Raw genomic sequence first — 144,179 nt, forward strand, 5'->3', positions numbered from 1 at the left:
GTATGAGGCTTTCCCAGAATCCTGAATAGTAACATTTACTAGATATGTTTCAAAACAAGGGAGGTATCAGTTGCATTTTCAGTGTCTCAGAGATGGACATTTAAAAAAAAAAAGATGATAACTAAAGTTTTGTAGTGGCAATTGAAAAATATCTTAGCTTTTTATAATATAACTAGCTCAAGAGCCCGGCTTTGCCGGGCACAGCAACTAGCCGTGGTTAGTTATAACAAATTATAATGATTTTATTGCACATAAAAACATTTCACATCATATATTCATCACTACAGATTTGCAACACAAATTACCTAAATGATTACCCAAGTATTGATAGTATTTTATTTTCACCTCATTCAAGAGCCTTTAGATAAACATTTTTGGTTTTTCCTTCCGATGCAAAGATGAACAGATTTTTGGCAGTTCCAACTCTTGAACAGGCCACGTAAAGTTGACCATGAGAAAAGCATGGAGATTGCAAATCGATCCCTACTACTTTCAAGGACTGTCCCTGAGCCTTGTTAATGGACATTGCAAATGCCAGTTGAAGTGGAAACTGGAGGCATTTAAAAACAAAAGGCAAATCAGATGGAATGAGTGGAATTCATGGAAAGAAAATGTCCTCTCCATTGGCACATTTTGTCAAAATGGTTGCTCTTGTCAAAATGGTTGCTTCAATTACATGTGTAAACAGGTTTTTAATCAAGAGTCTTGTTCCATCACACAGCTTTGGTGGATCTAAATTTCTCAACAGCTGAATAGGTGCTCCAGGTTTTAGAAATTGTTTATGCGGAGGAAGTGCCTCACTCTTCTTTATACACAGCCTCATACTGCAGCAGCACCTCACGTCTCTCATTTTCCCATCACGCCTCTCATTTCCCCCTCACATCTGTCATGTTCTCTCTCATTTTACCCCCTCACACCTGTCATTTTGACCTCACACCTGTCATTTTCTGACTCCACTATTTTCCCCTCACTTCTCTCATTTTCCACTTACACCTCTTCATTTTCACCTCACACTCTCATTTTCCCCTCACTCCACTATTTTCCCCCTCATTTTTCCCTCACACCTCTCATTTTCCCCTCACTCCTCTCTTCCCCTCACACGTGCACAGCAACTTCCTGTTATGAGCACAGCAGTGTAATCCATGAGGCTCCTCCGTTTCCCTTGACGTCATGCCTCACAGGAGCAACCTCATTCTAGATACAATGGAGCTAGATGTGGCCTGTGCCTGCGCGTACTGATACTCTGAAGGTGGCGGCCCTAATTGTAGCTCGCAGTGGCTGAGACGTCGCAGCCGGTGAGTTTTGCAGGGTGTCTTTCGAGGTGAATGTGTCTCCGCCCGTGTGCGCTAACCACGTGGGTCGTGTGGATGGGCTTTGCATGTGGAGTGAGTGTGGCTATGTGGAGTGGGCATGACTTGATACATACACACACATACACTACGCTCAGTTTTATATACAGTACATAGATGTATGTACACTCTGACTCCACCTGCAGAACAGTGAGTGCAGCTCTGGAGTATAATACAGGATGTAACTCAGGATCAGTAATGTAACATTTGTACACAGTGACTGCACTAGCAGAATAGTGAGTGCAGCTCTGACTGATAATACCGAATCTAACTAAGGATCAGTAATGTAATGTATGGCGCAGCTCTGGAGTATAATACAGGATGTAACTCAGGATCAGTACAGGATGAGTAATGTAATGTATGTACACAGTGACTGCACCAGCCAAATAGTGAGCGCAGCTCTGGGATATAATAAAGGATGTAACTCAGGATCAGTAATGTAATGTATGTACACAGTGACTGCACCAGCAGAATAGTGAGTGCAGCTCTCTCTGGAGTATAATACAGGATATAACTCAGGATCAGTACAGAATCAGTGATGTAATGTATGTACACAGTGACTCCAGGAGAAGAATAGTGAATGCAGCTCTGGAGTATAATACAGGATGTAACTCAGGATCAGTGCAGGATCAGTAATGTAATGTATGTACACAGTGACTGTGTAATGAGCTGGCCGGCTCTGACTGTTCTGTTATCATTGACATAGAAGAATCTGTGACAGACACTGCCCCCGTGTGGCCAGAAGTTATACCTATGTCGAATGTGATTACAGGGAAACAAACTGTATTGGCTAGACTCCCCCCTGTTATGTCATGTGACCAGGAAGGAGGGAGAGAAGAAGGAGAGCCCGGGAAACTTCTGTGTGCAGAGAGAAGTCTGTGTATGCTGGTGCCCTCCTGTAGATGCGACATAGGAGATTGCCTGGATGATTCCCCTCTCTTGAAAGCTGGCATCCAGATTGTTCCCAGCTCCCACACTGCAGAGCACTCAGCGTTGACATCTCCACAGATCCTGAACCCACGAACTGTAAGCGGGTCCTCTGTTGAGAGGCCGAATATTCCACCCCTACCTGCCGTACCCCACGGACTACAGTCTGGACCTGAGAGACGGAGCTTTGTTTAATCCCTGCAGAGACAGACAGGCCTGCGACGTGGGAAGATAATCTTCTGGAGCAAAGAGACTGGTAACGTGTGGATAGGGAAAGTGAGGGACAGCTTGTATTACACGTTTATTTCTGTGGATAGGTATATTTTGTGTTGTTTATTATTGTGTTTCACTGTGTTAAGGAAAAATGTACAACAGTAAAGATATGTTTGTTAAAATGGAATCTGGGTGTGGAAGTTTTGCTGAGCCAGATCATGGATATACATGGGCGACCTTGCCCTCGGACACTTCATCTGGCGTAGTCGGCAGGATCTGTGCCCAGCAGGATTCCCACCCAGGCCCAGTATACAGTCAGAAACCGCCACCGGTGTCCATTGTAAATCAGGTCAGGAAATTTGGCGGGCGAAACTACCCCGTACCAGAGTGGGCGGAACAAGTGCGGATACTGGGAGAAATGTATAACATTGACCCTAAGACCTTGGCAGAAATGGCGGTACTGACGCTAGAGGGGGAGGCATGGACGACAGTCAGACTGGAGACGGTCAGGGGGCAGCGTGTGTTGGAGGATTTGGTGCGGGTGCTGGAAAAGACCTATGGACCTACTACGTACCAGGGAACACTGCGATACCTGTTCTTCAGACGGACACAGCTTGAATGTGAAGACATTCCTCAATATGCAAATGCCCTTCAGGTACTCCTTGAACAAGTCTGTGCAAAAGGGGAACAACTGGCTACTATAGCTCCTCGTGACCTGGTACTGAGAGACCAATTCGTTATAGGGCTGAGAGACCAGTATCTTAACCGTACGCTACAGGACTTGATTCGGATGACGCCGACTCTCACCTTCGCTGAAGTTAAGCAGGAAGCCATGGAACGTTCTAGGGGACCCGTCATGGATGTGGGGACTCAAAGCGCTGCGTGCAGATCCATATTAAACAGTAAACAGCCCAACAGTGACACCGAGGAGCTGAAACAGATGGTAGCAGATTTACAACAACAAGTGTCACAGTTAACACTAGAACGACAGAGAGACCAGCGGATATGACCTAGCCGTCCCGCGGGACCGTGTTGGTCATGTGGTGACCCTCGTCATAGGACGAATCGTTGTCCTCAACGAACAAACCATCAGTTACCACGACGAACAGAATATCAGCTACATCCACGAGCAGAGCCGCCACGCCAGGTCTCACCACAATGGCCGCCGTTAAACTAGACACCCCTGCAGCTGAGGCTCGAGCAGCGGGGGGGACAGAGAATGGGGTGTAGAAAAACAGAGCCAGCAACGGAGTACTCTTGCCTCGAGTAGTCCTACACTTGAAGTTATTCTGGAGGGAGTTGCAGTACAAGGATTGATGGACACTGGGTCGCAAGTGACCACGATCTCTGAACAGTTTTATGAAAAGTACCTCAAACCAAGAACTGCTTGTGATCCAGATACCACCATTAAGATAATTGCGGCTAATAACCTACCCATTCCAGTAACCGGAGTCGCCTGGATGGATACGAAGGCCTGCGGACAAGACCTAGGGAAACGAGGAATCGTCATTGTCAAGGAAGGCTTCGGCTCCGAGACTCCAGTAATAATCGGAATGAATATCTTGAAAGACCTGGATCTTATGCTGTTGAAAAGAAAAGGGCCCAAGTACTGGCAGAAAGTTACCAAACATAAACCGACTCGTCTGGCGTTCCAGCGCGTAATCCGGACCGTTGGGCTTCAACAGATGGCAAAGGAACAACTACCCCTAGCAGCCATTAAAGTGCCCCGCTGTACCCGGATTACTTTGCCCGCTGAAAAAGAGACAGTCATTTCACTGCCTCTTAACACCAACCGACAACTTGAAGGAGTTGAAGTGTTAATCGAACCGAGGGCTCCAAGTGGGGGTAAGTTAAACCCACTAGTCGCCCGCACCCTAGCAGTTGTGAGGAATGGAAGAGTCCCTGTCAGGCTAAACAACACCGCAGACGTAGGTGTAGCTCTAGAGGCTGGCACGCAACTTGCCAGAGTATATGCTCTACCTACAGAAGTGAACCCCATGGGACCCTTACAATTCACCCCGTCTACAGAAGATGGCCGGACGGTAACTGTCTCAGCCATAAATGCTCAAGCAGATGATGAAGACATTGGGCGAAAGCTACTGGAAAAAGTGCAACTGGACCCGTCCCAGTACACCAAACAGGAAGTGTCTCAAATAGAGAAACTACTGCGAGAACACCAAGACTCCTTTGCAAAGCATGACACTGACTTCGGGTACACCACCAGTATCCAACACGAGATTCCCACGGGTGATGCTGCCCCTATTCGCGAGAGGTACCGACAAATACCACCTCAACAATACCAGGAGGTGAAAAGCCTCTTAGAATCTATGCTACATGCCGGAGTGGTGCGGGAAAGCCAGAGCCCATGGGCTGCACCCGTGGTGATAGTCAAAAAGAAAGATGGATCCCTGAGATTTTGCGTAGACTACCGTCGGCTGAACGCTTGCACGATCCGGGACTCCTATCCACTCCCCCGGATCGAAGAGTCACTGACCGCCCTGAAAAAGGCCAAATATTTTTCGTCTCTAGACTTGGCCAGTGGATATTGGCAGGTCCCCATGAGTGAGAAGGACAGAGAAAAGACCGCCTTCATCCTTCCCATGGGCCTGTACGAGTTTGACCGGATGCCATTCGGCTTGAGTAACGCACCAGGGACCTTTCAGAGACTGATGGAACGCTGTCTGGGAGATTTCAACTTCGAATTCACGCTGATATACCTTGATGACATCGTGGTATACTCCGCCACCTTTGAGGATCACCTTCACAAGCTTGGCAAAGTGTTCCAGCGCTTGAAGAAACACGGCTTGAAGTTAAAGCCCAGCAAGTGCCGTCTATTCCAGCAGGAGATCGATTACCTGGGACACCGGATCTCAGCCGAAGGTGTCCAACCCTCTCCAGAGAAGATAGCAGCTGTCCGAGAGTGGCCACAACCAACTACCATCAAAGAAGTCCAGGCTTTCCTGGGGCTAGCGGGCTATTACCGCCGATTTGTCAAGGACTTTGCCCGGCTTGCGGAACCACTGCATGAGACCCTCCGAGGGACCGCGAACAGTCCCAGAGGACGACGCATCAGCTGGGGGCCCGACCAAGAAAAATCTTTCCGGGCGCTTCAAGCTGCTCTGACATCACCCCCTATTCTGGCATTTGCAGACTACACCTTGCCGTTCCAGTTATACACCGACGCCAGCCTTCAAGGTCTTGGGGCGGTCCTCTCCCAAGTCCAAGATAACAAGGAACGCGTAATAGCCTATGCCAGTAGATCCCTCCGTGACACCGAAAAGAACCCCGTCAACTACAGCTCTTTCCGCCTGGAACTCCTGGCCCTGACCTGGGCTATGACAGAGAAGTTTGCTGGCTACCTGACAGGAGCGGAGGTGCTGGTCGTGACAGACAACAATCCTCTTGCCCACCTAGAAAATGCCAAACTAGGGGCAATGGAACAGCGCTGGATGGCAAGGCTCTCTAGATTCCAATACAAAATTAAATACAGAGCGGGGAAGGAGAATCAGAATGCTGACAGCCTTTCCAGAGTGACATTATCCCCACCAGTGGGGAACCGGGATGAAGAGTTGGAGGAAGATGAACTGCCCGACTTTGCCCGGCTAGCTAAACAAATAGAAGATAGCCGCCAGTATGCTGTAGGCGGGATCGAAGCCGTAGTGGGGTCCCCCCTGTCCCAACAAGAATGGGCCAAGCTTCAAGATCGAGACCCTGAACATGTCTTACTGAAACAGTACGTGAAGACACAAGAGAAACCACCCTCCGAAGTAAGAGCCCGACTATCAACCAGGGCCTCTGCCCTACTTGCCCAATGGGATCGGCTGATCGTGAAGGATGGAGTCTTGTATCGCAGGGCCCTTTTATCCCATATGCTGGAAGAGTGTTTGCAGATTGTCGTCCCGGTGCAGCTAGCCCATGAGATGGTGGCTGAAGCCCACAGAAGGAACGGCCACTTCGGCATAGACAAGACCCTCCGGTGGACCCAGCAATTCATTTTTTGCCCAGGACTCCGTAAGCTGGTTGAAAACGTCTGCCTGAGCTGTCGTACATGTGAACTCCACAAGTCTACTGAGCAGCGTGCACCTGTCCAGACCATTAGCACATCCAGGCCCCTCGAGTTGTTGATGGTGGACTATCTGTTGATCGGAACGGCGAATAGTGGCTACCAGTACTGTCTGGTGATGGTGGACCACTTCACGAAATTCGCCGTCGCTGTTGCTACCAAAGACCAGACTGCCGAATCAGCTGCACAAGCCATCTGTCAGCACTTCGTTCGGGTCTACGGGTGTCCGGAACGGCTACACTCTGATCAGGGGGCGTGTTTCGAAGGGCGAGTCATTGAAGAACTTCAGCAGATGTATGGAATCAAGAAGTCCAGGACCACCCCGTATCATCCACAAGGGAATGGCGCGTGTGAACGTTTCAACCGGACTCTCTTACAACTGATCCGAACCTTAGCAGAAGACAAAAAGCCCGACTGGCCTCGATTCCTCCCAGAACTGCTGTGGGCCTATAACAATCAAGTCCATTCTGTCACCGGATACACGCCTTACACCCTCCTTTTTGGCCGCCCAGGCAAAGGCATCCATGAGCTACACCTGTCTAACTCTGATGAAGACACCTGTGGTACCTATCCTTCCTGGCTACAAGCACACCGTCAAAGGATGGAAACTGTCTACCGGCTGGTGGAACAGCAGATCCAGGACCAGGTCCACGCTGATCCACTTCCAGTACAAGAAGACCTACTGAGTGTGGGTCAACTAGTCCTAGTTCGTATAAAGAAACCACAAGGAAAACTCCGGCCCAAGTGGGAGACCGAAGTCTATCGAATAGTTGGACACCCATACCCTGATGGCCCCGTCTATCAAGTACAAGGCGAAGACAGCGGCAGCCTCCGCACCCTGCACCGTAACATGTTGCGCCCCTGCCGTTCTCAGCCTGACTCCCCTCCTGTGATACCTAGAGAGACAGATATCACTAATACTGTGGGAGACACCGACACCGGGGATGTAGAGGTAGAAGACATACCTACCCCGGCTCGCCTGACTGACGCGTCTGAACCCCTTACCTCCTCGACTGACTTACCGACTGGGGCAGAGAGTGGAGTGACTGATCGGGGAGAGAGATTAGCACCCGTTAGGCGGACAGCTAGGACCAACGCAGGAGTGCCCCCGGGACAGTCCTACAGAGACCAATATGTGTGGCCCTCTTCACAGCCGGGTCCTACAACCTCCACAGCCATCGCCGCCCTGGAGTCAGTCGTTGACAGGGACTGCCAACCTTCAAGTGGGGGGGTGTGTAATGAGCTGGCCGGCTCTGACTGTTCTGTTATCATTGACATAGAAGAATCTGTGACAGACACTGCCCCCGTGTGGCCAGAAGTTATACCTATGTCGAATGTGATTACAGGGAAACAAACTGTATTGGCTAGACTCCCCCCTGTTATGTCATGTGACCAGGAAGGAGGGAGAGAAGAAGGAGAGCCCGGGAAACTTCTGTGTGCAGAGAGAAGTCTGTGTATGCTGGTGCCCTCCTGTAGATGCGACATAGGAGATTGCCTGGACGATTCCCCTCTCTTGAAAGCTGGCATCCAGATTGTTCCCAGCTCCCACACTGCAGAGCACTCAGCGTTGACATCTCCACAGATCCTGAACCCACGAACTGTAAGCGGGTCCTCTGTTGAGAGGCCGAATATTCCACCCCTACCTGCCGTACCCCACGGACTACAGTCTGGACCTGAGAGACGGAGCTTTGTTTAATCCCTGCAGAGACAGACAGGCCTGCGACGTGGGAAGATAATCTTCTGGAGCAAAGAGACTGGTAACGTGTGGATAGGGAAAGTGAGGGACAGCTTGTATTACACGTTTATTTCTGTGGATAGGTATATTTTGTGTTGTTTATTATTGTGTTTCACTGTGTTAAGGAAAAATGTACAACAGTAAAGATATGTTTGTTAAAATGGAATCTGGGTGTGGAAGTTTTGCTGAGCCAGATCATGGATATACATGGGCGACCTTGCCCTCGGACACTTCATCTGCATCAGCAGTATAGTGAGTTTAGCTCTGGAGTATAATACAGGATGTAACTCAGGATTAGTAATGTAATGTATGTACACAGTGACTGCACCAGTAGAATAGTGAGTGCAGCTCTGGAGTATAATACAGGATGTAACTCAGGAACAGTACAGGATCAGTTATGTAATGTACGTACATAGTGACTCCACGAGAAAAATAGTGAGTGCTGCTCTGGAGTATAATACAGGATGTAACTCACGAACAGTACAGGATCAGTTATGTAATGTACTGTATGTACACAGTGACTGCACCAGTAGAATAGTGAGTGCAGCTCTGGAGTATAACACAGGATGTAACTCAGGAACAGTACAGGATCAGTTATGTAATGTACTGTATGAACACAGTGACGGCACCAGCGGAATAGTGAGTGCAGCTCTGGGGTATGATAAAGGAAGTAACTCAGGATCAGTAATGTAATGAATGTATACAGTAACTACACCAGCAGAATAGTGAGAGCAGCTCTGGAGCATAATACTCGATGTAACTCAGGATCAGTAATGTAATGTATGTACACAGTGACTGCACCAGCAGAATAGTGAGTGCAGCTCTGTAGTATAATACAGGGTGTAACTCAGGATCAGTAATATAATGTACGTAATGTGGTGATACGCTACCTGAGTGTGTTGGGGGACACTCACTTGGCATGGGATTTAAGCATGAAAAACACCAAAAAAGGAAAAATTCAAGAAAACACACCAAAAACAGGCAGAGATGCTTACCTGTCTAAATGGGCCTCAATACAAATGCACAAGCAGGGTGCAGCGGACCCAAATAAAATAGCAAATGCACAGGTGCAATACCTAATGAAACAGCCAGCCTTCAATCAGGGATTGGCTGTGTGGTACACCAATGCACTAAGATACATAATCTGTATGTGGTGTGTTCACACAGGGAATGCAGAGCATCTGGTTCTCAGCCTATTAATGACGCCCTATGGGGGGTGCCCAGTGCTAACTATAATGCATCCTGTGTGAACAGAGGCCACAGTGTACAGAACTAGGGTTGAGCGACTTTTATTTTTATAGGATCGGGTCGGGTTTCACGAAACCCGACTTTCTCAAAAGTCGGGTCGAGTGAAATCGGCCGATCCTATAAAAAAGTCGGGGTCGGCCGAAACACGAAACCCAATGCAGTGCAATGAGATACTATGGTTCCCAGGGTCTGAAGGAGAGGAAACTCTCCCTCAGGCCCTGGGATCCATATAAATGTGTAAAATAAAGAATCAAAATAAAAAAGATTGATATACTCACCCTCGGACGCGCCCTGGTACTAACCGGCAGCCTTCCTTCCTAAGAATGAGCGCGTGAATGACCTGCGGTGATGTCGTGGCTTGTGATTGGTCGCGAGCGGTCACATGGGTGGTCACACGACCAATCACAAGCCGCGACGTCACCGCAGGTCATTCACGCGCTCATTCTTAGGAAGGAAGGCTGCCGTTTAGTACCAGGGCGCGTCCGAGGGTGAGTATATCAATATTTTTTATTTTGATTCTTTATTTAACACTTAAATATGGATTCCGATACCGATTCCCGATATCGCAAACATATCGGAACTCGGTATCGGAATTCCGATACCAGATTCAGGAGATCGCCGACCTCATGGCCGACCCCACACAGGGGTCGGGTCGGGTTTCATGAAACCCGACTTTGCCAAAAGTCGGCGACTTCTGAAAATGGCCGACCCGTTTCGCTCAACCCTATACAGAACCATTTTGGGCCCAACTGCACCCTGCAAAAAATATACGTGCAAAACAAAACATATAAATATATGTAAGGTATTGGTTGATATTCTGGCCATAATATGTAAGCTGGCAACCCACGTCAAGGGTCCTTACTTTTACATGGGATTTAAGCACTCAGGCACGATTTCTCCACTTAAACAGTCTATTCTGGTTTATTAAACGTCATAAACCATAACACAAACAGTTTATTATTTACATCTATGGAACACATTAACCATCGATAGTCTGTTCCAATGGCAGATCCGTGTCTGACCGTAACCCCTTGTTACCTGGAGTTACCTTATAGGATCTCCGGCTCCAAATACTGACTCCTGCCAGTACTGGTTCACAGGGGAAAGCTGCCTCACTGGGATCACCGTCCTTGTGACCATGGCACCTCGGATAGTCCAGACCCACAGTAGGAACTGTAGCCTCCCCAATACAGAAGCCGGCACAGGCCCTGTAGTTGCAGCCTCTCCATGTGCTTTCAGGAAGTCCAGTCACAGGCACTTTCAACAAACAGGCCATCAGTCCATGATCTTACCAGGTGCTTGCAGGACTCCAGTCCAACCCACGACAATCCAACACCCTGACCATTCCAGGACTCACACTCTTATCAGGTGCTTGCAGGACTCCAGTCCATACCAGGACAATCCAACACCTCGTCCACTAAGTCCACGGTCTCAGGTGCTTCCAGGAAGACTCCACTCACAGGAGCTTCCAACACCGACCGTCCAGGACCTTGCACAGGAACCAAACGGATACATACACAGGAACCTCCCAGGGACATGTGACCCACACCCTGGTCACATTACATACCTGTAACCACTCCCCTGGGTGGGAGTGTGGGTGTGTGTGGCTAGTCTGACCCTCCCATCTCATAACTAGCCCTGCCAATCTCCCATTAGAACTACACGTGGGACTACAGGTCCCAGCACACCAACTTAACTTCAGACTGACAGCGCAGAGTGACCTCCTCTGCGACACACATACTGGCCATTTATAATCCTGCCGGACTTTCTCTCATCACCATTATGCCTCCAAGCGCATCTTGAAGTGCACACACAGCGCCCCCTGGCTGTAACATTGGTCACTGCACCACAGTACACAGAGACTGCACCAGCAGAATAGTGAGTGCAGCTCTGGAGTATAATACAGTATGCAACTCAGGATCAGTACAGGATCTGTAATGTAATGTTTGTACACAGTGACTGCACCAGCAGAATAGTGAGTGCAGCTCTGGGGTATAATACAGGATGTAACTCAGGATCGGTACAGGATCAGTAATGTAATGTAGTTACACAGTGACTGCACTAGCAGAATAGTGAGTGCAGCTCGGGGGTATAATACAGGATGTAACTCAAGATCAGTACAGGATCAGTAATGTAATGTAGTTACACAGTTACTGCACCAGCAGAATAGTGAGCGCAGCTCTGGAGTATAATACAGGATGTAACTCAGGATCAGTACAGGATGAGTAATGTAATGTATGAACACAGTGACTGCACCAGCTGAATAGTGAGCGCAGCTCTGGGATATAATAAAGGATGTAACTCAGGATCAGTACAGGATCAGTAATGTAATGTGTGTACACAGTAACTGCATCTGCAGAATGGTGAGTGCAGCTGAGAATATCAGGACCCATACATGCAAAAAACATCTAAATTGTCCTATAATGGTGAAAACTGATAAAATACAATTTCGGAAAGAGAATCTAATAGGAAGCCGGAGCTTCTAATCACGTTATAAAGATTATTGCGCGCGCTAACATTCACTATATGTGCTGGAATTATGTAAGAATAAAATTAGCCTCTTTCAATGGCTTATTTGAATTAAGATCACAGGAAGCGCTCATCTGCTTGTCATGCTTTGCATTAGAGTCAAATCGTTCTGCAGTGAAGTGCCATGTCTGGGGTGACAATGACAAATTGTCACTAAATTACAAAGACTTCTGGCAAAAAGACAAGCTATTGGGGCTACAAGAACAATGATCAGCGTAGAAAATTGAAGTGTCTGTAGACTTCTGTTGCCACCAGTCACACACTGGTAGCTTTCTTGTGGCCCAATAACCCTTTCCTGTAGACATTTTTGCAGAAAACTTACTTTAAGATGAGAATATCTGAGCTTTGCTGACGAAAAATCAATTCTGTAATGGTCATCTGTACATAAAGGAAGGCTGACTACCATTTTACCAATCTTTAAACTCCATATTAAAGTAAACTTTTTTCCAACGTGAAGCAAAGCCTAAGTACAGCTCTGATGACGTATAATTTTCATAACTTTTCATTTAGATATATATATTTAGATCAACAAGTCTAACATAGAAGGGGCACTGCTTATAGAATGAAATAAGAGGATTCCCATAAGGCCGGTTTCACACGTCAGTGTTTCCGGTACGTCAGGTGTCAGTTTTCTCACGTACCGGAGACACTGACTCACGTAGACACATTAAAATCAATGTGTCTCTGCACATGTCAGCGTGTTTTCGCGGACCGTGTGTCCGCATGCAAAACACGGAGACATGTCAGTGTTCGGGGGAGCGCACGGATCACACGGACCCATTAAAGTCAATGGGTCCGTGTAAAACACATACCGCACACGGATGCTGTCCGTGTGCAGTCCGTGTGCCATGCAGGAGACAGCGCTACAGTAAGCACTGTCCCCCCAGCGTGGCGCTGAAGCCCCCATTCACTTCTTCTCTCCAGCAGCGTTCGCTGGAGAGAAGAAATGAAAAATCATTGTATTTTGGTTTTTTTTGCGGTAGAAATAAAGATCCCTATGGGAGACAATTCAGAAAAGGGAGGAGGGGGGAGGGGGAAGGGGTGAAGCTTGACACGCCGAGACATACATCTGAGAGCCGTTGCAAATGAATGTAACTGGTGGGTGCCGTACCTTGCTGGTGATTTTCAGCTGAAGTAGAAGAAAGGAGAAATGGGAATTTCCAGCACGTCCTTCCAGTGTAAGTAAAATAACCAAAATTTATTAGAACATTTTAAAAAACAATTTTAAAAAAAGAGAGAGGAACCCTCTTTGCCTGACGCGTTTCTGGCACACCACAGCGCCCTTAGTCATAGGAAGGTCCTATGACTAAGGGCGCTGTGGTGTGCCAGAAACGCGTCAGGCAAAGAGGGTTCCTCTCTCTTTTTTTAAAATTGTTTTTTAAAATGTTCTAATAAATTTTGGTTATTTTACTTACACTGGATGGACGTGCTGGAAATTCCCATTTATCCCTATGGGAGGTGGAGCCACATATTCATGACTGTAATGGGCGGCACCACGTGACCGCTCATACAGGAGAAGCTGTAGCGCGGAGAGGACGCTTCGAGGGAGCCGGGTGAGTATTTTCTTTCCAGCGGTCGCACAGGGGGTGGGAGGGGGGGGAAACAAAGATCTTTATTTCTACCGCCAAAAAAAAAAATACAATGATTTTTCATTTCTTCTCTCCAGCGAACGCTGCTGGAGAGAAGAAATGAATGGCGGCTTCAGCACCCAAAGCAGGGGACAGCGCTTACTGTAGCGCTGTCTCCTGCACGGTCCGTGTGGTACCCAGTCGGCACACGGGTGGCACACAGCTGCCGCACGTGTGCCACGTGAGCTCACGGACACACGGACACGGATAACTCTGGTACTGATTTTTCCGGTACCGGAATTATCTGGACGTGTGGGACAGGCCTAAAGGAGGAATACAGGAATAAGAAGAGATCCCAAAATATTGAGAGATAAAACCATCAATTTTATTAAACAATAATAAAAAAACATCTCACGTGATAACAATTCAGAAATGCCGTTTAGGGTATGCGTAGCATAGATCTTCAGGGGGAAGCAGAAGAGTATTTCAAAAGGTATATAGTAAAAAACTGGACAGGGTGAATATAGGTACAGTGACTCCCTATAGCAGAAGATCATCCACAATGTAAACATCAATATGTGCAATAAGACTACATAAAAACAAGCCCTTTACTGGATGGCAAACCTACAGGATAACCGGAAATGTCACTGTGCAATATACAGAGGGTACGGAAAGTATTCAGACCCCTTTACATTTTTCACTCTGTTTCATTGCAGCCATTTGGTAAATTCAAAAAAGTTCATTTTTTCTCATTAATGTACACTCTGCACCCCATCTTGACTAAAAAAAAAAACAGAAATGTAGACATTTTTGCAAATTTAATAAAATAGAAACCTGAAATATCGCATGGTCATAAGTATTCAGACTCTTCGCTCAGTATTGAGTAGAAGCACCCTTTTGAGCTAGTACAGCCATGAGTCTTCTTGGGAATGAGGCAACAAGTTTTACACACCTGAATTTGGGGTCCTCTGCCATTCTTCCTTGCAGATCCTCTCCAGTTCCATCAGGTTTGATTGTGAACAGATGAACTCTTGAGCGTGGTAAAATGCCAGCTGATTTTCCCACGCTCAAGAATGCCTGGTCAGGCCTGTGAGCCAGCGCAGCATCAGTGACATTCACTGAAGGTGTTCTCGCAGCCGGCATGCTGTGACCTCATCCCTGGCATTTTCCCACATTCCTGAAGTCACAGCAGTTCATGCCGCTGCCTCACAGCCTGACCCGCATTGAACTCTTAAGCGTGGGAAAATCAGCTGGCCTTTTCCCACGCTCGAATTCATCTGAGTTGAGGCTGTGAGGCAGCGCAGCTTCAGTGACTACACCGCTAGTCACTGAGTCTGTGCCGGCAGCATTTCATTCATTCCCCAGTACTTTACAGCTGGGACGGTCACATTAGCACCACTCCCGGTTGTAAACTGTATATCCCCTAGATATGGATTACGGCGTGGGACTGAATGCCGGACAGGTATGGTATATGGTTGGTTTGTTATTTTTTCTTTATTACAGGAGATCGAGGGCGTCGCATGGATTAGCAGTATAATAAAGATGGCAAAACTGTGTGGTGTATGATGTCATTAAAATACTTTATTCTTACTGGGTGGTGATTATTTACCCCTTTACCAACTATAGGATTAGTACAGGATAGGTGTCTTATTGACACCTCTCCATTACTAAGCCAGCTTGATGTCACCTTATAATACAAAGGTGGCATCAACCCCCAACTATTATCCCATATGCTACCTCTACAGGGCAGTGGGAAGAGAGAGGATAAGTGCTAGAATTGGCGCATCTTAGAGATGCGCCATTTCTGGAGCGGCTGTGAGCTGGTGTTCGTAGCCGGAGGGGGCCAATAACCATGGTCCCTTCCTAGGCTATGAATATCAGCCCACAGCTGTCTCCATAGCTGTTGTGAACTATACTTCTTGGCTCCCTCTTGTGGTCACTAGTGGTTGGTACTTGGATTGTCTTTCCCCAGGTTGGTACTCACCTGGTTCGTTAGGCCTGGGGTGTTGCTATTTAAACTTCCTGGATTCTCAGTCCAGTGCCTGGCATCGTTGTAATCAGTTCATTTCTGTTTGCTCCTGTCTTCAGGTCCTGGTTCCTTGCAAGATAAGCTAAGTCCTGCTTTCTTATTTTTGTTTATTTGCATTGTTCTTATTTTTGTCCAGCTTGTACAATATGTGATTCCTGATTTCGCTGGAAGCTCTAGGGGGCTGATATTCTCCCCCCTCACCGTTAGTCGGTTCGGGGGTTCTTGGATATTCAGCGTGGATATTTTGCAGGGTTTTTTGCTGACCGTATAAGTCATCTTACTATCTTCTGCTATTAGTCAGTGGGCCTCTCTTTGCTAAAATCTAGTTCATTCTTACGTTTGTCTTTTCTTCTTACCTCACCGTTATTATTTGTTGGGGGCTTGTACTATAACTTTGGGGTCTTTCTTCTTGAGGCAAGAGAGGTCTTATTTTCCCTGACAGGGTTAGTTAGTTCTCCGGCTGGTGCGAGACGTCTAGGATCAACGTAGGTACGTTCCCCGGCTACTGTTAGTTGGTTGTGCTAGGATCAGATATACGGTCAGCCTAGTTACCACTTCCCTATGAGCTGGTATTTATGTTTGCAGACTTTGCTGAAATCTCTGAGATCCTCTGCCATTGGGATCATAACAGTATGCCAGGCCAAGTGAATAGTTAATGCATTGCAGAAGCGGGATTAAAAGAAAAGAAGTTCTGAGTTTTTTTTTTTTTTTCTTTCTTCCTTCCCCTTTTTCTCTGAGTGGCTTGAAGCTTTGCTGCAGACATGAATGTTCAGACCTTGATTACTAGTGTGGATCAGCTTGCTGCACGAGTGCAGGGCATTCAGGATTTTGTTGTTAGCAGTCCTATGTCAGAGCCTAAGATACCTATTCCTGAGCTGTTCTCTGGAGATCGATTTAAATTCAGGAATTTTAGGAATAATTGTAAATTGTTTCTATCTTTGAAACCTCGTTCGTCTGGAGATTCAGCTCAGCAAGTTAAAATTGTTATCTCCTTCTTGCGTGGCGACCCTCAGGATTGGGATTTCTCGTTGGCGCCAGGAGATCCGGCATTGGCAAATATTGATGCGTTTTTTCTGGTGCTCGGATTGCTTTATGAGGAGCCTAATCTTGAAATTCAGGCAGAAAAAGCTTTACTGGCTATCTCTCAGGGCCAAGATGAAGCTGAAGTGTATTGCCAAACATTTCGGAAATGGTCCGTGCTTACTCAATGGAATGAGTGTGCTCTGGCCGCAAATTTCAGAAATGGCCTTTCTGAAGCTATTAAGAATGTGATGGTGGGTTTCTCCATTCCTACAAGTCTGAATGATTCTATGGCGCTGGCTATTCAGATTGATCGGCGTTTGCGGGAGCGCAAATCCGCTAATCCTCTGGCGGTGTTGTCTGAACAGACACCTGTCTCAATGCAATGTGATAGAATCCTGACTAGAACTGAATGACCAAATCATAGACGTCAGAATGGGCTGTGTTTTTACTGTGGTGATTCTACACATGTTATATCAGCATGCTCTAAACGCCTAACGAAGGTTGTCAGTCCTGTCACCATTGGTAATTTGCAGCCTAAATTTATTTTGTCTGTGACCTTAATTTGCTCATTGTCTTCCTACCCTGTTATGGCGTTTGTGGATTCAGGTGCTGCCCTGAGTCTTATGGACTTGTCGTTTGCGAAGCGCTGTGGTTTTGTCCTGGAGCCTTTAAAAATTCCTATTCCTCTTAGAGGAATTGATGCTACGCCACTGGCGGAAAATAAACCGCAGTATTGGACACAAGTGACCATGTGCATGACTCCTGAACATCGGGAGGTGATTCGTTTTCTTGTTCTGCATAAAATGAATGATTTGGTCGTTTTAGGTCTGCCATGGTTACAGACCCATAATCCAGTTTTGGATTGGAAGGCTGTTGTGAATTTGGATTCTGGGCTCCCCCGGTGGCCGCTTGTGGAATTGGACTTGTCATCCTCTTTCCTGTTTCACCTGATTCCATCAGTAGTGGGTGTCGCTATTTAAGCTCATTTCTCTGGTGGTTTCTTGCCGGTCAACAATGTTATCTGATGCCTCTCAGTGCTTGTTCCTGCTTCTAGACAACTACTGATAAGTTGGACTTTTGTCCATGTTTTGTTTTGCCTATTTGTTCCAGTTCACAGCTGAAGTTTTGTTACTGTGTCTGGAAAGCTCTCGTTGATCAGGGATTGCAACTCTGGCGTTATGAGTTAATGCCAGAGTTTAAGGTAATCTCTGGATGGTGTTTTGTTAGTGTTTTTCTGCTGACCATGAAAGTATACTATCTGTCTTCTGCTATCTAGTAAGCGGACCTCAAATTTGCTAAGACTATTTTCCTGCTGCGTTTGTTGTTTCATCTGAACTCACCGTCATTATATGTGGGGGGCTACTGTCTTCTTTGGAATATTTCTCTAGAGGTGAGCCAGGTCTTATATTTCCCTCTGCTAGCTATTTAGGTCTTAGGCCAGAGCTGGGCATCTAGCGATAAATAGGAAATGCTACCTGGCTATTTCTAGTTGCGCGGCAGGCTTAGTTCATGGTCAGTATAGTTCCATCTTCCGAGAGCTTGTCCCTCTATAGGCTTGCTATGATCTCTGCCTGCAGAGATCATGACAGTTTGACCGGCCCATAAAGTGTTAAAGACCCAGGTTGAGAAAGGAGAGTTATAAGAAGTCTGCTGGAATTTTTTTTTTTTTTTTTTTTTCCTCCAGTCTGCCTTGCTGCAGTCTTTTTTCTCTCTCTCCTCCTAATCTCTGTATGCTCTGTGTGCACCTGACAATAATGGATCTCCAGAGTGTAACTGCGGGTTTGAATAATCTCATCACGAAAGTACAAAATTTACAAGATTTTGTGGTACATGCTCCGGTATCTGAGCCGAGAATTCCTTTGCCGGAGTTCTTCACAGGGAATAGAGCTAGCTTCCAGAATTTCCGAAATAATTGTAAGCTTTATTTGTCCCTGAAGTCTCGTTCAGCTGGAGACCCTGCTCTGCAGGTTAGGATTGTGATTTCCTTGCTCAGGGGTGACCCTCAAGATTGGGCCTTCTCATTGCCAGCAGGGGATCCTGCGTTACGCGATGTGGATGCGTTTTTTCTGGCCTTGGGCTTGCTTTATGAGGAACCTCATTTGGAACTTCAGGCAGAAAAAACTTTGATGGCACTATCTCAGGGGCAAGACGAAGCTGAAGTTTTCTGCCAAAAATTCCGTAAATGGTCTGTGCTTACTCAGTGGAATGAGTGCGCCTTGGCGGCAACTTTCAGAGAAGGTCTCTCTGATGCCGTTAAGGATGTTATGGTGGGGTTCCCTTTGCCTGCAGGTCTGAATGAGTCCATGACAATGGCTATTCAGATTGATAGGCGTCTGCGGGAGCGCAAACCGGTGCACCATCTGGCGGTGTCTATGGAAAAGACGCCAGAGAGTATGCAGTGTGATAGAATTCTGTCCAGGAGCGAGCGACAGAATTTTAGACGGAAGAATGGATTGTGTTTCTATTGTGGGGATTCTACTCATGTTATATCGGCATGCTCTAGGCGTACAAAGAAGCTTGATAAGTCTGTTTCCATTGGCACCATTCAGTCTAAGTTTATTTTGTCTGTAACCCTGATTTGCTCTTTGTCATCCATTGCCACGGACGCCTATGTTGACTCTGGCGCCGCTCTGAGTCTTATGGATTGGTCCTTTGCCAATCGTTGTGGTTTTGATTTAGAGCCTTTGGAGACTCTTATTCCTCTGAAAGGGATTGACTCCACCCCATTGGCCAATAATAAACCACAATACTGGACACAAGTAACCATGCGTATCAATCCGGATCACCAGGAGATTATTCGTTTCCTGGTGCTGTATAATTTACATGACGATTTGGTACTGGGATTGCCATGGTTGCAGTCTCACAACCCAGTCTTGGACTGGAGAGCAATGTCTGTGTTGAGCTGGGGATGTAAGGGTATTCATGGGGACGTACCTTTGGTTTCTATTTCGTCGTCCATTCCCTCTGAAGTCCCTGAGTTCCTCTCTGATTATCAAGACGTCTTTGACGAACCCAAGCTTGGGTCGTTACCTCCGCACCGTGAGTGCGATTGTGCCATAGATTTGATACCGGGTTGTAAATATCCAAAGGGTCGTTTGTTTAATTTGTCTGTGCCGGAACATGCTGCTATGCGGTTATGGACAATTTGAAGTTGTCCCAGGAGAAGACTCAGCGTTTTGCCAACCGTCATCGTCGTGTTGGTTCTCGGCTTTGTGTTGGAGATTTAGTGTGGTTGTCTTCTCGTTTTGTCCCTATGAGGGTCTCTTCTCCTAAGTTTAAACCTCGGTTCATCGGCCCTTATAGAATATTGGAGATTCTTAATCCTGTTTCTTTCCGTTTGGACCTCCCTGCGTCCTTTTCCATTCATAACGTTTTTCATCGGTCGTTATTGCGCAGGTATGAGGTACCTGTTGTACCTTCAGTTGAGCCTCCTGCTCCGGTGTTGGTTGAGGGTGAGTTGGAGTACGTTGTGGAGAAAATTTTGGACTCTCGTGTTTCCAGACGGAAACTCCAGTATCTGGTCAACTGGAAGGGTTACGGCCAGGAGGATAATTCTTGGGTCAATGCATCTGATGTTCATGCTTCTGATCTTGTTCGTGCCTTCCATAGGGCTCATCCTGGTCGCCCTGGTGGATCTGGTGAGGGTTCGGTGCCCCCTCCTTGAGGGGGGGGTACTGTTGTGAATTTGGATTCTGGGCTCCCCCGGTGGCCGCTTGTGGAATTGGACTTGTCATCCTCTTTCCTGTTTCACCTGATTCCATCAGTAGTGGGTGTCGCTATTTAAGCTCATTTCTCTGGTGGTTTCTTGCCGGTCAACAATGTTATCTGATGCCTCTCAGTGCTTGTTCCTGCTTCTAGACAACTACTGATAAGTTGGACTTTTGTCCATGTTTTGTTTTGCCTATTTGTTCCAGTTCACAGCTGAAGTTTTGTTACTGTGTCTGGAAAGCTCTCGTTGATCAGGGATTGCAACTCTGGCGTTATGAGTTAATGCCAGAGTTTAAGGTAATCTCTGGATGGTGTTTTGTTAGTGTTTTTCTGCTGACCATGAAAGTATACTATCTGTCTTCTGCTATCTAGTAAGCGGACCTCAAATTTGCTAAGACTATTTTCCTGCTGCGTTTGTTGTTTCATCTGAACTCACCGTCATTATATGTGGGGGGCTACTGTCTTCTTTGGAATATTTCTCTAGAGGTGAGCCAGGTCTTATATTTCCCTCTGCTAGCTATTTAGGTCTTAGGCCAGAGCTGGGCATCTAGCGATAAATAGGAAATGCTACCTGGCTATTTCTAGTTGCGCGGCAGGCTTAGTTCATGGTCAGTATAGTTCCATCTTCCGAGAGCTTGTCCCTCTATAGGCTTGCTATGATCTCTGCCTGCAGAGATCATGACAGAAGGCTATGTCTGTGTCGAGTTGGGGTTGTCAGGGAATTCATTGCGATTCTCCACCGGTGTTTATAGCTTCCTCTACTCCTTCAGAAGTTCCTGAGTATTTGTGTGACTATCAGGATGTATTCAGTGAGTCCAGGTCCAGTGCTCTTCCTCCTCATAGGGACTGTGACTGCGCTATAGATTTGATTCCTGGTAGTAAATTTCCTAAGGGACGATTATTTAATTTGTCTGTACCCGAGCATGCCGCAATGCGTTCTTATGTCAAGGAGTCTTTGGAGAAGGGGCATATTCGTCCATCCTCTTCCCCTCTTGGTGCGGGATTCTTTTTTGTGGCCAAGAAAGACGGGTCTTTGAGACCTTGTATAGACTATCGGCTTCTGAATAAAATCACTGTTAAATTTCAGTATCCTTTGCCACTATTGTCGGACTTGTTTGCTTGGATTAAGGGTGCCAAGTGGTTCACCAAGATAGATCTTTGTGGTGCGTACAACCTTGTGCGCATTAGGCAGGGAGATGAATGGAAAACTGCATTTAATACGCCCGAAGGTCATTTCGAGTACTTGGTGATGCCCTTTGGGCTCTCTAATGCTCCTTCAGTGTTTCAGTCCTTTATGCATGATATCTTCCGGAAGTATCTAGATAAATTTATGATTGTTTATCTGGATGATATTCTGGTTTTTTCTGATGATTGGGATTCTCATGTAAAGCAGGTCAGGATGGTGTTTCAGGTTTTGCGTGATAATGCTTTGATGGTGAAGGGCTCAAAGTGTCTCTTTGGAGTGCAGAAGGTTTCCTTTTTGGGTTTTATTTTCTCCCCTTCTGCTGTGGAGATGGATCCCGTCAAGGTTCAGGCGATTTGTGACTGGACTCAACCCACGTCTGTTAAGAGTCTTCAGAAGTTCTTGGGGTTTGCTAATTTCTACCGTCGTTTTATCGCTAACTTTTCTAGCGTTGTTAAACCTTTGACGGATATGACCAAGAAAGGTTCTGATGTGGCTAATTGGGCTCCTGCAGCCGTGGAGGCCTTCCAGGAGCTGAATCGCCGGTTTACTTCGGCGCCTGTTTTGTGCCAGCCTGATGTCTCACTTCCCTTTCAGGTTGAAGTGGATGCTTCTGAGATCGGTGCTGGGGCTGTTTTGTCACAGAGAGGCTCTGCTTGCTCTGTGATGAGACCATGTGCTTTTTTCTCTAGGAAGTTTTCGCCTGCTGAGCGGAACTATGATGTTGGTAATCGGGAGTTGTTGGCCATGAAGTGGGCATTTGAGGAGTGGCGTCATTGGCTTGAGGGTGCTAAGCATCGTGTGGTGGTCTTGACTGATCACAAAAATCTGATGTATCTCGAGTCTGCTAAGCGCCTGAATCCTAGACAGGCTCGTTGGTCATTGTTTTTCTCTCGTTTTGACTTTGTGGTCTCGTACCTGCCTGGGTCGAAGAATGTGAAGGCTGATGCTCTTTCTAGGAGCTTTGTGCCTGACTCTCCTGGAGTCTCGGAGCCAGCTGGTATTCTTAAAGAGGGAGTAATCGTGTCGGCCATATCTCCTGATTTGCGACGTGTGTTGCAGAGATTTCAGGCTGGTAGACCTGACTCTTGTCCACCCGACAGACTGTTTGTTCCTGATAGATGGACCAGCAGAGTTGTTTCCGAGGTTCATTCCTCGGTGTTGGCAGGGCATCCGGGGATTTTTGGTACCCGAGATTTGGTGGCCAGGTCCTTTTGGTGGCCTTCCTTGTCACGGGATGTGCGGTCATTTGTGCAGTCCTGTGGGACTTGTGCTCGGGCTAAGCCTTGTTGTTCTCGTGCTAGCGGGTTGCTTTTGCCCTTGCCCGTCCCGAAGAGGCCTTGGACACACATTTCCATGGATTTCATTTCTGATCTTCCGGTGTCTCAAGGAATGTCTGTCATCTGGGTGGTGTGTGATCGTTTTTCCAAGATGGTCCATTTGGTGCCCTTGCCTAAGTTGCCTTCCTCTTCCGATCTGGTTCCTTTGTTTTTTCAGAATGTGGTTCGTTTACACGGCATTCCTGAGAATATCGTGTCCGACAGAGGATCCCAGTTTGTGTCCAGATTCTGGCGATCTTTTTGTGCTAAAATAGGCATTGATTTGTCGTTTTCGTCTGCCTTTCATCCTCAGACTAATGGCCAAACGGAGCGAACTAATCAGACACTGGAGGCTTATTTGAGATGTTTTGTTTCTGCGGACCAGGATGATTGGGTGACCTTCTTGCCATTGGCTGAGTTTGCCCTTAATAATCGGGCTAGTTCCGCTACTTTGGTTTCGCCATTTTTCTGCAACTCTGGTTTTCATCCTCGTTTTTCCTCGGGTCATGTTGAGCCTTCTGACTGTCCTGGGGTGGATTCCGTGGTGGATAGGTTGCAGCGGATTTGGAATCATGTGGTGGACAACTTGAAGTTGTCACAGGAGAAGGCTCAGTGTTTTGCCAACCGCCGCCGCAGTGTGGGTCCCCGACTTCATGTGGGGGAGTTGGTTTGGTTGTCTTCTCGGTATGTCCCTCTGAAGGTTTCCTCTCCTAAGTTTAAGCCTCGCTTTATTGGTCCTTATAAAATTTTGGAAGTTCTTAATCCAGTATCATTTCGTTTGGATCTTCCGGTGTCGTTTGCCATTCACAACGTGTTCCATAGGTCTTTGTTGCGGCTGTACGTTGTGCCTGTGGTTCCTGCTGTTGAGCCTCCTGCTCCGGTGTTGGTTGAGGGCGAGTTGGAGTACGTGGTGGAGAAGATCTTGGATTCTCGTCTCTCTAGACGGAGGCTTCAGTATCTGGTCAAATGGAAGGGCTATGGTCAGGAGGATAATTCCTGGGTGGTCGCTTCTGATGTTCATGCGGCCGATTTGGTTCGTGCCTTCCACGCTGCTCATCCTGATCGCCCTGGTGGTCTTGGTGAGGGTTCGGTGACCCCTCCTTAAAGGGGGGGTACTGTTGTGAACTATACTTCTTGGCTCCCTCTTGTGGTCACTAGTGGTTGGTACTTGGATTGTCTTTCCCCAGGTTGGTACTCACCTGGTTCGTTAGGCCTGGGGTGTTGCTATTTAAACTTCCTGGATTCTCAGTCCAGTGCCTGGCATCGTTGTAATCAGTTCATTTCTGTTTGCTCCTGTCTTCAGGTCCTGGTTCCTTGCAAGATAAGCTAAGTCCTGCTTTCTTATTTTTGTTTATTTGCATTGTTCTTATTTTTGTCCAGCTTGTACAATATGTGATTCCTGATTTCGCTGGAAGCTCTAGGGGGCTGATATTCTCCCCCCTCACCGTTAGTCGGTTCGGGGGTTCTTGGATATTCAGCGTGGATATTTTGCAGGGTTTTTTGCTGACCGTACAAGTCATCTTTGTTGTGAATTTGGTTTCTGGGCTCCCCCGGTGGTTACTGGTGGTACTGAACTTGTGTGCTTCATCTCCTCTGTTCACCTGTTTCCATCAGGATGTGGGAGTTTCTATTTAGCCTTGCTCCTCAGTCATTTCTATGCCGGCCAACAATGTTACCAGAAGCCTTTCTGTTGCATGTTCCTGCTCCTAGACTACTATCAGCTAAGTTGGACTTGTAGTCCTAAGATTGTTTTGCATTTTTGTTCCAGTTCTCTGTTTTTGAATATTTCTGAGGCTGGAAGCTCTTGTGAGCTGAAATTGCCACTCTGGTGTCATGAGTTGATATTAGAGTTTTAAAGTAATTTCGGGATGGTGTTTTGAAAGGGTTTTCAGCTGACTGTGAAGTTCCCTTTTCTGTCTTCCTACTATCTAGTAAGCGGACCTCAATTTGCTAAACCTATCTTCATACTTCGTGTGTCATTTTCCTCTAAAATCACCGACAATATATGTGGGGGCTACTGTCTGCCTTTTGGGGAAAATTTCTCTAGAGGTAAGCCAGGTCTGTATTTTCCTCTGCTAGAGTCAGTCAGTCCTCCGGCTGGCGCTGGGCGTCTAGAGATAAAACGTAGGCACGCTACCCGGCCACTGTTAGTTGTGCGGTAGGTTTAGCTCACAGTCAGCTCGAGTTCCCATCTTCCAAGAGCTAGTCCTTTTGTATGCTTTACTACGGTCTCTTGCCATTGAGAACCATGACACATCTTACTATCTTCTGCTATTAGTCAGTGGGCCTCTCTTTGCTAAAATCTAGTTCATTCTTACGTTTGTCTTTTCTTCTTACCTCACCGTTATTATTTGTTGGGGGCTTGTACTATAACTTTGGGGTCTTTCTTCTTGAGGCAAGAGAGGTCTTATTTTCCCTGACAGGGTTAGTTAGTTCTCCGGCTGGTGCGAGACGTCTAGGATCAACGTAGGTACGTTCCCCGGCTACTGTTAGTTGGTTGTGCTAGGATCAGATATACGGTCAGCCTAGTTACCACTTCCCTATGAGCTGGTATTTATGTTTGCAGACTTTGCTGAAATCTCTGAGATCCTCTGCCATTGGGATCATAACACATAGCGCTTTCTGGCTATTAATTATACGGGGAATCCACAGAAATTTTTTCTGGGCCCCTCTATTTTAATAGTCAGTAAAGGCTAAATATACAGCTGCGGGCTGATATTCATAGCCTGGGAACATCCATGGTTATTAACCCTTTCCTAAGCAATAAACATCGGCCCCCAGTCCATGGCTTTCCCTTTCTGGCGCAGAAAATTGCACGGGAACCCATGCCATTTTTTCCCCGAAAAGAATCTTTTATTAAATACATACTTGTCCCCTAATTTGCAGACACACTATAACAATTGTATTGATGACACACATCTATATATCAAACTATTCTGCATGGATTTACTGTTTGTAAACCATGCCTCCTATCCTGTCGGCTCCTGCAGTGATTTTACAGAAGCCGACAAATAAATTAACGGCTATTCTTCTATGTATCTCTCTATACAATATAAAGATATATATATGTGTGTCACGGACATATATATACACACACACACACACCTATTCTATGTGTATAAATCTATTCTATACTGTACGCGGCAGATCAGTTGCCGGCTTTTTATATATATATATATTTTTTTTTTTTTAAAACGATGTGTACAGTTGTGTATTACAATGCGATTTCAGCATGAGCTTTTACATACAGAGAACTGCTGTATGTAAAAGCTCATGTTAAAATCGCATTGCATACGGATGTCATACGGATACTAGATGTGAGGAAATTGCATCCTCGCATTGCAAACGGATGACACACAAATCACCATACTGAGAACATTTGTATGATTCTCGGCCGTCAAAATCGGACCGATTTTTTATACGTTAAGTGTGACTCCAGCCTTACCGTCACATGCTGACGAGCTGCTCTTAGTAATTCTCTCAATGTTCAGTTAAACACTACAGTCTCTCACTCTTCAGAATGACTAAGATGCCATACAGTGGATGCAGAATTTATACATATGGTATGGGGATGTCCAGTTATCTTATCTTTTTGGAACGAGATAACTTCGTTAGTGACCTCTCTTGTACATATTCCCGTCCCTTTGAATCCATTAGTGTGCTTATTTGGGGTACTGGAGGAAGAAATGTGGGGACACCATGTTCAAATCTTTTTGAGAGAGACACTTTTCTTAGGCTTCTTTCACACTTCAGTTGTTTGGCGTCAGTCACTTCCGACATAGTGACGGATCGACGGATCCATCACAATTGTTGAGAAAACTGTTCCAACGGATCCGTTTTTTTGACGGATCCGTTACTTGGGGGTTGTCTGGGAAAAGTATCTACTTTTTGGAGCATGCGCAATTGAAAAAGTGGATTGGGGCGACGGATCCGCCGAAATGACGGTCGCGACGGATCCGTCGCCCATAGGCGGCCATTCTATGGAATGACGGACGCGACGGATCCGCCGCGAACCGTCATTTCGGCGTTGACAAAAAACGTTTCAATGTCCGTCTATGTCTAGACAACGTCCGCCAAATCTCGACGGATCCGTCGCATGACGGATGGAACGGACGACCATCCGTCACAATCCGTCGCCAATGCAAGTCTATGGGAAAATAACGGATCCGCCAAAAAAAAATGACGGATCCGTTATTTGAGGAAACTGGCGGTTGTAGACTGACGCCAAACAACTGAAGTGTGAAAGAGGCCTTAGCAAGGAAAATAATAGCTTTATGTTAGATGGGCAATATACATCCATCTCTCAGGGCCTGGATTGAACTGGTAAACTCAATTATACCTTATGAAGGAACATTATACCAGAAAAGGGGTAGCTTAGGGAAATTTAATAAAATTTGGGATGTATGGAACTCGTCGTACCTCACTATGTCATCACGTGGTTAATGGCCTAGGTCCAATATGATAGAGCTGGAGGTAAAATATGCATTGGTTCACACTACGCTTCAGCATTAAATTATTAACGAGATGGGGATTGTTATGGCAGTAAGATAGTTTTAGGGTTCTAATGTAGGTACTTTAGACGTACTGTAATATTTCAAGTTTTATATGACCAAGTCTATGTATTGAGATTTGCTTTAATGAAAACTCATTGTATACATTTACTAGTTTTCATAGCTATTATGATGAGTGCATATATGCTGAGCTGGTTATATGCAAAATATGTACAGTTAGGTCCATATATATTTGGACAGAGATAACATTTTTCTAATTTTGATTATAGATTTTACCACAATGAATTTTAGACAAAACAATTCAGATGCAGTTGAAGTTCAGACTTTCAGCTTTCATTTGAGGGTATCCACATTAAAATTGGATGAAGGGTTTAGGAGTTTCAGCTCCTTAACATGTGCCACCCTGTTTTTAAAGGGACCAAAAGTAATTGGACAGATTAAATAATTTTAAATAAAATGCTCATTTTTAGTACTTGGTTGAAAACCCTTTGTTGGCAATGACTGCCTGAAGTCTTGAACCCATGGACATCACCAGACGCTGTGTTTCCTCCTTTTTGATGCTCTGCCAGGCCTTCACTGCGGTGGTTTTCAGTTGCTGTTTGTTTGTGGGCCTTTCTGTCTGAAGTTTAGTCTTTAACAAGTGAAATACATGCTCAATTGGGTTGAGATCAGGTGACTGACTTGGCTATTCAATAATATTCCACTTCTTTGCTTTAATAAACTCCTGGGTTGCTTTGGCTTTATGTTTTGGGTCATTGTCCATCTGTACTATGAAATGACGACCAATCAGTTTGGCTGCATTTGGCTGGATCTGAGCACACAGTATGGCTCTGAATACCTCAGAATTCATTCGGCTGCTTCTGTCCTGTGTCACATCATCAATAAACACTAGTGACCCAGTGCCACTGGCAGCCATGCATGCCCAAGCCATCACACCGCCTCCGCCGTGTTTTACAGATGATGTGGTATGCTTTGGATCATGAGCTGTACCACGCCTTCGCCATACTTTTCTCTTTCCATCATTCTGGTAGAGTTTGATCTTGGTTTCATCTGTCCAAAGAATGTTCTTCCAGAACTGTGCTGGCTTTTTTAGATGTTTTTTAGCAAAGTCCAGTCTAGCCTTTTTCTTCTTGATGCTTATGAGTGGCTTGCACCGTGCAGTGAACCCTCTGTATTTACTTTCATGCAGTCTTCTCTTTATGGTAGATTTGGATATTGATACGCCGACCTCCTGGAGAGTGTTGGTCACTTGGTTGGCTGTTGTAAAGGGGTTTCTCTTCACCATGGAGATTATTCTGCGATCATCCACCATGGTTGTCTTCTGTGGGCGCCCAGGTCTTTTTGCATTAATGAGTTCACCAGTGCTTTTTTTCTTTCTCAGGATGTTCCAAACTGTAGATTTTGCCACTCCTAATATTGTAGCAATTTCTCGGATGTTTTTTTTATGTTTTCGCAGCTTAAGGATGGCTTGTTTCACCTGCATGGAGAGCTCCTTTGACCTCATGTTTACTTCACAGCAAAACCTTCCAAATGCAAGCACCACACCTCAAATCAACTCCAGACCTTTTATCTACTTAATTGAGAATGACATAACAAAGGGATTGCCCACACCAGTCCATGAAATAGCCTTGGAGTCAATTGTCCAATTACTTTTGGTCCCTTTAAAAACAGGGTGGCACATGTTAAGGAGCTGAAACTCCTAAACCCTTCATCCAATTTTAATGTGGATAACCTCAAATGGAAGCTGAAAGTCTGAACTTAAACTGCATCTGAATTGTTTTGTTTAAAATTCATTGTGGTAATGTCTGTAACCAAAATTAGAAAAATGTTGTCTCTGTCCAAATATATATGGACCTAACTGTATGTCTTACTATTTTGTTGTTTAATAAACAAATTTAAAAAAAAAAACTACAGTCTCTGCTACATTGAGAAAAGCAGAAAGAGAAGTTAACTGGCATGTGACGTACAAGTAAATATGAAAATCAGGTTTGAGTGGTCATGTGATGACCCCTGGAACCAGAATGCAGAGCTGAATCCTGACAGTATTGCACGCTGTTGCAATTTTGCATTCTACAGTGCTTAAATTTATCATTAAATCTCCTAGAAAACAAGTATAGTTATCCTCAATTTATTAGATAGCACAATACTTACATTAACATAGCTCTGTATCATGTTACCTCACAAGTTATGCATTGCTACATGTGTACAGGATCAGAACCAATAACTGTACATAAATATATCACCAAAACCATCTATAGTATAGAAATACATCACCAGAACTATCATCACTACAGAAATACCTTACCTGAACCATCATCAGTACACAAATACAACAGCAGATCCTCCAACAGTATAGTAATAGATCTCCAGAACCATATATCAGCACAGGAATACATTGCTACTCTTCATCAGTATAGGATTACAGCACCAGAACCAAAATCAGTACATGAACACAGAACCATCATTAGTACATGAATACAGCACTAGAACCACCATCAGTATATGAATACAGCACCAAACTTAGTACAGTAATCAATTGCAGTGTCAGGTCAGCCTCATATAAAATGCTATCGTATGAACCTGCAACTCCCTGTATTTTCTTAACAATGGTAAGGAGATACTGGGAGTTGTTGTCATCTATAATAAGCTATAGTGTGAAGTAATCACCACCATTAATATATCCTCAGGATCAGAATATAAACTAGCTAGGAGAATAGCCCTATATATAAAACTTAACTTTTAATAAATAACACATAAAATAGACAACTCAGCCGACGCAAACCAAGAAATTGCTCATGTGAAACAGTGCTCAAACAATAAAAATTGGTTAGCTCTCACCAATAGTAGTAGAGCGGAATGCCTCTCCAAAATTGGTAGACGTATGGTCACCATCAAAGACCTCCCAGTGTCCTTAACCGGAGGTCCATTGTCCATATGTAGGGAAAGGGGCTGGGTGTGGGGTATTTGCTGCCTTCCCTGTTAAACCCGTTCAAGCTCCTGCCTTCACAAGGACAGGCCCCAAGTGATCCCTAACTATGGACTCCACCAGATCATGGACCATAACCGATTCTCCCAACGCGTTTCATATCCAATAGCGGACACTCATCAGGGGAGCAGAGATGCCAGTGAAACCTGGCCAGTAGTCCAATCGAGATAAGATCCTATGATTGGATTGCCACCATTAACACAAACAGTAGTATGGGTACCTAGCCACTGCGGGTTTCCCGTTTTCTAAAAGGATTTCTTAAAAAGGACTGTTTATCTTAATAGGAGACTGACCGCCCGGACGTTTAAAGTCTATGGGTGGTTGGAAGCAGTTAATAAATAAAACTAGTAATCTTTCAATTTTCACTGTGGCCACTGAGGATATTTAGATTTATACTTCCTTTGCATTCAGGAAGAGTTTTCAGCAGTTTCCTTATCTACAGAGGCAGGATTACAATGCCAGGTAAACACCTCTATAAATAGTTAACACAGGATCCACAATTCACAATAAGTGATGTCACAGCTCACCTCATCCTCCTCCAGTAGAACGATTGCAAACAGCTCTGTATACAGTAGATAACACAGGATCCACCATTCACTATAGGTGATATCACAGCTCACCTCCTCCTCCTGTACAATGACTGATAAAACCTCTATATACAGTAGATAACACAGGATCCACCATTCAGAATAGGTGATGTCACAGCTCACCTCCTCCTCCTTCAGTACAATGACTGATAACACCTCTATATACAGTAGATAACACAGGATCCACCATTCACAATAGGTGATGTCACAGCTCACCTCCTCCTCCTGTACAATGAATGATAACACCTCTATATACAGTAGATAACACAGGATCCACCGTTCACTATAGGTGATATCACAGCTCACCTCCTCCTCCTGTACAATGACTGATAAAACCTCTATATACAGTAGATAACACAGGATCCACCATTCAGAATAGGTGATGTCACAGCTCACCTCCTCCTCCTTCAGTACAATGACTGATAACACCTCTATATACAGTAGATAACACAGGATCCACCATTATATATGATGCCACAGCTCTCCTCCTCCTCCTCTTGTAGAGTGACTGATAACACCTCTATATACACTATATAACACATGATCCACCATTCATAATAGGTGATGCCACAGCTCACCTCCTCCGTCTGGACAATGACTGATAACATCTCTATATACAGTAGATAACACAGGATCCACCATTCACAATAGGTGATGTCACAGCTCACCTCCTCCTCCTGTACAATGAATGATAACACCTCTATATACAGTAGATAACACAGGATCCACCATTCACAATAGGTGATGGCACAGCTCACCTCCTCCTCCTGTACAATGACTGATAACACCTCTATATACAGCAGATAACAGGATCCACCATTCACAATAGGTGATATCACAGCTCACCTCCTCCTCCTGTACAATGCCTGATAACACCTCTATATACAGTAGATAACACAGGATCCATCATTCACAATAGGTGATGTAATAGCTCGCCTCCTCCCCCTCCTGTACAATAACTGACAAAACCTCTATATACAGTAGATAACACGTTCACCATGACCTTTGCACACGCTGATTAGTTGCTTCATTACAACAGATATGGTCAGATCTGTTTATTGCTGCTAATGTACATGTGAAATTTCAGAAACATATAGTAAGAGTCTTAAAAGCACAATGGGTCAGTATGAAAATTGCAACATTTACAAATTTTAATTTTTAATGCAAATCGGATTTAAAAAATTGCCAAAAATTATAAGAAAACAAAACCTGATTGAAACAACAGGTCGTTTCCTGATGACACATTCCCTCTAAGTTATTCTGTAAATGTAAGGGGTCCAGCCTTGCTGACAGATGTCCTTTTAATTATTCCATCTCCTTTCAATGTTTCTGATGGTAAAACGGGAAAAAAATAAATTCCAGATCTGGTTGCCTCCACTCTCTGATGTTGCCGGCTGTCTAGCACAAATATTTTCTCTACCAATTTACATTTTGAGAAAGACATGAAATAAAGATGATTTTCCGCACTGGGCGACTGCGCGAAGTGTCGCTGCCCATGTGCTGAGCCATTTGTTAAAGCCTCATAAACGGCATGTTGTTTTTTTTAAAATTAAACACATGGTAAGGGAAGGGCGCGATCAATGTACTGTCGGATTTCAGTTGTTTTTTTTTACATGGTGCACAGTCAGGCAGTTGCTGTAAGGAACGGGGGGGAAGTGGGGTAATTTTATTTTAAAGAGAAAATGCTTCATTATTCATATTTTGCTTTGACAATATGGACATGCATGTTACTTATAAAAGGGGAAGGCAAAAAGAAAAGATAAAGGGGTATGCCCACCATTTGAAGTGACGACATAGCCTTTCGAAATAGCATCAATTATTGTGGCAGAGCAATGCAAGTCCTGCCTGAACACTGAGCATTTAAGGGACCTGATTTTGGAGAGGGGCTCCTCGAGGCCACCCTTTATGTATACACAGGACATATCAACAAGGTCCACCAAGTTATTGTTAATTATCCCATAAGAAATTGACTAGTGGCAAGTGATAAGCTCCAAATGGAGTCACCTTCTTCTGGACCTTTGGAATCCATTATTGTGACCCACTTGTGTGGCCTTACGACTCTGAATTGGGTGGTGTTTTAGTCACTTAAACAGCAGGAAGGTGGGAGCAGAAATATTCTGAGGATCAATTGGATCCCTTACAACCAGACACATATTACAGCTGGAAAGTTATCTTTGCATCGTGAAGAGGGAGCCATCACAAATATTCCCACATAGCCATGCCCCATTTCAAGTCACGTCTTCTCCCAGCCTCTTCCATGTCTCTTCTGTGCCACATCTTCAAAGAAATTTTCCAAATGGCTATTTTTAATAAGGTTTCAAGAAAAAGTTTTTCAGATTTTCTAACACTTCACACTTCTCAACGTCCATGAGGTCTTCACTATTTCCAGTAGTCTCCAAAAGGTTTTGGGAAGGTTTGCAAGTTGGATCCCACCTACTAGTGGCATCTAATAGTGACTTTCCGTCAAAACTAATGGTGGGGGAGGGAGAATTTGCTAAAAAACAAAAATGTCATGGGAATCTAAGTTCTTTAGGATCTAAGAGCAGCTTCTTGAGTCCTCCAGAACTGTTCTTCCTCCTATAATTGGGGACTGGAAGCCAACACCTAACTCAGATCCCTCAGTCACCTAGAAAGTACACAGTGAAGCTTTTTTTGTCAACAGCAAAGTTGGCAATTGAGGCTGAAGACTATGAGAGTTTTGGACAAGTCAACACCATGCACTCTCACACCTTTAATAGCCAGAGCCCCGCGTATAGTCGCTAGTCCATCTCTTCTTGGCTGGACACAATCACCAAAAAGCCAAAAGTAAGCAGCATAAACATTACCATGTAATAAACAGGTGGGGAACCTCAGGCCTGCAGACCATTAATAGCCCTCGATGACCTTTAATCCAGCACCTGGGCAAATATCCTAATGGCCCTTCGCAGGAAAAAGATTCCCCACCCCTGATGTGACTGTAGCCAGGAAGTTCTATGCCCAAAAGGCGTATACTTTTTGAAGGTATCAATAGCCACTTGGCTAGTGGATGTCCTGCGGCATGTGCCATGATGCTGCTCTAGCCATGATCCTGTGCTTACATGGGTTTGGCTTCTCTTCAAATACACAATGGATGCTTCCTTAGTTTCTATTAATTTCATAATTTCACAGCATAAGATGAAATGGACGAAAGAGTATAACTCTACAAGAACTTTGGTCCAGGGTGCCCTTCATTAATGAACCACATGTCACACATTGACTAGGGTCAATACTTTTGTGATTAAAGCCCTAACTAGCTCAAGAAAATCCCATTTTAGGTAACGTCTTCTAAAGTTGCGTCCTTCATTAATGATGTTTTTGTCGTCTTGTTATTACCCCATTCTATTTCCACTTAACCTAAGAAGTACCAAAGAACAGGAGGACAGGATACACAGAATTGTTGTAGGCGTTTACGTAGGTCGAATGGGTCTCTTTGGCTGACAGAAGCTATTCTTAAGGACACGTGCTGGATGCATCTTGGCAGGAGCTTCACGGAGCCTTTCTGCTAGCTGTTAACTCCTTGCAGAATAGAAGGCATCCAACTTTTATTTCACAGGGCTCAGAAACAAAAGGAAGAAGGTCCTGTACATGGAAGGAGTTGTGTTCCACAAATCAGCCCTTGTTAATGCAAATGTTCAAAACAATGGCCGTCCATTGACCTTCTGAGATCCAATAGTCCTTCACTGGACTGATCACGAAACAGTAGACTGTTGTCACAACTCTGGTCCTTCGACACAAAAGGGAATCTTCTCTATATAGATATTTAAGTTTGTTTTTTTCATCTATGACTTTCTGAAAGGAACTCATTCATATTACTTTAGATGAGACCAAAATATTAGTTTCTAAATCTTGTTGTTTTTTTTTTAAAATTAGCAAAACGTTCGTCTAGACCTTGTACAGAAAATTGTTTCAGGATTAGAAAAAGTGCCACGCCTGTGAACAGGTTGTGTCTGGTAGACAGATGAGATAGACAGATATGAGATAGTAGATGGATAGATATCGGAGACAGATGGAGAGATCTTTCTAGTCCTTCCACATCCTCTAAGTGACCTTCCCGATACAGTCAATAATTGATAGGAGCGCCGGTGACATGGCACATGGTGTGAGCGCACAAGCGATTGTACATGGGAATCAGTTGTAACGCGGATCCTGTCGGCACAGATACGGGGTAAGGCCGGAATGATTCTGTGCCGTCGCTCTCCGTGCCAGTTTGTGTACTTCTACACAGAAACATTGAGAATTTATAAGACAGCTGACATGGGCTGGCACAAAAGCCTCTTCTCAATGTGTTAAAAGGAAAATTCAATTAAAGATATGTTCAACTGCTGCGTGTCCAATGTCGGCGGGGAGCCGCGAAACACACGCTTTGCGCATTACTTCTCCCGTATGGAGCCCAGTCTCTTGTGTTCACTTTTATGGACCTCATATTCTTTCTAACACAAAGCAGCAACTTGGCTTTAAGACTGAACAGAATTATTTCTACACGACTGAACGGGGGGGGGGGGGATAATCAAGAGGGATAAGAATAAAGCACTAACTTATTGTCCCCTACAGACTGCGCCCCCTCATCATCCAAGGACTGGATCTGGTAATGGAGCTTAATTCGTTTTTCCTTTGGATGGGACTGAGCTGCAATACCGTTGGACAGCTTATAAGACAAGGGTGGCACTGTTTTGGGGAAAGAAATATAAAAGAAAATGTTTTAATCTAATAAATCCATTCAATAAGGAGGCATGCCCTATTACAGATTGGAAATCCTCTTATCGGCACTAAATAAATTACTTCTGCACATAGGGGCAGAGGATTGTCCAGAAGATGGAAAAAAAAAAAAAAGTTTTCAAAGGGCTCAGATGGGTTAAAAAAAAAGAGCTCCCGTTTTGACTTCTAAACTAAATCTGAGCTTGCACCCTTGAATGGGTGTTAACAAGTTTGAAAGTTATCTCCTATCGGAAGGATAAGGGATAGCTTTCCCATCGCCGTGGCCCCCATGGATCGTGAGAATGGAGGTCGATCATGCACTCTGCCTCCCCATTCATTCTAATAACAGCATTGTGCACCGCAATCTCTGATGCTCCCATTAAGAATAAATGGAGAGGCCATACACGTGATCGACCTGCACTCCATTCTCGAGATCAGTGGGGACCATGACGGTCAGACTCCCAACAATGGGAGAATTTTCCCCTGGACCATGGATAGTGGATAACCTTTAAACACCCCTTTAAGGTCTTTATTCACATTAGACTGAAGACAGTAAAGGTTGTCGATATCGGCCTACAGGCTAATGAGTATGGGGGACTCTAAACTCTCCCCCCAAAAGCGGACGTCAGAAAAGCATCCAATCTGTAGGCATTCTAGCGGACAATCATTTTGTTCTGCACGAGACAGGTCACTGCCAGCGGTTTGGTCATAGAGAAGGCAGGAATGATTTGCTTGACCCTCAAACAAAGTTATGGATGACCAGTAGTGATGACGAGTGAACGTGCTCAGATAAGGTGTTCATGCTCGGGTGCTAACCGAGTGTCTTCGGAGTCCTCGAAGAATATGTTCAAGTCCCTGTGGCTGCATGTGCCACGGCTGTTCATCAGCCTCAACACATGCAGGGGTTACCAGTTTGTCAGCCGCAAGACATGCAGCCGCAGGGACTTTCACAAATTTTTCGAGCACGCCGAAGTCACTCCGTTAGCACCCGAGCATGCTCGCTCATCACTAGCGACCAGGTGACAAGCGAAAGAATGGATGACCGTGGTAGAGGCTAGCTACTTTCTGTCCCAGAAACTGAAAAGCAGGAGAAACGTGAAAAACGTGTGTGTGATTGTAAGGAATGAAGGATACTTTGTGTGTGGGTCAAGACTTGCTGGCTAAGATTCTGCTCTACAGCAGCAATCAGCTATATTTCCACATATGGACGATATCGTCATCATCTCGGATCTTCCCAGGCTGCCTCATTCCTCTCAATGCTCCATTGTGTGCACGTCCATCAGGACGGACGAAATGGTGAGACTACATTGCAACCAGAAGGTGCCTCAGATGGAGGCGGTGATAAAAAAAAAAATCATCTAAAAGAGGGAAGGTTGTCAATAAAACCTAACTTCATTAAGATGCGTGAAAACTCTGCCAGACACAAAAGGACATAATATAAGGCTCATCTGTAGAATCTACTGTTCTTTGTATGAGCATTGCTGGGTTTATGGCCAAAATCTTACACCCACGAGGCTGGTTAATCATGACAACCCAAACAAGACTCATGGAAAAATAAAATCATTTTGGGCATAGGTTTCTGAACACGAGAGAGATCAGCTGAACAACCATGAACAACCACAATTGGATCCTCAGAAAATTATAATTTTTTTTTTTTTAATTAAAAACCTAAACTAAGAAAACATGAATACAAACAAAACAAAACTGAATCTAAAGCTTTGCTGTGTAGACTGAGACATGTCTGCAAAGTCATGTCCGGTACTAGAGGAAAAAGGGGCCATACGTACAAACACAAATCACAATTTTATTGCACTAACTCATGAAACAGACCCCCATAATAAAGGCGGAGGCAGCACAAGTACAAATACTGATGAAACAACCATTCACACAGTTACCAATCATGGAGGGGACGGTTGGTTAGTATCATACATGCACACAGATAAGTCTTGTATAGGGCACCGGTCACACAGATACATGCAGTGCACAGTATGTGGCTTACAGCCTATTAGTTCTGCACTATATAAGTGCACCCCAACAGGACATATACCCCAATTCTCCCCACCAATACTACATGGCCTGGCCTCATCCTGCAAAAGCTGAAAAAACATGAGGCAATAGCTATTTTTGCCAATACACTCATGCTCACAACCAGGGCCGGTTTTAGGCAAAGTGGGGTCCTAGGCAACAGTTTAAAATGGGGCCCCAAATCTATATATATAAGAGGCATCGTGATTACTTGCTAATCCCGCCCCCTGCACAGTAGCTCCGCCCCACCACATCACCACACACAATCCGCACCATATAACCACACACAATCCCGCCCCCACCACATAACCACACACAATCCCGCCCCCCACCCCATTACCACACATAATCCCGCCCCCCACATCACCACATAATCCCACCCCACCACTACATCACTACACATAATCCCGCCCCCCCACTACATCACTACACATAATCCCGCCCCCCCACCACATTACCAGATAATCCCGCCCCCACCATGTTACCACACAATCCCACCCCCCCACCCCATTACCACAGATAATCCCGCCCCCCACCACATCACCACACATAATCTCGCCCCCCACCACATCACCACACATAATCCCGCCCCCCCACATCACCACACATAATCCCGCCCCTCCACATCACCACACATAATCCCGCCCCTCCACCGCATTACCACACATAATCCCGCCCCCCAACGCATCACCACACAATCCCGCCCCCCACCCCATTACCACACATAATCCCGACCCCCCACATTACCACACATAATCCCGCCCCCCACCACATCACCACACATAATCTGGCCCCACCCCATTACCACACATAATCCCGACCCCCCACATTACCACACATAATGCCCACACCACATTACCACACATAATCCCGCCCCCCCCACATTACCACACATTACCCAGCAGCGTTAACTAGATAGCAATGAGCGTGCCGAGCGTTAGCTGGCTGGAAACAACTAGTGCTAACATATTGCACTTCACACAGAAGCATTTCTGTTGTATTTACATGCGCTGATCTCAGGCCACTAAACGAGTGTGATCGACAATATTGAAGTCGCTCGTTTCCTGGCCTCTTTACATCAACTGAGAAAGAATGATGGGAACAGAACGATCACTATTAGACATACAGTATCATGTTATCAGCAGCACATTTACAGTTTACACCGGCAATGTGCTGCTGAGAACAAGGATTTTTCTTCCCACGTAAACAATCCAATCACTCGATGAATATGCAGCATTTTGCTTTTTTTTAGTAAAATACACCCCATAGTCCTCCACATAGTATAATGTGCACCACAGTCTTCCATATTGTAAAATGCACACCCATAGTCCTCCATATAGTATAATACACTCCCCATAGTCCTAAATATAGTATAATACACTCCCTATAGTCCTCCATATATTAAAATACACTTCTCAGTCCTCCATACAGTATAATGCACTTCTTATAGTGCTCCATATAGTATAATGCACTGCCATAGTCATCCATGTAGTACAATTCACTTCCCTTAGTATAATGCACCCCATAGTTCTTCATATAGTATAATGTATTCCCCATAGTCATCGATACAGTATAATTCAGCCCACATATAGCATAATGCTGCCACCCCAGAGTATAATGCAGCCACCCCACAGAATATAATGTAGCGCCCTGAGTATACTGCAGCCCTGCCATACAATATAATGTAACCCCTCATAGAACATAATGCAGCCCCCTCATATACACTGCTCAAAAAATTAAGGGAACACTTAAACAGAATATAACTGCAAGTTAATCAAACTTCTGTGAAATCAAACTGTCCACTTAGGAAGCAACAGTTTGACAATCAATTTCAGATGCTGTTGTGCAAATGGAATAGACAACAGATGGAAATAAATAAAGGAGTGGTTCTGCAGGTGGGGACCACAGACCACATTCTCAGTACCAATGCTTTCTGGATGATGTTTTGGTCACTTGAATGTTGGTTGTGCTTTCACACTCATGGTAGCATGAAACGGACTCTATAACCCACAAAAGTGGCTCAGATAGTGCAGCTCATCCAGGATGGCACATCAATGCGAGCTGTGGCCAGGTTTGCTGTGTCTGTCAGCGTAGTGTCCAGAGGCTGGAGGCGCTACCAGGAGACAGGCCAGTACACCAGGAGACGTGGAGGGGGCCGTAGGACGGCAACAACCCAGCAGCAGGACCTCTACCTCAGCCTTTGTGCAAGGAGGAACAGGAGGAGCATTGCCAGAGCCTTGCAAAATGACCTCCAGTAGGCCACAAATGTGCATGAGTCTGCACAGACGGTTAGAAACCGACTCCATGAGGATGGTCTGAGTGCCCGAAGTCCACAGATGGGGGATGTGCTCACAGCCCAACACCATGCAGGACGCTTGGCATTTGCCACAGAACACCAGGATTGGCAAATTCGCCACTGGCGCCCTGTGCTCTTCACAGATGAAAACAGGTTCACACTGAGCACATGTGACAGACGTTAAAGAGTCTGGAGACACCGTGGGGAGCGATCTGCTGTCTGCAACATCCTTCAAAATGACCGGTTTGGCAGTGGGTCAGTAATGGTGTGGGGTGGCATTTCTTTGGAGGGCCGCACAGCCCCCCTCCATGTGCTCGCCAGAGGTAGCCTGACTGCCATTAAGTACCGAGATCCTCAGACCCCTTGTGAGACCATATGCTGGTGCGGTTGTCCCTGGGTTCTTCCTAACGCAGGACAATGCCAGACCTCATGTGGCTGGAGTGTGTCAACAGTTCCTGCAAGATGAAGGCATTGAAGCTATGGACTGTTCCCCAGACCTGAATCCGATTGAACACATCTGGGACATCATGTCTCGTACCATCCACCAATGTCATGTTGCACCACAGACTGTCCAGGATACCTTAGTCCAGGTCTGGGAGATCCCTCAGGAGACCATCTGCCGCCTCATCAGGAGAATGCCCAGGCGTTGTATGGAGGTCAGACAGGCATGTGGAGGCCACACATACTACTCAGCATCATTTCCTTTTCTTGAAGCATTTCCACTGAAGTTGGATCAGTCTGTAACTTAATTTTCCACTTTGATTTTGAGCGTCATTCCAACTCCAGACCTCCATGGGATATTAGTTGTGATTTACGAAGATCACTTTTAGGTTTTATGGTTCTCAACACATTCCACTATGTAATGAATAAAGATTTACAACTGGAATATTTCATTCATTGATATCTAGGATGTGGGATTTTAGTGTTCCCTTTATTTTTTTGAGCAGTGTAGTATAATGTAGCCCCTCCATAGAATACAATGTAGCCCTCCTCATATAGCATAATGCAGACCCCCTTAGAATGTAATATATCCCCCCCATAAAATATAATGTAGCTGACCCCCCCTCCCTTGAGAATGGCCCCAGCCCAGTACTCACTCATTGATAGATTAAAAAAACAAAAAAAACGCAATCCTCACCTCTCCTTGTGCCTCGCGCTGGCGGGGGGCAGTCGGCGCTGGTGGCAGGCGACTAGCTGGGGGCCCCTGAGGGAGCGGGGGCCCTAGGCAGCTGCCTAGTCTGCCTGCCACTAATGCCAGCCCTGCTCACAACCTACGTCAAGGGTCCTATTGTCTTGCAAGTTCAGACCTTTCATGTGGGTTGTGAGCATTTCAGTTTTGGCCAAAATATCAGCTACTGCCTCATGTATTGTTTCATCTTCTGCAGATGTGGCCAGACATTGTAGTGTTGGTGGAAAAAAATTGTGGGTGTCTGTCCCTGTGGGGTGCACTTAAATAGTGCTTGGGAGCCCACCTGATCGAGTAGCATGGGCCTGACCAATAGGATGTCAGTTAGACACTGCACTACACCTGTGTGATACAAGACTTATCCGTGCACATTTTTTTTTAATACTAGGCAATCACCCTTCTCCATTAATGGTCAGTTTGTGAGGGGTTGTTCATCAGTATTTTGCCCCTGTGCTGCCTCCTTCGTTTATCAATTGAGCTGCTGAACCCTGCCATGCATGGATAGTGGCCAGGGTTTGACAAGGATGCTTTTTTTTCTGTCACTAGTTTTTAGATTTAAAGGGGTTCTCCAAGTAATAAAACAGCCGAATCCTAATTACAAAAATGTTCAGTCTAAAAACACCGCTCCCCGAAACCTGCGTCTCAACTGACAGAGGAGATGTATCATAAGCACATAAACCTGTGAGCTGCCAGAGAACGGCTGGGACATAAAAATAAATGTTATCCTCACTCGGGAGAGTTGCCAAGTGACAATTCAGAATAGGCTGTTATTGACAGTACATAAAGAATAACACCATTTCAGGACATTATAATTTGTATTCTGCATTTTTACTAATTTTTCCTCGGTAGGCGCTGTCTGATTCTCAGTTGTCTCTGAATGAGTGGGTGGAAACTAGCTGCTGTCTCTTTGTAGCACTTGTTTAGAAGCAATGGCATGGAGGATATTATACTACAGAACCAAGCTGTGAATCCATCACGGAGGTGAGAAACACTTACTAGAAAGCAAGAGTACAATCTGTGCTCCTCCCTCCCCCATTGACTTAAATAGGCAGCTGTAATCTAATCGCTCAGTGAGCTGGCAGTTAGTAATGGGCGATTGTGCTCGGTCCTGCTTGATTGAGTAGTGCTAAGTATCGAATGGTGCACAAGTCCCCATAAGAAGCTCATCTGAGACGGGCTCTCTGTGTGCGGTTGAATGACACGGACAAAGACACAGCTGAAGGCCTCAGGCAAAAGATGGAGCAGCAAAGGTCTAAATCATGCCCCAATATAAATAAGAAGAACAAAAAAAAAAAAAATCAGATCAGGCTCTGTATACAGATAACAAGACTTCAGGAGTGAGACATGGGTCAACATTTTCAATGAGACTACCTGTCCATGGACTCTTCTGTCCATTAAATCTGTCTCATCAAAAAAATCTGCTTCTTTCTTCTCCTGGACTGATCCTTCACTCTCAGTTCATGGGTAAGACCTATATTCAGTGAAGAGTCCCCATTATTAAAGGGAACCTATCACCCCGTTTTTTAAAGATTAGATAAAAATAGTGTGAAATAGGGGCAGAGCTGGGCTTTACATTAGTGCCTTTTTGGTGCCTTTACACCCCCGTTAGGCTGCCCAAATACCTTTGTGAAGTGGCCGTTTTCTGCTGTCACTCAAGTTGGTCAGGTCGGATGGGCGTGGTCACAGCGCTGTTTCTCCCCCAGAATCCTCATCATTACGTTGGTGGCGTAGTGGTGTGCGCATGTCCAAAGAGAAGATCCACTGCCCAGGAGATTCAAAACAGCGCGGTCTTCGCTATTCGCCGTTTACCGGTGGGCGCGGCCATCTTTCCTGTGGCCGCGCGTGCGCAGATGGAGCGCTCTGCTGCCCGGGGCTTCAGGAAAATGGCCGCCGCGATCTCCATCTGCGCACGCGCGGAATCCCGCGGCCATTTTCCTGAAGCCCCGGGCAGCAGAGCGCTCCATCTGCGCACGCGCAGCCACAGGAAAGATGGCCGCACCCACCGGTAAACGGCGAATAGCGTAGACCGCGCTGTTTTGAATCTCCTGGGCAGTGGATCTTCTCTTTGGACATGCGCACACCACTACGCCACCAACGTAATGATGAGCCTGATCTGGGGGAGAAACAGCGCTGTGACCACGCCCATCCGACCTGACCAACTTGAGTGACAGCAGAAAACGGCCACTTCACAAAGGTATTTGGGCAGCCTAACGGGGGTGTAAAGGCACCAAAAAGGCACTAATGTAAAGCCCAGCTCTGCCCCTATTTCACACTATTTTTATCTAATTTTTAAAAAACGGGGTGATAGGTTCCCTTTAAAATAGATGACAGTTGGTGCTTTTAAAATTCTATGGAGATAGGTGGAACTAGAGACAGACACATTTTGCTGCAAGTTCTGCTTCTCTCTCCACCAGGATTAATCATTCTCAACTTGAAGGTAAAAATCTGTATTCAGGGAAGACAGATTTTTGTCATTACTGCGATAGATGACAATTGGTGCTTATAAAGTTCTATGAAGGGGAGGAGATCTAGTCCTCTATAAAGTATCCTATCAGCAGCAACTGTCATCACCTCCCTCAGTAATGTAACAATCAATCAGTCTTGGCTGGAAACAGATTTAACCCAAGAACTGAGACTTGAGAATAAATGATCAATCATGGTGGAGAAAGGAGAACATTTGCTCCTCACTAAAGCAGATGTATCAGCAAAATATCTGTGCCCACCTCTAGCTATTTCCATCTCCATAGAAGTTTACAAGCACCAACTGTCATCACTCTCGAAAATGGGAAAATCTTCAGTGAATATAGGTTTTACCCATGAGTTAAGAGTCATTGATCGTTCTAGGAAGAGAAAGAAGATACCTGATACTACAATTTCCATGTGCACTATTAAATTAAAAATTGAAGTGACTGACACTTTAGCTCCCATTTATTGCCTCCAACATCGCAGGAATAATTTAAAAAAAAATATAGAAAAATAATCCACAAACGTAGCAAAAAAGGAAATACACAAGCTTTATAATAACAGTCATGAAAGTTTCAGCACCGACTTCCTTCTCTGTAAGCGTACAAACATCGTTAATGGAGGGAGCACAAATTAGAGCTAGGACTTGGCTAAAGCATTGTTTCATTCAGCTATTACAATTTAAGAGTCGCGTTAGATAGCTAATTACAAGACATCACCACCAGCGATGGAGCTCGGCAGAACGGAATGGCAGCCTGTCTGGTCGTTCTCCCCCAGGGATCGGGAGAGGAGTCATCCAGATAGGGTTTCTCCATACTATCGGTATTTATCACCTCCCAAATCTGGTGGAGATGGAAAAATTCACAATTTATGGCAGATTATTCTTCATCTCCACGACCAACTGAGGACATGTCAAAGATTAGTGGTAGGAAGGCTATACACAGGAGAGGCTACACTCTACCGATACGTGGCTGCGCGAGGGGATCCGCTTCATTATCGATATCCTCATTAAGCCATCAGATGAAGCAACGAGCGGTTCCCCGGTGAAAACTTATCATATACAGTGGCCACTTTGAAACACAGGTAGTGGAATCTTTAACATTCAGTAGTCAAGTATCTCCCCGCTGCGCCTGTAAATGTCAGTCCAGTTTTTTCACGGCTGTGCGCACTGATTAGAAACAGCGGGGGATCTCGGGAGTACGACTACAATACCGGTAAGGACACTCGTCTTTGCGGCACTACTCAAGTGATTCTTGGAATGTATTACCCTGCTGTTTTCTAATATTTACACACAACTGGAGTCATCAAGAGCTGTAAATGCAGTCGAAAAGGCAGTTCTCCAATGCGGTGAGAAAACGCACGCATGTAGAAACGCAGAAGAAAAAAAGATAAAGAAAAAAATGTAAACTGTCAATTTCCATATTTTATGAATTGTATTCACCAAAGATGGGAAATCTACGGTCAACCCCACATCGGGACGCCGAGCATTGGACACTGCAGGAAATCAACCACTGTCCCATCATATGATTGATGTCGGGTGTGGGGCGGGGGCAAGGTCAATTTCTATAGTGCACTGGCTTTTTTCAGGTCTCCAATAAAGCTGTAAGCATGACCACCGATGTATAGAACTCCTAAACCGCCACTGATCTGTAAAGCTAAGTTCACATACATCCGACTTTTCTGCAGCCAATCCAAACCAAACTCTGGATTTTGGAGCGGATTTGTCTGCAGAAGTTGTTGGTAAAAATCTGCAAAAGTAATGACATGATGTGGAGGAGAAACAAAAAAAAAAAAAAAAAAAAAAGGTCCCCGCGACTGCATGTCTTGCGGCTGTTCGACAGTCGCAACACATGCAGGGATTGCCCAACAAACAAGAAATCAATCCCTGCATGTGTTGCGATTATGTGACACATGCAGCCGCAGGGACTCGAACGTATTCGAGTACGCAGAAGTCACTTGGTTAGCACCAGAGCATGCAGACTCCTTATCTGAACACAGCCACTCATCACTATTACGGATCTGATCGGAACATCTGCCAAACAGACGCTAAAGGATTTGTCCGGGGTGAGGATGCATACATGATCTGCTGGTATCGCGCACATTCCTTATTTTAATAACTAGGATACATGAACGATACCTAGCAATGGCACAAACCTCACAGCAGGTACGTGGAGATTCAACGTCAATGACACTCGCCTTTTGATGCAGAACCTTTATAGCCCAAGGAGGATGAAATTAAAGTATCTGGCCGGATACTATACAGACAAATCAGGGTAACGCTGCTGTCACAAACAGTGTCTTGTGGTCCGATACATGGACCAGCCGCGGGTCTTTAAACCCAAACTCGCCTCATTTCTGTCCATGCGGCTGCAGAGTTCGGGTTAGGACACCCACAAACGGCTCCTGAATCATAGTTTGCAAAATACGGATGTGTGAAACTGGCCTCTGTTATAACATCTTTCTGCAGGATGCCCATTACGTATAGAACGAATGCTTCCAGATTTGTGGTTTTCTAGACCAGATTTTGAGGAGTTGAAGTCCTTTCATTACATGGACATGAGGGGACTTCAAAGTGATCCACAGCCGAAACATGGCATGCACAGCGAGACAGAGGCGCCCCCACCTGAGGCCGGCGGTCCGTGTACGGATCGCAGTGCCCGATCAGGCAGTGGGATTCCCAACCTCATATGCATCCACGAGACCCCCCACCATATTGGCACTATAGTCTGTATATGGCCTGTAAAATACACCTGTGTGAACCTGACTTAAAGAGAACAGCATAGGAAGCGTTTTCCCTCCTTAAGAAGAATGCGTGAGAAGAGTCTTCCTCAACAGAAAAACTGCAATGGCATGTGATTGTCTCAAAGTGGTATCACTGCATTATATTGCATCTGTGATGGGGCTCTGAGCAGTCAGGAGTTAAATCTCCAAAAAAATAAACAAAAATAAAAAGCATAGTTACTTACCGATAACGGTATTTCTCAGAGCCCATGACAGCACTACCAGAGAGAGGGGATCCGCCCTTCAGGGACAGGAAACCTACAGGATAAAAGGGCGGTACCTCTCCCCTGCATCAGTTTGGTTTACAGAGCATCGGAGGTCCTCCAGGTTAGTGACAACAGGAAAATATACAATGTTATCATATTGCTTAACAGGTGAACACCGTGTCTACATAGAAAAACACACTTCATACAAAAGAATGTGCTCACCGCACACGTGATGAGGGGGGAAATAAGCAGGTGCTGTCATGGGCTCTGAGAAATACCGTTATCGGTAAGTAACTATGCTTTTTCTCAGTCCCCCATGACAGCACTACCAGAGAGAATTGCAGAGATTATTGCTTAGGGAGGGACCACAGCCTGCAGAACCCTTCTTCCGAAGGTTAAGTCAGATGAAGAGGCTAGGTCTAAACGGTAGTGTCTAAAAACGGTTGAAGGTGAGGACCAGGTGGTCGCCATAGCCCTTGTAGAGTGGGCCTTCAGTCCCTCTGGAACGGCGTTCCCGGTGGATGAGTACGCCAAGGTTATCGCGTCTGTTATCCAACGTGCTATAGTGCCTTTAGAGGCACTTTAGAGTCCCTTCCTAGGTCCCTGGAAGCAGAGAGACCCTTCCTTCCTATGCCGTTGGGTGGATTCTATATACTGAACTAAACACCTTTTCACATCTAATGTGTGGAATTTTTCCTTCTTATTTCTAGGGTCTGGACAGAAGGAAGGATTATTTTCTGAGACCTGTGGAATCTGGACGCTACTTTGGGTAGATAGGCAGGGTCCGTTTTTAGGATAACCTTATCATCCAAGATTTTTGCAAAGGGATGGTTTGCAGACAGGGCTTGGAGATCACTTATTCTGCGGTCCGATGTCAGGGCTATCAGGAGGGCAGTTTTAAGCGATAAGGGGTATTGATTCTATAGGCTCAAATGGGGATTATGTTAAAGCTGATAAGACTAGGTTCAAATCCCAAGCTGGTACCCTGTGTATAGTTACTGGTCTAGATCTTGGGGCTGCTCTGATAAACCGTGTTACCCAAGGGTTGGCCGCTATGTTTTCACAGTACAATGACTCCATTTTTAATTTCTGGTTTCTTACATAAGCGTTTAGCTTTCGTAAGTTTACTATTGTCCGGAAGGACCCGTCCGGCTTTGGAACTAGAAATAACGGGGAGTAAAATCCCATCCCTCTCTCCAGAGGGGGGACTTCCTGGATGACAGCTTTGTCTATCAGTTTTATAATTTCCAGTTCTAGGGCCTCTTGTTGTTGAGGGGAGGACCTCAGCGGGGTTACCACGTAGTTTTGGGGAGGTAGGTAGAGAAAATCTATTCGAAGCCCGAATCTTATCAAGTTTAGTATCCAAGGGCTGGAGGAAATTTTCTCCCAGGCCAGTAGGAACTGAGATAATCTCCTTCCCACCCCCTGGGGGAGTTGTTACTTGGGGGGGGGGGGGGTTCTATCCCATGAGAAATTACCGAAAAGGAACCCCTTGTCCCTGCTTTTCCCTTCATCCCCTCTGCTCTGCTCCCTCGGTGGTCTTCTAAAAAATTTCCTATTCAGAAAGGGCAGTTTAGTGAATGGTGGGGCCAGATTAGGGAACCCTTTTTGTTGTCACCTGCTTTCTGCAAGATATCATCCAGGGTCTCTCCGAATAGAAACTTGCCCTCGCATGGGCTTGAGCAAAGCTTTTGTTTAGTTTGTAAGTCACATGGCCAACTCTTCAGCCTTTTCACACAGGGGGCAGGTTCTATGTTTTATTTTCCCAGTTCTTTTCCTTGCCTAAGATAAACGGAGAAGAGGGGACCCCAATTACAATAGTGAACTTTCACGAAGATCACTCATCAATCTGACGCAACCACAGGTACCGGTTCTGGAGGAGGGGTAGGTTCCTGTAGAGTAAGATCCGTAGGCGGTAGCTGGTTAACCACGCTGGAGCTTTTGCTGCGCTGCGTGGAATGGCTGCTGGACCTAGAACTCCAGGTGCCATCAGTTCGCTTTTTTTGTATATCCGGTTTTGCTAGTTGGTGGTGGCGGCGGTTGGAGCTACTGGTCGCTGTCCTCCATGGTATCTCCTTGGGACGGCATGCAGCAAGGAGCTCTTTAACCTACCTCTTTTTAAAATTTGCGCCTATTATTAGCCCCTCCCCCTGTGGCTGTGTCGCTGGGGGAAGTGCGATCCTCTTTATTTTTTCCCGTGAGCATGCGCACGCTGCCAGGGACCCAGAAATGCTTATGTATAGATCCGGGGCGGCGGCCATCTTGGTGCACCTCATGCACTCAATGCGCATGCCCCGAACCGGAAGTTTGTTACCATTTCCTGTGGCGGCATCCATCTTGGAACTCTTCATGTGCGCCCGGTCTCGGGAGCCCCTATCTCCTATCTGGAGTGGCAGCTGCGCTCCCCCCAGCTCACGCTCCAGACCCCTCGGTCCCAGCAGTGGCAGCTTCGGACACCGCACCAGCCGTGGCAGGGGCATCCCTGCTGCCAGAGCTCGGACTGGCCGGCTCCTCGGTTTAAGCTTTGGAACAGTATCAGGTACCGACCTAGCAGGTTCCCAGTCAGGGACAGGAAACCAAACTAATGCAGGGGAGAGGTACCGCCCTTTTTATCCTGTAGGTTTCCTGTCCCTGAAGGGCGGATCCTCTCTATCTGTGGTGCTGTCATGGGGGATAGATAGACAGATCGAGATAGACAGAGACAGATCGAGATAGACAGAGACAGATCGAGATAGACAGAGACAGATCGAGATAGACAGAGACAGATCGAGATAGACAGACAGATCGAGATAGACAGAGACAGATCGAGATCGACAGAGACAGATCGAGATCGACAGAGACAGATCGAGAGACAGATAGATCCATATTTTTGTATTTGCTTTTGGGGACTTACGTTCGCCCCCTCTGAAGGCTCGGTGGGCTCCTGACTGCCAAGAACCCTGTCGTATATTTTATTCCATTGCATGAATGAAGGATACTACTACAGCCAGACACAGAGACCATTCATAAAACGTTTATTCTCAAAGATAATGTACACCTGAATATTATTTCCCTACATAACATAAAAACACATGTAAAAAAACCACATGACAGACTTATTGTTTCTTCCCTCTTCCGCGTCCTCTTCCTTTCGGTGGCGGCTTTGGAGAAGTGGCGGCAGCTTTTGGAGGGCGCCCTGTACAGGAACAAATTTGAATATGGAGGTTAGGAGTAGTAGTTTGTCAATAGATAGACGCAGCGACTGCAAAAAAAACCTACAGCATGTGCGAAGGGAGTTTTGCACTGGATTATCCCTGCCCATAAATCCAGCCCTGTGTATCAGTCCATGAGTACAAGGGTCCTCGCACCCTTGACAGCCATTGTGGTCAGAGCTCACCATGGACAGAAGATATGAAGACTGCCAAACCGATGACGCGCTGCCTCCTCTCCACAATAGGCAGCGCCGGACATGGGAACGTGTGCGGCCCCCAATACTCGCCCATCATCAGACTTACCAAGTCCTAGGAGCAGGAGATAAATGTGCATTTGTTCCTCACCTCTGGGAGATTTCTTTTTCACATCCTTTTCTTCCACCTCTTCCTCCTCGCCATCAGAAGCTTGCGGCACCTTTCTCTGCAAGACAAAAAAAAAACAAAAAACAAAACAGCCCCATTACTAGTCATAGATTGCACCTCACAGAAGGAAGAAAACAGAGTTAGAGGGCAGCGACGGACAGTTGGCATTAGAGGCAGATTTCTACCTTCTGGAGGGGAGCAAACACTTAAGCAGATCCGGAGAAGAAGAAGTCTGCCGTATTATGAGGTTAGTTACAAATGTCGGAAGCCGTGTATGCAGGATGCACTCACATCTGAGTCTCAACGCGACATTTCATGTTCCCCATTTCAGGCACATAGTTCATTGGAAGTGACGAGTTACCACACCCGCAAGAAACATGCAAAAATAGGAGACGGAGGGAACCGCAGACAGCTGCGATCCTGATCAGCGCTGATCTCCAGATGTGCCGGGGACAGGTGAAAAGACACGATCTGTCACTTACTGGGCTGCTTGCTGCAGTTTTAATAAAAAGCCCTGTTCTTTCTGCCACAGATCTAGCAGTGCTCCAAATGCTGAGCCCTGCATAACCCCGCTCACACCACTGATTGGCAGCTTTCTCTGTACACTGTGCATAGGCAGAAAGTTGCCAATCAGTGGTGTCGGCGTTATACAGAGCTCTTAAATATGGAGGACGACAGGGCAGCAGGTTCATTAGACCGCTGGTAATCTCCTGCTCATAAAACTGTGATTTTATCAAAACTGCAGCAAGAAGCCCAGTAAGTTACATCACTGGAATCAGGGTCTCCGACTCTACAATGTGTAGCTCATGACCACAGTGACATCCTTTCCAGACAACCCTCTACAATAACTGGATCATCAGGGGTATCACCTAGAAACTGTAAGACCGGGGGATTTATCCAAGACCCCGGGTTCTCTGTTCAGTAATGAATTAGACAAAAAAAAAAATAAAAAAAAAAATCACAAAACGGCCTTGTCAGGAAGGAGTTAAATGGACACACTAACAGGAAACGAAAGCAAGAAATCAAAAGAGCGTGAAAATCATCCACTTCTTATGGCACTAGCGTACTACTCCCAGCACACATCTGATCAACCTACGGAACGAGATGTAGGTCTCAGACCACACGTCTTCATGGGTACCCCTCCATTCTCTGCACGTCCTCACAGGACACCCCCACATACCTCATAGAACACCCCCCCCCCCCCCCAATACTCTGCACTTCACGGGACCCCCCATACTTTGCACGTCATCATGGGACCCCCCCTCATACTCTGCACGTCATCACGGGACCCTCCCATACCCTGCATGTCATCATGGGACCCCCCCCCCTCATACTCTGCACATCACGGGACCCTCCCATACCCTGCATGTCATCATGGGACACACCCCCCCCCTCACACTCTGCACGTCCTCACAGGACACCCCCCCCCTCCCCCCGCATACTCTGCACGTCATCACAGAACCCCCCCGCATACTCTGTATGTCATCACGGGACCCCCCATACTCTGCAAGTCCTCACAGGACAACCCCCCCATACTCTGCACGTCCTCACAGGACAACCCCCCCATACTCTGCACGTCATCACGGGACCCCCGCATACTCTGCACGGCATCGTGGGACCCCCCCCGCATACTCTGCAAGTCCTCACAGCATATCTCCAGCCCCCCCCCCCCGCATACTCTGCAGGTCCTCACAAGACCCCCACCGCCCCGCATTCTCTGCACGTCATCACAGAACCCCCGCATACTCTGCATGTCATCATGGGACCCCCCTCAATATACTGCACATCACAGAAATTCTCCCCCCCCCCCCCATATTCTGCACGTCATCACACATTACAGAACCCCCCCATACTCCATCCATGACGAGGGACACCTTGCTGTCCCCCCGCTGCTCTTGCCGAGGGCTGGTCTGTACACGTACGTAATTCCTGTGCCCTATGAGCAGTTACAGATCTCGCTCTCCCTGAGCATTGCTTTCGGACAATTATGTGGAATGACGCCGGTCTGACAGTACGGACGGCAGCTGTATGGCCACATTGCTGAAGGGGATAGGTGGTGAGGGGGTGGAGAGCGCCATCCATCTCTCACGGAAGGAGCGCCGCTTGCAGATTACCATCTAAACCCTGCTGGGCTGAACAGATTGGATTGATAATTACATACAATAATGGCGATGGGCAGGTAACCCTCAGCTGGCACCAGGCGGCCCCCCGTGGGAACTCCCATATGCAGTCTGCACTGATGGAGAGCATTAGGTCGGTCTCTTCTGCCGCTGCACGGGCCTGATTATGGCCGGCGATGACTTCGAGGTTAGCGTGTCAGCAGATCTGTGATGCATTAGTCAGGAATACGCACAGACAGTTCTCATTCCGAGACCGGCTCATTACTGCACCGGCCTAATGGAATATTCCTCCGCTCTGCGCCGCTTGTTACCAACGTTCCTCACCTGCACAATAGGTGGCATTGAAGCCACCACTATGGAAAGCGTAAAACACTGCAAAAGCCTCAAATCAAGCGGACAAATGATAAAAGAGGACGAGGCAGCAAATCTGATAACTAGCCCAGACTATAGGATGACGCAAGAGAAAAGCAGGAATAGGACAGCGATGGCCATCAGACGTGACTGAACGCTCCATCCTAAAATCGGGCACTTTATGCCAATATTGACCTGTAATGTCAGGCACAACCCAAGGGCCGGGGTGACCAAGATTTTGTGTTTTAAATCTTGGGCAATTCCTTTAAGGACGTTTTAACAAATGGGTACAGAGGAGAATTTTGTAGAAATACACAGATGGGCCAACAATGAATTTCTCATGGCCGGCAACCTCCCTTCAAGGGATACGGATCGTAAGGTCTTGCAGCATCGATACCAAATTAATCGCAGGTCAATTACATACCTTCCGGGATTTTACAGAAACATCTCCGTTCTGAGTGGAGGAGAAGTCCAGTTTTCCGTCATCCTTGGCACCCAGAGCTTTCAGTCCCTGCAGGAGGATGTCTCTGAAGAGCTGATACTGAGGCTTCGCTGCATAACCCAGGGCTGCAACGGCCTCCATGTATCTCCCCATCTCATCTGCAATTACCACACACAGATTTCCATTTAAGGCAAGTAATGGCAGTATAGTCAGAATATTATTATTAATAAATATATATATTTTTTTTAATTTATTTATTTATTTATTTTTTACAAAAAGTGGTAAGGGACTAAAAGCTCAGCAAAAAAAAAAATTGCAATCATGTCGGTAAGGATACTGACTGGACTGGTGGAGACAGATTGTTACCAAGATTTTACAATAGCCCCTGTTGATAGGATAGAGCATGAATTAGAGAGAGAATCAGGGTCTGCAAAGACTTTTTGGAAAAGTGGAGAACATGCTCAAGCTCTGCAGAGACCCCATTCTGGGATAACTGGTACCCTTTTCACTGGGTGCACATGATAATGAGACAGGACTATCAATAGAAAGGGAGAGAAATTAAATACAAATCAGGACCACCTCTTTATTGCCCCATACTAATTGGCTAATGACCACATCTCAGACCTACCCGGCCTCTTTTTGCCTGGAAAACACGTTTCTATAAGTGAGGGAACGTCATCACAGTATCTAAAGAAAAAAAAAGGACACGCACTTCAATAGGAGCAAAGTTGTAGTACACAAGAATGGCCACTACCCCATATATGGCGCTGTGGTGGTCGCCGTAACGGAGGGCCATTGACAACTGGAGGTGCTGCATGCTGGACCCCCCGCTGAACTGATGCCTCATCATAAAGGTCAGCATCGCAATCCCAGACATGTCCTTTAAAGGGTTACGGTTTAAGACCTCGGTAAGAACAGGTACCTCATTTTTGAGCTTGCGACATAGTTGGGGTCCGTCAGTTTGTCTTCCCATGGAAGTTTCCCGCACAGCCACTGGATCATGCAATAGCCGAGAATTTCCAAGTCTCCTCTCCTGGAAGGATCTGAAGACAAAGAGCAAAGTCTGTGAAATGCCAGGTGGTGCCATTCAGTGACAGCAAGCAGGAAACATTCAGAGCACAGGAGAATCAAGGCACCCATAAGCGAGACAGCTGAGAGCCGAACCAAGATGCTCTCCAGACCCCACAACACATGGACCCTCTGCTCAGCTCTGTATGTGTAGGCGAGGCAGCCCCCGTACACGTTGGATGGTCCTGGCGACATTAGCATGGGGCCTGTAGAGGACGCGACACCTCTCCTTATACACTATAATGGATGACTGCTCAGTGTTGTGCCGTTCCTCTGTTATTCCTCCTGGAAATATGTGAATCAATTAAATTTCCAGGAGGAACAGAGGAATTGCACAACTTAAAATTGTGAAAAAGATGCCCCAGAATGGTAAAATCAGGTATTAGCCAGTGATGAGCGAATATACTCGTTACTCGAGATTTCCTGAGCATGCTTGGGGGTCCTCCGAGTATTTTTTAGCGCTCGGAGATTTAGTTTTTATTGCCGCAGCTGAATGATTTACATCTGTTAGCCAGCATAAGTACATGTGGGGGTTCCCTAGCAACCAGTATCTCGAGTATATTCGCTTATCACAAGTATTTGCGCAACAGACCAATCCGTAATGGCGACAGGTGCCCTTTAACCTCTTCATGCAGCCTGCAGTTCATGTAGATCACAGTCAAGGTGTGGGGGTATAGAGTCGGCCCAGGTACTGAGTCCGCTCCATACACCGCAGACGAATGCTGTAATACATAGCTGCAGATTATTATTTGCACTGGTGTGCCCAGCGGCCAATCCCTGACTGTAGGCTGGCTGTCTCATTTGGTATTACCACACCTGTGTAGTCGCCATCTTTACTTGGGGCCCGCTGCACCATGAGAGTGCATTTGATTTGAGGCCTAGACAGGTAAGCACCTTTGCCTGTTTTTCTGTGGTGTTTCTTCTAGAATAGTGGAGGTTTTTTCCTCTTTTTTTCCCTCCTGTTGTGGTTTTTGCTGTTAGACTAGGACTGGCAAGCGTGAGGACCCGTGACGTGGGTTGCCAGCTTATGTATTGTGGCCATAATATTAACTAATACCTTACATTTTTCGATATGTTCTTGTGCACTTTTTTTACTTTTACTTTTTGAGGTGCAGTTGGGCCCTGATGGCTTTGTATGTTCTGGCCTCTGTTCACACAGGACGCATTAGGCCATGTTCACACAGTGCGTTTTTTACCGCGGAACCGCGGCGGTTTTGCCGCTGCGGTTCCGCAGCTGTTTTCCATGCAGGGTACAGTACACTGTACCCTATGGAAAACAGGACACACTGTGCACATGGTCCGGAAATTTAAAAAAAAAGCCGCGCTGAATAGCTCCCGGAAAAAAGAAGGAGCATGTCAATTCTTCTTCCTGAACCGCAGCGGTTCTGCACCCATAGACCTCCATTGTGAGGTCAAAATCGCAGTAAAACACGCAGATCAAAAATATATCTGCGGGTTTTACTGCGGTTTGATGTGCAGAACCGCAGCTGCAGGAAGTGCGGGGAAGCCGGCGGAAGTGCGGGGCCGGAAGTGCGTGGGCGGAGTGTCGTTCCTGAAGACTGTCATCATGGAGGCATACCGTCGCATGGGGATCGATGTCGGGCGTCTGATTGATCTGGTATGTCTGTGTGTCCCCATGCGACGATAGTGCCTCCATTGTGCCAAGTCGCCGTATGGGACTACTACTCCCATCCGGTATTAGGATGGGAGAGTTGTCCCTGTGTCCAGCGACTTAGCACAATGGTAAAGTTACACAAAACACACACAATACACATACATGACACACAGTACATACAACACATAACACAGAGTATATACTCACCAACAGCACACTTGTAGGCGAAGCCCTCGATCCTCCAGGAAAAAAATCACAAAATAAAAAATCAAATCCATACTCCCTGTCCGCAGAATCCATAAAACGAGTGTCCCACGCCGATCGGCTGCTCTCCGGCGATACACTGCCAGGAGCTAAGCTCCTAGCAGTGTATCGCGAGAGAGCCGGGGTCAATGACCGCCGGTTAACTCGCTCGCGCATGCGCAGTGACACACCGACAGGAACTATGGCTCCTGTCAGTGTGTTGCTGCAGCCGTGGAGAGCAGACATATCTCTGGATGTGTCTGTTCTCCATGGAAAATCTTCGTGGGATACGTGGCACTTAAATACGTGACACGTGTCACTTATACGTGATACGTGTCACTTAAATACGTGGCACGTGTCACTTATACGTGATACGTGGCACTGAAATACATGGCACGTGGCACTGAAATACGTGGCACTGAAATACGTGGCACGTGGCACTTAAATACGTGGCACTTAAATACGTGGCACGTGGCACTGAAATACGTGGCACGTGGCACTGAAATACGTGGCACGTGTCACTTATACGTGATACGTGGCACTGAAATACGTGGCACGTGGCACTTAAATACGTGGCACTGAAATACGTGGCACTTAAATACGTGGCACTTAAATACGTGGCACTGAAATACGTGGCACGTGGCACTGAAATACGTGGCACGTGGCACTGAAATACGTGGCACGTGGCACTGAAATACGTGGCACTGAAATACGTGGCACTGAAATACGTGGCACGTGGCACTGAAATACGTGGCACGTGGCACTGAAATACGTGGCACTGAAATACGTGGCACTGAAATACGTGGCACGTGGCACTTAGGCTATGTTCACATTTGCGTTGTGCGCCGCAGCGTCGGCGCCGCAACACACAACGCAAAGTAAAACGCAGCAAAACGCATGCACAACGCTGCGTTTTGCACCGCATGCGTCCTTTTTTTGATTGATTTTGGACGCAGCAAAAATGCAACTTGCTGCGTCCTCTGCCCCCCGGATGCGTGCGCTGCAGTGACGCATGCGGCGCAAAATGCGGAGCGCTGTCATTCAAAACACGTCCACTCATTTTGGTGTTTAGTCCCAAAATGGAGGATGGAAGAAGAAAAGGGTTGGACAAGGAAATGACATCATTTCTTTTTTTTTTTTTTCCCCCCCCCACTGCAGTAAACTTTATTTCTGTCAAACACAGACAATCTGCAGACAAAACTGCATCAAAAAACGCACTAAAAAACGCACTAAAAAACGCACCAAAAAACGCACCAAAAAACGCACCAAAAAACGCACCTGCGTTTTCTGCAGAGACCTGCAGTTTCAGTCAGGAAAAAAAAAGGATGGAAATCCTGAACGTGTGAACATAGCCTTACAGTTAGCACTGGTCAGCCCGCCACATGGCGTTACTAATAGGCTAGGATCCAGTTGCTGTGCATACTCTGTGTGAACATTGCTGCAGATTATTATTTGCACTGGTGTGCCCAGCGGCCAATCCCTGATTGTAGGCTGGCTGTCTCATTTGGTATTACCACACCTGTGTAGTCGCCATCTTTACTTGGGGCCCACTGCACCATGAGAGTGCTTTTGATTTGAGGCCTAGACAGGTAAGCACCTTTGCCTGTTTTTCTGTGGTGTTTTTTCTGTAATACATAGCTGCCTGAGACAAGAGTGATCAGCACCAGCAACAATCCTTGCTGTGAGTCTCATAGCGATCACAGGCACTAAAACAAAAGATCAGTCAGTCTCAAAGCGGTTAAGTTCTACTTTGGAAAATTATAGGGGTGTTTTCTAATCCTAAAGAGCAATGATTGAGAATCTGACTTCTGGAACCCTAATGAAATGAGTGGGGCTGAGCTGCAAAAACAGGACACAACCTGAGGACAGGAATTGCGTTTTTTTTTTTTTTTTCCTTGGGGGGGGGAGGGCGAAAGCATCCGTGATCTTCTCCTGTACAACCCCTTTAATTGCTCCACTAAGATTAGTAGAAGAGGTGCCGGAGGTAGGAGGTGGATCGCCGGCTCTGGTCTAGACTACTAACGGAGCCGCAGGGATCTTGTTACTTACCTTCATGAGATGCCATTCACCCACATTTTAAAGCACTTTTTTTGGTGCCCAATAGCAGGGGATTTTGGGACTCTAAAAGCAAGTCCTCAGCCAACGTTCAGACCTACATATACAGTAATGACAGTTGGGCAGCCATCTCGCTGGTGAAACCTTCGCTCCTCACGTGAATGGTTTGGGTTGGATGTTTTTCACCAGCCAGATAAAGCCCAGAAAAATAAAACTAGTTTTCTCCATCAGTCTGGAGAAATGCGATTTCCAAGAATCCAAAGGATGTGACACACGAGTGCGGTGCCAGGAGGATTTACATACTGTATGTAGGAGGCCTAACAAGTTGTTTGGACAGAAATACAAATTACTTCGGCAATAACAGCCCCCCACCCTCCGCAGCAGAGCAAGTGAGCAGCCGAGCCAAGCGCCTCAGTGCCACGATTGTGAGGAACCGCAGCGGACTCCAGAAGGGTGGCCTGTCCGGTTTCCTCGTAAGCCACAGGTACTAAAGTCATTATCTAAGTTAATTAGAATAATTAACAAAAACACCTGCAAAGACTTCCTAAGTGTTTAAAAAGGTCACTTAGTCTGTGTCAGTAGCTCCCCAATCATGGGGACGACTGCTGACTTAACAGATATCCAGAAGGTGAATTGTGCCAAGATAATTGAAGTCAGCGATTCTTAAGAGATTTGGAAAGTTTCTCCAGGTGTGGATCTGCGCCATGGTGCTCTAGTATTATTCACTCTAAAAGTTGACGGCCATCTCCTCTGCGTAATACACGGACAATTTTCACTATGAGTGCGGAGGCAAGGCCCAATGTTTTAGCAATCAATGTCATGCTCCATCGTGCGTTTTACCATTTTTTGTATTCAGTTTATACTGAGAGTTGGATTAAGCTCATCACAATATGTGGGTCTGTGTTTTATTGCAACATATTACAGCAAATGAAGCGTGGCAAAGAGTCGGGCGTGAGAAGTGTCCACCCTAGGCCGTCTCTGAATGCTCACAGTCCAAGGATGCAGCCGGTCTCTACATGTTGGATTACCGCCATCTATACCTAAAAAGTCCATGTACATTGGTCCCGACACACAACGGGACCATCATATGGGACTACATTCACCGTTACGCCGTACTTTGCCACATATTCTCCCACCAAGACTGGGAAGGAGAAATCCATTCCCATAAATCTACTTACTAACGCCTTTGTGAGCATCGATGCTTGTGAACTCGATGGTGCCATTGTGACATCTCCTGGGATCTTCTATATACTCCTTGTGCACTCCCTCTGGACTGTATCTGTAGGCGAGGCCATAATCCACCAGGAACACCTGAAGAGGTAAGAAGGAATAGTGCTGTAATAACGGAAGAGACCGTATAAATAATGGGAAGCGTCCTGGCCTGCAGCCGACTGACGCCTCTGTACATTTGGCTACTCGGGAAATAAAGTAGCTGGGGGTTAACACCAGATATTCAATGCAAACTCTGCAGAAGAAAACGAGTCTACAACCTCCATGTAGGATATGGTCATGCAACCAAGCAATTCTTCGCTCTGGGTAACAGAAGGGCTCCCAAGTTCGGCATCCTTCTGGACGAGATCTGCATGCCCTACTGTTTGTGACAAAGGTCATGCGACCAGAGATGGCTCTACATTGCAGAGTAATTCGGGGGAATGCAGTCACATTGTGACACACAGGAACCATACAAGAGACAGCCACAAGATATCCAATTGGTCCCAACTTGTCACATTGCACTACGGCTCAGTCACCGTGATCTATGGCCACGGGACCAGTGTCGCAGCCAAAGCCACCATGTAGCTCCAGCCTTAAACCTCCACTCATATATTAGTGTTGGCAGCACACGCAGATATTGATGGATTCAGCAGACACCCTAAGGGCACAGTCAGATGGACAATTAAATGGGGCCGAGATTTATGCCATAAACATCCAACTGGCCGGCGGCTCTCCAGACCGGAGTATGACAGTTGCATACAAATACATGACGCAGCTACCCTCAGGTCAGGAGAGCCACAGGCCAGTCCATGCACTGCGTTTCCATCTTGATCCGTCTGTGTCCTAAAAGTATAGGAGGTGCAGCATGGACAGCTGATTGTCAGGGTAGATGGTGCTCAGGCAGATCTGATTTCGGACCACCAACTTGGAGATAAGCTGTCAGCAGTGATGTCTATGAGTAGTGGAGTGAGGGCTCCTGAGACGTCTGAAATAGGTGATGGCTGAAGCATTGTTTGTCAAGAAGCCACCTAATGTCTATGGGGGCCATTAGGGTTGTTCTAATGGATTGGCAGAGACCAAAAGTGTATATACGTGTGATACCTTTGTTTTTGGAAATTGCATTGACAAAAATGGAGTGAATTGCCCGTTACTGCTCTCCTCCTCCCCACACAAACTCAGTAAGGGTGCATTCACAGGGCCATGTTTCACGGTCTGCACTACGGCCGCAGTGTCCGGAGCTATGAGGCCGTTCCGGTCAGGAGACCCACAGTTAGGTCAGACACTGCGGCTGTGACATAAAATACGGTGCGTATAACATACCTGATCTGGATGTTTATGATGCAGGAGAAGGTTGGAGGCTTTAATGTCTCCATGGACGTATTCATGCTCATGTATATACTCCAGAACATCAATCTGAAAAAGAAAACGCACCATAACATGGGATCATAATACAAATGAAGATGCCAAAGAATAAACCGCATTGTAGAAAGGGATGAAATGTAACGCAAGGCCGTGGTACTGACCAGTCTCAGTCCTAACTGCAGCACAGTTTGGTGGGAGAATCGCCTGGAACTCTCCTCGAATATTTTCTGCAGATCCTTCCCAAAACGATCCATTACCATAAACCTGTAGCTAAAAGGGAATTTCACATTTATTAAAAACTTGCCCTCGTTATACCCTTGTGCAGCTAAAGGCCGGCCGCAACGCCTGTGATCTGTCTCTACCGCCGGAGATGGATTACCCCTGACAGCAAGCAGAGGATACGAGGCTACACAGAAAGGCGACACAGTGGGAAACACTTTGCAGTGATTTTTTTTGGTCCAAATAAAGTCATTTGCAGTCTTGTTATACACGATATTGACCATCAGCTGAGCCTACGCAGCCTGAAAATGAGAACATTTTGCTTACACCCAGAGAGAAACGCTGCAGTCCATGAACTTCAGGGGTTACTATGTATCGGAGCCCTGACAATCTGATATTGGTCACAGCCTTAAGGACGAGATGCCTGGACAAGACTTAAGAAAAAGCTGACACTTTATTGATTCTTTCGTGCGGTCACTCTTAATTTACCTTTTTCCATTTTTGCCATGGAGCCCAGAGCCCCAATATTTGGGTACGCCAAGGTATTTTAATTTATGACTGCTCGTCCATTTCTGAACTAGAAAAAAAAAAGAAAATAACTTTACTTTATAGCGAGGCGTTAAACATGTACATGATAAAAAGGGGTTACCTACTTACTCATGTCAGGTTTGGCAGCTCGCATGTAAAATTTGAGTTCAGAGAAGAGAGGTCCATTCTCGCTCGGTTCCTAAGGTTAAAAATACAAATATATTATTTACTGCGGCTTTTTGATGAATGCAATTTCCTCGCCAGTATCCTGAAATTGCCATCTTTCCCCAGAATAGCACCAAATGCTTTACTACAAGTAGGCGATGATCGAGGTTGTGTTACCCGACCCTGAGCAGAACCTCCAGGGTAATATGTCCTTAGATGAAAGGAGATCATACATGACAGGTGTCCTACATATATTCTATATAATGAATATGATGTTAAATGGTGACCCCATCATGTGAGATTGTACACGATACCCCCTACATGAAAAGGCAGACCCGATGGGAAGGGTAGTCGGACTAGATCAATACCTGGTCAGATACCACCCATCCAATGAGTATTGTCAAAAGACTGATCGCACAGCAGCTCACCCAGATCCTACCACATTTCTGCAGGGTTGTCAACTCTCCCATATCCTACTACATTTCTGCACATGCCCACTGACGTCATCGGGTATGGTTTTACCCGCATGCGCAGAGTGTACCGACAACCATAGGGGAAGTGAATATTCCGGCACACAGTTTCCGGGACGCGTGCGCCACACAAAGTGGGATACCCGGCTCCGATAGTATTTAAACTTGTGAGACTGAGCACAAATATATCCCCCTTTTTGAAAAAGTTGTCACGCGAAACGCGCGTCAAAGGGGCCAGCAGAGAGATGCACGGCCACTGCCTTTGATTATGGGTAAGCAGGATTAACCCCTTATGGGAACTTATATGGGTATGAGGCATTGCTGTGATCTTTGTGTGCTTATTTCAGCTGATTGCTATTGAATTCTCTGATGTTATATTATTGATCTGGCTCACCCTCGGGAATATGTGACCTTGTCTCTTTTGCTGCACCAGTTTGTCTCTTTGACTTCCTTCTTTTCTGTGTATTTGACATTGTCTGTTGGATTATTGGTAATAAAAAATGTTGTACTTTTTAGTATTTTATGGTGGTTTTTTGTACTCTGTTTCGCTATGTGTATTTACATTTCTGCAGGGTTGTCAGCTCACCCAGATCCTACCACATTTCTGCAGGGTTGTCAGCTCACCCAGATCCTACCACATTTCTGCAGGGTTGTCAGCTCACCCAGATCCTACCACATTTCTGCAGGGTTGTCAGCTCACCCAGATCCTACCACATTTCTGTAGTGTTGTCAGCTCTCCCACATCCTACCACATTTCTGTAGTGTTGTCAGCTCACCCAGTTCCTACCACATTTCTGCAGGGTTGTCAGCTCACCCACATCCTACTAAATTTCTGCAGGGTTGTCAGCTCACCCACATCCTACTACATTTCTGCAGGGTTGTCAGCTCACCCAGATCCTACTACATTTCTGCAGGGTTGTCAGCTCACCCAGATCCTACTACATTTCTGTAGGGTTGTCAGCTCACCCAGATCCTACCACATTTCTGTAGGGTTGTCAGCTCACCCAGATCCTACAAAATTTCTGCAGGGTTGTCAGCTCACCCACATCCTACAAAATTTCTGCAGGGTTGTCAGCTCACCCACATCCTACTACATTTCTGCAGGGTTGTCAGCTCACCCAGATCCTACTACATTTCTGCAGGGTTGTCAGCTCACCCACATAATACTAAATTTCTGCAGGGTTGTCAGCTCACCCACATCCTACTACATTTCTGCAGGGTTGTCAGCTCACCCAGATCCTACTACATTTCTGCAGGGTTGTCAGCTCACCCAGATCCTACCACATTTCTGCAGGGTTGTCAGCTCACCCAGATCCTACCACATTTCTGCAGGGTTGTCAGATCTCCCAGATCCTCCAGATCCTACTACATTTCTGCAGGGTTGTCAGCTCACCCACATCCTACTAATTTTCTGCAGGGTTGTCAGCTCACCCACATCCTACTACATTTCTGCAGGGTTGTCAGCTCACCCAGATCCTACTACATTTCTGCAGGGTTGTCAGCTCACCCAGATCCTACTACATTTCTGCAGGGTTGTCAGCTCACCCAGATCCTACCACATTTCTGCAGGGTTGTCAGATCTCCCAGATCCTACTACATTTCTGCAGGGTTGTCAGCTCACCCACATCCTACTAAATTTCTGCAGGGTTGTCAGCTCACCCACATCCTACTACATTTCTGCAGGGTTGTCAGCTCACCCAGATCCTACTACATTTCTGCAGGGTTGTCAGATCTCCCAGATCCTACTACATTTCTGCAGGGTTGTCAGCTCACCCAGATCCTACCACATTTCTGCAGGGTTGTCAGATCTCCCAGATCCTACTACATTTCTGTAGGGTTGTCAGTTCTCCCAGATCCTACCACATTTCTGTAAGGTTGTCAGATCACTGGGCGACTACTTTTTCGTTCAAACATAATTATGCAGCAAATAATGGCGGCCAACTTACCACTTTAATGACGTAAGGAGCATCAGGTCCTACCGTTTTGGAAGAATTTTCATTTGCTGTTGTGCAAAAAGAAAAGATGTTAGAACTTGGTGTCCCACTATGGTGAGATTTATGGCTAATATTAGAACAAAATGTGGCCCTAAGCAATAGTGATGATACATGGTTTATGGGGGCAGGCTGATCGGCCCCCCCAAGAAGGAAACAACTTGGATTTCAAAATGATTAATCTTTACTCCACTGGAGGGGGATGTGTGGAGGCAGCATGCATTTGTTTCGCAGACACAGGATAGGCCAGGGCATGTTGAAATCCAACATATCTGATCCTTCTTCCCTGCTGTCCGGAGAGAATAGGGACAGCACTGTACACACTAAGTAGTTGGCCACTTCTGCTGAAACCGGCAAATCTGGCCAACTTATATGAGCAGATCTGAACTTTAAAGGGTTTGTCCGGTGCCACTCGCTTCCACATCAGGAGGTGGTGTCGATAGTGTTGGGTCCACACATACCTGCAGGGACACAGCCACCCGTCCTGCTAACCTGTGGGAGATGCAGTGTTGTCCTAGCAAAGAAACTTATGTGACAATTGGGGTCACTGTCTGGAATTTGAGGGTGTACAGATCTGATGAGGCCAATACTGATCTCTATATAGACTGTGCACCAAAGCAAAAAAAGATGGAGGCGCTAAAAGGGGGAGAACAAGCCGCCTATGACTCTGTACTCCTCTGCCTCCATCATACTGAAGAGCTCGAGTGACTCGGCCAGAATAACAGCAAACATCTTACCAAGGTAAAGACGTCCAAATCCACCCTGGCCGATGGGCAATCCCAATTTCCACTGCTTTTTTGCAGAATCGGTGAGCACTTCTCCTTGTGGAAACTCCTCGGCCAGCTTGTATTTAGCGGGGGCCTTCCTGGCAGCAGGTGCCGCCCCTTCTTTCTTACGAGGCATGGTAGTTACTCTGCAAAAAAACATTAGAAATCTGAAAGTCCCAGCAACCGGTTCCAGATCATAATGGCAAATAACAGGTCTAAGAAAATTAGCCAATCACAGGCCTCAGTGATCATATCATCCCTTTGGTTCCAGCGTAGACCACAAGGGTAGCCTACACTGAATCTGGGGGGGGGGGGGGGGGGGGGGAGGAACGTGACCGCAGGGGGTTACGGCTCAGCTATGACTTCTTAGACCATGAATGGAGCACAGGCTGAGTGTTGGCACCTCCGATCCTTTCCAGACCGATTACTGGGATCCATTCTCTTCTGGGAACGAGGGGAGGTTGCAGCAGTGTGACCCTCCATGACCAGTAACTAATCACCTAATCCCAGCACCAGAGGTTATCGTCAGATTTAGAGATTGACCCTTTTAAAGGTACTGTTACACTAAACGACTTACCAACGATCACGACCAGCGATACGACCTGGCCGTGATCGTTGGTAAGTCGTTGTGTGGTCGCTGGGGAGCTGTCACACAGACAGCTCTCTCCAGCGACCAACGATCAGGGGAACGACTTCGGCATCGTTGAAACTGTCTTCATCGATGCCGAAGTCCCCCTGCAGCACCCGGGTAACCAGGGTAAACATCGGGTTACTAAGTGCAGGGCCGCGCTTAGTAACCCGATATTTACCCTGGTTACCATTGTAAAAGTAAAAAAAACAAAACAAAAAAAACACTACATACTCACATTCTGATGTCTGTCACGTCCCCCGATGGCGTCCACAGGGTTAAAACTGCTTTCGGCAGGAGCGCTTGCTAATGCTGCGCTGCTGCCGAGAGCTTCCCTGTACTGAATGTGTCAGCGCCGGCAGTAACAGCGGTGACGTCACCGCTGTACTCTCCTTTATGGCCGGCGCTTTACAGCCGGCGCTGACACAGTCAGTGCAGGAAGCTCTCGGCAGCAGCGCAGCATTAGCAAGCGCTCCTGCCTAAAGCAGTTTTAACCCTGTGGACGCCGGGGGACGTGACAGACATCAGAATGTGGGTATGTAGTGTTTTATTTTTACTTTTACAATGGTAACCATGGTAAATATCGGGTTACTAAGCACGGCCCTGCGCTTAGTAACCCGATGTTTACCCTGGTTACAAGTGAACACATCGCTGGATCGGCGTCACACACGCCGATCCAGCGATGACAGCGGGTGATCAGCGACGAAAGAAAGTTCTGGACTTCTAGCTCCGACCAGCGATATCACAGCGGGATCCAGATCGCTGCTGCGTGTCAAACACAACGAGATCGCTATCCAGGACGCTGCAACGTCACGGATCGTTGTCGTTCTCGTTGGAAAGTTGCTCAGTGTGAAGGTACCTTAAGTCTTTTTATGCAGCGTGTGAATGGGGGCTGCAGAAACAAGAAACACATAAATTACTTATGGAGATTTCAGTGCATATTCTGTGGACACAGCGCCCAATAAGCCCCATGAAACCAGTCTGAAGTACCAGACCTATGTTACTCCTCCTTGAAAGCTAAGACTAAACTGACAACTTAGTCCTCAATCAGACATTTGTTATTCAGAGACATGTTCTGTGTTTTTAGGGATATCTCATGACCAACGTGGCCCGTACGTGGATGCCATCCGAGTGGTGCCTGTTTTTATTCTTTAATGATTAGGAAAAGCTTGGATATTTTTTTTCTATTCGCAAATGAGAAAACTAGACGAAACTCTGATTCCAAAAAAATGGAAGTCACTGACTGTACAAGCAAAGGACCAATAAATCCACTGCTCCCAACGCGAGGTTACGGCAGCTACAGACCAAGACAGCCACCTCAGGAGACGCCCCACTGGCAAAGGAAGATCAGATGCAGCTTTTCAAGTGAATTACACAGAAAAGATTTTTTTTCGTTTTTTCTAGTTTTACTACAAAAAAATGTCACATGTGATAGCAGCTCAACACCAAGCTGCCAATATATCTGTACATTTCCAAAAGGAACAACATAAGATCCCACAATGTAGACCAAAGAGAAGATGCTCCAGAAGAGGTGTCATACGACAACCAGTGACTGCAACGCCCGATGGAGGCAGAGAGACGCCCAGGAGGGTTGATCGTGATAGCGCCCCAAACCTTAGTCATGTGACAGATCCTCCAGGAGTCTGATAGTGACAGCACCTCAAATCTTAGTCATGTGACAGATCCTCCAGGGGGCTGATCTTGACAGCGCCCCAAACCTTAGTCATGTGACAGATCCTCCAGGGGGCTGATCTTGACAGCGCCCCAAACCTTAGTCATGTGACAGATCCTCCAGGGGGCTGATAGTGACAGCGCCCCAAACCTTAGTCATGTGACAGATCCTCCAGGGGGCTGATAGTGACAGCGCCCCAAACCTTAGTCATGTGACAGATCCTCCAGGGGGCTGATAGTGACAGCGCCCCAAACCTTAGTCATGTGACAGATCCTCCAGGGGGCTGATAGTGACAGCGCCCCAAACCTTAGTCATGTGACAGATCCTCCAATTAGTCCTGTGCCATCAGGTCACATGACTACATCATTCGTGGTCCGAACTGATATCAGAGGTGGTGACAGACAATGCCCTGCAGCAACCGGTGGAGCGGGAATATCCCTCTAACTGGACCCACGTACATGAAATTCTGGAAATCACCGTGGGAACCGCACCGGCCAGCTGTGATGTCAGCCAGGATGGGAATGAAGGCGGCGGTAACATTTAACACCTTCCTGGCCCCTTCTGCGTCACTTCCGATCCCAGACAGCGGCACGGAGGAGACGCGATCCCTCCGGTGCCGTCATTAATACTTTGTCTTGCTGCACAATATAAAAAAAAAATCAAGCAAAGAAGCGCTGTGTGTTTACAGCATGCCGTAAAGGACATGGCATCACGTGACCGAAGCAGCCAATCATATCCCGCCGTAATGCGGTCACTATGGGCATCAGGTCTCAGCACCTAATGTACGCGGGATCCCGAGCCATACACGTCCACAGCACAGAGGAGTCCACAGCACAGAGGAGCGCACACTAGTGACTGCTGCACACACCGCCTGGGCCGGAGCCCCCCACATACACAGCCGGGGCCGCACTACTAGTACTCACAGCAGCTCTCTGCTTCGGCGCGGGAAACTCAACTGTGCAGCAGCTCAACCTCCAGTGCGCGGCGCGTCTGCAGACGTACGACGTCCTGACGTCACTGTCACATGACCCGCGCTTCAAGCTGAAGCCGGGGAGGGTTTCCCGCCAATGAGTGTGAGGACTGGACGAGCTTGAGAAAGTGAGTCAGCGGCTCAGAGGGAAACCTCAGCGTGAGGGGAGCGGCCCTAAGGGCGGGGTCCCGGCATATCCCCCCATGTCAGGGGCTGTACATACTGCGCTGGGCTAGAAAACGCAAGACTGCTGAGCGAGAACAGAAGGAGCGCAGACCCCCCCTAACTAATAACAGCTACAAACCACCTATAGGACTGTGCACACGCTGCGGATTACCCTGCAGATGTGTACCACGTTTTTTTTGTGGATTACACCTGCGGATTCCTATTGAGGAGCAGGTGTAAACCGCTGCAGAATCCGCACAAAGAATTGACATGCTGCAGAAAATACAACTCAGTATTTCCGCGCGTTTTGTTCCACACCATGTGCACTGCAGATTTTGTTTTCCATAGGTTTACATGGTACTGTACAATGCATAGAAAACAGCTGCGAAGCTGCAGCGGCCAATCCGCTGTGGATCTGCAGAGTGTGCACATTCCCTATAAATACCGACACCAGAACCCCTGATAAATACACACTCGGTAATAAATACATACTCCAGACCACCAATAAATCCAGACCCCCAGTAAATACAGACACCAGACCCCCTAATAAATACACACTCTTTAATACAGACACTAGACCTCTAGTAAATCCCCTGAAGAAGGATATATATTTAATCCGAAACGCGCGTCGGGAGAAGCGCAGGTCCAGGATCCAGCCCCCGCAGGTATAAATTAATATACAACTGCTGACACCACTGTCTCATAAATTGCTATTCCCAACACCACACTAGACACTTTTGTGGGTGTAACTCTTGTGGTATTCACATTTTTGCACTGTCACTTTATGCAGTGACTTGTATCCATTATAATCATGAGTGGTTATTTTTATCTGATTTGGCACTGATGCACTTTTCAATTGTGTTATTGAGCTAAATTTAGCAATGCTGTTTTAAAGTTGATTCGGTATTGGGGCACTTTTTCAAATATATAATTTTTATTGTTCTTTTGGTGTTGGATTTGGCAGAGATAATTTTAATTATACGGTGCCAGCATAATTTAAGATATCCTGATATTACAGTGGGGCTGTGGTGAAGAGTGATATTTCACTCTTTCATCCTGATCTTCCTGGTGCAGCGCATGTTGTGTTTTTAACGTTTATACATGATTTTATATTTATGGATCTATGTAATTCTAATATACTTTGTAATCATAGTCACACACATTTATAATAAAAGTTTATTTCAATATATCCACGTCTTGATATCTCATTTGGTCCTTTTTGATCCCTACTGAATTGGTTTGGTTTTAGTTTCCCCTATAATTACAGGCCACCCTAGTAAATACAGAGACCCCAATAAATACAAACTCCAGACCCCCCAATAAATACAGACCCCCTAATAAATAAAGATCCCCAATAAATATGGATTCCAGACCCAAAATAAATACAGACTTCAGACACCAAAAAATACAGACTCCAGACCCCTAATAAATGCGGACTCCAGACCCAATAAATACACACTGTAGACAAACAACAAATGCAAACTCAGACCCCAGTAAATAGAAACCAGACCAACAATACATACAAACTCCACAGACCATCAATAAAAAGACTCCAGACCTCCAATAAATTCAAACACCAGACCCACAATAAATACAGACTCCAATCCCAAAATAAATACAGACCCCCCCATAAATACTGACTCCAGACCCCCAATAAATACAAACTCCAGGCCCTCAATAAATACAGACTCCAGACCCCCAATAAATACATACTCCAGATCACAAATAAATACAGACTCCAGACCCCCAATAGACTCCAGATCACAAGTAAATACAGACTCCAGACCGCCAATAAACATGTACTCCAGACTCCCAATAAATACAGACTCCAGACCCCCAATAGACTCCAGACCCCCAATAAATATGTACTCCAGACCCCCAATAAATACAGACTTCAAACCACTAATAAATCCAGACCCCCAATAAATACAGACTCCAGACCCCCAATAGACTCCAGATCCCCAATAAATATGTACTCCAGACCCCCAATAAATACAGACTTCAAGCCACTAATAAATCCAGACCCCCAATAAATATGGACTCCAGACCACTAATAAAAAAATCCAGACCCCCAATAAATACAATTGATACAAACTCCAGACCAATAAATACAGACTCCAGACCACCAATAAATGCAGACACTAGACTCCCTATAAATACAGGCCACCCTAGTAAATACAGAAACCAGACCCCCCAATACTTACAGACTCAAGACCCCCTAATAAATATGGATCCCCAATAAATACGGACTCCAGAACCCCAATAAATACGGACTCCAGGCCCCCAATAAATACAGACTCCAGGCTCCAATATATACAGACTTCAAAAATACGGACTCCAGACCCCCAATAAATACAAACTCTAGACCACCAACAAATGCAAACTCAGACCCCAGTAAAAGACACCAGACCCCCAATACATACAAACTCCAGACCATCAATAAAAAGACTCCAGACCCCCAATAAATACGTACACCAGATCCCCTAATAAATACAGACTCCAGGCTCATAATAAATACAGACTCCAATCCCAAAATAAATACAGACCCACCAATAAATACTGACACCCTAATAAATACAGACACCAGACCCCCAATAAATACAAACTCCAGATCACCAATAAATACAAACTCCAGACCCCCAATAAATACATTTTAAAATGTAGAGAGAGAATGTTAGTCTAAGGTTTCACAGGTACCCATTCAGATGGAGACGTTTATTCTCAGGAAAGGAAAGCGTAGGACCTGGTATACGAGAGATGCCCTAAAGTGGCTACCAGGTACACATAAAATTGGCCATTTTTGTGCTCTAAACGCTCTCATTTTTCATATTTCTAGTGCAGTAATGCAGTTCAGTCTTCATGTTTGCATGTTTCAGCGCTGCAGTGTGCTGCCTTATTTACTTGACTGTATATGAGTTGGTGACTCTAGGTTCAGCACCTGTTCACACTTAGTCTATGTTTGGATGTGACGGTCAGTTTTTTTAAATGTATTCTTTAGCCTTCTGACCAAGCACTCCGCCTCCTAGCCACAGGTGTTTTAATCGCAACAGGTCCATTACCCCTCCACAGAGAGAGAGAATGTTAGTCTAAGAGGAGGTTTCACAGGTACCCATTCACATGGAGACTTTTATTCTCAGCGAGGAAAAGAAAGCGTAGGACCTGGTATGCGAGAGATGCCCTAAAGTGGCTACCAGGTACACATAAAATTGGCCATTTTTATGCGCTAAACGATCTCATTTTTCATATTTCTAGTGCAGTAATGCAGTTCAGTTTTTATGTTTCATGTTTGCATGTTTCAGCGCTGCAGTGTGCTGCCTTATTTACTTGATTCACCAATAAATACAAACTCTAAACCACCAATAAATACAGAGTCCAGACCATCAATAAACAGACTTCAGACTCCCAATAAATACGGACTTCAGACGCACAATAAATAGACTCCAATCCCAAAATAAATACAGACCCCTCCAATAAATACAGACACTAAACCCATTAAATACAGACTCCAGACCCCCAATAAATACAAACGCCAGACCCCAATAAATACAGACTCCAGACCACCAATAGATACAGACTCCAGACCCAAAGAAATACGTACTTCAGACCACCAATAAATACAGACTCCAGACCCCCAATAAATACATACTCCAGACCCCCAATAAATACAAACTCCAGACTACCAATAAAGACTCCAGACCCGAAATAAATACAGACACCCTAATAAATACAAACACCAGACCCCCAATAAATAGACTCCAGACCTCCAATAAGTGCAGAGTCCAGACCTCCAATGAATATAGATCCCCTAATAAATCCAGACTCTAAACCCCCTAATAAATACAGACACCAGACCCTCAATAAGTGCAGACTCCAGACCACCAATAAATACAGATCCCCTAATAAATACCGACTCCAGACCCCCAATTAATACAGACCCCATAACAGACACCAGACACCACCTTCATACATAACTAGCAAAGCAGTACTCTGTAGGGCTATAGCATGTAAACATGAAGTACCGTATATGAAATCTGAACTGCATTACTGCTCTAGTTAATAAGAGAAATAGAGAATATTTAGCATAAATTGGCCACATCATATACGCCCAGAAGCCGAGGCAAGACAATCTTCTTAGCTGGGATATGGGCATACATGAATTGGCCAATTTATGTGCTAAGTATCTTTGTTGTTTTTCTTTTATCTAGAGCAGTCATACAATTCCAATTTCATATATTGCTTGTTTTCATACTATAGCTTTGCCGAGTGCAGCTTTCTTTGTTGGTTATATGTGGAGATGGCTGTTCTTAGCTTGCACCTGTTCACATCTGTTTTCTGTTTGGAAGTGATGGTCGGTCTTTGATATTGTATACATACTCTCTCTAAGTACTCCACCCATCCATCAGCCTATGGCAGTTTTAATCACAGCTAGATCCTACCTGCCTATATGCCAGCAAAGAGGATTGCCTTCTCGTTGGCTGCTGGGCACACATGATTTGGCCAAGTTATGAGCTAAGTATCTTCGTTTTTTCCCCTAATAAATACAGACTCCAGACCCCCAATAAATACAAACCCTGTAATAAATATAGACTCCAGACTCCCAATAAATACAGCCCCTCTAATAAATTCAGACCCCCAATAAATGCAGACCCCCAATAAATACAGCCCCCCTAATAAATACAGACACGACCCCCAATAAATACAGACCCCCTTATAAATACAGACGCCAGTCTAGAGCCACTAATATATACAGAACTCTGACTAGAAGCCCAAAATAGGTACAGACCCTCCTAAACTAAGAGGCACCAGACTGCCTAATAAATACCCCCTTTTAATAGTTACATACAGCCAAACTCCTGGAGCAGCACGTCCACGCTGAACTTTCCTCCCACCTCTTATCTAACTTGCTCTTTGACAATCTACAATCTGGTTTCCGCCCCCATCATTCAACTTACGCAGCCCTGACCAAAATTACTAACGACCTACTTACATCTAAAGCTAACAGACAATACTCTGTACTCCTCCTTCTACACCTGTTCTCTGCTTTCGACACAGTTGACCACTGCCTCTTACTACAGATCCTCTCCTCCTTTGGCATCAAAGACCTCATCCTATCCTGGATCTCCTCATACCTTTCCAACCGCACATTCAGCGTCTCCCACTCCCACACTACCTCCTCATCCCACGCTCTCTCTGTTGGAGTCCCCCAAGGCTCTGTTCTAGGACCCTTACTCTTCTCAATCTATACACTTGGCCTGGGACAACTCATAAAGTCCCATGGATTCCAGTACCACCTTTATGCTGATGACACTCAGATCTACCTTTCTGGCCCAGAAGTCACCTCTCTGCTATCCAGAATCCCGGAGTGTCTATCAGCCATATCCTCCTCCTTCTCCTCTCGCTTCCTCAAACTCAATATGGACAAATCTGAACTCATCATCTTTCCTCCATCTCATAGATCTTCCTTATCTGACCTATCTATCGCAATTAATGACATCACGCTTTCCCCCTTACCGGAAGTTCGCTGCCTCAGAGTAACCCTTGACTCTGCCCTGTCCTTCAAACCGCACATCCAAACTCTTTCCACCTCCTGTCTTCTCCAGCTCAAAAATATCTCCAGAATCCGTCCTTTCCTCAACCGTCAATCTACTAAAATGCCTGTGCATGCCCTCATCATCTCCCGCCTTGACATCCTTTTCTGTGGCCTCCCTGCTAACACCCTTGCACCTCTCCAGTCCATCCTTAACTCTGCTGCCCGACTAATTCATCTCTCTCCTCGCTACTCCTCCGCTTCCCCCCTCTGCAAATCTCTTCACTGGCTCCCATTCCCTCAGCGTATTCAGTTCAAATTACTAATACTAACCTACAAAGCCATCCATATATCTCTGAACTAATCTCCCCTCACGTAATCACCGGTCCTCCCAAGACCTTATTCGCTCCTCACCCAACCGCCTCCAAGACTTCTCCCGAATATCCCCCATCCTCTGGAATTCTTTGCCCCAACACGTCCGACTATCAACCACATTCAGATACTTCAGACAGAACCTGAAAACCCACCTCTTCAGGAAAGCCTACAGCCTGCACTGACCCCGCTGCCTCCTCACCAGTACCGAAGCTACCGCCTCACCCACACCGGATCTCCTGCAACCCTCAACCTATTGTCTCCTTCCCCACCATCCTGTAGAATGTAAGCCCGCAAGGGCAGGGTCCTCGCCCCTCTGTATCTGTCTGTAATTGTTAGTTTGCTTACTGTGATATCTGTAATTTGTATGTAACCCCTTCTCATGTACAGCACCATGGAATTAATGGTGCTATATAAATAAATAATAATAATCCAGATCCACTAAATAAATACAAATACCAAAAATAACTATATATGGTACATAAAGACCCCAGACCAGAACCCTTCCATAGATAGGGTGGGTGTTAGGTGGATTCATAGATCGGACCCAAAGAGTGGTCGTAAATGGCTGCATATCCAGTTGGAAGAATGTCTCAAGTGGGGTACCACAGGGTTCTGCCCTGAGCCCTGTATTGTTCAACATGTTTATCGATGATTTAGGTAAAGGAATTGACGGTACACTGATTAAATTTGCTGATGACACAAAGCTAGGAGGGATAGCTAATACTAGAGAAGAGAGAGAGAGGATTCAAAAAGATATAAATAAACTGGAGCAGTGGGCAGCAACTAACAGAATGGTTTTTAACAAGGAAAAATGCAAAGTACTACATCTGGGCAATAAAAATGAAAAACCATATACAAAATGGGAGGAATAGGGCTAAGCAACAGCACATGTGAAAAAGACTTGGGTATACTAATAGATCACAAACTGAACGTGAGTCAACAGTGTGATGCAGCAGCAGAAAAGGCAAATGCAATTCTTGGATGTATTAACAGAAGCATACAGTCTAGATCACGCAAAGTCATTATTGCCCTCTACTCCTCTTTGGTCAGACCTCATCTGGAATACTGTGTCCAGTTTTGTGCACCACATTTAAAAAAAAAAAGAAATCAACAAACTAGAGCAAGTTCAGAGAAGAGCGACCAGAATGGTGACCGGTCTGCAAACCATGTCCTATGAGGAACGGTTGCAGGATTTGGGAATGTTTAGCTTGCAGAAAAGAAAACTAAGAGGAGACTTAAAAGCTGTCTTCAAATATCTCAAAGGCTGTCACATTGTAGAAGGATCATCTTTATTCTCATTTGCACAAGGAAAGACTAGAATCAATGGGATGAAACAGAATGGGAGGAGACACAGATTAGATATTAGAAAAAACTTTTTGACAGGGTGATTATTGTATTAGCGACGGATTGTGACGGATGGCCTTCCGTTTTATCCGTCGTTTGACGGATCCGTCGTAATGTCTGTTGGACGGAGACAACGTACATACTTTGGCTACTTTCACACTTGCGTTTTTAGCAATCCGTCGTTTTGGGCAAAAAACGGATCCTGCAAATGTGCCCGCAGGATGCGTTTTTTGCCCATAGACTTGTATTAGCGACGGATGGCCACACGTTGCGTCCGTTGTGCAATGGATCCGTCGTGTTTTGGCGGACCGTCACGAAAAAACGTTCAAGGGAACGTTTTTTTCGTACGTCGCGTCCGCCATTTTCTATCGCGCATGCGCGGCCGGAACTCCGCCCCCTCCTCCCCGGACTTCAGAATGGGCAGCGGATGCGTTGAAAAACTGCATCCGCTGCCCACATCATGCACAAATTTCACAACGTATGTCGGCCCGACGCATAGCGACGGACCCGTACTGACGCACTTGCGTTTTTGAGCTTCCGTCACAATCCGTAGTTTTTTGAGGATCCTGCATTTTCCCATAGACTTGTATTAGCTACGGATTGTGACGGATGGCCATCCGTTGTGCACTGGATGCGTCGTGTTTTGGCGGACCGTCGGCACGAAAAACGTTCAAGGGAACGTTTTTTCATACGTCGGGTCCGCCATTACCTACCGCGCATGCGCGGCCGGAACTCCACCCCCTCCTCCACGGGACTTTACAATGGGCAGCGGATGCGTTTAAAAACTGCATCCTCTGCCCACGTTGTGCCAAACTTTCACAACGTGCGTCGGTATGTCGCGCCGACGCTTAGCGACAGATCCGTACCGACGCAAGTGTGAAAGTAGCCTAACGTTTTTTGTGTACGTCGAAAAGACGCACATCGACGGATTCTGCGGCGTCCGTTGTTGGCTATTATGGAAGCCTATGGGCGCAGAATCCGTCGCTGTCAGTCAGAAGACAGATTCCGTTTTTTGCAACCGAGCATGCCCGGAACCCATTTTTCCTTTCAGGCGAATCTCTCTCTCTCCTTTCCCCAGAACAGGAAGTCCAAACTCTAGGCCCGGTAAACAAAAACGGATCCGTCAAAAAAAATGGTTCCAGTCTATCAGTTTTTTACAATCGGCACAGGATCCGTCTTTTCAACACTTTAATGGATTGTGACTGATTCTAAAAGACGGATGTGTGAAAGAAACCTTAAATAAGCTCAGACCTCAAACCAGACCCCTTAAAGAAGAGCTGTCTTCTGGTGAGAAGTGCCCAGTTTTTGCTTTTCTGTTATTCATGCTGCTCCCCTGATGATTCCGTTTGTTTGTTTTTTTTCAATTTTTTTTTTTTAATAAATCCACCCTGTGATTCCAAAGATTTGGGCTTTTTTATTTGGTGCTAAATTGTATGGTCTTTAGCAAGAGGGCGTGGCTTACAGGTTAATTATACACAGAAGCCTAAACACGCCCCCGAGGATACTGTCAGTCACACCTCTTTGTAAAGACCATAGAAATCAGCACTACATAGAAAGGCCCATACTTCTGGAACTATATGGCCGAATAAAAACAAAATTGTATGGATTCCTGTCATACAGTTATCTCCATGTTCAGCTGGGCGATTCATCCATGCTCTGCCTGATCACTGGAGAGGTAACCTTTCCCTGAGCATTATAGTTTTTCAGCCATCACTTTTTAGCTAATGTTGCTGAATTTCGTAATGACTATACAGTGTTTTCTGGGACCAGTCCAGTGGCCCATGTCATAGTCACCGACATAAGCCATTATGAAGCGCGAGGGCTGTATAATACAACTCATTGTGAAGAGCGCTGCACAAAGAATGTTCCTAGAAGGAGAGTCAGCGCCCAAGCAGGAAGCTACAAGCTAAAGCAAGTTGTCATAGTCAATCTGATAGATCAGTCAGAGAACTAAAAACCTAAGGGCCTGTCATCAGGCTTTTATGGCATTAGTACCATTAATGGCTGGTGTACTAGCCAGGCTACAAGGGCAGCTAGATTTCCCATGCCCAACTCTTGTGGTGACTACGCCTCTCTCTCAAACTGTTGCAAAGTTTCCTCTCGCTGTTACACAGACTGCTCTCCATAAACCCCTTTCTGTCACTCAAACTGCACCACCTTCCACTTTTTATACATACTGCTTTCCGTTTCCCATCCTCTATTAGACTGACTGCTCCATTCTGTTACGCAGATTTCGATCCATTCCTCTCTCTTTTATACAGACTTTCCCCTCTGGCACAGAGACTGCTCCCTCCAGGTAGACAGACTGCTCCCCTCTGTCACACAGACTTTCTCCTCATACTCCCCTCTGTTACACAGACTGCACCTTCCAGCTATGCTGACTTCCACATACTCCCCTCTGTTAACAGACTGCTCCCCCCAGGTACACAGACTACTCCCCACTGTTACCAAGACTTTTCCCTCCAGCTACACTTACCTCCCCATACTCCCCTCTTTTACACAGACTGCTCCCTCCAGGGTAGGCTGGTTTCATTTGCGTTTAAAAACGCAGCGTTTAAAAAAAACGCAGGTGGTGAAAAAACGCATTTAAACGCGTGCAAACGCTGCGTTTTTTAGACGCATGCGGTAAAAAAACCTGCGGCGTTTTGACGCGTTTACATGCGTTTTTTCATGCGTTTGCGTTTTTGAAAGGCATGCTGAGAAGTGTGTGACAGCTGCCAATCATCAAAATCAACTAGAAAACCCACTATAAATAGAAATAGCTAGGGTTAGGGATAGGGTTAGAGTTAGGATCCCTAGGGGTAGGGTTAGGGTTTGGCTCCCTAGGGTTTGGGTTAGGGTTAGGGGTAGCTTTTTATTAGAAGAATGTCCTGGTCACCAGGTCACTGATAAGCCACCCCCCACCATCAAGGTGATAAAGGGATCCTAGGGATCCATAGGGATGTTGACCTGGTGACCAGGACATTCTTCTAATAAAAAGCTTTGTTCAATGTGGACACCCCAAGATATACGGTATTGCTATAGAGTACTAAAAATATTAACCCGTAGAGTATTCACTGTCATATTGTTAGGGTTAGGGGTAGGGTTAGGGTACCGTCACACAGTGCAATTTTGATCGCTACGACGGCACGATCCGTGACGTCGCAGCGATCGTATGATTATCGCTCCAGCGTCGTAGACTGCGGTCACACGTTGCAATCACGGCGCTGGAGCGATGCCGAAGTCCCCGGGTAACCAGGGTAAACATCGGGTAACTAAGCGCAGGGCCGCGCTTAGTAACCCGATGTTTACCGTGGTTACCAGCGTAAAAGTAAAAAAAAACAAACCGTACATGCTCACCATCTGATGTCCGTCCGGTCCCTTGCCGTCCGCTTCCTGCTCTGACAGATCCGGCCGTACAGTGAGAGCAGAGCGCAGCGGCAACGTCACCGCTGTGATCTGCTCTCACTTTCCGGCCGGCAGACAGTCAGAGCGGGAAGCGGACGGCAAGGGACCGGACGGACATCAGATGGTGAGCATGTACGGTTTTTTTTTTTTTACTTTTATGCTGGTAACCACGGTAAACATCGGGTTACTAAGCGCGGCCCTGCGCTTAGTTACCCGATGTTTACCCTGGTTACCAGCGAACGCATCGCTGGATCGCTGTCACACACAACGATCCAGCGATGTCAGCGGGTGATCAAGCGACGAAAGAAAGTTCCAAACGATCTGCTACGACATACGATTCTCAGCAGGATCCCTGATCGCTGCTGCGTGTCAGACACTGCGATATCGTAACGATATCGCTAGAACGTCACGAATCGTACCGTCGTAGCGATCAAAATTGCACTGTGTGACGGTACCCTTAGGGTTAGGATCCCTTTATCACCTTGATGGTGGGGGGTGGCTTATCAGGGTGTATTCTTGTTTTTTTCTATAAAAACGCATGCGTTTTTAACGCAAGCAAACGCATGTGCTTAAAAACGCATGCGTTTACATAGACAACAATACGTTTTTTTGCCGCAAAAAAAGCCTCTAGAAATTACTACATGTTGCATTTCTGCGACAGAACGCATGCAGCAAAAAAACACATGCGTCGTTAAACGCGGCCAAACGCGTACAAAAAAAACGCATGCGTTTTTAATGTTAAACATAGGGGGAAAAAACGCATGCGTTTTTAATGTTAAACATAGGGAAAAAAAGCGCATGCGTTTTTTTTATGTACAAACGCTGCAGATCAAAACGCAAGTGTGAAACCAGCCGTACACAAACTTCTCCTCATACTCCCCTCTGATAGACTACTCCCTCCAGGTACACAGACTACTTCCTCCAGATACACAGATTATGCCCCTCTGTAAGGCTACGTTCACATTTGCGTTGTGCGCCGCAGCATCGGCGCCGCAACGCACAACGCAGCAAAACGCATGCACAACGCTGCGTTTTGCGCCGCATGCGTCCTTTTTTTCATTGATTTTGGACGCAGCAAAAATGCAACTTGCTGCGTCCTCTGCGCCCGGACGCGGGCGCCGCAGGGACGCATGCGGCGCAAAACGCAAGTGCGACGCATGTCCATGCGCCCCCATGTTAAATATAGGGGCGCATGACGCATGCGGCGACGCTGCGGCGCCCGACGCTGTGGCGCAGACCGCAAATGTGAACGTGACCTTACACAGACTGCTCCCTCCAGCTATACTGACCTCCCCATACTCCCCTCAGTTACTCAGACTACCCCCTCCAGGTACACAGACTACTCCCCTCTGTTACTCAGACTGCTCTTTCCAGATACACTGACCTCCCCATACTCCCCTCTGTTACTGAGATGACTCCTTCCTGGTACACTGATCTCCCCATACTCCCCTCTATTATACAGACTGCTCCGTCCAGGTACAAAGACTTCTCCCCATACTTCCCTCTGTTAAACATACTGCTCCCTCCAGGTACACTGTCCTCCCCTTACTCTTCTCTTTTACACAGAATTGTCCCTCCAGGGTACACAGACTTCTCCCCATGCTCCCCTCTGTTACTCAGACTGCTCCCTCCAGGTACACTGACCTCACCTTAAGCCCCCGTCACACATAGCGATTTACCAACGATCACGACCAGCGATACGACCTGGCCGTGATCGTTGGTAAGTCGCTGTGTGGTCGCTGGGGAGCTGTCACACAGACAGCTCTCTCCAGCGACCAACGATCAGGGGAACGACTTCGGCATCGTTGAAACTGTCTTCAACGATGCCGAAGTCCCCCTGCAGCACCCGGGTAACCAGGGTAAACATCGGGTTACTAAGCGCAGGGCCGCGCTTAGTAACCCGATGTTTACCCTGGTTACCAAAAAAAACAAACAGTGCATACTCACCATCTGATGTCCGTTTCACTTTCACTTTGCGGCGCTCAGTCAGTGTGGGAAGCAGACGGCAAGGGACCTGACGGACATCAGATGGTGAGTATGTACTGTTTGGTTTTTTTTACATTTACGCTGGTAACCAGGGTAAACATCGGGTTACTAAGCGCGGCCCTGCGCTTAGTAACCCGATGTTTACCCTGGTTACCAGTGAAGACATCGCTGGATCGGTGTCACACACACCGATTCAGCGATGTCAGCGGGACCTCAACGACCAAAAAACGGCCCAGGCCATTCCGACACGACCAGCGATCTCACAGCAGGGGCCTGGTCGCTGGTACGTGTCACACATAGCGAGATCGCTACTGAGGTCGCTGTTGCGTCACAAAACTTGTGACTCAGCCGCGATCTCGCTATGTGAGACGGGGCCTTTACTCTTTTACACAGATTCGTCCCTCCAGGGTACACATACTTCTCCCCATACTCCCATCTGTTATACAGACTGCTCCCTTCTGGTCCTCAGACTTCTCTCCATACCCACCTCTATCACACAGACTGCTTACATTTTTGGGACTGCCACAAGTCTCTATAAGCCCATGTGCAGAGCGGAAGCTGTTTAGTCCAACCCTTTGTGAAGAGCGCTGAAGACAGACCTTTCCCAGAAATCGGCAATTAGAAGAAGAGTCGGCTGAGTAGGAAGCGGGGAGCTCAAGCAAGAAGTTGTCATAGATAGTCAATCTGAGAAATCCAGCAGAGAGCTAAAAACTTGAAGGGCCTGTTTCCAGGCCAGAGCCCCATTCCAGCTGAGGGACTGTTTCCAGGTCATTAGTGGCTTTAGTACCAGTAACGGCCAGTGTACCAGCCAGTCTACAAGAGCAGCTATATTCCACCCTTGTCAGAAGAACATGTACGGGGCCTACGTGACCAGGAAAGGGGTGCGTCATCTAGGGCATAAAGGGTTCTTCATTTTTGATCATTATAAGAAAATTGTTGATGTTAATGTATGTAAAGCGCTGCAGAATATGATGGCGCTATATAAGCAAATCATAAATAATAACATTTATTTTCAGTAACCCGGACATTTTATAGGTAACTCCTTTAATTTTAGTAGAATTTTGCTGCATTTCTCAGGCTTTTCCTTCTTTGAGGTGTTATCTATAATATAACGCTGGGAGCGTCACTCTGTCCGAAGCCTCTATAGACTGCGCAAGCGCACGCGCCGGCGCAGTCTAGACCCCACAGAGCGACGCTCCCAGGAGATCGCGGTATGCGTAAACACTGAACGCACACCGCGATCTCCAACGGAGAAGCAGGGACCGCCAGGAGGGTAAGTATGATATATTTACCTGTCCCGTTCCTCCGTTGCGCGCTGCTCCTCCGTCGCGCGCTGCTCCTCCGTCCTCCGGTCCACATCCTCTGCCTGTGACGTTCACAGTTCAGAGGGCGCGATGACGCGCTTAATGCGCGCCGCCCTCTGACTGAACAGTCACAGCCAGAGGACCCGGAAGACAGACCGGCGCGCAGCGCTGGATCAGGCCCAGGTAACTATAGCAAGTGCCGGGGGCCTGAGCTAGCGGCGACTCCGGCACCTGACCCCCACAGCGCGCCGGTGTCCCCGCCTGCTCAGGCCCCCAGCACCGCCGTGCACAGCCACCGCACCCAGCCACCGCACCCAGCACAGCCTGAGCCACCGCACCCAGCACAGCCTGAGCCACCGCACCCAGCACAGCCTGAGCCACCGCACCCAGCACAGCCGCCCACAGCCACCGCACCCAGCACAGCCACGCACAGCCGCCCCCACTCAGCACCGCCACGCACAGCCGCCCCCACTCAGCACCGCCACGCACAGCCGCCCACGCACAGCACAGCCACATACAGCCGCCGCACCCAGCATAGCCACGCACAGCCACCGCACCCAGCACCGCCACGCACAGCCGCCGCACCCAGCACAGCCGCCCACAGCCACCGCACCCAGCACAGCCTCAGCCACCGCACCCAGCACAGCCTGAGCCACCGCACCCAGCACAGCCGCCCACAGCCACCGCACCCAGCACAGCCACGCACAGCCGCCCCCACTCAGCACCGCCACGCACAGCCGCCCACGCACAGCACAGCCACATACAGCCGCCGCACCCAGCATAGCCACGCACAGCCACCGCACCCAGCACCGCCACGCACAGCCGCCGCACCCAGCACAGCCGCCCACAGCCACCGCACCCAGCACAGCCTGAGCCACCGCACCCAGCACAGCCGCCCACAGCCACCGCACCCAGCACAGCCACGCACAGCCGCCCCCACTCAGCACCGCCACGCACAGCCGCCCACGCACAGCACAGCCACATACAGCCGCCGCACCCAGCATAGCCACGCACAGCCGCCGCACCCAGCACAGCCGCCGCACCCAGCACAGCCACGCACAGCCGCCCACACCCAGCACAGCCACGCACAGCCGCCCGCACCCAGCACAGCCGCCTGCACTCAGCACAGCCGCCCACAGCCACGCACAGCTGCCCGCACTCAGCACTGCCACGCACAGCCGCCCACGCACAGCACAGCCACATACAGCCGCCCGCACTCAGCACAGCCGCCTGCACTGATGGGGGCGCAGGATGGAGCAGCACATGACAGGGTGGGGGCGCAGGATGGAGCAGCACAGCCACCGCACCCAGCACAGCTGCCCGCACCCAGCACAGCCTGAGCCACCGCACCCAGCACAGCCACGCACAGCCGCCGCACCCAGCACAGCCACCGCACCCAGCACAGCCACGCACAGCCGCCGCACACAGCACAGCCACGCACACCCACCCACAGCCACGCACAGCCGCCTGCACTCAGCACCGCCACGCACAGCCGCCCACACCCAGCACAGCCGCCTGCACTCAGCACCGCCATGCACAGCCGCCCGCACTCAGCACCGCCACGCACAGCTGCCCGCACTCAGCACCGCCATGCACAGCCGCCCGCACTCAGCACTGCCACGCACAGCCGCCCACGCACAGCACAGCCATATACAGCCGCCGCACCCAGCATAGCCACGCACAGCCACCGCACCCAGCACAGCCGCCGCACCCAGCACAGCCGCCGCACCCAGCACAGCCGCCGCACCCAGCACAGCCGCCGCACCCAGCACAGTCAAGCACAGCCGCCTGCACTCAGCACCGCCACGCACAGCCGCCTGCACTCAGCACCGCCATGCACAGCCGCCTGCACTCAGCACAGCCACGCACAGCCGCCTGCACTCAGCACAGCCACGCACAGCCGCCCGCACCCAGCACAGCCGCCTGCACTCAGCACAGCCACGCACAGCCGCCCGCCCACAGCCACGCACAGCCGCCTGCACTCAGCACCGCCATGCACAGCTGCCCGCACTCAGCACCGCCATGCACAGCCACCCACGCACAGCACAGCCACATACATCCGCCCGCACTCAGCACAGCCGCCCGCACTTAGCACAGCCGCCCGCACTGATGGGGGCGCAGGATGGAGCAGCACATGACAGGGTGGAGCAGCACATGACAGGATGGGGGCGCAGGATGGAGCAGCACAGCCGCCGCACCCAGCACAGCCGCCGCACCCAGCACAGCCACCGCACCTAGCACAGCCACGCAGAGCCACCGCACCCAGCACAGCCACGCACAGCCGCCCGCAGCCATGCACAGCCGCCTGCACTCAGTACCGTCACGCACAGCCGCCCGCACCCAGCGCAGCCACCCGCACCCAGCACAGCCGCCCGAACCCAGCACAGCCATGCCCAGCCGCCCGAACCCAGCACAGCCACGCGCAGCCGCCCGCACCCAGCACAGCCACATACAGCCGCCCGCACTCAGCACAGCCGCCCGCACTGATGGGGGCGCAGGATGGAGCAGCACATGATAGGATGGGGGCGCAGGATGGGAGCACATGACAGGATGGGGATGCAGGATGGAGCAGCACATGACAGGGTGGAGCAGCACATGACAGGATGGGGGCGCAGGATGGAGCAGCACAGCCACCGCACCCAGCACAGCTGCCCGCACCCAGCACAGCCTGAGCCACCGCACCCAGCACAGCCGCCGCACCCAGCACAGCCACCGCACCCAGCACAGCCACGCACAGCCGCCGCACCCAGCACAGCCACGCACACCCACCCACAGCCACGCACAGCCGCCTGCACTCAGCACCGCCACGCACAGCCGCCCACACCCAGCACAGCCGCCTGCACTCAGCACCGCCACGCACAGCCGCCCGCACTCAGCACCGCCACTCACAGCTGCCCGCACTCAGCACCGCCATGCACAGCTGCCCGCACTCAGCACCGCCACGCACAGCCGCCCACGCACAGCACAGCCATATACAGCCGCCGCACCCAGCATAGCCACGCACAGCCACCGCACCCAGCACAGCCGCCGCACCCAGCACAGCCGCCGCACCCAGCACAGTCACGCACAGCCGCCTGCACTCAGCACCGCCACGCACAGCCGCCTGCACTCAGCACCGCCATGCACAGCCGCCCGCACTCAGCACCGCCACGCACAGCCGCCTGCACTCAGCACCGCCATGCACAGCCGCCCGCACTCAGCACAGCCACGCACAGCCGCCCGCACCCAGCACAGCCGCCTGCACTCAGCACAGCCACGCACAGCCGCCCGCCCACAGCCACGCACAGCCGCCTGCACTCAGCACCGCCATGCACAGCTGCCCGCACTCAGCACCGCCATGCACAGCCACCCACGCACAGCACAGCCACATACATCCGCCCGCACTCAGCACAGCCGCCCGCACTTAGCACAGCCGCCCGCACTGATGGGGGCGCAGGATGGAGCAGCACATGACAGGGTGGAGCAGCACATGACAGGATGGGGGCGCAGGATGGAGCAGCACATGACAGGGTGGAGCAGCACATGACAGGATGGGGGCGCAGGATGGAGCAGCACAGCCACCGCACCCAGCACAGCCGCCGCACCCAGCACAGCCACCGCACCTAGCACAGCCACGCAGAGCCGCCGCACCCAGCACAGCCGCCCGCAGCCACGCACAGCCGCCTGCACTCAGTACCGTCACGCACAGCCGCCCGCACCCAGCACAGCCACGCAGCCACCCGCACCCAGCACAGCCGCCCGAACCCAGCACAGCCACGCGCAGCCGCCCGCGCACAGCACAGCCACATACAGCCGCCCGCACTCAGCACAGCCGCCCGCACTGATGGGGGCGCAGGATGGAGCAGCACATGATAGGATGGGGGCGCAGGATGGGAGCACATGACAGGATGGGGATGCAGGATGGAGCAGCACATGACAGGATGGGAGAGCAAGATGGGAGCAGCACATACCAGGATGGAGACCATATACCAATATAAATGCTCGCCACCCGGGCGTAGAACGGGTTCAATAGCTAGTTTACAATAATAGAATATTACAGTTGGAAGGGACCCCCTGGGTCAACATGCCTAACCCCCTGCTCAATGCAGGATTCACTAAATCCTCTCAGACAGATGTCTGTCCAGCATCTGTTTGAAGACTTTGGTTACAGGAGAACTCACCACCTCTTGTGGCAGCCTGTACCACTCATTGGTCACCCTCACTGTCTAAAAGTTTTTTTCTAATATCTAATCTTTATCATCTCCCTTTCAGTTTCATTCCATTGCTTCTTGTTGTCATGGCACAGCTGTTGGGTGTTACAGGATCAGGGACTCCTTCCCTGTCCCTAACACGAGGGTTCGCCCTAGCTCACCCTGCTCCTGGGATACTTCAGATGGCGAAGATGCCGGGGCCTCTGCCCTTGCCTTATCTCCTGAGTTAGCCCTTCGTTTGTTCTCTTCCCCCACTCAAGGAAGAGGAGGCGCTACTGTGCACCGTAGTACACCAACCCGACAAACAAGGCAACACAAACAAGGGTTAACAGAAAATTCCAGGCATACAAAATATTCACTCACATATAACAGAGGAATGCACCAGGGTGTGGAGGTAGGGGAATAAACCAAAATGGAGTAGGATATGGAATTAAAAAACATACAAACCAAACAACAGTCACACAACTCCAACTTACAGGATGATTTATGTAAACTAGAAGCTTGGGCTGATAAATGGCAAATGAGCTTTAATGGGGATAAATGTAAGGTCATGCACTTGGGTAGATTCTAAAACTCTGGGCAAAACCGTTAATGAAAATTACCTGGGAGTGTGGGTGGATGACAAACTCACATTTAGTGGCCAGTGTCAGGCAGCTGCTACAAAAGCAAATAAAATAATGGGATGCTTTAAAAGAGGCATAGATGCTCATGAGGAGAACATTATTTTACCTCTATACAAGTCACTAGTTCGACCACACTTAGAATACTGTGTACAGTTCTGGTCTCCGGTGTATAAGAAAGACATAGCTGAACTGGAGCGGGTGCAGAGAAAAGCGACCAAGGTTATTAGAGGACTGGGGGGTCTGCAATACCAAGATAGGTTATTACACTTGGGGCTATTAAGTTTGGAAAAACGAAGGCTAAGGGCTGATCTTATGTTAATGTATGAATATATGAGGGGACAGTACAAAGACCTTTCTGATGATCTTTTTAATCATAGACCTGAGACAGGGACAAGGGGGCATCCTCGACGTCTGGAGGAAAGAAGGTTTAAGCATAGTAACAGACGCGGATTCTTTACTGTAAGAGCAGTGAGACTATGGAACTCTCTGCCGTATGACGTTGTAATGAGTGATTCATTACTTAAATTTAAGAGGGGACTGGATGCCATTCTTGAAAAGTATAATGTTACAGGGTATATATATATATTGTAGGGATTTCACTCACTCAGGTACGACGGCTGACACTTAGGAGGCAGGTTCCAACAAAAGTTCAAAGGTTTATTGCTTCATAAACCAGTTTAGCATAAACAGGAAAAACAAATAGCCTTTAACTCAGGCAAAAGGGAAAAACAAGTGTCCATTCCTTCAGGCTCAGTGCTGGAGCCTTAACACACTGGAGGCTAGCACCTCCACACATATCCCCTGTGTTAAACATTAGCCTGTCTTATATAGAGCTAACCACACCCAGTAACCCATCACATGATTAGCCATGTGGTCTGACATCACCACAGGTCCTGACAGACATATAGGTAGCTATGGTTACATCACAGCGGCAAGCCATCTATGCGACACATATCTCCCGTCGATTAGACACCCTTTAGCCACGCTACAATATATATATATATATATATATATATATATATATATATATATATATTAGATTCCTTGTTAGGGTGTTGATCCAGGGAAATAGTCTGATTGCCGTATGTGGAGTCGGGAAGGAATTTTTTTCCCCAATGTGGAGCTTACTCTTTGCCACATGGTTTTTTTTGCCTTCCTCTGGATCAACATGTTAGGGCATGTTAGGTTAGGCTATGGGTTGAACTAGATGGAGTTAAAGTCTTCCTTCAACCTTAAAAACTATGTTACTATGTAACTTTCCTTCTTATATGAACTCCTCTCCCTCTGTTAGCAATGCAACAAATGCTAGCTCTGACAAGGATTTGTAACAGCCCAGATTATAAAGGGGAAGCAAATGGCTAACCGAGCTCAGGGATTTCCCACATGGCAGATTAACTCCTGTTCTGCCTGAAGAAATAAACACATTTAAAATGAAGGAGAAGTGCTTCTCAGCACTGGAGTAGGAGCAATCAGATGCTGCTGTCTTCTGGCTCCACACTGTCGCGGTAACCCCGTGACACTCGTGTTTCCATGTGCAAATGAGAATAAGGATGATCCCTCTACACTGTAACATCCCTTCAGATAGTTGTAGACAGCAGTTAAGTCTCCTCTTAGCCTTCTTTTTTGCAAATTCACCATTTTGGTAGCTCTTCTCTGAACTTGCTCCAGTTTTTCAATGTCTTTTTTAAAATGTGGTGCCCAGAGCTGGACACAGTATTCCAGATGTGGCCTCACCAAGGAGGAGAATAGGGGGATAACTACTTTACGTGATCTAGACTCTATGCTTCTCTTAATACATCCTAGAACTATTTGCCTTTTTTGCTGCTGCATCACACTGTTGACTCGTGAGGGTCCTTCAAAGGTTCTACTGGCCTGGGTGTCACCGGGAGATTGTTAATAATTGTCAGTCCTGTCAGTTAACTGCTCTTGTGTCCCTCTTTTGCAGTCCCCTAGTTCCGTTATTCATTATAGAAGTCCCATTTGACCAGATTGCCATGGACCTTGTAGGACACTTTTTAAGTCTGTCAGAGGCCACCAATACATCTTGGTGGTAATGGACTATGCAACACGGTACCCGGAGGCAGTACCACTTTGGAACTCCTAAGCCATGACTATAGCCTTAGAGCTAGTCCATGTTTTCTCCTGGACAGGCTTGCCCAGGGAGATTCTAACGACTACCCAACTCAAGACATCTGTGTACCATCCACAGACGGACGGACTCGTGGAAAGGTTCAACAAGACCTTGAAGTCTATGCTGAAGAAGGTTGTGGAAAAGGATGGCCAGGACTGGGATTGCCTGTTACTGTACCATCTGTTCGTTATCGAACATGAGGCCCAAATGCAAGACAGTATCGCGAGTGTAATGCCGATTGTGAGGGAGAGCCTCCTTCAAGCACAAGAAGCTCAGGCGTTGGTCCACAAACGGTCGTCAAGACAGATAGTTTAGCCCTGGAGATCAGGTGTTGGGGTTGATCACCACGGTGGAAAGTAAATTCCTGGCTAAGTGACAAGGGCCATACAAGGTGGTTGAAAAGTTGAATGACGTCAACTATAAGGTCAACCAACCAGGGAGCAGGAAGCCATACCAGGTCTACCACATTAACCTGCTGAAACCATGGTGAGACAGAAATCCGGTGGAAGCAACCTGCCTTTGGGAGAATATGAAGCCAGGGTCGAAGTGGCAGAGACACTATCGCCAGCCCAGAAACAACAGTGACGTGAGTTGCTTCAGCGGAACCGGGAACTGTTTCCGGAGTTACCAGGATGTATGCAGGTTGTGGAGTACGAAATCCTGATGGAACCGCATGTCAGGGTGAACCAAAAGCCGTATCGGATTTCTAAAGCCCACTGTGAGGTGATCCCCAAGGAGGTGAGGAGAATGTTGAGTCTGGGCATCATCGAGGAGTCAAAAAGTGGCTAATTCAGCCCTATTGTCCTTGTGCCGAAGCCGGACGGACAGTGGCGCTTTAACGACTACAGGAAGCTAAATGAGATGTCCAAGTTCGACGCCTATCAGATGCCCCAGGTCGATGATCTCATTGAGAAGCTAGGGCCAGACAGATTTATTACCATCCTGGTCCTAACAAAAGGGTACTGGCAAATTCCCCTGTCCGCAAGTGCCATGGAGAAGACTGTCTTCTCTACACCTGACGGTGCATTGAGTATACCCAGTTTCCGTTCTACAAGCAGCTCCAGCTACATTCCGGAGGGCCATGGACTGGATTCTAGCCTTTCACAAAAAGTATGCCACCACTTATCTGGATGACATTGTAATATTCAGCCCAGATTAGGGCAGTTACCTGCAGGAGGTCCAGGCGATACTTGATGCACTGAGAAAGGCAGGGTTTACCATAAACTCAAGGAAGTGCGCCCTGGGGAAATAAGAGTCGAAATACTTGGGCTACATAGTCGGGAAGGGCGAAATAAAGCTGCAAATAGATAAGGTGGAGGCAAATCCGATTTATCCTGAATTTCGCCATGATAACCGCTCCCTGACGCACAAAGACGTCGATAGCCAAATGGTCCTCTGAAGCAGAAATGGCATTCATAGGAGTTGAAGCTCGTCCTGCTCAGACAGCCAGTTTGGGTCACACCGGATTTCACTAAGGAGTTCGTGCTTCAGACGTCGGGTTGAGAGCTGTGTTGTCCCAGGAGATAGATGGGGACGAACATCTAGTCCTATACCTGAGTAGGAAACTCTTCTCCTGTGAAAAGAACTATGCCATCGTAGAAAAAGAGTTCTTGGCCATTAAGTGGGCAATCGACACCCTGAAATGCTACCTGTTTGGCAGGAAGTTCAGGCTAGTGTCAGATCATGCTCCCCTGATATGGATAAGGGAAAAGAAGGGAAAGAATGCCCAGGTGACTAGATGATTTTTAGCGCTCTAGGACTTTAACCCCTTTCCCACATCAGGCGTAATAGTTCGCCGATGTCAAACTCCCTCCCTTTGATGTGGGCTCTGGCGGTGAGCCCACATCTTTCCGGGGACATGCCAGCTGTTTTGAACAGCTGACATGAGCCTGCAATAGCTGCGGGTGAAATTGCAATCCACCCGCAGCTATTAACCAGGTAAATGCCGCTGTCAAATTCTTACAGCGGCATTTAAGTTGCACTTCCGGCAATCACAATGAAAATACGCACACCGGTGACTCCCGTCATGTGATTGCGGCTCACTGGTGTGTTTGCATTACAACCCGAGGTCTCCTGGAGATCTCTATCGTTGTCAGTGTCAGCTTGCTGTGAGCGCCACCCAGTTGTCGACGCTCATAGGAAGTGAGTAAATCTGCTATATAGAGGCGATCTGAACATCTCCTCTATGTAGCAGAGCCGATGGAGTAGTGGCAGCTTCTAGTCTCCTATGTAGACTATTGTAGCATGCCAAAAGTTAAAAAAAATGTTTTTAACAATTAAAAAAATATATAAAAGTTCAAATCACCCCCCTTTCGCCCCATTCAAAATAAAACAATAAAAATAAAATCAAACATACACTAATTTGGTATTGCCATGTTCAGAATCGCCCGATCTATCAATAAAAAAAGGATTAACCTGATCGCTAAACGGCGTAGCAATCAAAAAAAGTCAAAACGACAGATTTATGTTTTTTTGGTCGTCGTGGCATTGCATTACAATGCAATAGCGGGTGATCAAAAGATTGTATCTGTACCAAAATGGTATAATTAAAAACATCATTTTAGCATGCAAAAAAATAAGCAAAGTTTGGAAATTTTTTCACCACTTAGATAAAAAATAACCTAGACATTTATCATCTATTCACAGTATGAACGGTCACAAAAAATTGCAAGGTCCCTTGTCCAAATGTGAAAGGTGCAGTAGTGCTGATTTGTAACCCCTGGCAAAATAGACAGTGAATAGAGCAGTAGTCATTCATACCTTACTCGTGTCAGGGTGCCCCTTCTCAGCCTCTGGACCCCCACGATCATATATTTATCAACTATCCTGTGAATATATAAAAAATAAACATGACCAACTGGACAGGTCCATCATGACGTAAATTAAAAAGTAGCCGACAGCACAACTGATGTAGGGATGCCTGTCTTAATTCCACTGAACCCAAATGGAGAAGTACATACCAAAAAAGAAGTGAAGGACAGCATCCAATCCAGGTGAAGTATGAAAAGTTCTTTATTGTGCCAGAAGCAACGTTTCAACCATAAAGGTCTTTTTCAAGCTTGAAAAAGACCTTTATGGTTGAAACGTTGCATCTGGCACAATAAAGAACTTTTCATACTTCACCTGGATTGGATGCTGTCCTTCACTTCCTTTTTAGGTCCATCATGACGCCTCTTGAGGCCTAGTAAGCCCTGGAGGTATCTAGGATAACAGTCAGCATAGGTGAATACGGCTGCCATGGAGGACCTGGGCATCACTATTCCAATTGCTTATCTTTGGGCCTCATTCAGGCATCCAATTTTCACGTACAAGTGCTTTGTTTGGTTTTCATGAGTAGCACTCATATCTGTGATAGTCTATGTGATCATTCACATGTCCAGGATTTTATCGCGGTCCGTGGAAAATCACAGATACCCGACTGATTTTGATCTGAAGGTCAGATTAAAATCGACTGTGCAAGTCTATGAGTCCGTGAAAAAATCGTACCTCACTCAGATGACATCATGGACTGAAAGGAGAAGGTGGAGAAACTTTTTTTCTTCTTGTACGAGAAAAACTGATCAAACTCTGATAAAAATAATCAGTCTGTTTTTCTCGTACGTGAGAAAAACTCAAGTCCGTATGAGCCCTTAGTAATATATTTTTTAATAAGTTTGGATGGATTTTTAGCCTCTAGACATAAACAAGTATGTTCCTGTTTGCTGATAGCAAATCTCGGGCACTGTGAGAAATTAAAATGCAAAGTAAATTAGAAAGTTGTAGAACTTTTAGGGTATGTACACACGTTCAGGAATTTTCGTATTTTTTCGCGATAAAAACACATAAAAAACGCATACATATGCATCCTATCATTTAGAATGCATTCCACAATTTTTGTGCACATAATGCGTTTTTTTTCCGTGAAAAAAACGCATCGCGGTAAAAAAAATTAACATGTTCATTAACCCCTTTCTGACATCTGACGTACTATCCCGTCGAGGTGGGGTGGGCCCGTATGACCACCGACGGGATAGTACGTCATCACCGATCAGCGGCGCTCACGGGGGGAGCGCGGCCGATCGCGGCCGGGTGTCAGCTGCATATCGCAGCTGACATCCGGCACTATGTGCCAGGAGCGGTCACGGACCGCCCCCGGCACATTAACCCCCGGCACACCGCGATCAAACATGATCGCGGTGTACCGGCAGTATAGGGAAGCATCGCGCAGGGAGGGAGCTCCCTGCGGGCTTCCCTGAGACCCCCGGAGCAACGCGATGTGATCGCGTTGCTCCGAGGGTCTCCTACCTCCCTCCTCGCCGCAGGTCCCGGATCCAAGATGGCCGCGGCATCCGGGTCCTGCAGGGAGGGAGGTGGCTTACCGAGTGCCTGCTCAGAGCAGGCGCTGGTAAGCCTGCAGCCCTGCACAGCAGATCGTCGATCTGACGGAGTGCTGTGCACACTGTCAGATCAATGATCTGTAATGTCCCCCCCTGGGACAAAGTAAAAAAGTTTAAAAAAAATTCCCCACATGTGTGTAAAAAAAAAAAAAAAATATCCTAAATAAAGAAAAAAAAAAATATTATTCCCATAAATACATTTCTTTAGCTAAATAAAATAAAAAAACAATAAAAGTACACATATTTAGTATCGCCGCGTCCGTAACGACCCAACCTATAAAACTGCCCCACTAGTTAACCCCTTCAGTAAACACCGTAAGAAAAAAAAAAAAAAACGAGGCAAAAAACAACGCTTTATTATCATACCGCCGAACAAAAAGTGGAATAACACGCGATCAAAAAGACTGATATAAATAACCATGGTACCGCTGAAAACGTCATCTTGTCCCGCAAAAAACGAGCTGCCATACAGCATCATCAGCAAAAAAATAAAAAAGTTATAGTCCTGAGAATAAAGCGATACCAAAATAATTATTTTTTCTATAAAATAGTTTTTATCGTATAAAAGCGCCAAAACATAAAAAAATGATATAAATGAGATATCGCTGTAATTGTACTGACCCGACGAATAAAACTGCTTTATCAATTTTACCAAACATGGAACGGTATAAACGCCTACCCCAAAAGAAATTCATGAATAGCTGGTTTTTGATCACTCTGCCTCACAAAAATCGGACTAAAAAGCGATCAAAAAATGTCACGTGTCCGAAAATGTTACCAATAAAAACGTCAACTCGTCCCGCAAAAAACAAGATCTCACATGACTCTGTGGACTCAAATATGGAAAAATTACAGCTCTCAAAATGTGGTAACGCAAAAAATATTTTTTGCAATGAAAAGCGTCTTTCAGTGTGTGACGGCTGCCAATCATAAAAATCCGCTAAATAACTCGCTATAAAAGTAAATCAAACCCCCCTTCATCACCCCCTTAGTTAGGGAAAAATAAAAAAATGTATTTATTTCCATTTTCCCATTAGGGTTAGGGCTAGAGTTAGGACTAGAGTTAGGGCTAGGGTTAGGGCTAGGGTTAGGGCTAGGGTTGGGGCTAGGGTTAGGGTTAGGGCTAGGGTTGGGGCTAGGGTTAGGGCTAGGGTTGGGGCTAGGGTTAGGGCTAGGGTTAGGGCTAGTGTTACGGCTAGTGTTAGGGCTAGTGATAGGGCTAGTGATAGGGCTAGGGTTATTGCTAGGGTTAGGGCTAGGGTTATGGCTAGGGTTGGGGCTAGGGTTGGGGCTACAGTTAGGGTTGGGGCTAAAGATAGGGTTAGGGTTTGGATTACATTTACGGTTGGGAATAGGGTTGGGTGTGTCTGGGTTAGAGGAGTGGTTAGGGTTACTGTTGGGATTAGGGTAAGGGGTGTGTTTGGATTAGGGTTTCAGTTATAATTGGGGGGTTTCCACTGTTTAGGCACATCAGGGGCTCTCCAAACGGGACATGGCATCCGATCTGAATTCCAGCCAATTCTGCGTTGAAAAAGGAAAACAGTGCTCCTTCCCTTCAGAGCTCTCCCGTGTGCCCAAACAGGGGTTTACCCCAACATATGGGGTATCAGCGTACTCAGGACAAATTGGACATCATCTGTTGGGGTCCAATTTCTCCTGCTACCCTTGGGAAAATACAAAACTGGGGGCCAAAAAATAAGTTTTGTGGGAAAAAAAAGATTTTTTTATTTTCACGGCTCTGTGTTGTAAACTGTAGTGAGACACTTGGGGGTTCAAAGTTCTCACAACACATCTAGATAAGTTCCTTGGGGGGTCTAGTTTCCGATATGGGGTCACTTGTGGGGGGTTTGTACTGTTTGGGTACATCAGGGGCTCTGCAAATGCAACGTGATGCCTGCAGACCAATTCATTTAAGTCTGCATTCCAAATGGCGCTCCTTCCCTTCCGAGCTCTGTCATGCGCCCAAACAGTGGTTCCCCCCCACATATGGGGTATCAGCGTACTCAGGACAAATTGGACAACAACTTTTGGGGTCCAATTTATCCTGATACCCTTGTGAAAATACAAAACTGGGGGTTAAAAAATCATTTTTGTGAAAAAAAAAGAATTTTTATTTTCACGGCTCTGCGTTATAAACTGTAGTGAAACACTTGGGGGTTCAAAGTTCTCACAACACATCTAGATAAGTTCCTTGGGGGGTCTAGTTTCCAATATGGGGTCACTTGTGGGGGTTTGTACTGTTTGGGTACATCAGGGGCTCTGCAAATGCAACGTGACGCCTGCAGACCAATCCATTTAAGTCTGCATTCCAAATGGCGCTCCTTCCCTTCCGAGCTCTGTCATGCGCCCAAACAGTGGTTCCCCCCACATATGGGGTATCAGCGTACTCAGGACAAATGGGACAACAACTTTTGGGGTCCAATTTATCCTGATACCCTTGTGAAAATACAAAACTGGGGGCTAAAAAATAATTTTTGTGAAAAAAAAAAGAATTTTTATTTTCACGGCTCTGCGTTATAATTTGTAGTGAAACACTTGGGGGTTCAAAGTTCTCACAACACATCTAGATAAGTTCCTTGGGGGGTCTAGTTTCCAATATGGGGTCACTTGTGGGGGGTTTGTACTGTTTGGGTACATCAGGGGCTCTGCAAATGCAACGTGACGCCTGCAGACCAATCCATTTAAGTCTGCATTCCAAATGGCGCTCCTTCCCTTCCGAGCTCTGTCATGCGCCCAAACAGTGGTTCCCCCCCACATATGGGGTATCAGCGTACTCAGGACAAATTGGACAACAACTTTTGGGGTCCAATATATCCTGATACCCTTGTGAAAATACAAAACTGGGGGCTAAAAAATCATTTTTGTGAAAAAAAAGGAATTTTTATTTTCACGGCTCTGCGTTATAAACTGTAGTGAAACACTTGGGGGTTCAAAGCTCTCAAAACACATCTAGATAAGTTCCTTAGGGGGTCTACTTTCCAAAATGGTGTCACTTGTGGGGTTTTTTAATGTTTAGGCACATCAGGGGCTCTCCAAACGCAACATGGCATCCCATCTTAATTCCAGTCAATTTTGCATTGAAAAGTAAAATAGCGCTCCTTCCCTTCCGAGCTCTGCTATGCGCCCAAACAGTGGTTTACCCCCACATATGGGGTATCGTCGTACTCAGGACAAATTGCACAACAACTTTTGTGGTCTAATTTCTTCTCTTACCCTTGGGGAAATAAAAAAATGGGGGCGAAAAGATCATTTTTGTGAAAAATATGATTTTTTATTTTTACGGCTCTGCATTATAAACTTCTGTGAAGCACTTGTTGGGTCAAAGTGCTCAACACACATCTAGATAAGTTCCTTAAGGGGTCTACTTTCCAAAATGGTGTCACTTGTGGGGGGTTTCAATGTTTAGGCACATCAGGGGCTCTCCAAATGCAACATGGCGTCCCATCTCAATTCCAGTCAATTTTGCATTGAAAAGTCAAATGGCGCTCCTTCCCTTCCAAGCTCTGCCCTGCGCCCAAACAATGGTTTACACCCACATATGGGGTATCAGCGTACTCAGGACAAATTGCACAACAATTTTAGAGGTCCAATTTCTTCTCTTACCCTTGGGAAAATAAAAAATTGGGGGCGAAAAGATCATTTTTGTGAAAAAATATGATTTTTTATTTTTACGGCTCTGCATTATAAACTTCTGTGAAGCACTTGTTAGGTCAAAGTGCTCACCACACATCTAGATAAGATCCTTAGGGGGTCTACTTTCCAAAATGGTGTCACTTGTGGGGGGTTTCAATGTTTAGGCACATCAGGGGCTCTCCAAATGCAACATGGCGTCCCATCTCAATTCCAGTCAATTTTGCATTGAAAAGTCAAATGGCGCTCCTTTCCTTCCGAGCTCTGCCATGCGCCCAAACAGTGGTTTACCCCCACATATGGGGTATCAGCGTACTCAGGACAAATTGTACAACAAATTTTGGGGTCTATTTTCTCCTGTTACCCTTGGTAAAATAAAACAAATTGGAGCTGAAATAAATTTTGTGTGAAAAAAAGTTAAATGTTCATTTTTATTTAAACATTCCAAAAATTCCTATGAAACACCTGAAGGGTTAATAATCTTCTTGAAAGTGGTTTTGAGTACCTTGAGGGGTGCAGTTTTTAGAATGGTGTCACACTTGGGTATTTTCTATCATATAGACCCCTCAAAATGACTTCAAATGAGATGTGGTCCCTAAAAAAAAATGGTGTTGTAAAAATGAGAAATTGCTGGTCAACTTTTAACCCTTATAACTCCGTCACAAAAAAAAAATTTTGGTTCCAAAATTGTGCTGGTGTAAAGTAGACATGTGGGAAATGTTACTTATTAAGTATTTTGCGTGACATATGTCTGTGATTTAAGGGCATAAAAATTCAAAGTTGGAAAATTGCGAAATTTTCAAAATTTTCGCCAAATATTCGTTTTTTTCACAAATAAACGCAAGCTATATCGAAGAAATTTTACCACTATCATGAAGTACAATATGTCACGAGAAAACAATGTCAGAATCGCCAAGATCCGTTGAAGCGTTCCAGAGTTATAACCTCATAAAGAGACAGTAGTCAGAATTACAAAAATTGGCCCGGTCATTAACGTGCAAACCACCCTTGGGGGTGAAGGGGTTAATTTTGCGGATATTTTGCGCTTTTCCCGCTATTCTACGCATTGGGAAAAAAGCCCAAAAAACGCGCAAAAAACTCATAAAAAATGCAAAAAAAAAAAGCATGCGGATTTCTGGTAGAAATGTCCGGTTTTTGTCAGGAAATTTCTGCAAGAAATCCTGAACATGTGCACATACCCTTACACCCATGAAATGAGGACTGGTGGCAACTACGCAAAATGATAGTTATTGCAACCACTTGGGTAAAGATTTTATATTCATGTTGGTGTCTTATAGTAGCTGAAATGTGATATTTTCACAAAAAAAAAAAGAAATCTGGAAAAAGGGGGAAACCTCCTCCAGTTCTGAGACTCAATCTAAAGCCATTGAGCAGCCATACCTCCTGTATCATTACAGGGTAACGAGTGTGGAGAAAATAAGTAAGCACAGAGCGGCATGTTGTGCCGGGTGCTCTCCATTGTGTATCATCTCAGTCCCTTCAATAGACTTATCGCTTTCTAATGAGCTCTGGTCCCCGTATTATCTCGTATATAATTTGTAAACACACACAGGCGCCCATAAACTATATGGAGTGCTCCCGCAACAATGCAAACATTTTCTGTTTATCACCAAACATTTCATTTATCCCATTACACGCTGAAAGAATTATTATCTCTCCAGTTGCAGCAAAATAAAAAAATGCGCAAAAAACACGGCCTTTTCTCTCTCCTTTCTCCTCTAATGGAATTCTGTTTTGGAAATGTATTTTGGTATTATAAGGTTCCACTTTCTAGTGAGTACGGTTCAATCAGTGATCTAAAAGGCACTTAAATGCTTTGAACAAGACACATAAAAAGCTTTTTTATTGCAAGCGCTTTGCTGTATGTACCAATTTTGACATTGATCTCATTCCATGTCGGGGTATTTTGGAAGCAGCCCATAGCATATAAAATCGCATGGTGGCTTTTGATCTCCAGCTGGTGATTAAACCACATGATGGAAGTTAGAAATATTCTTGTGCCCATTAGCATACCCCTAAAACAGTTCTGTGATAAATGCAGCAGTGGCTTCCTTTTTTTCCCCCTAATAGGAAACATTTACATAGAGGAGATCACAAAGTTACACCTGTTTATTTACATTACTGAGTAATGGAGCGCGGTGGATGGAGGTGAATTCATTAATATAGCTGGGCTTCCCATAAACGAGGCGCTGCAGAGAATCCGACTTCTCTCTCTGCGGTTATGTAAAACTTTACATATATAACGTGCTCCCACAGGAAAAGTTTATATGTACTTTTGTGTTTCACTTTCTCACAGTGTCTCTGCTGGCTGTCAGTGAATAGGATCAGTCTTGCTTACATCTAGAAGCTGAACTCATCCACTAGGCACCAATGCTGTTCAAGGTCAGGTAACCACACATATGCTTGGCTCTCTTTTTAGGAGATTTGGAAAGAATTTTGGAGACATTTTTTTTTTAACTTAAAGAGGTTGTCCAGGACTATTATATACATATTTCTTTTACTAAGGGCTTAAAAGCTAACAGGCAGGTAGTTACTAACAGAGTCCTGTTTTCAACAACTGCTCCTGCCGGCGATTCCCCTGCACCACGGTAAGGCTAGGTTCAGATTGCGTTAGTGCAATCCGTTTAGCGCGAGCGCTAGCGGATTGCGCTAACGCAATGTCTTTTTCGGGGCCGCGTTCAGGGGTCGCGTTAACGTCCCCGCTCTCGCAGATCCCTGATCTGCGAGAGCGGGGAACGGACCTCTGGCACGCCGCGGACGCTGCAAGCAGCGTCCGAGGCGCGCTACGAAAGACCGGCACATCGCTAGCGCGTGCCGAAAATGACACGCGCTAGCAATGCGCTCTAACATTGCCGGCAATGGGAGCGCTAACGGACGCGGTGCACGGCGTTAATTTCGCCGTGCAACGCTGTCCGTTAGCGCTATCCCATTAACGCAATGGGAACCTAGCCTAACACTTCTTACGGGTTGGTCTGCCAACGGAGCGTGACTGCCAACGTGTTGCTGATTGACAACCGACTCCCCACAGCTATGCAGCGGGGAGCTGGCTGACAATCAGCATGACATCGGCCGTCACACCCCGTCAGCAGAACTTAGCGGATAAGAAACCACTGTTCTGTCGACGTGACATCAGTGGAAGCTGCTAAATCACCGAAAAAGTGTTAATATCTCAAGAACGGCTGCAAACTTCAACAAGCAGTAATTGAATTAGAAGATAAAAATAGTAAACACTGGCGCTGCACTTCTCGGGCGATAAGAAAACAGGGGAGAGGGAAAAAGGGTAGGGAGATATGGCTGCTGGTGAGGTGGCAGGGTCTGTGCTATACCCTGTCTAAAATAAATGTAATAAAATTTTTCAATAATACACCTGCGTTCTAGTTGAGAGTGCCACGCCAATCATCAAGTGCCTTGGATATTCACCGACCTCCGTAACTATCTTCATCTTCACAACTAGTAAGTGTATATGTACCAACAGGCACTCTAACACTGCCAGCTTCCGCTCAAATCAGTATTATATGTGTGATGGGCACAGTCTGTCTATTGAATCTACTATATTAACGCACACGCAGGTGTGTTATTGTTACACTTGTTGGGCATAGCCTTCTCACTGTACCTTTTGACATCAACTAGAGCGCAGGTGTATTATTGAAAAATTTTATTATAGTAATTGAATTAACTGAATTAAAAGCAATAAGTGCCTTTTTATGAGCTCTATCCAACAATATCCATCTATGAAGATGGGAATAGCTCTTTTAAGGCAAATACACAGGACACCTTATAAATGAATGGTAAATTTTTGTCCCACCATTGGAACTTGCATTCACATTGTCTGGAAATTCTGATTGCCTTATCAGTGAAAGCAGCTCATGATGGGGACACCGTTCTCCATGTAGATGTCTGCATTGTCAGTACATTTACGACGTGTTTGTACCAAGTGTGAAAGTTATTGGGGTCCCACTGATCCCGAGAATTGGAATGCTACAGGGTCCTGTCTGAAATTGGCTACGGTGTAGCAAATCGTTTTTACTTTGTCCAAGTTCATACATTCGTGAAGGTCCCAGGTAGGAGCCCAGTCTGAAACTTCACTTGCCAATATGAGGATATACACATCAGCTATAGGTTTTGCATTCAGAGAGGAGGACTATTTTGTGTCATTAGCAGGGTTTTTCCTTTTAAAGAAGATAATTAAATCAGTCTTCAGCCCCAGTGTCTTGAGATCAGAGCTCAGGGACTGAATTTTAATGCACTATACATTAGGAAATGGAGGGTCTAGATGAGCTCTTGTCACTTGAGCCATATTTCATGCAATGGCACTAAACCCATTTAATGGAATCCACAACTGTCATTTGAGACACCTTTTTGATGTCTCACATTATATCTTGACTGATGTTTAAATCTAAAACATAAAGGATTCATACGTCTCTGAAATGTAAATAAGAAGTAATAGTAGAGCATGAAAATGTAAAGAAAGGTGTTGAATGTCTCCTACTTATGTTATGCTGTATTTTTCGTTAGCGTGTTTGTCATGAATGGTTGATGGACATTACAGATGACCCCCTTCCTCCCAGAGAAAGCCAGAACACTGCTCCCATTTTGGAGGACTCAGCACAAACATAATAGCTTAAAGAGGAGCTGTGAAAAATAGCAGTTTTTGCTCTTATTTTATTCCCACTGCTCCCCTGACTATTCATTTTTTTTAATTATTTTGTTTTAAAACCACCATACGGTCCCAGAGATATGGGCCTTTTTATTTAGTGTGTTTCCTAGGGGGAGTGGCTCATAGGGCAATTATGCAGAGCAGCCCCAAGACACGCCCCAGAGAATCCTGTGAGCCACTCCTCTTTATGTTAACCATAAAAGTATCTCTGGAATCATGGCGGATTTAAAAAAAAGCACAACAAAACAATACTCAGAAGTGGCAAGAATTAAACAATAGCAAAACAAAAGCTAGGTGGCAAAGTTTTGGATGTATGTCCACTCCAAAAAAAAGGCTGAAAAACGCTTGAAAGACTAATGCTATTTCTTTCTATTGTAAAACTGCTTTGATGTTCACATTTTCAGTCTTTTGCGCTGTTTTACCACTTTGGATTTTGAAAAAGTCTTGGTCTGAAAAAAAAGGATGTGCATGTCAGTTCTTTGAGGAGGCTCCTAATGGAAAATGCTCTGAATTAGGCACTGTCCAATTAAAAGTCTGCACACAAAAAACCGCTTCCCCCCAAAAAACCTCCCAAACATATGTGCACACAACCAGGGATTGAAGCTTGATCAGGCCAATTTGCATATTCCAGGTGCCTTCTGGGAAAAGCGAAGAGTCTCCTTCAGCGAGAAGATCGTTGGGTACAGCTGGGACCAGCTGCTTGGAAAGCATCGCCAAACCAGGGATTGAAACTTGAGAAGGTCAATTTGCATATTCCAGGTGCCTTCTGGGAAAAGCGAAGAGTCTCCCTCAGCAAGAAGATCGTTGGGTACAGCCGGGACCAGCTGCTTAGAAAGCATCGCCAAACCATGCGCCGTAATTTTTGCTTATAGGACACTATGGCAAGAAAGCTTGGCTGATTGAGTAGATTACACAAGAAGGAAAAAACACAGCAGGTCATACAAGAAGGAAGACACACAGCAAGTCAGCAGGATTTAGGAGCAAAATGGCAGATGTGACAACCTACATGGTAAGCTGCAACATGTGCTACATGTTCACAGATCGACCAGAAGAAGAATCAAACTTCACCTGCCAGAAGTATAGACTACTGGCCCTTTTAGAAGAAAAGGTGCGGGGTCTGGAAGAAAGAATTGCAACTTTGAAACTCATCAAAGAAAATGAAGACTTCCTAGACAGAACAGAAGCATCTCTACTGGTCACAGAAGGTGAAGAAAGTGTCAGAAAACCTCCAAAAGCAGACGAGTGGAAGCATGTGACCAAAATAAGCAAGAAGACCATGTCGACATCACCAACCACACAACTGAGAAACCGATACCAAGGCCTTGTGGAGGATGAAGATGGCACACCTAAGGATGAGGCACTACCAGAAATCACAGAAGAAAAGGGCACACAGCAACACCCAGAAGTGACAACAAAAAGTACAGCCAAGAAGCGAAGAAGAGTGGTAGTGGTGGGAGACTCACTACTGAGAGGCACAGAAGCAGCCATCTGCAGACCGGACATATACCACAAAAGAAGTATGCTGCCTCCCAGTGCGAAGATCAAGGATGTGACCGATAGGATACCAAAGCTCATCACTTCCAAGGACGTCCACCTATTTCTTCTGATACATGTTGGCACCAATGACACGGCAAGGAAGGACCTAAAGAAAATATGCAAGGACTTTGAAGAGTTGGAGAAGAAAGTAAAGGAACTGGATGCACAGGTAGTTTTTTCTTCTATCCTTCCATTAGACGGGCATGGCACCAGGAGATAGAACAGGATCCTTGATGTGAACAACTTGCTAAGACGATGGTGCACACAACAAGGATTCGGATTCCTGGACCACGGTGTGAATTACCTGTATGACGGACTCCTCACCAGAGACGGACTACACCTCAACAAGTCTGGGAAACACACATTCGCCAGAAGACTCGCTTCACTCATCAGGAGGGCATTAAACTAGAAGGGACGGGACGAAAAATGTTGGACACGAACATGAAGCCAGAAAATATACTGATCAAGGATATGAGGTGCGGCAAAAGAGACCCATGACAACATATTCCCAAGGGATGTAAGAAAATTTCTAAAACAATCCACAGGGAGGAGATTGGAACAAAACAAAATTCTCTAAACTGCATGCTCGCAAAAGCCTGACAAACAAGATGGAAGAACTAGAAGCAGAAATATCTACAGGCAATTATGACATAGTGGGAATAACCGAGACATGGTTAAATGAAAGCTATGACTGGGCAGTTAACTTACAGGATTACAGTCTGTTTATAAAGGATCATGAAAATCAGAAAGGAGGAGGGGTTTGTCTTTATGTAAAGTCTTGTCTAAAGTCCACCTTAAGGGAGGATATTAGCGAAGGGAATGAGGATGTCGAGTCCATATGGGTCGAAATACATGGAGGGAAAAATAGTAACAAAATTGTCATTGGGGTCTGTTACAAACCCCCAAATATAACAAAAATCATGGAAAGTCTACTGCTAAGGCAGATAGATGAAGCTGCAACCCATAATGAGGTCCTTGTTATGGGGGACTTTAACTACCCTGATATTAACTGGGAAACAGAGACAATTGGTGCAGAATCCAACCAGAGGAGCAGCACTTTTAGGCCATGTGCACACGTTCAGTATTTTTCGCGTTTTTTCGCTATAAAAATGTGATAAAAACGCGAAAAAAACGCTTACATATGCCTGCCATTATTTTCAGTGTATTCTGCATTTCTTGTGCAAATGTTGCATTTTTTCCGTGAAAAAATCGCATCGCGGAAAAAAAGCAACATGTTCATTAAATTTGCGGAATTGCGGGGATTCCGCACACCTAGGAATACATTGATCTGCTTACTTTCCTCATGTGGCTATGCCCACCATGCGGGAAGTAAGCAGATCATGTGCGGTTGGTACCCAGGGTGGAGGAGAGGAGACTCTCCTCCACGGACTGGGCACCATATAATTGGTAAAAAAAAAAAGAATTAAAATAAAAAATAGTCATATACTCACCTTTGATGGCCCCCGGAGTCTTCCCGCCTCTCAGCGGTGTATGCTGCCGCTTCCGTTCCTATAGATGGTGTGTGTGAAGGACCTGCGATGACGTCACGGTCACATGACCGCGATGACGTCGCATCGAAGGTCCTGCACACACACACCATCTATAGGAACGGAAGCCGCTGAGGAGATCGGCTGTCTGCAGGTGAGTATAACCATTTTATTTTATTTTTTTTTTATTTTTAAACATTCTATCTTTTACTATTGATGCTGCATAGGCTGCATCTATAGTAAAAAGTTGGTCACACTTGTCAAACACTATGTTTGACAAGTGTGACCAACCTGTCAATCAGTTTTCCAAGCGATGCTACAGATCGCTTGGAAAACTTTAGCATTCTGCAAGCTAATTACGCTTGCAAAATGCTAAAAAAAACGCGAAAAAAACGGGGAAAAAACGCAAAAAAAAAATGCGGATTTCATGCAGAAAATTTCCGGTTTTCTTCAGGAAATTTCTGCAAGAAATCCTGACGTATGCACATACCCTTTGACCTAATACTATCTAATAGACTGGACAGAATAACAAATCTCCAGGTCGTCGGGCATCTAGGAAATAGTGACCACAATATTGTACAACTGGCACCATTGAGGCCATGTGCACACGTTCAGGATTTTTAGCGTTTTTTTCGCTATAAAAACGTGATAAAAACGCGAAAAAACCGCTAACATATGCCTCCTATTATTTACAGTGTATTCCGCATTTTTTGTGCAAATGTTGCGATTTTTTTCCGCGAAAAAATCGCATCGCGGAAAAAAAAGCAACATGTTCATTAAAAATGCGGAATTGCGGGGATTCCGCACACCTAGGAGTCCATTGATCTGCTTACTTCCCGCACGGGGCTGTGCACACCATGTGGGAAGTAAGCAGATCATGTGCGGTTGGTACCCAGGGTGGAGGAGAGGAGACTCTCCTCCACGCCCTGGGCACCATAAAATTGGTCAAAAATAAAAGAATTAAAATAAAAAATAGTCCTATACTCACCTTCGATGTCCCCCGCAGTGTTTCCGCCTCACCGCTGCATGCTGCCGCTTCGGTTCCTATAGCTGGTGTGCGGTGAAGGACCTGTGATGATGTCACTGTCTTGTGATTGGTCGTGAGCGGTCATGTGACCGCTCACGTGACCGCTCACATGACCGCGACGTCATGGAAGGTCCTGCGCGCACACACCAGCTATAGGAAGAGGAACGGACGCCGCTGAGATCGTCTGGGTGAGTATAAGCATTTTTTTAATTATTTTTAAACATTCTATCTTTTACTATAGATGCTGCATAAGCAGCATCTATAGTAAAAAGTTGGTCACACTTGTCAAACAGTATGTTTGACAAGTGTGACCAACCTGTCAGTCAGTTTTCCAAGCGATGCTACAGATCGCTTGGAAAACTTTAGCATTCTGCAAGCTAATTACGCTTGCAGAATGCTAAAAAAAGCGCGAAAAAAACGCAAAAAAAAAAATGCGGATTTCTTGCAGAAAATTTCCGGTTTTCTTCACGAAATTTCTGCAAGAAATCCGGACGTGTGCACATACCCTGAACCTCTAAAAAACTATAGGGAGAAAAATACTTTATCTAAAAAACTAATTAAAGCTGCCAAAAAGGAAACAGAGAAGCACATTGCTTAGGAGAGTAAAACTAATCCCAAACTGTTCTTCAACTATATCAATAGTAAAAGAATCAAAAGTGAAAGTGTAGACTTTTTAAAAAATTGTGAGGAAAGAATGGTTGTAGATGATGTTGGAAAAGCTAATATATTAAACACCTTCTTCTCCACGGTATTCACAGTGGAAAATGAAATGCTAGGTGAAATGCCGAGAGACAAAGAAAGCCCTATATTAAGAGTCACCAATCTAACCCAAGAAGAGGTGCGAAACCGGCTAAATAAGATTAAAATAGATAAATCTCTGGGTCCGGATGGCATACACCCACGAGTACTAAGAGAACTAAAGGTACCTTCACACTAAGCGACGCTGCAGCGATACAGACAACGATGCCGATCGCTGCAGCGTCGCTGTTTGGTCGCTGGAGAGCTGTCACACAGACGGCTCTCCAGCGACCAACGATGCCGAGGTCCCCGGGTAACCAGGGTAAACATCGGGTTGCTAAGCGCAGGGCCGCTCTTAGTAACCCGATGTTCACCCTGGTTACCAGTGTAAAATGTAAAAAAACAAACAGTACATACTCACCTTCCCGTCCCCCGGCGTCCGCTTCCTGCACTGACTGTGAGTGCCGGCCCTAACAGCAGAGCGGTGACGTCACCGCTGTGCTGTGCTCTCACTTTACGGCCGCGCTCAGTCAGTGCAGGAAGCGGACGCCGGGGGACGCGAAGGTGAGTACATGTACTGTTTGTTTTTTTACATTTTACACTGGTAACCAGGGTAAACATCGAGTTACTAAGCGCGGCCCTGCGCTTAGTAACCCGATATTTACCCTGGTTACCATTGTAAAACATTGCTGGTATCGTTGCTTTTGCTGTCAAACACAACGATACACGGCGATCTGACGACCAAATAAAGTTCTGAACTTTAACCAATGACCAGCGATATCACAGCAGGATCCAGATCGCTGCTGCGTGTCAAACACAACGATATCGCTATTCAGGACGCTGCAACGTCACGGATCGCTAGCGATATCGTTTAGTGTGAAGGTACCTTAAGTAATGTAATAGACAAGCTATTATTTCTTATATTTAGGGACTTAATAGCGCTGGGGTCTGTTCCACAGGACTGGTGCATAGCAAATGTGGTACCAATATTCAAAAAGGGCTCTAAAAGTGAACCTGGAAATTATAGGCCAGTAAGTCTAACCTCTATTGTTGGTAAAATATTTGAAGGGTTTCTGAGGGATGTCATTCTGGATTATCTCAATGAGAATAACTGTTTAACTCCATTTCAGCATGGGTTTATGAGGAATCGCTCCTGTCAAACCAATCTAATCAGCTTTTCTAAAGAGGTAAGCTATAGACTGGACCAAGGTGAGACATTGGACGTGGTATATCTCGATTTTTCCAAAGCGTTTGATACTGTGCCACACAAGAGATTGGTACACAAAATGAGCTTGCTGGGTCTGGGGGAAAATATGTGTAAATGGGTAAGTAACTGGCTTAGTGATAGAAAGCAGAGGGTGGTTATAAATGGTATAGTCTCTAACTGGGTTGCTGTGACTAGTGGGGTGCCGCAGGGGTCGGTGATGGGACCTGTTCTCTTCAACATATTCATTAACGATCTGGTAGAAGGTTTACACAGTAAAATATCAATATTTACAGATGCTTCAAAACTATGTAAAGCAATCAATAAAAAAGAAGATAGTATTCTGCTACAGATGGATCTGGATAAGTTGGAAACTTGGGCCGAAAGGTGGCAGATGAGGTTTAACAACGATAAATGTAAGGTTATACACATGGGAAGAAGGAATCAATATCACCATTACACACTGAACGGGAAACCACTGGGTAAATCTGACATGGAGAAGGACTTGGGGATCCTTGTTAATGATAAACTTACCTGGAGCAACTAGTGCAATGCAGCGGCTGCCAAGGCAAACAGGATCATGGGGTGCATTAACCCCTTTTTACCTTTGGACGTACTATTCCGTCCATGTGGGGTGGGCCCTACTTCCCATGGATTGAATAGTACGTCCAGCACGATCAGCCGCGCTCACGGGGGGAGCGCAGCTGATCGCGGCCGGGTGTATACTGACTATCGCAGCTGCAGCTGACATCCGGCATTATGTGCCAGGAGCGGTCAAGGACCGCTCCTGGCACATTAACCCCCGGAACACTGCGATCAAAGATGATCGCAGCATTCCGGCGGCACAGGGAAGTATCGCGCAAGGATGGGGCTCCCTGCGTGCTTCCCTGAGACCCTTGGAGCAACGCGATGTGATCGCGTTGCTCCGAGGGTCTCCTACCTCCTCCTCCCTGCAAGCCCGGATTCAAAAGGGCTGCGGGGGGCCTTCCGGGTCTTGCAGGGAGGTGGCTTCCAAGCACCTGCTCAGAGCAGGCGCCGGGAAGCCTCCCTGCACTGCCTGTCAGATCGCTGATCTGACACAATGCACTGCAAAGTGTCAGATCAGCGATCTGTCACTTTACTGTGATGTCCCCCCTGGGGAAATGTAAAAAAGTAAAACAAAAAAATCCTAAATAAAGAAAAAAAAAATTCTTCCAATAAATACATTTCTTTATCTAAATAAAAAAACCAAACAATAAAAGTACACATATTTAGTATTGCCACGTCCATAACGACCCGACCTATAAAACTGTCCCACTAGTTAACCCCTTAAGTGAACACCGTAAAAAAAATAATGAGGCAAAAAACGACGCTTTATTATCATACCGCCAAACAAAAAGTGGAATAACACGCGATCAAAAACACGGATATAAATAACCATGATACCGCTGAAAACGTCATCTTGTCCCACAAAAAACGAGCCACCATACAGCGTCATCAACGAAAAAATAAGTTATAGTCCTCAGAATAAAGCGATGCAAAAATAATTATTTTTTATATAAATAAGTTTTTATCGTATAAAAGCGCCAAAACATAAAAAAATATATAAATGAGATATCACTGTAATTGTACTGACCCGACGAATAAAACTGCTTTATCAATTTTACCAAACGCGGAACGGTATAAGCGCCCCCCCCAAAAGAAATTCATGAATAGCTGGTTTTTGTTCATTCTACCTCACAAAATCGGAATAAAAAGCGATCAAAAAAGTCACGTGCCCGAAAATGGTACCAATAAAAACGGCAACTCGTCCTGCAAAAAACAAGACCTCACATGACTCTGTGGACCAAAATATGGAAAAATTATAGCTCTGAAAATGTGGAGACGCAAAAACTATTTTTTTAAATAAAAAGCGTGTTTTAGTGTGTGATGGCTGCCAATAATAAAAATCCGCTAAAAAAACGCTATAAAAGTAAATCAAACTGCCCATCATCACCCCCTTGGTTAGGGAAAAATAATAAAATAAAAAAAAATGTATTTATTTCCATTTTCCCATTAGGGTTAAGGTTGGAGCTAAAGTTAGGGTTAGGGTTGGGGGGTTTCCACTGTTTAGACACATCAGGGGCTCTCCAAACGCGACATGGCGTCCGATCTCATTTCAAGCCAATTCTGCATTGTAAAAGTAAAACAGTGCTCCTTCCCTTCCGAGCTCTCCCGTGCGCCCAAACAGGGTTAACCTCAACATATGGGGTATCAGCGTACTCCGGAAAAATTGGACAACAACTTTTGGGGTCCAATTTCTTTTGTTACCCTTGGGAAAATACAAAACTGGGGGCTAAAAAATAATTTGTGTGGGAAAAAAGAAAGATTTTTTATTTTTACAGCTCTGCGTTATAAACTGTAGTGAAACACTTGGGGGTTCAAAGTTCTCACAACACATCTGGATAAGTTCCTTGGGGGTCTAGTTTCCAATATGGGGTCACTTGTGGGGGGTTTCTACTGTTTAGGTACATCAGGGGCTCTGCAAACGCAATGTGATGCTTGCAAACTATTCCATCTACGTCTGCATTCCAAACGGCGCTCCTTCCCTTCCAAGCTCTCCCATGCGCCCAAACAGTAGTTTTCTCCCACATATGGGGTATCAGCGTACTCAGGACAAATTGGACAACAACTTTTGGTGTCCAATTTCTCCTGTTACCCTTGGGAAAATACAAAACTGGGGGCTAAAAAAGAATTTTTGTGGAAAAAAAAAGAATTTTTATTTTCACGGCTCTGCGTTATAAACTGTAGTGAAACACTTGGGGGTTCAAATTGCTCACTACCATCTAGATAAGTTCCTTAGGGGGTCTACTTTCCAAAATGGTGTCACTTGTGGGGGTTTCAATGGTTAGGCACATCAGGGGCTCTCCAATTTGACATGGCGTCCCATCTGCTTCATGAACCAAAAATTCCACAAATGAGCATTTTATTAAGTGGCTTCCAATTGAAAACATAATTTTTGACCACCTTAAAAAAAACAGTGTGCACAAATCCTTAAATGTCACTGACAAGCAGACTTTAAGTGGTGTGATTCACATCAGAGTCTGTGGGGTGCCATCACAGCCAGATTTTTTGCAAACTTTATACTCTCTTGAAAAACATCCTGGGCTCCATAGGAGTTGGTACATTTCACTAATTAGATATGTACTATGGTTCTTCTGGTTCTCAATGTCTCTTATCCCATGTGCAAGGAACTGCAGTAGTTTAGGTATCTATGGTTAGGACCACTAGCAACTAGTTAACTAACCTTCACTTTATGAGTGGTCGTAACCATGGATACCTAAGCTACTGCAATGCCCTGCACATTGGGTAAGCAACACTGCATATCAGAAGAATTATAGCACGTTTCTAATTGGAGGTATTTGCTAATATTATTATTATTATTACACCTACTACATATTGGGAAAGGATCATGGAGATGGGAATACCCCTTTAAGGGACTAAAAAATATATACTATTTAAAAAAAAAGTTTTTAAAAACATGAAAGTAAAATAAAAAAAATGGAATCATCATCTCCCTTAGCCCTTTAGAAAAATAGAGAAATTTATAAAATGACTTAAGAGAAAAAAATAGAAACAAAATTGGTGTTTTTCAGTCACTGTACTTTCCCCACAAAATGCAATTAAAGGCGATCAACACTTTGTATGTAGCCAAAATGATAGCACTAATAATGACTGTACGCTACGAGAAAAAAATTGCTTTCACACAGCTCCATTGATGGAAAAATAACATGGTTACAAGTCTTAGAAAATTACCATAAATGTATATTTTTTACCACATTATGAACTTTTTTTTTACCATTAAAATAGTAAAAAAAATTACATATTTGGTTTCACCATAATCGCACTGATCTGAAGATTCGTATTACCTGGTCATTTTTACCGCATAATTAACGCCTTACAAACAAACAATGGAAGGATTGCATATTTTTTTTCTTTACTATTTAACCGCGCTTTATTTTTTTTTCCTCCTATTTTTTAGAGCATTTGCACTTTGGTCCTGTTTTATATGGTCATTAGGAGCGAGTGAGGCTATATCAAAAAGTCGTCAAAACTTTTATGACACACCTGGACATGTATAAGCGCTAGATGGGGGCAAAACGGCCATAGTCCACAAGCTCTCCTGCATACTGCATAGATGTCCCGAAGATTTGAGAAATAAAGGACTTTCTATTTTAACCCCTTCATGACCTTGGGATTTTCCGTTTTTCCGTGTTTGTTTTTCACTCCCCTCCTTCCCAGAGCCGTAACTTTTTTATTTTTCCGTCAATTTGCCCATGTGAGGGCTTATTTTTTGCGGGACGAGTTGTACTTTTGAACAACATCATTGGTTTTACCATGTCGTGTACTAGAAAACGGGAAAAAAATTCCAAGTGCGGTGAATTTGCAAAAAAAGTGCAATCCCACACTTGTTTTTTGTTTGGCTTTTTTGCTAGGTTCACTAAATGCTAAAACTGACCTGCCATTATGATTCTTCAGGTCAGTACGAGTTCATAGACACCTAACATGACTAGGTTATTTTTTATCTAAGTGGTGAAAAAAAATTCAAAACTTTGCTAAAAAGAAAAAAAAAATTGCGCCATTTTCCGATACTCGTAGCATCTCCATTTTTCAAGATCTGGGGTCGGTTGAGGGCTTATTTTTTGCGTGCCGAGCTGGTGTTTTTAATGATAGCATTTTGGTGCAGATACGTTCTTTTGATTGCTCGTTATTGCATTTTAATGCAATGTCACAACGATCAAAAACGTAATTCTGGCGTTTCGAATTTTCTTCTCGCTACGCCGTTTAGCAATCAGGTTAATGCTTTTTTTTTATTGATAGATCGGGCGATTCTGAACGCGGCAATACCAAATATGTGTAGGTTTGATTTTTTTTTTATTGATTTATTTTGATTGGGGCGAAAGGGGGGTGATTTAAACTTTTATTTATTTATTTATTTTTTTTGCACTTTTTTTTTTTACTTTTGCCATGCTTCAATAGCCTCCATAGGAGGCTAGAAGCTGGCACAACACGATCGGCTCTGCTACATAGCAGCGATCTGATGTTCGCTGCTATGTAGCAGAAAATCAGGTGTGCTGTGAGCGCCGACCACAGGGTGGCGCTCACAGCTGCCGGGGATCAGTAACCATAGAGGACTCAAGGACCTCTATGGTTACTATTCTGAAGGATCGCCGACCTCCGATCATGTGACGGGGGTCGGCGATGCGATCATTTCCGGCCACCCGGCCGGAAGCGGTAGTTAAATGCCGCTGTCTGCGTTTGACAGCGGCATTTAACTAGTTAATAGGCGCGGGCAGATCGCGATTCTGCCCGTGCCTATTACGGGCACATGTCAGCTGTTCAAAACAGCTGACATGTCCCGGCTTTGATGCGGGCTCACCGCCGGAGCCCTGCATCAAAGCGGGGCTTCTGACCTCGGACGTACTATCCCGTCCGAGGTCAGAAAGGGGTTAAAGGATTGGTGAGTGCTGTTCTTTGTCCTTCTTTAACCCCTTTACCCCCAAGGGTGGTTTGCACGTTAATGACCAGGCCAATTTTTACAATTCTGACCACTGTCCCTTTATGAGGTTATAACTCTGAAACACTTGCATGGATCCCGGTAATCCTGACATTGTTTTCTCGTCACATATTGTACTTCATGGTAGTGGTAAAATTTCTTTCATATGACTTGTGATTATTTGTAAAAAAAAAATTCCCACTTTGAATTTGCATGCCCTTAAATCACACGGATATGTCACACAAAATAATAAGTAACATTTCCTACATGTCTACCTTATATCAGCACAATTTTGGAGCCAAAATTTTTTTTGTTAGGGAGTTATAAGGGTTACAAGTTGATCAGCGATTTCTCATTTTTATAACACCATTTTTTTTTTAGGGACCAGATCACACTGGAAGTCACTTTGAGGGGTCTGTACGAAAGAAAATACCCAAAAGTGACACCATTCTAAAAACTGCACCCCTCAAGGTGCTCAAAACCACATTCAAGAAGTTTATTAACACCTCAGGTGCTTCACATGAATTTTTGGAATGTTTAAAAAAAAAAAATGAACATTTAACTTTTTTATACAAAAAATTTACTTCAGATCCAATCTGTTTTATTTTACCAAGGGTAACAGAAGAAATTGGACCCCAAAAGTTGTTGTGCAATTTGTCCTGAGTACACTGATACCCCATATGTGGGGGTAAACCACTGTTTGGGCGCATGGCAGGGCTCGGAAGGGAAAGAGCGCCGTTTGACTTTTCAACGCAGAATTGGCTGGAATTGAGATCAGATCCCATGTTGCGTTTGGAGACCCCTGATGTGCCTAAACAGTGGAAACCACCCACAAGTTACGCAATTTTGGAAACTAAACCCCAAGGAACTTATCTAGATGTGTTGTGAGAACTTTGAACCCCCAAGTGTTTCACTACAGTTTATAACGCAGAGCTGTGAAAATAAAAAATCTTTTTTTTCCACAAAAATGATTTTTTAGCCCCCAATTTTGTATTTTCCCATGGTAACAGGAGAAATTGGACCCCAAAAGTTGTTGTGCAATTTGTCTTGAGTACGCTGATACCCCATATATGGGGGAGAACCACCGTTTGGGCACATGGCAGATCTCGGAAGGGAAGGAGCGCCGTTTTGGAATGCTGACTTTGATGGAATGGTCTGCGGGCGTCACGATTAATTTGCAGAGCCCCTGATATACTTAAACAGTAGAAACCCCGAACAAGTGACCCCATATTGGAAACTAGATCCCCCAAGAAACTTATCTAGATGTGTTGTGAGAACTTTGAACTCCCAAGTGTTTCACTAAAGTTTATAAGGCAGAGCCGTGAAAATAAAAAAACATTTTTTTCCCACAAAAATGATTTTTTTAGCCCCCAATTTTTTATTTTCACAAGGATAACAGGAGAAATTCGACCACAAAAGGTGATGTCCAATTTGTCCTAAGTACGCTGATACCCCATATGTGGGGGTAAACCACTGTTTGGGCGCATGGCAGAGCTCGAAAAGGAAGGAGCAGTGTTTGACTTTTTCAACGCAGAATTGTCTGGAATTGAGATCGGACGCCTTGTCACGTTTGGAGAGCCCCTGATGTGCCTAAACAGTGGAAACCCCCCAATTCTAACTCCAACCCTAACCCCAACACACCTCTAACCCTAATCCCAACCCTAACCACACCCCTAACCTGAACACACCCCTAACCCCAACACACCTCTAACTCTAATCCCAACCCTAACCACACCCCTAACCCTGACACACCCATAACCCTAATCCCAACTCTAATCCTAATCCCAACCGTAAACATCATCCAAACCCTAACCCCAACTTTAACCCCAACCCTAACCCTAATTTAACCCTATCTTTAGCCCCAACCCTAACTTTAGCACCAACTTTAACTTTAGCCCCAACACTAACTTTAGCCCCAACCCTAACCCTATCTTTAGCCCTAACCCTAATGGGAAAATGGAAATAAATACATTTTTTTTATTTTATTATTTTTCCCTAACTAAGGGGGTGATAAAGGGGGGTTTAATTTACAATTTATAGCGGGTTTTTATGTTTGGCAGCTGTCACACACTAAAAGACGCTTTTTATTGCAAAAAATAGTTTTTACATCACCACATTTTGAGAGCTATAATGTTTCCATATTTTGGCCCACAGAGTCATGTGAGGTCTTGTTTTTTGCGGGACGAGTTGATGTTTTTATTGTTACTATTTTAGGGCACATGACATTTTTTGATCGCCTTTTATTCCGATTTTTGTGAGACAAATTGAACAAAAACCGCAATTCATGAATTTCTTTTGGGGGGGGCGTTTATATCGTTCCGCATGTGGTAAAATTGATAAAGCAGTTATATTCTTCGGGTCAGTATGATGACAGCGATACCTCATTTAGGCTAGTTTCACATTTGCGGTCAGGAGGGCTGCAGATGGCAGCGTACTTCCTCCCGTCTTCCTCCCTGAAGCCCCTCCTATGCTCCGACTACTTCTGTATGCGTCCTGCATTGCCCTGTGTACCTATCTTTAACATTGGGTACACAGGGACATGCATTGTATGCAGATGCTTCCGCATGCGGCGATTTAACGTGTGCGGCGACCGCATAGAAACGCAAAAGTTTACGTAGGCGGAGCTTCAAGGGTGAAGAAGGCAGGAAGTATGCTGCCATCCGCAGCCTTCCCAACCGCAAATGTGAAACCAGCCTTTTTTTTTTTTTTATCTTTTGGCGCTTTTATACAATAAAAACTATTTTATATAAAAAATAATTATTTTTGCATCGCTTTATTCTGAGAGCTATAACTTTTTTATTTTTCCGCTGATTGAGCTGTATGGGGGCTTGTTTTTTGCGAGACAAGATGACGTTTTCAGCGGTACCACGTTTATTTATATCCGTCTTTTTGATCGCGTGATATTTCACTTTTTTTTGGGCGGTATGATGATAAAGCGTTCTTTTTTTGCCTTGTTTTTTTTTTTTTTTAATGGTGTTCACTAAAGGGGTTAACTAGTGGGACAGTTTTATAGGTCGGGTTGTTACAGACGCGGCAATACTAAATATGTGTACTTTTATCGTTTAGATTTTTTTTTTATTCAAATATTCATTTAATGATAGAATAAATATTGATGTTTTTTATTATTATTTTTTAAAATATTTTTACAATTATTTAATTTTTTTTTAAATTCATTCTTACTTTTACACTGTGTCCCACTATGGGACAATCTTTTTGTGCAGGCTGATCACTTCTATAGCATGCAGATCTGCATGCTATAGAAGCTGTCAGCACTGCAATCCCTGCACACTGACCTTAGAGACTTCCTGACATGCACTGCTCATGACAGGAAGTCTCTCAGCTCTGGTAAGCCGGATTTCATCATAATGACACCGGGTTACCATGGGAGCGATCGGGACCCCGCGGAGAGCGATCAGGACCCCAAAGGCAAAGGGGCTGTCAGAGCCGACAGTCCCTATGCCTGCTCCTGGAATGCTGCCATCATGTTTGATCGCAGTATTTCGGGGGTTAAAGTGCCAGGAGTCAGCTGTGAGAATCAGAGAGCGCGGCTAATCACATTGGACGTACTATTCCTTCCAAGGGGATTAAGTCTCAGGTCACATGGATGGAATAGTACGTCCGATGGCAGAAAAGGGTTAGTAGACTGTTTTGCTGTACTTTTGAGCAATAGCACCACGATATTTCCAATTGTCACATAAGCTCGTAAAAAAAAGGGAAAACTTTAAACCCATGGTTGTTGTGTTGGTTGGTGCCCACAGTTCTTATTTTGCATATCTTTTATGACACATAAAATCCAAACACTAAAAAGCAAGTTTTGTAATACATGTCTTCATCACCAAGTTATTCTCCCCCCATTAATGACTGGGCTTCGTTATCGTTTTATCTTTTTATTTTTTATTTTTTTGTGCTTCTTGCTATTTTTCTGGTTAATGTAACTATTTTTTTTTATGCTGTCTTTATATCAGTATTCTTTTATTACATCAGAGCCAAAATATAAAATGAGAAAATGGTAATAAGCATCTGTTTTTCCACTATTTTCTTTCTTTTAACAGCAGAAAATGCCAGAAAAGCTTTCATTTAAGAGATGTATAATTTTGGATCTGCCGGGGAAATATATGGAAATTGTGCTGATTTTAGTCTTTTTTTGTTTTTACAATAATAATATTTTTTCTTTTTTTTCTATGCCCCTTTCACATTAAAAAACCCTCTGCATGGCATTTTAACTCCTTTCCACTTCAGGACACACTATTTTATCATAGATTGCATACGGCAGGAAGGAGCAGGCTGTATTCTCCAGCCGGCACCTGCCTCCAACAGCAGCGACCGGAGCTTGCTCAGATCTTTGCCGTTTCATTTTCTTAAATGCAGCTTTTACAGAGTTCCATTGATAGTAAATAAAAAAAAGGTTTTGGTCTTGGAAAATAGCAACATAAACCAAATTATTATTTATTTTTTTTTTTTTTTTTTTACAAACTCCAGTATTTTTTAAGCCACTAAAATATATTAAAAAGTCTATACAAGCATAGCAAAATACAATGATGGAATTGCAATTGTATCACTTTTTCACCACTCTTTGCTATCTGTATGATCACTTAAAGTTTAGTCAGGTTCAGTAAGGTAACGTTCACATTAGCGTTTTTGGGCGCAGCGTCGTCAGCGCAACGCAAAACGCATGTGAAAACGCATATAAAACGCTGCGTTTTTTTACGCATGCGTTCAACGCATGCGTCGAAAAACGCTGAGTTTTTTGAAAACACATGCGTTTTTTGACGCATACGTTGCCCAAGAATGATGACATTCAGGACACATTTGCAGAAAAAAAAAGCCACAATAAGTGTCTAGACACTAGATAAAGACCACCAATGGAAAGAGGAGGGTGGGTGTAATGGAATTTGTGTATATATACCCTGGCAGAGAAGAATTCCTCCCATTTTGCTTGTGTTTCCAGCATCAAGATGGAGCGTCCCATGGAGAGTATCTACATGAATATGGAGTTGGATTTTGCCTTGGCTAATGCTTATGCTATTGCCTATTACGAACAAAGGAAAAGAGAAAAACGGAGAAGGAGTCATCGGCGCTTTTGGCTACACCCTATAGTTGAAGTCCGGGAGAGCCGTGGAGCCTACCATTGCTTGTTTGGCGAGCTGAATGACAATCTTGAAAAATATTTCGAATTTACCAGGATGTCTCAAGACAGCTTCCGCTATCTGCTGCCTCTTGTGGAAGGAGCCATTACCAGGCAGGACACATAGCTCCGAAGATCAATTTCTGCAGAGGAACGGCTGCTCGTGACTCTACGGTACGTTATATTGCAATATAAACGCCTGTCATATGTTCAGCAATGTATTTTTTTTTTTTAATTCTGTTTTTATTTTTCAATGTACTTAATTAAATTTTTAAATTTATCTGTTTGGCAGTTTCCTGGCTACCGGAGAGACCTTAAGATCCCTGCATTTTCAGTTTAGGATTGGAGTCTCCACACTTTCTGGAATTGTTGCCGACACATGCCGTGCTTTGTGGGACAATCTCCGGGATGAATTTTTACCCCTCCCTACAACTGAATTATGGGAGGCCAACGCCCAAAAATTTGAACAACTTTGTTCTTTCTCGAACTGCATTGGAGCTGTGGATGGGAAGCACATTCGGATTACAAAGCCTGCAAGAACTGGATCTCAGTTCTTTAATTATAAAAAATTCTTTTACACCGTGCTCATGGCAATTGCAGGTGCGGACTGCAGGTTTATCGCCGTGGACGCCCTGTTTTTCAAATGTTGTCAATAAAACAATGTTTAAACTATTCCAATGTCCATTTTCCTAATACCTGGTCATGTACTCAGGTGATCACCTGTTCCCAAATACACTATGCCAAACCACCCCTCTTATGGTCACATAGCCGTGTGTTGTAGAGTTGAGCGAACATTATCGGCTCCCTCCTTGTTAAGCTATAACGCTTGCCGACTAGTTGCATATGGAACCCGGCTTCCTGGAACGCGCCGGCTGATCAGCTGTTTTCTGCCGCCGCAGCTGCATGTGCCGCAGCTGTGTGACAGGCACTACACATGCATGGCGATTCCAACAAATAGGCTTGTGTTGTGCATGTGTTGTGCCTGTCACACAGTCGCGGCACATGCACCTGCGGCGGCGGAAAAAAGCTGATCAGCCGGCGCTCTCCAGGAAGCCGGGTTCCATATGCAAGTAGTCGGCAAGCGTTATAGCTTGCCAAGGAGGGAGCCGATCTTGTTCGCTCAACTCTAGTGAGTTCAAACTATTGAACTCAGGATGCAGAAATACATCATGAGTCTAATAGTGGCGACACTTGGCCACGTGACCATTGCTACCAACTCACCTGACCCATGACCTTATTGTATTTTTTTTAAAAATCACATTTTTTTATCCTCTTTGTGTTTTTAACACCTCATAGTTCCAGGAAAGACACAGAAAAGCTGCCGATTAAACAATTGATAAAATAGTGTCTGACATTGGAGATATGAGGTGTTAAAAAAAAAAAAGATTTGTGTACACGGCGCACGGTGTGTGTTGCCGGCGATGAATTTTGAACAATAGAAATAAAAATGGTTTTAAACATAACATTTTTAATTTGTAACAAAATAAAAAAAAAAAAAGGGGAAAGATTAAGGGGAAGGGACGTCAGCGATCAATGGGGAATGATAGCTTCTAGTTGGGGAGTGGGAAGAGGAGGAACAACCGTATTCCATTATACTGGAGAGGATTTCGGACCACACAGTTGCCGACGGTGGGGATATTGCCACCTCTGGAGGGGAGGGAGGAGTCACCAACACTCTACGAGTGCTGGACTGGCTCTGGCTACTCCTGCTCCGGCTTGACCGGGACCTAGAGCTTTGACTTGGAATTGGTGCAGCCAGAGCCGCCGCTGTTGTACGTTTCTTTTTCTTCTTGCGCCTCTCTCCCTCTTGCTGTTCTTCTGTGTGGCATCGTCTGGCACTTGAGGTCCTGGCAGGAGCAGGACTCGGCTGCTCGGTGCGATGGTGTTGGTGGTGGCGTCCCTCAGCACCCGGACCTCTGTAGAGTTGCTGTGCAGCAGGACTAGGTGTCATGCTAGCCAGCGTTGGTACTACAGGCATTGTAGTCGCTGACTGCATGATCCTAGCCTGCTGCAGAGCACTCACATAGGCGTTGTTGCAGGCCTGCATCACCGAAATCTGGAGTTCCGGTGTAAGGTGTTCCACCATGCCCTTTGCAATGGCACTAAAAAAATGTTTTGCGGGCCTCATGAGCTCGGATTCCATTGATTCATGGCGCCGGTCGATAGTGGCCAGAGCAGTGTCCATCCTATCTCCCAGCACCTTGAAACAATTTTGGAAAACCGTGCCCAAATGAAAATATTCGGGCATTAGCGGCCTGTCCGAGGCCCGCTGACGCTGGTGGGAATACCCAAAAGAAGGAGCGCCTGAGGCCTCGGCCAGGGGAACACCAGGTGGACCGGCTGCCGGTTCTCCTGAGTGTGGTGCATGCCTGCTCTCGCTGTGGGATGGCTGTGACGGGTCCGATGGCGCTTCATGAAGGACCGCTCCAGATGGCCGACCAGGTTCGAGGGTGCTGCTGTGTGTCCTGTAAAAAGATAAGGAAAACATTAGTATACAAAAAATAACATTTCACATTCGCCACCTCCTGTGGAATATAAAATTAACATTACATAACACAACACAATGAAATTATCTACTAAATAATTGTCTAAGGGTCACTTCCGTCTGGCAGTCTGTCTGTCCTTCAATCACAGTTATTATTCATTCGGTGATTGGTCTCGCCAGCTGCCTGTCATGGCTGCCACGACCAATCAGCGACGGGCACAGTACAGATTAAAATGGCCGCTCCTTACTCCCCGCAGTAAGTGCCTGTCGCCCACATACTCCCCTCTGTCATCGCTAAACACAGGGTTAAGTCCGGCGGAAACGCACCGTGTTATGCCGGGGGTAACGCACACCATTACCACCGCTAACCCTTGGTGTCCCCAACTTTTTACTGCCTATGCGGCATCAATCTTAAAAAATGTAATGTAAAAAATTTAATAAAAAAAAACAACCTGCTATACTCACCCTCCGTAGCCATTTGCGACGGCCGCCATCTTTGACGGTGGCAGAAGGACCTGCCATGACGTCACGGTCATGTGACCGAGACGTCATCACAGGTCCTGCGCTCAATGCGCTCATACCAACCCTGGGACCGGAAACTGCCGTGGACTACAATGGCTCCGGCGGAAAGGTGAGTATATTTTTGTTTTTTTTAACCTGTGACAAACCTGGCTGGCCAATATACTACGGCACTGGGCAATATTCTACGTGGCTGGGCAATATAGTACGTGGCTCTGTGCTGTATACTACGTCACTGGGCAATATACTATGTGGCTTGGCAATATACTACGTGGCTCTGTGCTGTATACTACGTCACTGGGAAATATACAACGTGACTGTCCAATATACTACGTGGCTCTGTGCTGTATACTAAGTCACTGGGCAATATACTATGTTGCTTGGCAATATACTACGTGGCTAGGCAATATACTACGTGGCTGGCCAATATACTACATGGCTAGGCATGTACTACGTGGTTGGGCAATATATTATGTGTCTGGGCAATATACTACGTGGACATGCATATTCTACAATACCCGAAGCGTTAGAATCGGTACACCATATACTAATAAAATACTTACGCTCGGCGGGCAAGGACCGGTCTCAGGAAGTTAAGCATCCTATTATATTTGTAGGTAGTTGTCCTTGACGCAGCAGCACCACTTCAAGCCTGTTCCTCCTCCTTTCGCAGGCCCTGATTGAAACGGTCCTTCATGGAACGCCATCTTGTTCTCAATTTTTTGACTGTGAAAGCAAAAAAAAAAAGGTTAGAGATTGTACATTTTCCCATGATAACACAACCGTGTGCAATGCAACCAACTTGCAGCAGTTGAACACATCACACACGGTTGTGTTATCCTGGCCTGATGGGTCAGAACTGCGTTTCACCAATACTTACGAAAGTCTTCCTTGTCCTTTGCAGAAGCGCTGTCAAAGCCATCCCACAGCGGTTGGCCAACCTCGTTCCACAGCCGCCTCAACACCACTTGGTCCGAGTGCCGGGGGTCACGGATGTCCCACAACGGGCCTCACTCCTGCATACACTTGATGAGGAGATCTATGTCAACCCCTCCTCTTGTTCCCGTTGTGAAACCTAGAATAAAAGAAAGACATTAATGTTTGAAAGCTTAATAAAAATTGCTAACCCCACGCCCCCCACCCCCTAAAAAAAAATACTTAAAAAAAATTAATAAAAACATAAATAACATTCCAAAATTTGGTTTAAAAAATACTTACTCGCCGTCTTGTCACCGCAGCTTGGCCCCGAGGTCGCTGCTCCTGCTGGGTTGCTTCCTCCTCACTTGAAGAACTCTGTTAAATTTAAAAAAAAAGTAAATGACACGTGTACAAATGAGACAGAATACAGACCAACAGTAGATAATGTACTCACTGTACTCCCCTGTGACGTGTGGCTTGACTCTGTGGCCATTGTAATGGTTGACCAAGATAATTCTGCAAGGAAAAGTGGAAAAAAATATTAAATTTACACAATGCACAATACGCAGCCACATAGAAGAAAACAGCAAAAATACCCAACATAACATTATGACAACAACGAACAGTGCACTCATAGGACAATGCCAACAGAACAAGCGCTGAGCAATTGCAGATAAACCACACCACACATACATTAAAATAAAAATCAATGGCAGAGCCGACACAATGCCAGAGTATAGCAAAAGCAGAATACCAGTCCCTGAAAAGAAAAAAATCAATTGCAATACAACAGCCCCCTATGTAAAAAAATAAGAAACACATATACCTTTTAAAAAAATAAAAAAAAATTTAAAACAAGTGCACAGAAAAGGAAATCCAGTATAAACCGCCATACATTACAATAAAAAACAAGGCCGGAGCCAAGAAAACGCCATACGGTAACATATAACGACAGAAATACATCAGAACCAGAAAAAAAAACAAATTTCAATAAAAAAAACCACAATGGCACAGCCGCATTACAGTATAGAGCAACCCAATAAAAATTAAATAAACCACCATAAATTGAAATAAAAAAAGGCACACACATATACCAAAAAAAAAAGGGCAAAGAAAAGGCAATCCAGTATAAACCGCCATACTTTACAATAAAAAACAACAAGGCCGGAACCAAGAAAACGCCACACGGTAAAATATAACGACAGAACTACATCAGACCCAGATAAAAAAAACACAAATTTCAATTAAAAAAAACACAATGGCACAGCCACATTAAAGTACAAAACAACCCAATAAACATAAAATTAAACATCCATAAATTGCAATAAAAAAATAAAACACATAAAACAAATTAAAAATAAAAACATTGAAAAGAATAAAAAAATAATGCGCAGAGAAATTATATACTTACATCTCTTGAAGGCAGAGCTGTGTCTTGTGTCCTATCCTGCAGGCAAGTGAAATACAATGCAAAACACTTTTATTTATTTATGTAGGTTGTTTTGTCACTGTCTAGACACCGTCTAGACACTTCTATTGTTTTTTAATCAAAAGACGCATGCGTCGAACAACGCAGGTCGACGCAGGCACTTGCGCCCTATGCGTTTTCTGTTGACACTAATGAGTTTTTTGGTGCATTTACGACGCAAGTCAAACGCATGCGTTTTTTTTTTTTAAAATATGACGCCGGAAAACTGCAACATGTAGCGTCGGCCGCGCCCTGTCTGGTGCGCTCAAACGATGCATGTGTCGTAAAACGCTATAAAACGCATACCGACGCATGTCCATGCGTCCCCAATGTTAAAGATAGGGACGCATGCGTCGACGACGCTGCGCCCAAAGACGCGAATGTGAACGTAGCCGAACAATAAAATCTAAAATGAATAAAATGTATAGACAGTATTGTGCAAAAGTTTTAGGAGGGTGTGAAAAGATACTTCAAAGTAAGAAGTGTTTATAGTTTTTTTTTTCAATTATTAAAATGCAAAGTGAATGAATAAAAGAGAAATGTAAATCACATCAGTATTTCATTTACCATTTGCCTTAAAACCAGCACCAATTCCTCTATATTTATTTTTAGTTTTTTTGAGGAACTTGATAAGGAAGTTGTTCTAAACATCTTGGAGAACTAACCACAAATTTTCTGTGGATGTTGGCTTCCGCAAATCCTTCTGTCTCCTCATGTTCCGAGATTCTTTGTTTGTCTTTACATTTTATAATTTCTTCTGTAGCATGACTACAACCCCAAACATCCAGCCAAGGTTGTAAAGAACTATTTTCAGCATAAAGAAGAATGAGGATTTCTGGAAGTGATGATCTGGCCCCCACAGAGCTCTGATCTCACATCATAATAGTATAATAACAATAATTTTATTTCTATAGCGACAACATATTCAGGAGCACTTTACATTTTAGGAGGGACTTGCACAGACAATAAAAGACATTAAAGAATAACAATAAACATATAAATCAACAGATACCAGAAGGACAGGGTCCTGCTACTCTCAAGCTTACAATTTATGAGGAAATAGGGGAGACACGAAAGGTGGATGGTAATAATTGCTTGTATTGTACGGTCCAACCATCAATGTAATAGGGAGTTCACATAATGCTGCATGAACCGGTAACCAATCAATATGTATAAAAAGTACAGACACAGGGCATAAAGAACAGTTGATACGAGGGTCCTGGTTTTGAATAAAATTGTATATGGGAAAAACAGGGATAGTTAAATAAGTGTATGATGTGATAGACCAGTCTGAAGAAAAGTGTTTTTAGGGCACACTTAACCCTAGAATGCGTATCGGGGGCCTTTCAGGCCCCTGTGCTTACTTTTTTTATATTATCTGCAAAATTACTTCAAGTATGTCATTGTTGGTAATATCCAGTTATTCATATAATTTTTTTCATAGGTATTTTGGTGTAACAATGCTTTTTTGGGGAAAACCACATCTGTATGGAACAGGGGTCTTTTAGGCCCCTGCTATTTTTAAAACTGTGGGTATTGGGGATTACTTGAAGTGTACTGTGTAATGTATTCCAAAGATTTGGCGCAGAAGCAAGAAGTCTTGGAGTCGGAAGTGGGAGCTTCAGATTATTGAGGATGCTATTCTTAGGACATTAGCAGAACAGAGGGCATGGTAGGGTGGTACACTAAGAGAAGGGAGGAGATGTAGGCTGGTGCTGAACCGTGGAGCGCTTTGAGGGTGAGAGTGATACGTTTATATTGAACTCTGTAGCGGATAATTAACCAGTGCAATGACTTGCACAGGGTAGAGGCATCGGTGTAACTGTTGTTGAGGAATACGATCCTGGCTGCTCTATTCAAGACGGATTGGAGTAGGGAGCGTTTAGTAAGAGGGAGACCGATAAGTAGATAGTTACAATAGTCCAGATGAGAATGAATAAGAGCAACAGTGAGAGTTTTTGCAGAGTAGAAAGTAAGAAAAGGTCGAATTGTAGAAATGTTTTTGAGGTGTAGATGACATGAGCGAGCAAGTGATCGGATGTGGGAAGTGAAGGAAAGATCTGAATCAAATATGACCTCAAGACAGTGGGCGTGCTGCTGGGGAGTAATGGTAGAACATCACACGGAAATGGCAAAATTGGGTACACATAGATTAGGGCAGGAGGAAAAACAATGAGTTCAGTTTTTGACAGGTTCGGTTTCAAATAGAGGGAGGACATGATGTTGGAGACAGCGCTAAGACAATCACCGATATTTTGTAGTAATGCAGTGGTGATATCAGGAGTAGAGGTGTATAATTGGGTGTCATCATCATAAAGATGGTACTGAAAACTGAATCTCCTGATTGTTTGTCCGATAGGGGTGGTATTTAGGAAGAAGAAAAGTGGGCATAGAACTGATCCTTGAGGAATCCCGACAGTAAGGAGGAGAGAAGACGAAAAAGAGCCAGTAAAAGATACAGTGAAGGAGCAATGAGAGAGGTAGGAGGAGAACCAGGAGAGAACGGTGTCCTTGAGGCTGATAGAGAGGAGCATAGTGAGGAGGAGCTGGTGATCCACAGTGTCGAATGCTGCGGAGAGATCCAGTAGAATCAGCAAGGAGTAGTGACCATTAGATTTAGCTGTTAGTAGATCATTCAAGACTTTAGTGAAGGCGGTTTCAGTAGAATGTAAGGTGCGGAAACCAGAATGTAGAGGTCAAAAAGAGTGATCTGGTATATAGTGGATCAGGCGAGAATGGCCCAAGCGTTGCCGGAGTTTATAGATGAAGGGAAGATTAGAGATAGAGTTATAGTTAGCAACACAGTTTTGGTTGCGGGATATTTTTTTTAAGTAATGGGTGTATTCTGGTATGTTTAAATGAGGTGGGAAAGAAGGCAGATGAGAGAGACAGGTCAAATATTTTTGTTAGGTGACTGGTGACAGCTGTGGAAACGGACTAGAGGAGATGTGAGGGAATATGGTCACTAATGCAGGTAGTGGGGCAAGAAAATACAAGGAGCCTGATTACTTCTTATTCCTTGACTGGTTCAAAGACAGAGAGTAAGCTTGATGCAGTGTGGGAGGGAGGAAAGTGCATAGTATGAGTGGATTGGGAGAAAATTTCCTGCTGGATATAGTCAATTTTTTCTTTTAAATAATTGGCCAGATCGTTAGAGCAGAGGTCGGTGGTCGGAGCTTGAAATCTTGGATTGAGTAGGGAATAAAAAGTGTCAAAAAGATGCTTAGGATTCTTGGATAGTGAGGTAATGAGGGTGTTGAAATAGGTTTGTTTAAAGAGGTGAAAGGCAAGAGTTGTATGTTTTAAGCATAAACTTATAATGGATGAAATCTTTGGCCAGATTGGATTTTCTCCACAGACATTCGGCGCACCTGGAGCACCGCTGAAGAAAACGTGCTTGCAGCGTGTGCCAGGGTTGTTGCCGTCTGTGCTGTGTTGTTCTAGGTGTAGGAGGTACAGCTTCATCCAGGACACTTTGCAGTGTTTCATTATAATATTTCAGTGCAGAGTCAGGACATGAGGGGGAGGAAATTGGTGCCATTGATGACTGCAAATTCCTCATGAGTTTCTGGGTGTTAATGACACGTAGATTTCTATAAGTGTGGAAAGCGAGCGGGGCAACAGTTATTGACAGAGAATGAAAGAAGGCTGAGGTCATAAAGGGGGAGGGGGGAGTTATAACATCATCCCTTCTGTCTGGGAACACATGAAGAGACAGAAGGATCTGCACCTGCCTTATACACAGAAGATCTGCGGTCAGTTCTCCAAGAAGTATTGAACAACCTCCTGCCAAGGTTCTTCAAAAACTACCTGGAAGAGCTGATGAAGGCAAAGGGAGGTCACTCCAGATATTGATGTGATTTAGATTTCTCTTTTGCTCATTCAGTGTGTGCAGTGTTTTTTTGAACACCTGCCTAAAACTTTTGCACAGTGGTGTGTGCATATATATATAGATACATACACATGGTATTGTGCAAAGATTTTAAGGAAAACTTTATACAGGATATATATATATGTATCTATATATATATAGAGAGAGAGAGAGAGCGAGAGACATCTATGTTTATATGTCTAATACATAAAATAGACAATATATATTAACGTTAAAAATAGCTTTAAACCAATAGATTTCTGACAATTAATTTCCTTTAATGAAATGTGACCTTTTCCTTTGCCCCTGTATTTGTAGCTAGCACCCACTAGAGGGCATGGCTGCCTTTCCCAGCCCTCAGTGACTAAGGCATCAGTCAAGACGTGAAGTGACAATGAAGAGATTTTCTACTGGATTGTAAAGAGCGTACACGGTACTTTTAGCTCAGATCGAATCCGTTCTCTTTATGTAAAGTATTCGTAATGATACCGTACATTTACTCTGGTGACGAGAAGGAACATTTCTAGCAATTTTCAAAAAGCGTTCAGAACGCACTATAACATATGGCCACGGCCCGTACAATGCGTGGCAGCCACTTATGTCACTTCTATGTATAGAACGCTAAACGGAATGCATTTTCATGTCAAGATTTCTTTTTCTTTCATTACAGATTGTTTTAAGTTTACAAAGCAAATACCTAAAGGAATATGACATTTTCTTAGTTACAGCTTTCCGAGGTGAAATGAAACCTTTTTTTATTTATAAATAAAATGAAGAAATGAATGCCATGCTTTAAAAAGAAATTTCATTAAATGGCTTTATTCTGATAACACTGTTCTACATATTTTCAGAAGCTGTCAGGTTCAGTTATGAGATGAGCCATTTCTTAATAATTTTCACCACCTGAATTCAAATCTGACAGTAATAATTTGTAGTTTGTTCTTATTTCTATGATATCAGAGTTGTCCTCTTACTGCTACTTATAATTAATGCATAAGCGTTTCAGTACTTTGAAACTTTATTATTATTTTCACAAATATAAAGATGCAGAATATTTTGTTATGACAATTTTCTGATATTCATTTAAAGGAAACGTAACAATTCAAATAGTTAAAACATGTGTAAACACTATTGAGAATGATAAGCAACTACAGAAATTGCTGTACAACATTTGCTCCTCATTCAGGAACGACTCATTTTTGCTTGTCTCTTGTACTGCATCGGATCATCTCTTACAATTGTCCAACAGTGGTCTGCAAGCATTGATGGATTCCATTTTCGTGATATCTTTTCTATATAGCCTCTATGGCTTGGTGAAATCTCTCACCCTGCTCGTTGCTCACTGCTCCACAGTTTGGTGGAAAAAAGTCTAGATGCGAATGTAAAAAATCTTTCTTTAAGGAAATGTTACAGCCAAGATCCTTAAATGTTTTGAGATTTTCCACTAACCCTTCATAGTTTTCTGCTCTTGAGTTTCCACTAATGTGTACGTGACCCATGCAGCCTTTTACTTGCCCTGCAACAAACAAAGAAACTCCTCATCTTGAAGAAGCTTACGAATCTGAGGTCCAATAAAGACTCCTTCCTTTATCTTTGCTTCACCTAACTGGAAATTTATCAATGAGATACTTACCATATATACTCGAGTATAAGCCGACCCGAGTATAAGCCGACCCCCCTAATTTTGCCACAAAAAACTGGGAAAACTTATTGACTCGAGTATAAGCCTAGGGTGGAAAATGCAGCAGCTACCGGTGAATTTCAAAAATGAAAATAGATGCTCCATACCGTTCATTATGGCCCAATAGCTGTGCCATATAGTGCTCTGCACCGTTCATTATTGCCCCATAGCTGTACCATAGAAAGCTGTGCCATATAGTGCTCTGCACCGTTCATTATTGCCCCATAGCTGTGCCATATAGTGCTCTGCACCGTTCATAATTGCCCCATAGCTGTGCCATATAGTGCTCTGCACCGTTCATTATTGCCCCATAGCTGTACCATAGAAAGCTGTGCCATATAGTGCTCTGCACCGTTCATTATTGCCCCATAGCTGTGCCATATAGTGCTCTGCACCGTTCATTGTTGCCCCATAGCTGTGCCATATAGTGCTCTGCACCGTTCACTATTGCCCCATAGCTGTGCCATATAGTGCTCTGCACCGTTCATTATTGCCCCATAGCTGTGCCATAGAAAGCTGTGCCATATAGTGCTCTGCACCATTCATTATTGCCCCATAGCTGTGCCATATAGTGCTCTGCACCGTTCATTATTGCCCCATAGCTGTGCCTTATAGTGCTCTGCACCGTTCATTATTGCCCCATAGCTGTGCCATATAGTGCTCTGCACCGTTCATTATTGCCCCATAGATGTACCATAGAAAGCTGTGCCATTGCTGCTGCTGCTGCAATAAAAAAAAAAGACATACTCACCTCTCTTGCTTGCAGCTCCTCAGCGTCCCGTCCCGGCGTCTCTCTGCACTGACTGATCAGGCAGAGGGCGGCGCGCACACTATATGCGTCATCGCGCCCTCTGACCTGCACAGTCAGTGCGGAGAGACGCCGGGAAGATGGAGCGGCGCCCGGCGTGTGGAACGCGGACAGGTGAATATGTAATACTTACCTGCTCCCGGCGTCCCGCTCCTTCCCCCGGACAGCTGGTCTTCGGTGCCGCAGCCTCTTCCTCTATCAGCGGTCACCGTTACCGCTCATTAGAGAAATGAATATGCGGCGAATATGTGGAGCCGCATATTCATTTCTCTAATGAGCGGTCCCACGTGACCGCTGAACAGGGGAAGAGCTGCGGCACCCGGAGACCGTGGGACTGCAGGGACAGCGCCAGGAGCCTCGGGACTAGGTGAGTATGCCTCAGCGCCCTCTCCCCCTCACCCGCCGACCCTGCCGCCGACCGTGACTTGAGTATAAGCCGAGAGGGGCACTTTCAGCCCAAAAATTTGGGCTGAAAATCTCGGCTTATACTCGAGTATATACGGTAAATGCTTTTGCATTTTTATCCATTACCTTTACAAAGTGATATGCAATGGTGGTAACAAAATCTTATGTGGTCAACAAGTGCTGGATGCAGGACATTTTTACTCTTTCCTGGCTGAAGTGAATGTTGGTAAGACCAGTGTCTTATTGTAGTAATTTTCTCTTGCGTGACTATCTCACTCACACAGAAAGCAGCAGGACTTTGTGTATCTACCCTGGAGACCAAGTAAGAGGGCAACCACCTTTAAGACACCACAGAAGGGTCAAAAATGTTGGTAATGGTTCAGGCCCCTCAACATCTGTTTCATGTTGTCATAGGTTTCTTTCATGTTGACAGCATAACCAACTGGAATTGAAGGTGGCACATTGCCATTATGCAGCAATATGGCTTTTGTGCTTGTTTTGGATGAATCAGTGACGAACTTCCATGCCTCTGGATTATGACTTAGCTTCAGATCTACCATTTACCCCTTAACGACCAGAGCTATTTTCGTTTTTTGCTCTCCTTTCCAGAGTCATAACTTTTTTTATTTTTCAGTCAATATGGTCATGTGAGGGCTTGTTTTTTGCAGGACAAGTTGTACTTTTGAACAACACCATTGGTTTTAACATATCATGCACTGGAAAAAAATGGCTTCATTTTCCAAGACCTGAGGAGTCTACATTTTTCGTAATCTGGGACTGGGTGAGGGCTTATTTTTTGTGTGCCGAGCTGACATTTTTATTGATACAATTTTGGTGTAGATACGATCTTTTGATTGCCCGTTATTGCATTTTATTGCAATGTTGCGGCGAGCAAAAAAACGTAATTCTGGCATTTTGAATTTGTTTCTCGTTACGCAGTTTAGTGATTGGGATAATTCTTTATTTTGATAAAACAGGCTATTCTAAATGCGGCGATAACAAATATGTGTATTTTTTTTTAATATTGTTTTATTTTGAATGGGGCGAAATGGGGGTGATTTGAACTTTTATATTTTTTTATTTGCTTAACTAGATGGAGGCCTGATGCTATCACATCAGAGGGTGGTAATGTCACGATGGGGGCAGGCTTCCTGTGATAATCTAATGATTTTTGAATCAGGGGACTCATGTGCTTGATTCCTACGCTTATATGCATTGTTTTTGTCCCAGCAATGCTGTTGCTCTTCAAGAGTCTCATTTGCCCTTTGTTGTCTTCAACGTTGTGCCTTTGCTGCTTTCCTTTCATTTTAATTGGCGTACTTTTTAGGAGGAGCCATGTTGGCGTTGATATTTGCTTTTTAAAGGAGTTTTCCCATGAACAAAAATTCATATTAAAAATTGTCTGTCTGACCGTGTACAGAACATAGCACAACTCCTGGGCAGGAGAGGAAGCAAAAGACAATGCTGACATTACAGCAGGAAATCACAGAGGATACATTTTGTGAGGTGAAATATTTTTTAAAAACGGTCAGTGAAATATTTTACCTCACAAAATGAATCCACTGTGATCCCCTGCTGTAATGTCAGTATTATCTTTTGCTTCCTCTCCTGCCCAGGAGATGTGGTATGCTCTGTACACGGTCAGACACAGTCAATTTTTAAGATGAACTTTCGTTCATGGGAAAACCCCTTTAATGTGACCGGCTTCCTCTGCCTGTGGACATGTCGCGCATCTGCCGCCGGGATCAGCCGAATGATTCGCTGCACCTGCGCGTAATTCACTCAGGCGCAGTAAATCAGACCGCCACCATCTTTGTGCAGACAGATAGCGGCGGTCACATTAAAACTGCGCATGCGCTCCTCTTGTACAAAGATGGCGGCGGTCAGTGAATCATTTGGCTGATCCCGGCGGCGTGTTCGCGATGGTGTTCTGCTGGTGGTACTGCACAAGAGGCTGCGTGAGTGTGAATGTGAGTGTGAGTGTGTGTGAGTTTGAATGTGAGTGTATGAGTGTGAGTGTGAATGTGAGAGTGTGTGTGTGTGGTGCGTACGGCATATAGAGTATGTGTGTGTGTGGTGCATATGGCGTATAGAGTGTGTGTGTGTGGGCGACGGTGTTCCGCTGGTGGTACCGTGCAATAGGTTGGTACCAGCAGCAGTTTCCATATTGAGACACCCATCACTTGGGTGTCCCAATATAGCGGTCGGTGAACTTCCTCCACTTGGAATTCTGGGATACGGTGACATCTGGACAGAACAGGAAATGAAAACGTTACAAGGCAATTATATAAATAGATATTTTTTAAAACTTTTTTTTTACGGTTTGCATGCTTCAGCAGTCTCCAAGGGAGATTAGAAGCTGCACTACTTTGATCTCCTCTGCTACACACAGGCGATGGATGATCAGATCGCCTGTGTGTAGCAGAATTACTCACTTGCTTTGAGCATCCACCACTGGGCGGCACTCATAGCAATCCTGCATTGACAACCATAGACGTCTGCTGGAGACCTCTGGTTGTCATGCTAACCCATCGGTGACTCGCAATCATGTGACAGGGTCACCAATGGACAGGATTAGTGACGTACTTCCGGTAAGCGTGAGTTAAATGCCGCTGTCAGAAATTGACGGCTGCATTTAACTAGTTAACAGCTGCTGGTGGATCACGATTCCACATGCGACTGTTGCTGGCACATATGAGCTGTATAAATCAGCTGACATGTGCCCAGAAAAGTGTGGGCTCAGCGCCGGAGCCTGCACCAAACAGGGGGAGTCTGACATTGGCGTACTATTACACCCGATGTCGGAAAGGGGTTAAACTGTTGATGTTGTTCCATGCCACAAGATCGCCCTCCATGAAGAAATATTGGATAAGATCGTTATCACAGTTGCAGAACAAAAAACTCTGAACATCGCTAGCTAGGAGATTCTGCTTCAGTAACTTGGAACCTAAGAGCTCAGCCTCACTCTTGGGCAGATCCAAATCTCTAACAAGATCGTTCAGTTCACTTTGTATTATAACGTGGTTCAGTTGAGGTTGCTGACAGAAAGTCTGGGTCGTGAGACGAAGATGCTTCATGACTCCAAGCGCCATCTTCTTCCTCACTTAACTCAAATGAAAATGTTTCTGGTGCTTTTAGAACCAGCAGTTCCTCCGTTTATGGTGCTGGGTGTATTGCCGATGAAAGGTTTAAATGCTGTAAAGTCCACTTCTTCCTTGAATCTCCTTTCCGAATGAGGGGCACCATGCAGAAATAGCAATTGGTAATGTGATCGGTTGGCTCTCTACAGATCATTGGTACTGCAAAAGGCATAGATTGCCTCTTCCCATTCAACCACTGGGTAAGATGTGATGCACATCCATTGCAGGATATGTGTGGAACCCAACTCCTGTTCTGATCGCCTATTCTGCGGCCAAAATACAGGTTGTAGGCTTTCCTTATCATGGTAGTCAAGTTTCACCTTTATGACGCAAAAGTGACCTCTCCGCATATTTAGCAAAAACGATCCGTTATTGCAAGAACAAGGCATATCTGAAAAAGAAACAAAGCTAAGAAATCGTAAAACTGTATACCTTACACAGAGAGCATTTATTAACCCCTTCATGACCTTGGGATTTTCCGTTTTTCCGTGTTCGTTTTTCGCTCCCCTCCTTCCCAGAGCCATAACTTTTTTATTTTTCCGTCAATTTGGCCATGTGAGGGCTTATTGTTTGCGGGACGAGATGTACTTTTGAAAGACATCATTGGTTTTACCATGTCATGTATTAGAAAACGGGAAAAAAATTCCAAGTGAGGCGAAATTGCAAAAAAAGTGCAATCTCACACTAGTTTTTTGTTTGGCTTTTTTGCTAGGTTCACTAAATGCTAAAACTGACCTGCCATTATGATTCTCCAGGTCATTATGAGTTCATAGACACCTAACATGACTAGGTTATTTTTTATTTAAGTGGTGAAAAAAAATTTCAAACTTTGCTAGAAAAAAAAAAAATTGCGCCATTTTCCGATACTCGTAGCGTCTCCATTTTTCATGATCTGGGGTCGGTTGAGGGCTTATTTTTTGCGTGCCGAGCTGGCGTTTTTAATAATACCATTTCGGTGCAGATACGTTCTTTTGATCGCCCATTATTGCATATTAATGCAATGTCGCGGCGACCAAAAAAACATAATTCTGGCGTTTCTAATTTTTTTCTCGCTACGCCGTTCAGCGATCAGGTTAATGCTTTTTTTATTGATAGATCGGGCGATTCTGAACGCGGCGATCCCAAATATGTGCAGGTTTGATTTTTTTATTGATTTATTTTGATTGGGGCGAAATGGGGGTGATTTAAACTTTTATATTTTTTTTATTTTTTACACATTTTTTTTTTTACTTTTTTTTTTTACTTTTGCCATGCTTCTATAGCCTCCATGGGAGGCTAGAAGCAGGCACAGCACGATCGCCTCTGCTACATAGCAGCGATCTGCTGTTCGCTGCCATGCAGCAGAAAATCAGGTGTGCTGTGAGTGCCGGGGATCAGTAACCATAGAGGTCTCAAGGACCTCTATGGTTACAATGTACAAGCATCGCTGACCCCCGATCATGTGACGGGGGTCGGCGATGCGCTCATTTCCGGCCGCCCGGCCGGAAGAGCAGGTAAATGCCGCTGTCTTCGTTTGACAGCGGCATTTAACTAGTTAATAGGCGCGGGCAGATCGCGGTTCTGCCTGCGCCTATTACGGGCACATGTCAGCTGTTCAAAACGGCTGACATGTCCCGGCTTTGATGCGGGCTCACCGCCGAGCCCACATCAAAGTGGGGCTTCTGACCTCGGACGTACTATCCCCTCCGAGGTCAGAAAGGGGTTAAAGTAGGTTATGCAACAGTAATTAGGATTACGTCATTGGATCTGAATTGATTGGTTGCCCTAAGATGATAGAACACTGAAGGCTCAATAGACTAAATAGATGATGTAATACAGGAGCTACTAACAATGCATTAACGAGGAGGGAACAATAAATACCCAATTTTTCTATAAGTTGCATTAAAGGTGTCTTAAGTAATTGCAACCTGCTCTGCATCTTGAAAATTAGAGGCGATCTGCAAATTAAAGTATCATATTTGTTTCAATCATATCAAGCTACTGTATTTTTTGGACTATAGGGCTACTTTCACACTTCCGTCGGTACGGGGCCGTCGCCATGCGTCGGCCCGACGGACGTTGTGAAATAAATGAACAACGGAGGCAGCGGATGCAGTTTTTCAACGCATCCACTGCCCCATTGTAATGTCTGGGGAGGAGGGGGCGGAGTTCTGGCCGCGCATGCGCGGTCGGAAATGGCGGACACGTTGCACAAAAAAAGTTACATGGAACTTTTTTTGTGCCGACGGTCCGCCAAAACACGACGCAACCGTCGCACGACGGATGCGACGTGTGGCCATGCGTCGCTAATGCAAGTCTATGGAGAAAAAACGCATCCTGCGGGCAACTTTGCAGGATGCGTTTTTTCTCCAAAACGACGCATTGCGACGTACGTCACACAACGCTAGTGTGAAAGTAGCCTAAGACTCAACGGAACATCAGACACACCCCTAATTTTCAGGAGCAAAATAGGGGAAAACATGTAATATATCAAATGGACGTCTGTCTTACAGTCCAAATTCAGCTAACCGGTGGTAGGAGCGTTGGCTGCTGTGGAGATGGGTCACTGTAGGTGTTCGAAGGCTGCGAGTCCAATCCCAGGCTGGTAGCAGGAGGTGTTTGGCAGTATGGGAGCTCTGCCCATATTTTGTGAAAGCCCGGAGCACTTGCACTTCTATGGTTTCAATGTGGTGGACTCCGGGAAAATGGTATATCAGAGGCGGGGCATTTACACATTTCGATCTCGGGAGACGAGATTTCTGTGCCAAAATCTCAATCTGCTCGTGCTCCTCTTCCGGCGGCCATTTTCCTGGAGTCCACCACATTGAAACCGCCGAGCACTCCCTACTACAGGCCTGGGACTTGCAGCATCGCCGGCAGGGTCCACCTCTTCCCAGCCCAGAGTCTGCAGAATTGCCCACAGTATCGCCCGATTCCTGCTGCCGGACACCCCCCGGTAAGCTACATGCGGACTATAAGACACATCCCCATTTCCCTCCCAAATTTTTTTGGGAAAAAAGTGTGTCTCATTGTCTGAAAAATCCAGTAAGTTCAACTGTTTACTTCTCTGAACCAATTTGACTGTAGAGCAGTGTAATTTGTCTCTTGATTCCGAACTGAAGTTATCCACCCATAAAGGTAGGAATAATAATTCTCTTTGACTCTGAATGCTCTGCATTCAGAATGTTTAGTAATCCAACACTTGCTCCAATTTTAGGGGAAAAAAAAATCTATTACAAAATTGTTCACAGGATAATTTTTCAGGTACGCAGTTCTCCCCCTGCCTCTAGTTTCCTGCTTGTCGTGGGAGCTGTGTGTTTTTGAACATTGACAGTTCGGATCAGTGACATGGATGCTACGCTTGCCCAAACTGTGCACTTTTCCATCCTGCAAGCAAAGGCAGCATTGGAGGAGGTCAGGGCCCTGGAATTTGGCGGGATCCAGCTCTTGCAAGTACAGGCTCCTTACCAAGGAGACCAACCACCCTGACAGCCTGCAGAAGTGGCCGGTAACTTAAGCGACGAGGAGTAAACTATACATTAAAAATACTTCTGTTCTTGAGAACAGAATGGATTTTTTAGAAGGGGTAAATTGCAAAGTTGCTTATTTTCACAAACACTTTGCAATTTTTACCATATGTCATGTTGAAACAACCCATTTTAAACAATTAAGTCCCCAAAAAGGCTCTTCTGACAGCATATAAATGTAAAACAAAAATTGTAAAATTAAAAAATCATACTGAATAAAAAAAACAAATAAGTGTCAGCTAAACATATACAAAGTCTCATGACATTATGTAAGGCTTTTCATATGTTAAAATAGCTGCAACAGTTCTTGACTCATTAATGGTATTTATACATTTTCATTTATTTATGGACTTGGCTGTCACCTATCAGAAATGCAACCTGCACCATACATTTTAATATGTTGTGACATTAATGAGAACATGCCACTTGCTTTAAAAAAAATACCTAAATACCTTGAGAAAATCCTTAAGCTCTCCTGATTCTGCGACTGTTTTCTGTTTTGCTATGCGTTGCTCCAGCGCAGAGATATTCATGCAGCGCCCCAGAGTCCTGGTTGCTGCAGTAATATTATTCTTCCACCAGGGGGAGTGATATTACGTCTGAAGGTAATAAAGCAGCTCATCTTTCCAGGTATCACAGCATCACAACACACTTCACACTCCAGACCACCAGGGGGAGTTATGCTCCTATCTAGTAGGGCACTCCTCACAGAAGGGTAAAATTGGTGGTTTGGATAGAAAGTTAGGGAGACGCTGGCTGGGCTTTGCCCAGGCAACACCTGTCAGGCAGACAGGAGGAAAGGAGGAACATCTGAGCTGCAGACAGAGGGTCCCTGTCAGGGGTGGGATCCTGGCAGAGGCCTAGCACGAGACAGAAAGACATGGAGCTGCGCCTGCCCCACGTGCGGCAGCATCCTAAGAAAGGACACGAAGAGAATTGTATTGTAGAGAGTGAGAAACGAAGTCACAGCACAAGGAGAAAACACCAGGAGGAGTTCTGCCCTGTAAAAGGCTGCCTCCTTCTGAGGCGCGTAGCCGGTGGCCGGAACACCGAGGGAGTAATTGACTCTACGCATTACTTCAGAGACCGGCAGGACAGTCAATTCCAAGTTGGCTGCCCGACCTTAATACCTATGAAGACACAGTGGCAAATTGTGGGGGTCGGGGCGTCTCTAGGTTTCCTGTAAACAAGCCTCAGGCCATCAGTCAAATGGGTTTGTCCTATTCATACCATCTGGGGGACAGAGAGACAAAGACATTTAGAACATCCACAAAGGTTGTGAGGACTATCCCGTGGTGCTCAGCAGGGAGGTACTACAACACACAGGCGCTAGTAGGAAGGCTACTGATTTCCACCTGGATAAGAGAACTCTGGATTTGCCTTCGGACCGGCCGGACTCTGCCTACCCTGTGATCTGTACCCTGGACTGTGGATGCTGAAGCTTCCAGTAAAAGGTAAAGAGACTGCAACCTTGTGTCCTCATTATTTACTGCGCCTGCATCATTTACCATCACTACCTACACTTCTGGGAAGCCCTGGGGATACACTTCACCTGTGGGAAGGTATACATCTTGCTGCCATAACATCACCCCAGCGGACCCCTAAGCTGCGTCGGTCACTCTGACCGAGTACCACAGGTGGCGTCACGAACATTATACAAACTACACCTTTAATTGGACACCCCTCAGAAGGGCCACGGACCGGGTCAGGCCACTGTGACATTCCCTGAACCGAAGGACCCGGTACAGAGTACCCCATTGCCCTTAACGTGGGGGTGCTCCATTCACGTCTGTTCCTTTTGGTGTGCAGAATGTGAAATCTCTGCTTGCAGTCCTAATGGGCGTTTCGCTAGAGTCTTCTCTGGGAGTGTTAGATTCCCTCCTCCCTCCAAAAGACTGCCAATCACATCTCAGCTGTTGAGCTGCGATTGGCAGTATCTGGGAGGGAAAAATGAAAGTGCACTCCCCCAGAGGAGATGCTGGAGAAACATTCAGTTGCGCTACAAGCAGAGATTTCACATACTGCGCTCCAGAAGACATGTAAATATCTCTGCAATTGAGTGACGCAGCGCAAAATGGACAAGAGCATCAGAATCAGTGCAGCACAGAGATTTTTACTAAGTATTTAACTATTTTTTTGGGGGAAAATGATGGGTCCTCTGTAAAATCAGGATCATGAGATATGCATTAATGGGGTGTGGTCCGCAGAAAGCTTTTGACATGTTGAAAAGTGCAATACTCCTTCTAAGTTTATGCAGAAGACTTAAGTTTAAAGGCGATGTCCAGTGAAAAGAAGTTATCATCTATCCACAGGATAGGGTATAAGTTATAGATCTGTGGGGGGTCCTCCCGCATCAATCACCGTCGCTCATTTCTTAAACACCCATTCAAATGAATAGGGAGCTGCAGTTTTATGCACAGCCGGGTGGCCAGGAGCGCCTCATGCAAGGAATACATAGAAAGGATATGCCTCAAAAACAGAGTTGCGACCCCTTCATTCTCAGGACTATTGGTGTCCCATAAGTCATAATGTGATGGGGATGGTCTAGTAAGACTTATGTGTTAGCACAAATTATTACTGTGCATGTAGTTATTTTGTGGACAATCGAGCTCATGAGCCATATTAATAGATTTTCCCCAGACTCAATTTCCGTCGTCACCTCGCTCTGGATGGCCATGATCTGTACCATCAGCCTTTTACAAAGTATATTTTTTTCTGGACACTCATGCAAATACAGATTTTTTTTTCCCAATCAAACCAGCATTATTGCAATTTACTGTTTTTTTTATCTGTCGGCTAACAGCAGCCACAGAGTTAAGCCAACAAATGAAGGTAAAACTTTGGAGTGGATGTAGGAGCCAACGTGAGTACACATGTAACAAATGAGATTAGAATGCGCCATTGTTTTGCCACCTGTTCCATTCGATGATGGTATTAACTTCATCTTGTTTTTTATGATTAACCAGAAATTTTCTCCTATTAGCCCAACTATTGTGAAGCAATTTACCTTGAAGAAAACAGCATATTAAGTTCATAAAGTTCATCAAAAATCAGCATGTTCCTGAATACTAAAAGCTTTCTTCTAACAGGCGAGAATTCAGTGTGCTACTGACGTATCACAATGGATACAGAGAAATATAGATATTAGACAGATAGAAATAAAGAACACAGGCAAACAGATAGATAGACATGATGTAGGAAGATATTCTAAGAGAATGGTGCCCCCCGTTTGTCTCTGTCACATGAACCTAGTAACATGTCGGGGCATCGGTCATCGTAATTTCCTAGTAAAACAACTTCTATCGGTTTTCCGCACTGGGAACTTTAAGCTCGCAATCGAATTATTAACTGCAGAAAGTGATTGAAATTGCCTCGCAAGGCAGTATATGAATTTTAATAACCATTTGGCACATTCTATTTTAAAAGTAACAATCTGATAACATTCTGTGAAGTTACTTATTTCTTCGTGAAAACTCTTGCTGCTCGAGAGAAGTTTTGAGTTCAATATGCTACAATTGGCAATCAGCTTTGTCTTTGCCAACTGGCACTACACTTCAGGATCACAGCTGTTTCCAGAAAGAGAGAGAAGGAGAGACATCTTTTCTTTTTTTTCTTTCTTTTTTTTTTTTTTTACTTTTTTTTGCAACAGAATTCTCACTATTGGAGTTTTCCTACATGAAAGTTTCCAACTGTGACACATTCGTAGCTGACACAACATAGGTGATCTGTCACGTAGGCTTGATTCACAGTAGGAGAAAACCCAAGTATATGCTGGAAAACACATGACCAACAAGAAAAAGACACGCACCCACTTGGCGAATGGTTATTTTGTAGGAATGAGAGTTTCAAAGGTGCAATGTCCAATATAGAGGGGGTGGCATAGGAAAATCATAAGTGCGTCTCACATTTTTTGCACATAATACCAATCTAATGATCACAAAAAATAACTGTCACATCCCATGAAGGTTACAGTGCCCGTGAAGGAGAAAAAGGACTGTTATTTACCTTTCCTGGCTCCAGTATCGGACTCTCCATCTTGTTTCTGCTCCAGCCTGGTTCCTTTTCTATGCTGCATGTTGTGTTACCTGGCTTGTACCCCAAAGGTTCGCTCTAAAGCTTTACAGACCAGCGCAAGCAGCTGAGTATTTAGGTAGTCGGCGTGAAACACACTACTGAGGATCATGCATCGCTCCATTCTGCTTCTCCAAGGTGCCTCCTGACATAGTCAGATCTGCTACATAGCTGGGTCATACTACCTCTCCTCTCTGCTAATCGCAATAGTCTTCTGATAAACTCAGCAATGCTACAGCGCTAAGCTCGCTACGCTGCTCCACTCTGCTAATACCGCTAGTATCTTGATATACCAAGCTCTGCTACATACCTGGGTTCTGCTATATACCTGGGCTCTGGTATACCACTTTACATTGCTAATCCCTGGAGTCTTCTGAGATACCCAGCTCTGCTGCATAATTAAGCACTGCTCCATTCTGCTTATCCTTTGAGCACCCTGACATGCCTGGCCTTGCTTCATAGCTAAGCTCCACTATACCACTTAACTCTGCTGATCCCTCTAGTATTCTGATATACCCCACTCTGCTACATAGCTGGGCTCTGCTATACTGCACTCTGCTAGTCCCCAGAGTCTTCTGATATAGCCAGCTCTGCTACATAGCTGGGCTCTGCTATACTACTCCACTCTGCTAATACCTCAAGCATCCTGACATACCTAGCCTTGCTACATAGCCAGACTCTGCTACACCACTCAACGCTGCTGATCCCTCTAGTCTTCTGACAAAGCTGCTGTTGCAGCGATACGCGTGGGGCTCTTGCCTCACCCCTTATTCTTGTCTCTCCTGGGCGCCTCAATCCTCTGCACTCCCCCGCAGCTCGAGTGGTATTTGTCTACCTAGAGTGGGCTTATTTCTCTCCACCTTGCTTTCTCCAGGCGCAATTGCACGTTATCTGTTACACGTTATCTGTTATCAGTTGCTGCCTATTTCTGTTGGACCAGGTCCACATAGGTATTTGGACATACATTTTTGTGGGGTTTATGCTTATGTGTCAGCCTAATATTGTAATGTGCACATTGGGACTTAGGCTTTCCAGGTACCTAGCATGCTCAGACAATACTGTTATGTAATGTATAGCCGTATATATCATTGTGGGGTCTGTGCCTACATTCAAGCCTAACATTGTGATATGAATATTAGTATTTGGGCTTTCCAGGCAATGAGCATGCTTAAATAACACTGTCACTCATTATAGTCATGCCTATTTTATAGGGTTTCAATTATGTGTGTATATGTTTGCAGCACATTGTGTGTCATGACATTTTTCTTGTTTTGGTTCAATACTAGGAGACTTGACTTATTTAACCTATGAGCAAGAGACATTTTGTGATTTATATCTGTACAGCCTATTATATTATGCATATTTGCTTATAATTACAATGTTTTTTTGGTTGTACTATACTTTATTTGTGATATATAGGGGTGTCGCTTATCGGTCCTAAATCTTAGGCCCTTTTAAATGGTTTTATCTGTGTCTGTCTTTTTTGAGGTGTAATAATAAAAGTTTTCTGATTTTTTATAATTTTCGGGTGTGCATACCATCATTAGTCTAGTCTTTTCTCTTTTTTGCTGTATCTAGTTTGCCCTACAGACTAGGTTTTGCACCCTGTATCATCATCACTATAGGGGTGCACCCCTTTTACATATATTTACTGAATCTCCCCCCTGTACAGCTCCCCTATACACAGTATCATGCTTTCGTATACCAAGTATAATGCCCCCTCACTGTATATATACTAACTCCTTAGTATCCACCAAACTGTATGATGGCCCTTCACTGTAATCTCCACACTGTATGATGGCCCCCAGATAGCCTCCATATAGTATAATGCACCAGTTAGGCATCAATATAGTATAATGCATGCCCCATAGGCAGACTCTATGTTAGGTGTCAAGTTCCCGCCTCTGCACAGGGGGAATCTCGAACCATGTCCGCTGCAGTCTCCCATTTTCCTCCAGCCGCAGTGGAGCCTCCTCAGCAGAGACGTCGATCCCAGCGTCTGGCTCAAGCTGATACTGTGCGCTTAGTTACTGCTGCCTTTCCAGGCTCTGCCTTTGTAGCCAGCACTGATCATCAGCGAGCAGGCGTTTTTGGGACCTGCTTTCCCCATACTGAGCATGCCCACGGGACGATCTCCCATTGGAGGTCGGGGTTCACATGCTTAGGTCCTGTTGCGACTCCTATTGGACAATCTGGAAGGTCCCGGAGCGCTACTACTATAAAAGGTTTGCATGGCCGCTCGGCCATGCGCTAGTGTAAACCAGTTATTGTGTGTGTGGATGTATGCCTGTTCTGGTGAAAGCTCCGAATCATTCCCATCCCTAGAGTTGTTGAATGCTCGCGAATGTTGGAGCTGCCTAGCGCCAGTTAGTGCCATCCAGCACAAGGCACAATCTCACAGTGTCCATTAGCAGTGTTAGCCAGTGCGGCACCATGCGCAACCAGTGCGCTTTACAGTCCCTAGTTGAGGCGGTTAGTGGTGTCCCCCAGAGCAGCGCTGCGCGAACCCAGTGCGCTAAATCTATTTAGTTTAGTTTTTTCCTTGACACCACTGTAGCGGTGTCGAGCGCAAGAGATCTAGAGGGACTCTTGCCCTGAGTCTTGGGGCAGAGATCTGTGACTCCTTGCTTGCGCTCTCTGTGCGGTATCGCGGCCCTGTGACACAACAGGGTTCGCTTCCTTCATACCGGGTGAAACTAACCCGTGTGTGTCTTCTCTTAATGCCGCCATATAGTCCGTCATTACCGAGCAGCAGGTGTCTTTTCTGCACCGTGGACCCCGGACTGCGAACGCATCTTATATCGCCTCTTATTAATATTTGGTGCGTTCCGCCAGTCCTAACATTACACTAGCGTCAGGGTCTGGCTTGTAATGGCAGC

At 45.6% G+C, this 144,179-nt stretch overlaps 1 protein-coding gene and 1 long non-coding RNA gene across 5 annotated transcripts; one reads left to right on the forward strand and one right to left on the reverse strand.

The window, feature by feature from the left end:
- Positions 1–49,645: 49,645 nt before the first annotated feature.
- Positions 49,646–68,210, reverse strand: VRK1 (VRK serine/threonine kinase 1). Of its 4 annotated transcripts, none has more exons than XM_077267362.1 (13): positions 68,067–68,210; positions 64,781–64,956; positions 63,999–64,054; positions 61,547–61,616; positions 61,379–61,466; positions 60,832–60,940; positions 60,629–60,721; positions 59,275–59,407; positions 54,038–54,158; positions 53,744–53,802; positions 53,098–53,273; positions 50,185–50,260; positions 49,646–49,823 (listed from the first exon to the last, which is right to left on the reverse strand). In XM_077267362.1, exons 2-13 carry the CDS (start codon positions 64,944–64,946, stop codon positions 49,744–49,746), a joined length of 1,227 nt encoding a protein of 408 aa, XP_077123477.1. In that variant the 5' UTR covers positions 64,947–64,956; positions 68,067–68,210; the 3' UTR covers positions 49,646–49,743. The 4 variants fall into 4 exon arrangements, with proteins under 4 accessions (XP_077123477.1, XP_077123475.1, XP_077123473.1 ...); XM_077267360.1 differs by having other exon boundaries at positions 68,034–68,210; XM_077267358.1 differs by lacking the exon at positions 68,067–68,210 and adding an exon at positions 67,888–68,036.
- LOC143778157 (uncharacterized) lies at positions 68,151–119,102 on the forward strand. The gene is made up of 4 exons (XR_013216484.1): positions 68,151–68,208; positions 99,436–99,521; positions 107,715–107,771; positions 118,252–119,102. It is a non-coding gene; the product is annotated as an uncharacterized LOC143778157 (long non-coding RNA).
- Positions 119,103–144,179: the final 25,077 nt, after the last annotated feature.

Source organism: Ranitomeya variabilis, chromosome 1, assembly GCF_051348905.1.
Source record: "Ranitomeya variabilis isolate aRanVar5 chromosome 1, aRanVar5.hap1, whole genome shotgun sequence".
NCBI classification, from domain to species: domain Eukaryota; kingdom Metazoa; phylum Chordata; class Amphibia; order Anura; family Dendrobatidae; genus Ranitomeya; species Ranitomeya variabilis.

Bases quoted from the DNA above. Each gene is read 5' to 3' on its own strand.
- VRK1 (XM_077267358.1), bottom strand. From the start codon at position 67,913: ATGGCTCGGGATCCCGCGTACATTAG. The intron at 53,803-54,037 runs GTACCTGTTCTT...TTTTTTCTTTAG, and splicing joins GTCGCAAGCTCAAAAATGAG to ATACTGTGATGACGTTCCCT. The intron at 49,824-50,184 runs GTGAGGAACAAA...GTTCCTGTACAG, and splicing joins GAAAAAGAAATCTCCCAGAG to GGCGCCCTCCAAAAGCTGCC.